Source organism: Lynx canadensis, chromosome D3 (assembly GCF_007474595.2).
Source record: "Lynx canadensis isolate LIC74 chromosome D3, mLynCan4.pri.v2, whole genome shotgun sequence".
Taxonomy (NCBI): Eukaryota; Metazoa; Chordata; class Mammalia; order Carnivora; family Felidae; genus Lynx; species Lynx canadensis.
In genome coordinates this window covers 23,936,081-24,041,194 of record NC_044314.2, presented here as the reverse complement: position 1 = coordinate 24,041,194, position 105,114 = coordinate 23,936,081, and the positions used below count along the sequence as shown (strand labels likewise).

The 105,114-nt window shown below is 40.8% G+C and overlaps 1 protein-coding gene, 2 long non-coding RNA genes and 1 pseudogene across 6 annotated transcripts; 1 reads left to right on the top strand and 3 right to left on the bottom strand.

Annotated features, from left to right (window-relative positions):
- Nucleotides 1-3,135: 3,135 nt before the first annotated feature.
- LOC115527954 lies at nt 3,136-12,499 on the bottom strand. Its single transcript, XR_003973118.1, has 3 exons — nt 12,243-12,499; nt 5,572-5,658; nt 3,136-4,377 (listed from the first exon to the last, which is right to left on the bottom strand). It is a non-coding gene; the product is annotated as an uncharacterized LOC115527954 (long non-coding RNA).
- On the bottom strand, nt 12,499-26,860 carry LOC115528008 (annotated as a pseudogene).
- SMAD4 (SMAD family member 4) lies at nt 12,563-72,895 on the top strand. 4 transcript variants are annotated; one of them, XR_003973117.1, is made up of 13 exons: nt 12,564-12,671; nt 32,244-32,621; nt 33,463-33,637; nt 34,073-34,102; nt 39,047-39,259; nt 43,231-43,350; nt 43,445-43,561; nt 44,956-45,006; nt 54,238-54,421; nt 55,879-56,047; nt 66,441-66,579; nt 67,108-67,220; nt 68,066-68,152. XR_003973117.1 is itself a non-coding variant. In XM_030335742.1 (12 exons), the coding sequence occupies exons 2-12, from the start codon at nt 32,373-32,375 to the stop codon at nt 68,275-68,277; spliced, it is 1,659 nt and encodes a 552-aa protein (XP_030191602.1). In that variant the 5' UTR covers nt 12,565-12,671; nt 32,244-32,372; the 3' UTR covers nt 68,278-72,895. The 4 variants fall into 4 exon arrangements, 3 of the variants coding, with proteins under 3 accessions (XP_030191604.1, XP_030191602.1, XP_030191603.1); XM_030335742.1 differs by lacking the exon at nt 67,108-67,220 and having other exon boundaries at nt 12,565-12,671; nt 68,066-72,895; XM_030335743.1 differs by lacking the exons at nt 12,564-12,671; nt 67,108-67,220 and adding an exon at nt 12,908-13,045 and having other exon boundaries at nt 68,066-72,895.
- LOC115527955 lies at nt 41,530-66,046 on the bottom strand. Its single transcript, XR_003973119.1, has 4 exons — nt 65,977-66,046; nt 65,546-65,547; nt 47,586-47,592; nt 41,530-41,540 (listed from the first exon to the last, which is right to left on the bottom strand). It is a non-coding gene; the product is annotated as an uncharacterized LOC115527955 (long non-coding RNA).
- Nucleotides 72,896-105,114: the final 32,219 nt, after the last annotated feature.

Below are 105,114 nucleotides of genomic sequence, written 5' to 3'. Positions count from 1 at the left end.
GAGCCAAAGCTGGACGCTCAACCGACTGAGCCACCCAGGCACCCCAAACCTGTATTTTAACAAGATCATGTTAAAGTGGAAGAAACACCGTTCAAAGGCACCTGGGCCACTTCCTGAGGCATCTGGTCAGGAGGCCCTTCTGGGTCCTGGCTTCAGATTTGGGTTGCAGGACTGCTCCACACTGCACTCGGTGTGGGGGGCTGGAGGCTGGAGAGGGCTCAGGTTCCAGCTCTGCTGTTAAAGGGACTTCATTACATGGGCAGGTAACTTAAAAATTGTTTTAAAAACCCAGTCTTACAGAAAACTTGCAAGAGTAGTACAAAAAACTTCTGCATATCCTTTACCCAGATTCACAAATTATTAACATTTTGCCAAATACGCTTTAATATTTTCTTTCTATGCTTATATATTATTTTGGAACTACTGGGAGGCTAGTTACATACATACATGCCTTTCTTCTTAATACTTCAGTGTGTACTTACTAAAAACAAGGACATCCTTGGGGCGCCTGGGTGGCTCAGTTGAGCTCAAGTCGGTTGAGCATCCAACTTCGGCTCAGACTGTGATCTCGTGGTTTTTGAATTTGAGCCTCGCATCGGGCTCTGTCCTGACACTGCAGAGCCAGCTTTGGATCCTCTGTCCCCCTCTGTCTCTGCCCCCCTCCCACTCATGCTCTCTCTCTCTCAAAAAAAAAAAATAAATAAATAAATAAATAAAAATAAAAATAAAATAAAATAAATAAAATAAAATAAGATAAATAAAATAAAAACAAGGACATCTCTTATGCCACCATAACACCAGGGCCAGATTCGGGGGGAAGCAAGCAATGCCTGAGTCATGGCCCTGAGAGGGCTTCCCAGGAGCTTTGCTCGCCACACCCTAGGTCCTGGCTTTGCACACTATCGTTGCCCAAATCAGGAATCCTAACATGGATTCACTACTATTATCTGATCTGCTGTCCATATTCCAATTTTGTCAGTTGTCCCAATAATGTCCCCCCCTTCTTCCATCCCCAGTTCAGGAGCACGCACAGCATTTGATTGTCATGTCTATTGCGCCTCCTTCAGTCCAGAACAGTTCTCCAGTCTGTTTTTCATGACATTGACACGTTTGAAAAATACAGACCAATTATTTTATAGAATCTTCCCTAATATGGGGACAAGTTATTTTTAATCTCTTGATAGTTCAGTTTCACCACCTATAGATTGAGAATAATCCCTGCTTCGTGTTGAATTGAATAAATTAAGACATGTTATAGACTTGACATATGCAGGTGTAGGTGGATTAAAAAGTTAGCTAATACTGATTAGGTGCTTGTCAGGACCATGTTACGTGCTTTACAGGCATTATCTCACTGAGTCCTCTCTACAGCTCAGTGGCACAACAGGCTTTATTTTTATCCCTGTTTCACAGATGAAGAAACTGAGACTTAGGATGCTTTGTCCCCTGTCTCATAGCTAGTAAGAAGTGAAATGAGAACCTGAACCAAGTGAGGCTGCCTCCAAGGGCTATTTGCTTAGTAACCTTGTTAGTGATGCATACCTCAAATGTAACTTTTTTTTTTTTTTTTTTTTTTTTTTGCAGCAGGCAAGTTTATTAGAGTATAAGATCAGAAAGGAAGAATAGTAGGAAAGCTCTCTTTACAGAGAGGGGGCATTCGAAAGTGAATGCCACCTAGAATGTAACTTTTTAAGATAAAATGTACATAACATAAAGCTTACCATTTTAATAATTTTATTTCCCCCAGCTTTATTGAGAGATAATTGACATAAAGCATTGTATAGGTTTAAGGCATACGATGCAATGATTTTATACATGTATATATTGTGAAATGATTACCCTTATAAAGTTAGTTTAATACATCACTCACCTCACATAATTATACCTTTTTTTTGGTGGCGAGAACATTTAAGATCTTAGCAACTTTCAAGTATATATGATACAGTATTGTTAACTAAAGTCACTATGCTATATGTTAGATCCCTAGAACTTATTCATCTTATAATTGGAAACTTGTATCCTTTGACCAACATTTTCTCATTTCTCCCCCAACCCTTGGCAACCACCATTCGACTCTTTGTTTCTATGAATTTGAACGATTTTATTTGTTTGTTTTTATTGAAGTATAGTTGACACACAGTGCTACATTAGTTTCAGGTGCATGTGTTTTAACCATTTTAAAGTGTACAATTCAGTCTTTTAATATATTCACAATGTAGCACAACCATCAGCACTAATTCCAGAACATTTCCATTACCTCAAAAACAAACCCCGAGTCTTTCAATTCCCCTCCTCTCCTGTCCTGTGACCACCGCTAATCTGCCAATCTACTTTCTGTTTCTATGGATTTGCAAATACACACAATGGAATACTACTGAACAATAAAAAGGAGCTAACTACTGATACACGGCAATAACATTTTAGATCTCAAAAACATCATGCTGAGTAAAAACAATCCAGATGCAAAAATTACATGTTGTAAGATTCCATTTATATGGAATTTTCGAAAAACCAAAACCTGAAAAACAGGAAGCAGGCAGAGGCAATGGTTGCCTGGGGCCAGGAATATGGGGGTGGGGATTGACAGCAAAGGGGCAGAAGGGAACATTCTGGAGTGATGGCAGTGTTCTAAACTTGATTGTAGTAATGGTTGCACAATGTATACATTTACCCAAATTCATCCAACTCCCTTAAAAAGTTCGTAAATGTAAGTTGTACCTCAGTAAAACTATAAAACCCAAACATATCTGTCCCCCAGTGGAGTTCAACTCATGAGCATGTCTTCCTTCATAGTCTGGCTCCAAATCTATCGTCCCAGCCTCATCTCTCACCTCTGTGCATTCATTCAACAAACATTCTCTGACACTTCCACACTTGTTATGCAGAAGGCCCTCAAGAGAACCTCTGTCCTCAGGGACAAAGGAACTCACAGTCTGGTCTGGGAGCAGAAAGAAAGGGCACCCAGTCCTGACAAACATCAGGGATCCTAGAGGATCATCAAGTCTTTTTTTTTTTTTTTTGAATATATGTATATATATGTGTGTATATATATATATATATATATATATATATATATGTGTGTATATATATTTAGTACCTATCACGGGGCTCAAACTCATGACCCCAAGATCAAGATCAGGAGTCCCATACTCTTCCAACTGAGCCAGCCAGGCACCCTGATTATCGACAGAGTCTTAAAGGAAAGGAAGGGCATACACATTCCAGTCACTCTGAATTTCAAGTTTGAATCTAGTTTCAGTTTAATTTTTTGAATAGGTAATGCATCTACATGGTTGAATAATAAAAGAAGTTATACAGTGAAAAATTTTCTCCCATCCATTCCTCATCTGTCCAATTCTCACTCTACTCCATACAACCATTATTGTTATAAACGTATACTATTTTTCCTCCTTTATGATAGAAAAGATAGCATAATATACACATTGTTTTGGACTTTGCATTGTCCTTTGGCAGTAAACCTTTGAGATCTTTCCATATGGGTACAGTGAAAACTTCCACTTAAATTACAGCTATCTAGTCTTCCATTGTATGGATGTGCCATAGTTTATTTATCCAGTCTCCTTTTGGTAAACATTTGAGTTATTTCCAACAGTCTGTTAAGGCCAACAACGTTGTAATATGTACCCTCTTGAACGTGGTGTATTGCGTTTTGCTTTGTTTGTATATGACAAGTATACCTACGGCTATATATTGAATTCCACAAACACACCAATCACTTTCATATCTGTAGCCTGTTTTCTCTGCCCTGAAAGTCTTCACTCAATCCTATTCTACTGGCAAACTCCTACTTTCCCTCAAAGTCCAGCTCAAATGTCACTTTCTTGTGAAGGCTTCTGAACTCTGGCAAGATTAGGTTGCTCCTTCTTTGTTTTTTCACAGCATTCTGTGTCCACCTCATCAGAATTATCTATTAACACTTCACTCTTCCCCCACTAGACTCGGCGCTACTCAAGGGCATGTGCTATAGATTTCTCTCTGAATCCCTTAGTACTTGGTACCTGGTCCGTATTGAATAAAAATGTGCATTGTGTGAATGGTTAGGGCTGACAGAGGGGTGTGTACTGCTCCTGTCCCTTGCTTTCAGCTGCCTCTTGGTCTCTGTCAGTACTTAGAGGACTGCAGCCAGACAAAGGTGGGCTGTGATTTCCCTTCCCCTCCCACGTAATTCCTTCCTGCCTGCCCAACCCCTTTCCCCCACTTCGGATTCTGTCCACAGCTGCCTCTGTCACCCTTGCTGGATCTGGCATGGATAGCAGCTATTGTAGCTTTTTAGTAGATTAAAATAAATAAATAAGATGGAGCATTGGCTCTACCCATCTTCGCTCTTCTTCATCAAGTCTTTGGCCTCCTATAGAGCTGAAAGAACAAATCACTTGATAGTCAAATGTACACCAGTCACTCTCAAACATAATGTTCTACACTTTCAGCCAAAGGAGATGACAGTTTACTGTAGTGCTTTTAGGGATGAGGGAAATAGTGCTTTGCAGTGTTTAGGTTAATCAATATTAAATGATTTTCAAGGGCAACTTAGATTATTTTTTAAAACATTGGGTTAACTCCCATTATGCTCCTAAAATAACCTATTGGTTCTATGTCTTTTTTAATGTATGAGCTCCTTTCATTTTATCAGTACCCTTTATTACTATTCACTAGACCTGGCATAAAACAGTTATAATTTATCACTTGCCTAGCTAATGAAAACAAACAGAACCAAACAGGCTGAAAAAAAATTGGGTTAACTCTAAAATGTCATGATGCCTAACTCATGCCTTGAGCTGTCAATCGCTACATCATTTCCACATTTCCATTAAGCATCTAACTCTTTTTTTTTAATGTTTATTTTATTATTATTATTTTTTTTGAGAGACAGAGAGACAGAGCATGAGTGGGAGAGGGGCACAGAGAGGGGAAGACACAGAATCTGAAGCAGGCTCCAGGCTCCGAACTGTCAGCACAAGCCCGACATGGGGCTTGAACTCATGAACTGCAAGATTATGACCTGAGCCAAAGTCAGACGCTTCACTGACTGAGCCACCCAGAAGCATCCAACTCTTGATCTCAGCTCAGTCATAATCTCACAGTTTGTGGGTTCAAGGCCCACATTGGGCTCCGTGCTGACAGTGAATAGTTTTTTTTTTTTAAGTTTTATTTATTTATTTTGAAAGAGAGAGTGTGATCAGGGGAGGGGCAGAGAGAGAGAGAGAGGGAGAGAGAATCCCAAGCAGGCTCCACACTATTAGCACAGAGCCCTATGGGGGGCTTGAACCCACGAACTCTGAAATCATGACCTAAGTGGAGATCAAGAGCCAGATGCTTAAATGACTGAGCCACCCAGGTACTCCCACATGAAAAATTATTCTATTTCTTCCTCAGTGGGCGGTGCTGGAAGTGGGACGGCTAGGTCTTCAACTCTGGGATGAAAAGGTAAAAGCTCTATGTTCTCCTTATCCTGGGGAAACTCTGTTTCACAGGAGGTGAGCCTCAGAGAAAACAAAAGGGAACAAGAGCCCAGGGCAGAGACGGATGGAAGAACTGAGTGAGATGTTTCACCTGAAGAAGTCTCCGGAAAGGTGGTGGCTTAGGTCCCCTGGAGTGCCTTGGCACTGTGGTCTTCAAAATTTCTTGCTTGCATGCCTCCTAAGAGAAATTTGAGAAACGATGTTTCTTCTTGTACCTTTAAAGGTCATATCTAAAACGTTTCATCTTAAGTTTAAATAATGGCAAAGTTTGTTATTTCTGGCATATTATAAGTATTGGCATTTTAAAATAAGATTGTTACATCATTCTGTAAGTGTATCCAAGGGAATCTAAATATCATAATGCATCTATGATCTATTTAAAAAAATACATGAACAAGCTTTTCTTAAAAAGAAATTCTGTATCACTCTTTTTCTCCTTATCTTGTACTTCCATTCTACTTGCTCCTGAACATTTTAATATAAGATTTTAGTCTGGAAAGTCTTTTATTGATCAGCCTATCATATTTCCCTAAAAATTAAAAAAAAATCTTTGAGTCTCTAAGTTTAAAACATTCATCTTGCTTGTATTATTAATACAATTTTGAATACCTAATTGGTATAAACAACATAAAATGTTATAAATTTTGATGAACTACTGAAATTAAAATGTAGAATATTTTTGCTGGAATAAGACATGGTTAGAAGCATGAAACACCGTATTCATTTACCCAAACAAATTTCTCAAGAACCTCCTATGTGTCAATAGCAACTCTAGTCACTTGGGATATATTAGTAAACACTATGTATAAATCCCTGCCCTTGTGGAGCTTACATTCTAGTGGGGGGTAGGAGACAATAAGCAATAAGCATAAATATAAGTAAATAACACAGTAAATGAGAAGAGCTATGAGGAAGATAGATCAGGGTAAGGGGAATCTGGGGTGTAGGGTAGGGTTCAAAATGAGTTATGGTTTTAAAAAGGTTAGGGTGGGCCTCATTGAGAAGATGACGTATGACTCAAGAGGGTTAGGGAGTTAGCACTGCAGGTATCTGGGGGAGATGTGTCCCAGGCAGAGGGAAGAGCCAACACAAATGCCCTAATTTTTTAAAAAAAAAATTTTTTTTAACGTTTATTTATTTTTGAGACAGAGAGAGACAGAGCATGAATGGGGGAGGGGCAGAGAGAGAGGGAGACACAGAATCGGAAGCAGGCTCCAGGCTCTGAGCCACCAGCCCAGAGCCCGACGCGGGGCTTGAACTCACGGACCGCGAGATCGTGACCTGAGTTGAAGTTGGACGCTCAACTGACTGAGCCACCCAGGCGCCCCACAAATGCCCTAATTTGAGAATATGGCTCATATCTTCTAGGGTCAATAAAGAAAGTTAGTAAGGCTGCAGCAGATTCATCCAAGGGAACAACAAGAGATGAGATTAGAAAAATAATGATTGGGGTAGGATGGTGGTGAAAATCTTGTGGAACCCTGTAGACTACGGTAAGGACAGTCTTTTACTCTGAGTGAAATGAGGAGCCATTGTGGAGATTTAAGCAGAGGATTGACATCATTATGTTTTCGGAGGATCACTCTGGTTATTACGTTGAGAACAGACTCTAAGGGGCAAGATGGAAAGCAGGGAGAGCTTTTTTTTTTTTTTTCTTCAATATATGAAATTTATTGTCAAATTGGTTTCCATACAACACCCAGTGCTCATCCCAAAAGGTTCCCTCCTCAATACCCATCACCCACCCTCCCCTCCCTCCCACCCCCCATCAACCCTCAGTTTGTTCTCAGTCTTTAACAGTCTCTTATGCTTTGGCTCTCTCCCACTCTAACCTCTTTTTTTCTTTCCTTCCCCTCCCCCATGGGTTTCTGTTAAGTTTCTCCGGATCCACATAAGAGTGAAACCATATGGTATCTGTCTTTCTCTGTATGGCTTATTTCACTTAGCATCACACTCTCCAGTTCCATCCACGTTGCTACAAAAGGCCATATTTCATTTTTTCTCATTGCCACGTAGTATTCCATTGTGTATATAAACCACAATTTCTTTATCCATTCATCAGTTGATGGACATTTAGGCTCTTTCCACAATTTGGCTATTGTTGAGAGTGCAAGCAGGGAGAGCTTTTAGAAGACTAATCCAAACATGAGATGGTGGTGGCTCAGACCAGGGAGGAAGCAGTAGAGATGGTAAGGGATGCTCTGAATCTGGACTAGACACTGGACATAAAAGAAAGAGGGAAGGCAGCATGCTTCCAGGGCTTTTGATCTGAGCAATTTGAAGGATGGACTTGTCGTCAATGAGAGAGGAAAGCTGGTGAGTTGAACAGGTTTAAGAGAGAATATTTTTTCAGTTTGTGGCATAAGTTTGAGATGTACAGCAGATTGCTGGATATCAGAATCTGGAGTTTAGATGAGAGGTCTGGGCTGAATCTATAAATTTGGAAATGTCATCATATATCATGATATCATGTATCTCTGATGTTGTTGAAAGTTAGGAGATTTAATGAGATCACCAATGAAATAAGTATAGATGGAAAGGAGAAGTAATCCAAGGAATGAGCCCTACGTCACTGCAAGGTTGTCTGGGAAAAGAGAATCAACAAAGAAGAGATAAGACAGGGAAAGAGGGATCAGCGATGAAGGAGGAAAATTGGTGGCTGTGGTTAAAAAAAAAAGGTGAATCAAGTGATTAGCTATGTTAGCTGTTACAGACAGGTCAATTAAAATGAAAATTGTGAATAGATCAATGGACTTAGGCAATATGAAGTTCATTGTTGACCTTGACTAGAATAGTTTTGATAGAGTAGTAAGGATGAAAGCATGAATGGAACTGGTTTAAGTGGGAGACCTGCTCACTTGGATACTTCAAATATGCCACATATGTAACCTTATATGCACTGGTGTGATTCTATTACATATGCATGTAATGTTATCACAGGCATTATATTTGGCATGTTTTTTAACTTTATATAAATTGTATCATATGGCATGAATTCTGCTGCTACAGGGTGGCAGGAGAACCAGAAACAGAAAGCATGGAAAACTCTTGAAATTTTGTTGGAATTGAAGTACAGACACGAGGCAGTAGCGGACAGTAGAAGTGGGTCAAAGAGGCTTTGTATGATTGGAGAACTAACAGCTGCTTGTCAGCTGGATGGGAATGACCCGGTATAGAGGGAAACATTGATAATTAGAAGGGGGCAGATAATTGCTGGAGTCATGGTGATGATCTTGATTAGTCAAGCCAAGATTGGTATTTGTTGCCTTAGCAGAGGGACTGGCTTTAGCTAGGAGCATGGAAAATTCAACTACGTAATGGAGGGAAGGTGGAGAAGAGGTTATAGATGTTGGTATGAGGGTATGGGTAGATGGGATCATGGGATTGTGTGGAGATTTTCATCTCATTGCTTCAATTTTCTCAATGAAACAGGAAGCAAGGTTACTGAGAATAAGGATGAAAGGGAAGGAGGTGTAGGTTAGAGGACAGAGAGCTATGACATCCAGAAGAATGGAGGAGTGAAGTGGGAGTCTGGGGCAGCACGGAGGGCGCACTGGAGGTTGAGTGATGAGATTAAAGTGAAGCTAAGCAGTGTCATTGTGTTTTTCTCCAGCCACATTCAGATGCGTGAGTGCTGGTGTGGGGTAGGTGGGAGCTGGCTTGATCAGGATTGTGGTTTTGCCTAGCAAGCACAACAAAGGGGGATGAGAGTGTGCCAGGGTGGAGAATGTGTGCAAGGGAGTGATTGTAATGATTGGCCAGATATTTAACCTGGGTAAGGATGGGAGAGAGCAGATATGTACTTTCAACAATTGCTGCAAGGAGATTTGTAAATGAGATCGTGTTCAGAGTATATTTGAAATCGTGATTATGATGAGTTGCAAAGTTTGATAAGGCTCCTATGATTATGCCCATGGGAGTGAGTGGCAGACTTAGGGTAGGACAGGATCCTTGGAAGAGAAGTCAAAGAACTGAGAGGTCAGGATATTGGGAAGATCATCCACATGTACATTATAAGCACCTAGGATTAAGACAGAAGAGGGGCGCCTGGGTGGCTCAGTCGGTTAAGCGGCCGACTTCACCTCAGGTCATAATCTCGCACTCCGTGAGTTCGAGCCCCGCATCGGGCTCTGTGCTGACAGCTCAGAGCCTGGAGCCTGTTTCAGATTCTGTGTCTCCCTCTCTCTGACCCTCCCCCGTTCATGCTCTGTCTCTCTCTGTCTCAAAAATAAATAAATGTTAAAAAAAAATTAAAAAAAAAAGACAGAAGTGGTATTGGAGTGACTGACAGAGCAAATGGTGACAAAATGAAGGGGAATGAGAGCAACGATGAGGGGTACGGGATAGGAAGATTTAAAGCTGCAGGTTAGTAGGAAGAGAGGGGGATGGTCTGTTGAGGAGCAGGGAGGACACCTACCTGGCTTCCAGGCACAGTCTAAGAGACTTAGGATTGAAAACACAGTTACCACTACTTTCAAAGGGGGAAGGGAAAGCACTGTCCCAGGGGAAAGTCAGGTTTCCCTTAAGCAAGGAAGTGAAGAGAACTTGAAGACAAATTCTGAGGAGGTTGGGGTTATAGGATTATTATTTGCATAAATAAATAGATGGTGTAGTGGATTCTAATACGGCCCTACATGATCCCTGTCTTCCTATGTGGTCTCCTTCTTTTGAGTAAGGGCAGGGCTTGTGAGTTGCTTCTGGTCAATAGAGTATGGCAGAGGCACCTGGGTGGCTCAGTCGGTTAAGCCTCTGAGTTCAGCTCATGTCATGATCTCTATATTCTTGAGTTCAAGCCCCGTGTCGGGCTCTGTGCTGACAGCTCAGAGCCTGGAGCCTGCTTCAGATTCTGTGTCTCCCCCTCTCTCTGCCCCTTGCCTGCTCTCACTGTCTCTCTCTCTCAAAAATAAATAAGCATTAAAAAAATAGAGTATGGCAAAGGTGACAGGATATATGCAATTATGCATACGTGATTGTTACATACGTCTGTTACCAGTGTCTTACACTGAGAATCTCCCCCTTGCTGTCTTTGAAGAAGCAAGCTGCTATATTGACAAAAAACTGAAGGGACCTCCAGCTGACAGTGAGCAAGGGACTAAGGCCTTCAGTCCTGTGCAGCCTGCAGGGAACTGAATGCTGCCAGCGACAGTTTGGAAGTGCATCCTTTCCCATCCAACCTTCATTTGGGATCTTACAGAGGACCCAGCTAAGCCATGCCCAAACTCTTGACCCACGGAAACTGTGAACTAATAAATGTGTGTTGTTTTAAGCTGCTAAATTTGTGGTTATATTGTCATACAGTGATAAATAACAAATACGAATGGCAAAGGAAGAGGTTTAGTTATACCAATGTTACTTTTTAACTCCTTCTGAGGTATAGTGCCTAGGAATCACATATTGATCTTTTACCAAATCACCGAGTTAGAGCTTCCTTCAATTTTGTTGGCAGCAAGAATTGGAAACCACCTGACTTGCAAAAGAATTTATAACCCATTCATTTGGGCCATTCACTTCCACATCACAGACACCCATTTCTGAATTGTCCCTTTGAATTGCCCTGGAGGTTTTTACATCTTGAGCTGATGCACCTTAAGTAATGGGTGAGAGTTTTACTTTTTTTCTGTCCGGTGGGAGAAGGACAGTTTTGAAAGGGGACACTCTGTCCTCAGGTGATTTCTCAAGCTGAGCAATTTTTATTAAATAGCACATATAGCAGTGGAAGATGTGTAAATGAATTCCCTTAAAATAGTCTTGGAAAGTCTTCCTGCACCCTAGGAGTAGGGAACACCAGTGAACATGACAGTTGTAGAGGCTTTCTGGTAGAAGAGGTAAGAGCCCAGGACATGATGGTGGGTAGGACAGCATGGGGATAGGAGGTAGTACACTGTGTGAAAGGTAGGAGGGCAACGAGACTTAAGAAATGACTTTAGAACTTCCCAATAATTAGTTTCCGTGGGACCCCCAATGGAGGTATTTCCTAGGTGGTAGAAAAGTAAAATAAAAATTAAAAAAATATGTAATTAGTATGTGTTTTCCGAAACTTTTAAAATATAAAATAAACGCATGTATCTTGGAAAGCTTTCAAATAAGTATTAATTCAAAAGCAGAGTTTATTCCTTTCTCTACCCAACAGGTAACCTAGTTAACAGATGTGTTGTAGGTCCTGGAAGGTCCCTTCCAACTCTGAGGTTTCACCTAGATTCTTCCACTCACTTTTCATAACACCTGGCCAGACTCTCAAATGTGTGATTCCTTGACTCTCCTGTGCATCTCTTCAGCCCAAAAAGGGATTTGGCAAGTTTAAACACCTTTGGATCTAGTAATCCAGGGCTGGTGGAAAGGGAAGGAAGGTGCGGTCATCGCCTGTTTCTTCCCAACGTAAACCGCTACAACCATCTTCTCCCCGGAGCTGGCTGTCCTAGCCTAATTTTTGTGGCCGCAGGTCCTCAAAAAACAAGGCCCGGCTCATCGCTATTTACAAACACTTACTGGACGCCCACTCTACTCCGAGCTCTCCAGCGCTGCTTGCGTACTTTTCTGTAAAGGGATGCCAATTTCCCTGATGAACACACTGCAAGCAGCCTCTCTGGGGCAGCGCCCTCCGCCAGGCCCGGAGCCCAGACCGGCACTCCGGGCAGCTTGCCGACTGGTGCCGCCTCGTGAGCGCCTGCGCAGAGCGACCCTCCCGTCACTCCGGGCGGGAGGCGGGGGCAGCAGGGAGAAAGGAAAGCTGCAGGGGGAAAAAGGGCCAAACCCTGAAATTACCCGGATGTGGTCTCCGTGCGCGCATGCTCAGTGTCCTTTCGACAAGTTGGCAGCAACAACACGGCCCTGGTCGTCGTCGCCGCTGCGGTAACGGAGCGGCTCGGGTGGCGGAGCCCGCGTTCGCGCCCGCCCGCTCTCCTCGGGAGGCCCTTCCCGCCCTCCCCGCGACTCCACGGCCGCCCAGGGGGCGGGAGCGGGTGAGGGGAGCCGGGCGCCCCGCGAGAGAGGCCCCCGGTCGCGGGGCGGCCCGGGAGCTCTAGGCGGCCCGCGCGGGCAGCGGCGCGGCGCCGAGGAGGGGCGGCCTGGCTCGGACGCGGCGGGGCCGGGGCCGAGGAGCGCTCCGGGCCGCCAGGGGAGCGACGGGCTCGGCGCTCCCGCGGACGAGTCGCGGCGGGAGAGTGGACACTCCTCGCCATCGCCCGAGCCCAGGTAACGCGCCATGTCCCCTCCCCTTCCCCCGGCCGGGCCCGCGCACCCCGCCCGCCCGCGGCTTCCCCGCCCCGGGGCGGGCTCCCGGCAGCGGCCGGGAGCAAGCAGGAGGCCGGCGGGTGCGCCGGGAGAGCGAGCGCGGCCCCCTGACGGGCCGGGCCGGCGGCCCCTGCGCAGGGGCCGCGGGGCCTCGCGTCACTCGGGCTACGGGCTGGGTCCTGCGGCCCCGAACTCCCCTTGCGGTTTGTGGCAGAATCAAGTTAAACTCGGACCGGGACTCCTGCTGCGGCCGCCGCTTCTCTTTGTTGTTCTTGAGTAGTTTCGCTGTCCGCCCCAGCCGAGTGCGCTGGGTTGGCCGGAGCGTGTCGCCTCAGGTATAAATGAAAGTTGTAAATGGCTTGTCTTCATTTCTTTTCTTAAGCAAATTTTTGTTTTCTCTTTGTCCTTCACTTTCCCTTCCTGGTTGTGTCATTCCAGTTTATGTTTCTGGCTTTGATTTGTTTACTTACTTTTTGAGTATTGTGGGTGATGGCGGTATGCGGGAAACATTCTCGGCACCTAACTGACCACCCCCACCTTCCACTCCTCTAACAAAAAATAAAGGACGTAGTTTATTTTATTGCTAGGATTACGTGTACTGAGCGTGAAATTGGTATATGATGTAGGGCGGTGGCTCCATCACAGCCCCAAACTGCTGTTATAATCTCTCCGGCAAGATTTTCAAAGAAATGGGTGTGTTTAACTGGAAAGATTTCTTTGAGGGTGCAGAGAGGTTTTTAAAACTCTGTTGATGATTGATAGCTATCCCCCCCCCCCGAAAATACTGGTGAAAATTTTAATGAATATATTTTTAATTAATTTGTTTTGAATTTGGTTTCCTCATGCCTTTCGTTTTTGCACTCTAGTTTAAGGTGAAACCGCTCGTTTTTCCGGAATTACAAATATAAGATGATGTGGAATCATTTTAATTAGTCTGAGTTGATTTTCTAAAGGCATGTAATCTTGGCTAATTTTGTTAACAACCTTTGACTTTTGCCAGACTTACATCTTTTTAGCATCAATAGCAGTTTAATAATGTGGGTTTTAAAAAGTAGGTTCGGTATTTTTTGTTGGAAGAAACTATGTAGTCTTATAGAAAATAAAGAAATGCATACTTTCATAAAGTAATTAGATTTAGAATATTGCAGTGGAATAAATTTTATTGTGGATTTCATTAACTGTCTTTGCCTTGTTGCACTGAGACTGTATTTCAGTTGAAATATAGCATAGGAAGTTCCAATGTGTAACTTCTTTTTCTGCTGAGGACTTATTTCTTATTTTCTCTTTTGGAAAGTTAGTACATGACATTTCAAGTTGTAAATGATTGATATCATTAACGTTTTAAAATATGATATCCTGTTAATGCTTCCTAAGTTCATTTTTTTATGGTTTTGTTTTCTTAAATGGGTTTGTTACTGAACAAAGTAATACAGGTAGGCTAAGCATTTAAGATTTGCAGAATCTTTAGATATAAAGGTGCTAACGAATTATGTAAGTTTCAGTTGTTGGAATTAAAACTAAAAGCCTTTCTAGAGAAAATTGATACATTTTGTGAGTCTATTAATAGAAGTGGCTTTTTCTTTGCTTTCCAGGTTTTTGGGGTGAGGTTGCTTTAAAGAGGTATTACACCTTAATTTTCTGATTTTCGAGGTGGGAGTACCTAATAGGAATTTCTCTGTATAGCTAAGTGCCTTCATTGTAAATCTTGAGCTTAGAAAAAAACTGCAAATCAATTTCAGATTTAATGAAAATTTGGGCTGAGAAGGTGAATTTGAAATTTTTGTATACACTTTATATGGATCTTTGGCCTTTTCTGATGGCTTTGTTGTTTGAAACAATTCTGCTTATACTATGAAGCAGCAATTCTTATTTCAAAAACCTATGCTTCACTTTTTAAAGCTGCATTTTAGTTGAGCTATTTCTTTATTTGTATGTGAATTATTTTTTCTGCATTCCTCTTTAGATCCGCCCCCCAACCCCCCAAATTAAGAGCAAGTATTAAACTAATTTATGCTGCCCAGTCACACACCGCCTCTCTGGCTTGGAAGCTGTTTTTTCTGATTGAGCTGGTGTTATAGTAACATCATTAGCCACTATTCTAATTGAGCTGTGAATTGCTGAGGCCCCTACTAGGGCAGTTAACCCCACAGGATCTGCCTCGTTCATTACATTTAAAATGCATATTTAGTCTTGTCTAAGATTTTACCTACTTTGGCGAGAACATATATTATTATTTTTTTTATGTTTAAACTTACTTCAGTTCTATTTTGGCCTCCTCTAGCTCATGCCTAACTTTTTTTTCATTTTTCATTCAGTGATTTTAAGGGTGAATGGTTCTTTAAACATCTTATGTTGGCATTTCAGTGCTCCTTGTACATGTTTTGATTTCCTTTTTTTCTAGAAGATTGTGTAGTTAGGCAGGAATTTTTGTTTTGCTTAAGTGATGATTAAAGATGACTGTGGGGGCACCTAGGTAGCTCAGTTGGTTAAGCTTCTGACTTCGGCTCAGGTCACGATCTCACAGTTCATGAGTTTGAGCCCTGCGTCGGTCTCTGTGCTGTCAGCTCAGAGCCTGGAGCACGCTTTGGATTCTGTGCCTCCCTCTCTTTCTGCCCCTTCCCTGCTCGCGCTCTCTTTCTCTCTCAAAAATGAATAAACATTTAAAAAAATAAACATGACTCTGAGGTGATGTTTAATCATGTGTAAAACTAATATGACTAAGTTTCATTGATTTCATTATTTTCTACACTCAGTGAAAGTTAAAGGACTTAGATCAGCATAACACAGAATTTAATTTTGTTAAATTATCAAATTTAGGGCTTTTTACTCAACAGTTGATGGAGATTCAGTTGCTTTAAAAAGAGAAACAGTTGACAAATATGTCTAGATATTCATTTGAATAACTTTCAGTATGATACTGTTTGCATCATAACATAACAAAACATATGCTTGATAATGAGTCAGATTTAGTATTTTTGGATTTTTTGTTTCATTTTTAAAATGTGTAATTTTGGTGATGGAAAATGTGGCCGAATTCCAGTTTCTCAGGAACAAGGTATTTTAGGTTGTGTCACCTTGACACTATTATGTGGTATGTTTGGCATCCAGGAAAATTTGTTTTAACCGTGAAAGTGGATAGAAACTAGGGTGGTACTTATGTAAAACTAAGATGATGGGTGGTCAGAATCTTGTAATTTAAGTCTTGATTATTTGCTACTGCAAATGATACAGGTCAGATAGCTAGCTGCAAGAGACCGATTATAAAGAGTATCTGTTGGGGTACCTGGGTGCCTCAGTCAGTTGAGCATCCGACTCTTGATTTTGGCTCAGGTCATGGTCCCAGGGTGGTGGGATCAAACCCCATCTCTGGCTCCATGCTGAGCGTGGAGCCTACTTGAGATTCTCTCCCTCCCCCTCTCTCCCTCTCCCCCTCTCCCCTCTCCCAGGCTTCTGTTCTCTCTCTCTCAAAAAAAAGTGTCTATTATAACATCTTAATTTAAAATTGGTGATAATTGGGGGTGCCTGTGTGGTTCAGTAGGTTAAGTTCCCGACTTTGGCTCAGGTCATGATCTCACGGTCTGTGAGTTTGAGCCCCACGTGAGGCCCTGGGCTGATAGCTTGGAGCCTGGTACTGCTTCCGATTCTGTGTCTCCTTCACTCTCTTCCCCTCCCCTGCTCACACTCTGTCTCTCTTTCTCTCTCTCAAAAATAAACATTAAAAAAAATTTTTTTTAGGTTGGTGATAATTGTAAATACGTTTAGGCTCAAAGACTGTGTTAAATGAAAATTGCATTTTAGAAAACTTGTAACTGTATGGGATCCATCTTTTTATTGCTTTTTTACTCCCAAGGTTTAGGACAGTGGTTCTCAACTTTGGCTGCATTTTGAAATCTTTCAGGGAGCTTTACAAAATACTGGTGGCTGGATCCTACCTCCAGAAATTGTGATTCATTTGGCCTGGGGTGCAGCAAGATCAGAGTTGGAGGTGATTTAGCTGTTAGAGTCCTCTAACTTAATTTTTTTAAATGTTTTTAATTTATTTTTTGAGACAGAGTGCCAGTGAAGGATGGGTAGAGAGAGGGGAACAGAGGATCTGAAGTGGGCTCTGTGCTTGATAGGCTGACTGCAGCAAGCCTGATGTGGGCCTCGAACTCATGAACTGTGAGAGATCACAACCTGAGCTGAAGTCAGATGCTCAACCCACTGAGCCACCCAGACACTCCATCTAACTTTATTTTTTGAACTGTTTCAACTTGTGTTGGCTTTACATTCTTTAATACAATGAGGTGTCTGTGTACTATGTAATCATCTCACATCTAATTTAATGGGTCTCTTGAAGGTATTGCCCCATTCGTTTTGCGTCAGTGTTTGTCTCTTCATTTGTCGCTCTCTCCCCTTTTCTCCTCTTTGTTTTTCAATTTATTTGAAGTGTATGGTAGCAAGTTTTAGGTACTTGTATTTCCCATGATAAGAAGTTGGTATAGCATCACTATTCTGAATAGGGAGTTGATCCCCCCCGGCCGGCCAAGTACTCTAAAATACTTACTTGGGCTCCTTTTAGAGATTTAGGATTTTGTGTAGGTGCCAAAATTACCATCTAAACTCCCAGTGGAATTTGTTCTTCAAGGGGGGAAGGTTAATCTGCTTGGAAGCCATAACATTTTCTAGGCACCAGTTAACTAGTCACTTCACTGGTTCTGAGAGGCAAGCTGCACCTTTTTGCTGTCAGGAGTTAACTTAAACACTGGGAGACAGTTGTTCAGCAGGCCCCACCAGTTAGCATTTTTTTATATCATCCAAGGAGGGCATGTCCAGTTCATTTACATCACCTGGAGTAGTTCCCAAGTGCAAGTTGAAGAGTGGTTGCATCTCCATCTCTGGAAGAGCTTTATTTCTCTCTTCCCATGCTCCATCCCAACACACACACAGATTCAGAATGGGAATTGAGTGGAGGAGGCATGGGAATCTGTATTATATATTTTAAAAAAATAGCTCTTGATTTTATAGGCTTTGGATATTTTAGTATGCTTATCCTTATTGCTTTAATATGGTACCAGCTTTATTTTGCAGTCATTGATGCACTGGAGTAATTTACTTAAAATCTGTCAAATCCCAATTTGCATGTTTAGAATGCATATCATTTATGTTTGTTTTTTTTTAAAGGACTGCTACTGAATATTTGTGTTTTTTTGTAGTAAGGGATGATTTCTATATTTTAATATTGATGAATTCAATCTTTTTCAAGTCAAAATGTATTTCTGGTTTTTTTTTTTTTCATGCTATATGATCTTTAAGTATAAAGACTTCCAATCACATCACCTACGGACCATTTTACCCACTGCTCTTTTGGCCCCCAGTCTCTTGTCTCTCTCTTCAGCAATGGTGAGGTGGATACCCTTTCCATGGGGAAGAGAAATCCATGTTTTGTTGCCTTTGTGATTAACAAAAATGTTGGAGAGCTGGGTGGCAAAGCTGTTGCCATTGGCATCTTTCACATGACCCAGTTCTTCCCAGGTTAGAACCTTCAGTCACCATACACAGATTACCGGTATCAAACTTGATGAAATCAGTAATCTTTCTAGTCTCCAACATTCTGAATAGTGTCATTCACCTTGATTGAGGGGATCAGGATAGCAGATGGTGAGAGCATCATGGGTCTCCAGATGAGGCATTCCTTTTATCCCCATAAAGATCGTTCTCATTTTGCACAACTTATACTTGGCCTCCTTAGGTGAAATCTGATGAACAGCAAAGTGACCCTTGGTGTCATAAATGAGACAGAAATTCTCCCCAGTTTTGTCAATGCTGATGACATCCGTAAAACCAGCAGGGTAGGTTGTATCAGTGTGGACCTTGTCATCAATCTTAATAAAACACTACATACAGATCTTCTTTACTTCACGTCCTGTTAGGGCATACCTAGTCTGATCTTTAGGGAAATAATGAGAAGGAGATGATCTCTCAGTTTGTGGGGATTGGTAGATGGATGAGGGGCAAACATACCAATCAGTTAATCCAGCATCCTGTGCTCTGGAGCTGCTACATGCTTCAGAGGCTTCTTGGGACCACAAGCATGGCCACAATAGGCATGAAAAGAGCAAAATATATTTCTAAATGTAAAACTTTATGAAGGATATTTATCAATGGTATTCATTAGTGAATTCTAGAGCATATCAACAGATGCTAATCATTGTAACAATTCAGTAATTTGGTGAAAGGATGGCCGGAAGTAGTACTTAATGTGGTAAGATAAACCAGGTATCATTGTACACAAACACACTAGGTACATCTCTGTCATAGATATGTCCCACTAAATTAGTTAAAGGAAGAATTTCGTGTGTATACATGTTGAAATTAAGCAGCGAGTTTTAAAGAAAAATGATGTAACTTTTGTGCAGTTAGTCTTTTTTAAAAGTTTCTTAAATGTTTATTTTTTAGAGAGAGAGCGCGAACAGGGGAGGGGCACAGAGAGAGGGAGACATAGAATCTGAAGCAGGCTCCAAGCTATCAGCATAGAGCCTGACATGGGGCTCCAACTCACAAACCGTGAGATCATGACCTGAGCCAAAGTCAGGCACTTAACTGACCGAGCCACCCTGGTGCCCTGTGCAGTTAGTCTTTTTTATCAGTTGCATGTATCCATGATACTGCAATTTGTTTCACTGTCTTTTTGCTAATTTGTAAAGTGAAGTATGTAGACTAGCATAGGCTAGATCAGTGCTTTCTGAAACTGACAGCACCTCAAACTCTTAGAGTGCTTTTTAAAGGTAGGGCCCCATTCCTGGTACATAGTTAGTAGGACTGGGCTAACCTGCAGGGGATTCTGAAACACCTCTTTTGAAAGAATAAGCTACATGAGTTGATAGTTTCCTTTGTGTCAAAGGTTTTAGGAATTGTATTTTTCAGTTATCAGTTATTAAAATTCAGTTTTTAGAACAGTGTTTCCCAAGGCACCTGGGTGACTCAAGTCAGTTGAGCATCCAACTCTTGGTTTCAGCTCAGGTCATGATCTCATGGTTTGTGAGATCGAGCCCCACATTGGGCTCTGGGCTGATGGCGTGGAGCCTGCTTGGGGTTCTCTCTCTGTCCTCCCCCACTTGCTCTCTCTCTCAAAATAAATAAACATTAAAAAAAAATAAAAATTGTGTTTCTCAAAGTGTAGTCCACAAAATCCTGGGGTCCCCGTGGCCTTTTCCTTTTAGGGGGCTCATGAAGTCATTATTTTTAATATTTAATTTTGAGTGAGAGAGAGAGAGAGAGAGAGAGAGAGAGAACACAAGTGGGGGAGGGGCAGAGAGAGAGGGAAACAGAATCTGAAGGAGGCTCTGCACTGTCAGCACAAAGCCTGAGGTGGGGCTCAAACTCAACCATGAGATCCTGACCTGAGCCGAAGTTGGATGCCCAACTGACTGAGCCACCCAGACGCCTCATCAAAATTATTTTTATAATAAAATATGTTACTTGCTGTATTTCTGTGTTGATATTTGCACTGATGGTGAAGAAGTGGGTGGCACACCGCTTGTACCTTAGCATGAATCAGGGCAGTGGCATTAAACTGTATGAATCTTTACTTGTTCTTCACAGCCAAACACATCTTAAACGTTTGAAAAAGTCTCGTTTCACTTAAGAAAAGCCTTGGTGAAGCAGTAATAAGTTTTATTTTTGAAATCTCTACTCTGGAGTGCATATCTTTTTAATACTCTGTGTGATTCAGTGGAAGTGTGCATAAAATACTTCTGCACATCCAAGTACAAGATTCATCTCTAGGAACAGTACTTGTGTGGTTGAGCTGCAAGGTAAATTAACTTTTTTTGAATGGAATACCACTTTTATTTTTACTTAAAACTGACTGAGATGAACTATAGTTTCTCATACTTGGATATTTGTCAGGTATTTCCTTGAAAATTAATGAAGTGGGCCTGACACTCAAGGAGAATAACTAGCTGTTGCCAATGATAAAATCCTGATCTTTCAGGTGAAAATTAGATTTGAAAACTTGTGTCTGTCACCATGGGCAGATCATTACACCAGCTGTGTAATACTTAAAGATTTTTCTGATGAGATTGGTGATGATATTAAGGAATGTGATTTTTAAAAGATGTATATTGTGTAAGGAAGTGTGCCAGCATTTGGAAGATGTGTATAATTCATCGAACCAGTACTTTTTAGTGACCAATGCATGATGTTACAAGATATATCACCAATATATCACCAGTATACACCAAACAGAGCCAAGAAGTTCGTTGATATGGTTTCAGATTCCACATTGCAGCTAACCTTTAACGATTGCCATTTGGTGCATTTTGGTGTTGAATAAAAGATGAATAATCATTATGATCTAACATGCTATTAAAATACTCTTCCCTTTTCCAAGTATGTGTGTGTGAGAGGCACATTTTCTTCATGTTCTTTAACCAAAACAACAGATTGAATGCAGAAGCAGGGGCACCTGCCTGGCTCAGTTGGTGGAATGTGCGACTCTTGTACATTTGAGCTCTATATTGGATGTAGAGATTACTTAAAAAGAAAATCTTAAAAAAATAAATAAAATAAAAAAGTGCAGAAGCAAAGATGAGAATCTAGTTGTCTTAAGTTAGATACTAAAGAAATTAGCAAAAATGGAAAACAATGTCACTCTGAATACTGATGTTTTTGTTTTGGAAAATAGTTATTTTTCATACAACATATTAACACATATGGGCTTATTATTTTAAACTAATTTAATAAAATGCTTGTTTAAACACTTTTTAGCTTTAGCACATGAAAGAAACATTAACAAAAGCTGTTTGGAATTCTTAGTAATTAAGAATGTAAATAAGGGGACCTGAAACCAGACAGTTTGACAACTGCTGTGTTTTTTTTTTAATGTTTATTTATTTACTTTGAAAGAGGGAGGGAGAGAGAGCAAGTGTGGGGGAGGGGCAGAGAGAGGGAGAGAGAGAATCCCAAGCAGGCTCCCTTTGCAATGCAGAGCCCAATGTGGGGCTCAATCCCACAACCATGAGATTATGACCTGAGCCGAAATGAAGAGACAGATGCTTAACTGACTGAACCACTCAGACCCCCCTTGACAACTGCTATTTTTAAGGTTATTAATTGTCTATTGTTGACAGGATTATGATTGGTTCCACTTTTTATGTGGTTTGTGTTATATCGCTGTTATTTCTATGAATGTTAAGTCAATTTTTGCTTAGTAATTATGTACTGGAAAACATGTATCAGTCAAATTTTTGTCAAAAGGGGAATTCCTTGGCTTGGTCTGAAAATAGAGCTGGCCTCAGAGTGCCAGATCGTGGGTCACAACCAGCCAGTATCATCAGGACTCATTGTCTTGTATTTGCTTTCCTTTCTGTTAGTTTAAGTCTTGGGTCAGGTTGAGGATAACTACTTCCAGTGTCAAGCTCAGCAGAGAGAGATTTTTTTTCCCTTTGCAGTTCCAACAGAAGTCCTGGAGCTGTGTCATTGATCTGACTTGGGTCCTTTCCCATCTTAGAAGCAACTAATGTGGCTAGGAGGTGGCTCTGGTTAGTCAGCCTGGGGATCGTCCCACCTGCCCAGATGGGGAGATTCTCCTTGGAAAATCAATTGCAGGATAGTTGGCAGACAAAAAACAGGTGTCACATTCACATAGAGGACTTCGTTGATTCTTTTTTTTTTTTTTTAATTTTTTAGAAGTGTATTTATTTTGAGAGAGGGAGCGTGAGTGAGCAGGGGAGGGATAGAGAGGGAGAGAGAGGATCCTAACCAGGCTCCGCACTGTCCGCACAGAGCCCAGTGTGGGTCTGGAACTCACGAATGGTGAGATCCTGACCTGAGCCGAAACCAAGAGTTGGATGCTTAACCAACTGAGTCACCCAGGTAGCCCCTGTTGTTTCTTCTTTTAACTTCTATTATGAATCTAGAAAAATGTTAATTTTTTTGGCTTAATAGAAATTTATTTTAACCTTAATTAACCTCTTTAAGTTTATTTATTTTTTTTTTTTTGAGAGAGAGAGAACAAGTGGGGGAGGAAGAGAGAGAGGGAGACAGAGAATCCCAAGCAAGCTCTGCACTGTCAGTGCAGAGTCCGACGCAGGGCTCGAACTCACGAACTGTGAGATCATGACCTGAGCTGAAATCAAGAGTTGGACGCTTAACCCACTGAACCACCCAGGCACCCCCTTAATTAACTTCTTTAAAGCTCTGTCTCCAAATATAGTCACATTCTGATGGAGTTCTGGGGTTTAGAGCTTCAACATATGAATTTGGGTGGGAGAGACCTTTTAGCCTGTAACACCCTGTCAGTAACAGTATTTGAAACTCTGATATGAAATACTCAGATCAGGCACATCTTAAGCTCCTTCTGAGATTCTCTGGATTCTTTAGCGGCTTTGGCAGCTTGTTCTGTTTCAGCTGCTGCTCCAGCCTTCCTCTTCTGTTTGGGACTACATGGTTTCACTACCTGGAGGTGACCATTCACTGAGACCTGCTGCAGAGCCTGACTGATCAGTTGTCACCCTGAGTTTCTGGCCTCTCCTCCTCCTCTGGGACCTGGATGAGATGCTGTGTGGTGGGGCATGGGATCTCATTTCTGGCACAGCAACCAAAGGGGCCAGATGATGCAACCCAGAAATGCAGAGAGGTTAAGTCCCCATTGAAGCAAACTTTTTTTTTTATTTAAAAAAAATGTTTATTTAAAAATTCTGTTTATTAAACAGAGAGGGAGAGGGAGACACAGAATCTGAAGCAGGTTCTAGGCTCTGAGCTGTCAGCGCAGAGCCTGACACGGGGCTTGAACTCATGAACTGTGAGATCATGACCTGAGCCAAAGTTGGACACTTAACTGACTGAGCCACCCAGGTGCTCCGAAGCAAACTTTTTTTTTAATTGAAGTATAATTGACATATAATATCCTATCAGTTTCAGGTGTATATCATGATGATTTGATGTTTTTATATGTTATAAAAATATCTCCACAATAAGTCTAGTTACAAAGTTAATTTTTAAATAAGATTATTTAAGGTAAAGCTGGTATACCAGTATGACACTTACCCAAGACCAGTGGGTAAACAAGAAGCTTATCTCTAAATTTGTCCCTTGTAGTTCATCTTTCTCTTTTTTAAGTTTATTTATTTTGAGAGAGAGAGAGTGCAAACAGGGGAGGAGCAGAGAGAGAGGGAGAGAAAATCCTAAGCAGGCTCCGTGCTGTCAGCGCAAAGCCCAACGCGGGGTTCCATCTCATGAACTGAACCGTCAGATCGTGATCTGAGCCGAAATCAAGGAGATCAAGAGTTAGGTGCTCAACCAACTGAGCCACCCAGTCGTCTCCCCTTGTAGTTCATCTTTTTTTTTTTTTTTCAACGTTTATTTATTTTTGGGACAGAGAGAGACAGAGCATGAACGGGGGAGGGGCAGAGAGAGAGGGAGACACAGAATCGGAAACAGGCTCCAGGCTCCGAGCCATCAGCCCAGAGCCTGATGCGGGGCTCGAACTCACGGACCGCTAGATCGTGACCTGGCTGAAGTCGGACGCTTAACCGACTGCGCCACCCAGGCGCCCCATAGTTCATCTTAAATGTTAGCACAAAAACATTCTTTTTATTTGATTGTATTATTTGCACCTGAGATTTTATAATCACTTATACCTGTGCACTTAATCCTTTGTGCTCTTTGGAGTTTTTCTCCCGTTGCCCTCAGTTTAAGGAACTTCAATTCTTAGGAGCACCTGGGTGGCTCAGTCGGTTGAGTGTCCGACTTCAGCTCAGGTCAGGATCTCACGGTATGTGGGTTCGAGCCCCGCCTCGGGCTCTGTGCTGACAGCTCAGAGCCTGGAGCCTGCTTCGGATTCTGTGTCTCACTCTCTCTCTGCCCTTCCCCCACTCACGCTCTGTCTCTCTCTGTCTCAAAAATAAATAAAATGTTAAAAAAAAAAAAAAGGAACTTCAATTCTTAGACTTTCCTCTGTTTAGAAACTAGGCTATAACTTCTGCTGTAGGCAGTTGAACTAAGCCTGCACAACCTTTTTATGTTTTCTGCTTGTAAACCTATAGTTTGAATTTCTTTCTAGTGATATTTCACCGTGCCAGGCTTTTTTCCCCCTTGTTAAACATACGCATTTGTCTCATATTCCCATATTAACTAGTTTATTGATCATTGATCAAAATACCTATAACTTCTAGAAAATCTGTTTCATATGTATAATAGTGCCAGTAATTCAAAAGTAAATAGCCATCTGAGAATAAAAAAATGTCAACATTCATTAACTAAAGTTTATGAATTCCCATGAGAACCTCTCAGGCCAGCATTCATCTTTGCTGTTTTAGAGAGTATCTTAATTAGTTTGGTTGTCTGGCTCTATAGTTCATGGAGTTCCTGTTAGACCTGTGGTCAGTATAGCTTATGATATATAGCAGGTGCAAGGCTAGAGACATAACACAATAGGTGGGTAGATGTAAGGGAGCCTCTATCTCTTTTGCTGACTTTTTACCTCCCGTTACCCCTGTTATCATGGGATGGTGAGACTTTATCTAATAGTTGTATGTTAGAGACTTTTAAATAGGCTTACCTTCCCTACTGAGCTCTTCAAACTCACTATATTTAAAACTGAATTTATTTACCCTTTTAAAATCTTGTATTCTTTCTTTATCATTTAGTTAACTAAGAAATGGGTCCTCTTTTGACTCTCCCTTCTTTTCACCCTTTATACTTAGTTGATTAAAAAATCTAGTCCATTCTACCTAGAAATATTGGTTCTCCCTTTGTTTCTATTGCCCATGCCCCAACCTATCACTTTTCTGATCATTGTCTCCTGACTAGTTTTCTGTCTCCCTTTCCCGAGTTATTCTCCATGTTCTTACTGTAGTTTTCTTTCTAATGCAAATCTAATGTTGTTATTTCTTCCCCTTTCCTAATGATGAATCTAGACAAAACATCTGCACTCTATATCCCTCTGCTTGTCTGGATTTTCCTGCAGCCTGGCAAATTCTTATTCACGTGTGGTAGTTATTAGTATTATTCCACCAGTATTTTGATGGCTCTCTTCTGGCACATGGTAGTATTGTGCTTCTCTGCCTCCTTCCCCCACACTGAAATTAGGCATAGTCCAGGGTGTCGCAACCTCAGCACTGTTGACATTTTGGGTTGGCTAAATTGTTGTTGTGGGTTGCTGTCTTGTACATTGTAGGATGTTTAGCAGTAGCTCTAGCCTTTACCTGCTTGACACCCGGTAGTACTTTTCCTCCTACCTCCCTATTGCAGTTGTGACAATCAAAAGTTTCTTTAAACATTGCCAAAAGTCCCCTGAGAGAGTTTTTTCCTGGTTGAGAACCACTGACGTGGCCTTTTAACTTTGGCCAATCAAATGTGAACAGAAGTGATAGCCTTTAAAAGACAGTATGTGTTGGGGCGCCTGGGTGGCTCAGTCGGTTGAACTGACTTCAGCTCAGGTCATGATCTCATGGTTCGTGAGTTCGAGCCCCACGTCATGCTCTGTGCTGACGGCTCAGAGCTGGAGCCTGCTTCAGATTCTGTGTCTCCCTCTCTCTCTGACCCTCCCCCACTCATATTCTGTCTCTCAAAAATAAATAAACATTAAAAAAAGTTTTTTAAAAGACAGTACGTGAGTTATCCTATCTTTCCTCTTGCCATTTAAGGACATAGGTAGTGATGGAGTCTTTGTTAGCCTGATCCCTGAAAGATGTTAGTGAGCAGTGACCTTTTTATCTGTGATGGACATATAGTTTAGTTTATTCAGAAAATAAACCTTTGTTTTAAGCCACTGATATTTTGAGGGTTGGTGGTTGCTGCAGCCTAGCCTAGCCTAGCCTAGCCTAGCCTGATACATCATGCTCAGACTTACTTTAACTCTGGACTTCCATCCTTTCTCACTTATGGTCCTGAATCACTTTAGTACCTACCTCTATTAGCATCTCTTACTTAGTGTAGTAATATTTTGGATCTTCTAGATTAGTGGTTCTCAGTGGAGTAAGTAGTGCTGTTTAAGGGATGTTGTGGAAATTAGTGAGAGGAACTTTGGTAGATGAGGGTAAGGGATGCCATCCCTTAATGTGAGGTTCTGTGAAGAATTACCAATGCATCTCATAGCACTTTGACATGCCCCAGAAATTCACGTAGGAGGAAAGTGTTATAACTAGCTTACTATCTGACTCCATCTTAACGTATAGTCAGTTTTTCAGGAATTAAGTTTCTCTTAATTCTTTTTCTTACAATTTTTTTTAATGTTTATTTATTTTTGAGAGAGAGCATGAGTTGGTGAGGGGCAGAGAGAGAGGGAGACACAGAATCCGAAATGGGCTCCAGACTCGGAGCTGTTAGCACAGAGCCCGATGTGGCAATCGAACTCACGAACCATGAGATCATGACCTGAGTCGAAGTTGGACGCCCAACCGACTGAGCCACCCAGGCGCCCCATCTTAATTCTTTTTCTTAAATTGAAGTTGTTATGTTTGGCACTTTATCAAGAATTCACCATTTGCGGAAATCCGTCTCACCATCTGCAGTGCCATTATGCTGTTGGAGTTGCCAAAACACCACACCTCTCTTGGAAGGTGTGAATTTGTCATAATTATGCTGTCATAATTAAAGTATTGTTAAATTTTTAAAAATACGTGTGTTAGAACTTTGTTTCAGAATAACTAAGAGGAGGTAATATAAATTATTTGTTAACCAAAATGGGATATTTGGTAGAGTTGAGAACCACTTTCTGATTATGTGCTACTTGCTTTTTGTATCTGGAGTGCTTTGTGCATATTTTAGATACAGTGTTTGTTGAATTGGTCAATTTATGGTTCCTAGATTGCTTTTTTTTTTTAAATTTTTTTTCAACGTTTATTTATTTTTGAGACAGAGAGAGACAGAGCATGAACAGGGGAGGGGCGGAGACACAGAATCTGAAACAGGCTGCAGGCTCTGAGCGGTCAGCACAGAGCCCGACGCGGGGCTCGAACTCACGGGCCGTGAGATCATGACCTGAGCCGAAGTCCTGAAGTCGGATGCTTAACCGACCAAGCCACCCAGGCGCCCCCCTAGATTGCTTTTATATACACTGTTGCATTTGATTACCGTAGAGAATCTGTAAAGTTGTTCCCATTTTACAGATAAGATAATTGAAAAACATATTAACTTGCCCAGTCATACTGCTAGAGTTTTAATCAGAACTTACGGTTTTGTTTATACTGTTCTAGTACCTTTGTGTATCATTCCGTACCACTTGTAAAAAATTATAATCCAGAGCTGTTTAACGTAGGAAAACACGTATATATCCCTGTTGGTATTATTTTATCTTTTAAAGATGTGTACTTATTTTGAGAGAGAGAGAGAGCACGAGTTGGGGAGAGGCAGAGAGCGAAGGAGAGAGAGAATCCCAAGCAGCCTGGCATTGTCAGTGGCTGTCAGCACAGAGCCCAACTTGAGGCACGATCTCACAACTCATGAGATCATGACCTAAGCCGAAAGCAAGAGTCCGATGCTTAACTGACTGAGCCGCCCAGGAGCCCATGTATTATTTTTTATGCAAGGAACTTTATATTATGTTTTAGGCACTTGTGATCATAGGAATTCAACAAGGATAAAATCAAGAACATGGTGCCTAAGAAAGTTTTCAAAGGAAACTGTTAAAACAGTTTCTAAGATACCATTAGGTCCCAAATAGCTTAAGTTTTAGGAATGGTAACATCTGGGTGTGGGGAAATAATTACACTCAAATGCTTTAATTATAAATTGGTGCAAATCTTTTGGAATGTAATATCAGAAAATGAATTTAACAACAAAAATGTTGTATTCTTTAAAATTTGTTGCAAGGAAATGCCACAGAATAAAAAAGCTATAGTCACTCTATATTTGCCTCATGTATGTCAGGAAGTGTGCATGGTGCTGGGAATTTCTAAGGTGAGAAAGTTTTGCTGTTTTCTTGAACTTCTAGATTTGTGGCAACAGTGTAAGACAAAGACGTAATCATATAACTGTAATATAACGTGTTGGGTTGTAATTGGGGTGTGTTTTAAATTTGAGGGAGGGAATCAATTAACATACCAGGAATACACAGTAAACATACCAGGAAAGTCATTCTCCAGATTGGTGGGGAGAGGAGACATTTAAGCTGCAATTTGAAGGATAACTAGGACTTAGCCATGTGGATAAAATGAGACTGGATGTTTTAGACAAAAGAAATAGCATGAGCATGGATCTGACAGTGCATACAGAAATGCATCCATTTGACCGTAAGGAGCACTCACAAGTGCTAGGAGTTGGGCACATGTAATGAATGAGACAAGTACAGTCCGTGTACTGTAGATCTTTCAGTCTAGATCTTAAAATTGTTGTGATGTTGGCATTCAGAAATTTCAAACTGGTGGTTCTCTTGGGCCAGCTTTTTTTTTTTTTATTGCTATTAACTATAATTTATTGTCAAATTGGTTTCCATACAGCACCCAGTGCTCATCCCAGCAGGTGCCCCCCTCAGTGTCTTGGGCCAGCCTTGAGTTGAAGGTGTGTTGTGTTTGGCATACACGGTGGTTTTTCTCTCTTCCTCTTCCTTCCTCCCCTTTCTCCACAAATAAGTTGCTGATACTTAAAAATAAGATTTTATATACAAATGGGCATTGGAGATCGGTTAGCAGTGGTCTAGCATTCTCAAACGCCACTTCCATGGGAAGTGAATAGTGTTTACCCATTTTTGATGGGTGTGCACTTGTGCTCCTCAGTACTTTTCTTTAAATCCGAGATATTTATATAATTTGCCTGGCTCCTGTAGAGGAGTTGTGAGTCCTGAATGAGTGATTTACTTCTGTCCTTGCCCTTCTGAATTTTCTTTTACAAGTTTTAATAGAAATACAGAAACATGAGTAATGTGTTATGGGAAAATCTTCTTTTAAAGTAAACATTCTAGTACTCAGACTATAAACACTAAACATTTTAGTACTCACACTGTAGCTGCTTTTTACTGAACATTATGTGCTAGGCATTTCATGTAGTTTTTCTCCCTTGAGCTCTGTGTACTCCTTTTAAGCCACATTCAGAGTTTAACTTAATCTGTCCAACTACTTAGTGTGAGAGCTGGGATTCTAACCCAGGTCTCTGACTCCCAACGTCCCCCACCACCCCAGTCAGGTAATCTTGGGTTATTCAGAAAATCTACCTTCAACATGTATTTATTGAATGTGGGCAAATGCTTGCTATTCAAAGGTATAAGAAAACGTTCTCTGTATTGGGCTAATTTAGTTGAGAAGACAGGCATTTATGTAAAACAGATAACAATAGAGGGGAACATGAGGTAAATACCAAGTGATTGATAGAAATGCCTAGGAGACCCAAAACTACAACAGCATCAGGGAGAATAGAGAGGAGACTGCTAGAAATGACAAAGGTAGAGAATCACGTAACTTTGTGAGAGAATATGGGGGTAGTAAAAGAGAGAAGTAATGGGGGTAGGAAAAGAGAGAAGGAAGTCAGAGATGACTTATCACGCTTTCCAATGCTGGGTAATTGAGTGGAATTAAATAAAGTAAAAGTCATCAGAAGAGTAACAAGCTTTGGTAGAGACTGATGAGTTAGTTTTATTAATTTGGTTGGGGGGGTGCGGGTAGATTAATTTTAGTAAAGCTGTATGCCCAATGTGGGCCTTGAACTCGACCCCAAGAACAAGAGTTACATGCTTTACCGACTGAGCCAGCCAGGTACCCAGGGGGGTAGATTTTTAATGATTCAAGTAAATAGCAAAAGAAAATAAAAGCAGAATAGGCATGGAATAGAATATCATCAGCAAACAAATTAAAAACAGCTCAGCATAAAGTATAGCCTCCACTCCTGCTTTACTTCATTTATTCTTAGACTGATGGCCTTTTCTTATTCCATGTGGGATCTTAAGGTTAAATAAGTTACTTTAGTTTCACACATATTGGATAGATGCTTTACTAATACTCATTTTCTATATTTTGATTTCTGTTGAAAATAACTTACTTTATTACAGGTAAAATCTTTTGAGGAATTAAGTGGTCTTTCATTTTAATAACAACTTTATTGGGGGGCGCCTGGGTGGCTCAGTTGGTTAAGCATCTGACTCCTGATTTTGGCTCAGGGCATGATCTAATGGCTTGTGAGACTGGGCCCTGTGTTGAGCCCTGTGTCCAGCCCTGTGTCGCATTGGGTTCTGTGCTGACAGCACTGAGCCTGCTTGGGACTGTCTCTCTCCCCCTTCTTTCTCTGTCCCTGCCCCACGTGCATGGGCTTGCGGCTCTCTGTCTCAAAAATAAATAACCATTAAAAAGAATAGTAACTTTATTGAGATATGATTGATATACTCTAAAATTCACTCTTTTAAAATGTATAATTCAGTGGTTTTCATATAGTGATAGAGTTGTGCAACTATCACCATTATCAATTTTAGGATATTTTATTAGCCCTAAAAGAAACTCCATATCCTTTGGAGTTGCCTCTGGCAACCATTAATCTACTTTTTCTTTGTATGCATTTGCCTGTTCAGATATTTCTTGTAAATGGGATTATACGATATGTGGCCTTTTGTGACTGGCTTTTTTCACTTAGCATGTATTCCAGGTTCATCCATGTTTTAGCATGGTAATGGTACTTCATTCTTTTTTATGACTGAATAATGTTTACATTGTATGGATATATATACTCATTTAAATAGTCATTAGTTAATGGACATTTGTATTACACTTCTGGCTGTTACGAATGATAACTGCTGTGAACATTTATGTACAGGTTTTTGTGTGGACATAGGCTTTCAGTAATCTTGGGTAGAATTGCTAAGTGTGGAATTCCTGGGTCATACAGTAACTCTGTGTTTCACATTCTGAGGAATTGTCAAACTACTTTTCAAAGTGGCTGTACCATTTTGCAGTTCCGCCAGCAGTGGATGAGGGTACCGTTTCTCCACTTCCTCACCAATATTTATGATTATCTACCCTTTTGCTTTACTCAGCCTAGTGAATGTGAAGTGGTATCTCCTTGTGTTTTTGATTTGCATTTCCCTGTTGACTAGTGATGTTAGCATATTTCATATGCATATTGGCCATTCTTTGGAGAGAGGAGTATTAGAATCCTTTGCCCATTTAAAAATTTGCGTTCATCTTTTTTACTGTTGTCAGTGGTCTCTTATAACAAAGATGGGTGTTTTTAACTGATAAACAGCATTTCGTATCAGGTGGTGGTAAATTTTTCATGTGTATTATGGTAGACATTTAGGTTTAACTAGTCAATCAAGCGTGTTTTAAAGTGCTGGTCTTCATTAGTAATCATTTAAAAAAGTCATGTTAAGATTTAACTTTAGGGTGACTAGTTCAGTCCACAAGACTTGATTGAGTATGCCCCTATAATAATGAGAAGGCCTAACTTTAATATTTTTTTTGAATGTCAGAAACAGCAACATTTTAATTAAGTTATTTAAAACTCTAAGTACAAAATTTAAATTATGTCATTGAGTCTTTGACTTAACTGAAGCAACTCCCTCTTTTCCCAAGTAATTGAATCTACTTTGTGAAATGTGTTTTAATGTCTATGTCTCATTTTTTTTAGGTTATCCTGAATACCACATGCCTAATAATTTTCCTTGCAACGTTAGTCATTGTTTTTCACTGCCTCCAAAAGATCAAAATTTCTCCGGAAATTGGAGACCTATTTGATTTAAAAGAATAACTTTGACAAATGGACAATATGTCTATTACAAATACACCAACAAGTAATGATGCCTGTCTGAGCATTGTACATAGTTTGATGTGCCATAGACAAGGTGGAGAGAGTGAAACATTTGCAAAGAGAGCAATTGAAAGTTTGGTAAAGAAGCTGAAGGAGAAAAAAGATGAACTGGATTCTTTAATAACAGCTATAACTACAAATGGAGCTCATCCTAGCAAATGTGTTACCATACAGAGAACATTGGATGGGAGGCTTCAGGTTAGTCTTGTTCTAGAGTTTTTCTATATGTTTTGTAGTGGCAGATTAAAATATTCTTGCTTTCTCTTACATTACTATTGGATAATTTAATGTTTGCTCCATTTTTTCAGGTACTCTACATCCTGTACCAATATGATTATGGGAATATATGGAAGAATAGATGTTCCTTATAATAAAGTTATATTTTAAGTTTTTTAATGTTACAAGAAAAAAATTCAAAGTAGAAAATTTGGAAAATAAAAGCAAAAAGCAGAAGAAACCCCATACCTTTAGCACTTTGTTATTCATATTTGTAGCTTTTTTTCCTTCTTTTTTTGGTATTATATGTACATTTTAAAAACTGAGTTGTATTTGGTCCTTTTATAATTTAGAAATCTGATACTGTATATTTGGTACTTTTATATGAAAAACTCTAAAAGAATTCAAGCATATCTTTAAAATTTAGTATTAAAAGCTTATATCTTATAATTTTTTTAATCTTTCATTTTCAGTGATTATATTTTTTGTATAGAACTATATCATATATCTTCTGTGCTGCGTGTTTTTAAAGAAACATACAGAAATCTTCTGTCATTAGATTTAAAATGTTTATTTCTAGATTTTAGAAACGGGTACTTCAGCAAACTCATACTTTTTTTTTTTTTTTTGCATTTTAAAAACTTGAGCACAGGTCTCAAAGAAGTAACTTTAGTTCATAAATGTTTCTCACTTATGAGATGGGGGTTATAATACTGACTTTGTAGGATTGTAAGATTAAATGAGAATATATATTAAGTGCCTTATTTAATGTATGATCAGTATATTAACTGATGATCAGTAAATGGTTGTTTGTTTTTCCTAGGTGGCTGGTCGGAAAGGATTTCCTCATGTGATATATGCCCGTCTCTGGAGGTGGCCTGATCTTCACAAAAATGAACTCAAACATGTTAAATATTGTCAGTATGCATTTGACTTAAAATGTGATAGTGTCTGTGTAAATCCATATCACTATGAACGAGTTGTATCACCTGGAATTGGTGAGTAGACCTTGCTCTTATCCTTAGATGCACAAAGGGAACAGATCTCAATAATTTGATTTTTCTACATTAAATTATAAATTTGGAGATAGCCCAGTACTTCAACTAAGGTTAAAGAGTCAGATATTCTTAACGAAATATAAATATTTAAATTTGAACTTTAGAACAGATTTGTATTTTGACTGCTAAAATTAAGTATACACTATAGCTCATATTCTGCCCATTTAGAACATTATTTTTAAAAAATAAGATGGAAGGCATTATAGGTTGAATAGTTTATGTATTGTCAGTTATAAATAGTAGTATTTATACTACTAATCTTGGATTGAAATGGTTTGTGAAGTAAAATTACATTTTGTAATTTTAAATACAATGGAAAATATTATTGTGGTAATGATTAATGTTTCATTTTCTTTTCCCCTTTAAAAAATTAAGATCTCTCAGGATTAACACTGCAGAGTAATGGTAGGTAATCTGTTTCTTGTAACTTTCTGTTTTCTTTTATCCTGTCCCCTCTATTTTTTATTGACCTAAAATTAGTTTGTGTGAGTTCTGGTAGCATTTACAAGAAAAATACTTACTGTTTTGGAAATGTAGATTTGGGGGGACATTTATCAGTATTTAAAACTGGATTTAAATGGGCTGTTGGTTCCTTGGATTTGAACTACACTTATGTACCAAAGTGGTCTAAAAAAAATGATAGGAGAATATAAAACATAAACAATATTTTTTGATTGGTAAAAACAGACTATTTTGGAAGAAAATCTCACAGAACAGTTTAAATGAATATAGATACCGATAATGTCTGGTAATTTAGAGTCATGTATAACATATCCTTTAAAAATACCAATATTCTAATTTTTCTTTGTTTCTAACTTATTTATATATATATATAAATATTTTTTCAGTCTTGTTACATTTTGAGTCGATAAAACAAGGCTACTTTAACTTTCATAGATAATTTCCAATTCTGTTTTTAAAAGGAGAGTTTTGAGGTGGGGAAATTAAATCAATGGGGGGGTGTTTTTTGTTTTGTTTTTTAGTATAATATTTGAGAACAGAGTTCTGTTAAAACTTTAGCGCTGTTACTTAGAACGTGTTAATGAACTAAAATTTTTGTAGGAACTAATTAATTTACAGAGAAATTCTAATAAAGAACCACTATCATCTTAGAAAGGTGTGCTGTTCTGGAGGGAAATCGGTGGGTTGGCACTTCTTGTTGCAGAGTCTTAGGGGTGGGTCAGAACTACCATCCATTTGTTTAACAACCTTAAACAAAATTTAGGAAGAGCATGAAAGTCTACTTGTTTTTATTGTCCATTTTTCTTCTATGTCATGAATAATGGAGGAAGATTCTAGTGCCTTTTGTTACTTGTTAGTGGTTAGTAGGTTTCTGAGAACAGTGGGTTGGTAATGTGGTAGTGGTCTGGGAAGAGTACCTTTAAGATTGGTTCAAGCCCTTGATATTATGTCATTTATTTTCTTTGAAAGTAAATACCCTTCAGATTTTCACCTTTCTCCATCCCTGCTTTTGGAGAATTAAAGTACTAGGGTTTGGGAGACTGTAGTGATAATTATATCAGAATTTCCTTAGTGGTGGTGGTTGTGAGGAGATCCAATTCTGAGGACTCATCACACTCCTCCCTTACTCTGAAATACTGCTGTTATGAATAGCTGTTATTGGTCGGATTGTGTGGATGATCAGCTCTTTTTAGTGGCTCTAGGGCTGTTTTAGCCTTCTAGGTCCCCCTAGTGGTGGTTTGTTAAGGCCAGGTTCAGTGGTTCATTTCCTCAGAAAACAACAGATGTTTTTCACAGTCCCTTCTAGATTTGGACAAAGAAATAATACAAAGCCAGGTAAAGAAAAAGTTAAGAAAATGGGATAATTCCTTCACTTTTGAGTTGGAATTTTGGTGATAATCATTTCCAGCTTATTTCCTGTCTTCTATGAAACTTTCCATGGCCACATCAGCCTGCATATTCATTTTAAGAAGATTTAATGAGCGTGTATTGCTTGGTACTGTGTTAGGATCTCGGGGTGATAGGATAAGTAAGGTATGTTTTCTCCACTCTAGGTAGCTCATAGTCTAGTGGAGGAAGGAAAAGGAAAAGGTAAATGAGACAGCAAGAGTAGCATCAGAGAAGTGCTGTGGTCGGAGGTGAGCCCAGTGGCTTCAGCTTTTCTGTCCCTTATATATATTCCTTACACTTCATAGGACATTTTCCAGTCACTACAGGTATGACTGCTCTAAAAGTACAATGAAATCATCACAGCTAACACTTACTAAGTACACATTTGTGTCAGGTACTGACTGAGCCAAGTGAATTCAAGTGTTGCACCATTCCCATTATCCCCTCCATGGTAGGTGGCATTGTCCACACTTGATTAGATGAAGATCAAGATGGACAGCTAGGAGAAGCTGGAGTAATGTGTAGTCAATATTAGATACTTAATAAAAAAATATTACAGAAGAGTGTAAGTTCTATGAGGGTAGAGATTTTTCTTTTGTTTATTAATATATCCCAAGTGCTAGAACCGTACCTGGAACATAAGTGCTCAATAAATATTTACTCAGTGGATGAATTTGTGGAATGTTAGTCCATAAAGAGAAATACTTAATAGTTTGGTGTCTGTTTTTCTGGACTTAAAAAATATATACTATATGTTTTTTAATTTTATTTTTTTGAATAGGCAATACATGGTCCATAAATCAAAATACTATAAAAAGGTATACAGTGAAAAGAAGTGCTCCCACCCTTGCCCCCATTCCCCCCTACCTCAGGTAATCACTTTTACTAGTTTCTGGTGTTTCCTTCCAGGGTTTCTTTACGCAAAAATACATGTATTATTTCCCTCCTTTCTTAAATAAAAAGCATATTGTGCACTTGTTCCGGACCTTGCTTTTTAAATTACGTGATGTGATTTTTTAAACATGCATGTGATCATAGTGTACAATAGTGTTTTGTAACCTACTTTTTTTCTTTTGCAAAAAAGTATATTGCAAACATCTATCCTTGATACCTACAGTTTCACCTAAGGGACATGGTTTAAGTTATTTGACAAAGAGACTTGTAGTCAGGTAGAAGTCTCAAGCTTACATTTGGGGAAGGTTTAGTCAATGTATTAGGCAAAAAAAAATATTATGAGGCATAAAGTAGGATTTAATTGTTACAACTGCACATTAGGCCGAAGAGTCCACTGAAAAGCAAAAGCGATGAATATCAAGTTGACCAACTGTTTCCTCAAATCAGTAGCTTTCTCTTTATGTACTAGTAATACCAGTATCTGATAAAAAGATCTTAGTCAGTATAACAACAAAAACTCTAAAATGTCCAGGAATTAAATAGAGATGTCAGGATCTATATGAAGAAAATTATAGAACTTTGTTGAATGATATAATTTTTTTGAAAGATGGAATAAATACAGTAATACTCACTTTGTGTCCCAAATGATTTTTTTCTTGAATTTTTATGATTTGGCCAACATTAGTGATGAATGGTTGGGTCCAGTTTTTTCTTTTTTCACTTATACATAGTGATGTGTTAAGCATCCTTTTGGTTATCTTTTTGTTTCCCTAGAATTTTTTCATTTTTAAAAATGTTTTTAAATTAAATTTTATTTTGTTAAGTGTTTGTTTTGAGAGAGCAAGCACAAGCAGGGGAGGGGAAGAGCAAGAGAGAGGGAGAATGAATCCCAAGCAGGCTCTGCACTGTCAGCGCAGAGCTGGAGGTGGGGCTCAAACCCATACACTGTGAGATTATGATCTGAGCATAAACCCAAGAGTCAGACACTTAACTGACTGAGCCACTCAGGTGCCCCTCCCTAGAATTTTTTAAAGAAAAACTTTTGGGAACGGAATTTTTTGGTCTTAACTATATCGGTGTCTTCATGACTTTTGATGTATGAAAAAGCCCTTTAAGAGATTGTACATAGTAATTTGAACAATGGCTTATTCTTTTAAATATTCTCAATTAAACAAAAAGGTCATGTTGGGGCACCTGGTTGGCTCAGTCTGTAGATTACACAACTCTCAGGGTTGTGATCTCAGGGATCTTAGGGTCATGAGTTCAAGCCCCACTTTGGGCATGGAGCCTACTTAAAAAAAAAAAAAGCCATGTAACTAATTGGTATTTATGTATAATCAATGTTTTCAAAAACTGACATAAGGGAAACACAAAGGGTGCTGGATGTTGATTCTTAATGGAAAAGAGAATGTCTTCTTGTGGACTGTTAATTGATTATTCTAAGAGAACCTAGTATTAGAATTCTGTGGGTTATAAAATTATGGGGTAGTTTTAGTTTAGAAGCAGTAAAGGGTTGTTTGCTAAAGACAAAAAGCATACCCCAAAACAATAGTCTAAAACAAATAGGGAGGTTCTGGGCAGAGAACAGTTGACATTATCAGTGCAGTCTAAGTTTTCTTTTTTTCCTTGAGGAAAAGGCAGCTTTCCCTAATTTGTTAAAGGAAAAGTGTTGTTGTATCAGCTAGAGTCTAGGTTTGCTTAAGGCTTAACCACATAGGTGAAAGATGTTGATTATTGGGTTTTTTCACACCATATGTTTATCAAACATCATTTGATTTGGGTTTCTAGAAGGAAATTTCAGTTTGACTTACCATTTAGGATTTTTCTTTTTGGTTCTAACCCTGGAGGGGACGGACATTGAATACGTTTCAATCTTTGAATGCATGACACTTAACAATAAGTCTAAATCCTGGAATTGGATAGCTATCAGATCCCACTTATTTCTACAGTGTGAAATTAGCAAGAAGATACAGCTAATTACTTGATCTCAATTTGGTCTTCTCATCTGGATAAACATTTTCCCCAGCCATTTGGTTTTCATCTAACTCCTGTGTTTAAGATGATTATTACCGGGGCGCCTGGGTGGCTCAGTCGGTTAAGCGTCCGACTTCGGCTCAGGTCATGATCTTGCGGTCTGTGAGTTTGAGCCCCGCGTTGGGCTCTGTGCTGACAGCTCAGAGCCTGGAGCCTGTTTCAGATTCTGTGTCTCCCTCTCTCTCTGACCCTCCCCTGTTCATGCTCTGTCTCTCTCTGTCTCAAAAATAAATAAACATTAAAAAAAAAAAGATGATTATTACTTCTAGGTTAATCAATAAACTAAGGAATACCTCTTCAGGATCATTGCTGGAAGTTGTTGGGAGTATAGTCTATCTTCACATTTCTGGGGGGTCTGTCAGATTGATTGGTAAAATATATTTGATGTCACTATTTCTAAATGCATAGTTTTTGTTGATAAAGTAGTATTCTTTTCAAATATTATGAAAAAATTCTGAGTTAGAGTTATTTACATTATAGTTAATTTTAGGTGTTATTACAATACAAGATTTTTTTTTTCTGGTAACAGAAGCTTATAAAATTTTTAAATGTGTTTACTTTTTTATATAGCTCCACCAAGTATGTTGGTGAAGGATGAATATGTTCATGACTTTGAAGGGCAGCCATCATTATCCACTGAAGGTCATTCAATTCAAACCATCCAGCATCCACCAAGTAATCGTGCCTCAACGGAGACATACAGCACCCCAGCTCTGTTAGCTCCATCTGAGTCTAATGCTACCAGCACCACCAACTTTCCCAACATTCCTGTGGCTTCCACAAGTGAGTAGTAGAATCCACTGTAGTCAGCAAGTTGATTTTCCCTATTTAATATTTACATGTAGTCACTTGGAGGAAACTCCAAGTAAAAATTAAAAGTAATGTGATATCTTTTATAGGAAAAAAGTATTAAAAAGGTCTTTCAGTTGGTCCTAGAAAAAATGGTGTTTGTAATTTTGCAATTTACTTAAAAATTTTTTTTAATGTTTTAGTTTTGAGATAGAGTGTGGGCAGGGAAGGGGCAAAGAGAGAGGGGTATAGAGGATCTGAAGTGGGCTGTATGCTGACAGCAGAAAGCCTGATAGGGCTCGAACTCATGAACCTCGACATTGTGACCTGAGCTGAACTCACAAACTGCGAGATAGTGACTTGAGGTGAAGTCGGACACTAAAGCGACTGAGCCACCCAGGCTCCCCTACTTAAGTGTTTTTATGTTGATGTACAGTCAACTTGGAATTTAAGTAATAACTTTGGTTATAATATTGATTTAAATTAATGGTCAATTTGTACTACCTCTACTACTACATGCAGAAGTAAGAATTGTCTTGAGCTTTCAGGTATGTTTTAGAGAAGTGTTTGAGTAGTTAACAAGTAGTTTTGGACCAAGATGTTTGTAAACATTTCTGTTAATGGAATTGCAAGCTTTACTTTAATCAGTTTTTATTTTTTATCTGGCAGAATATTACTTTATAATAGCCGTTTCAGTCTCCCTTGTACAAATTTAGAAAAAAGGATCTTGATAAAGTTGTTCATAACTTATATCCCTTAAGATAGACATTATGTATTTTAGTCAATTTTGAAATAAAGCTAAATTCTGTGTATCTTTTTTTTTTTAACAAATTTTTCTAAAAGGCTCTTCGTGATAGACATACACCATCTTCTCTGCTACATTATAGAGACAGAGGGATATTAGGTTTATCTTTTCTTGGGCCTGATCAGGGCAATAATGATTCTGTTCTTTTTTTTTTTTTTTTAATTTTTTTAACGTTTATTTATTTTTGAGACAGAGAGAGACAGAGCATGAACGGGGGAGGGTCAGAGTGAGGGAGACACAGAATCTGAAACAGGCTCCAGGCTCTGAGCTGTCAGCACAGAGCCCGATCCGGGGCTTGAACTCACGGACCGCGAGATCATGACCTGAGCCGAAGTCGGCCGCTTAACCGACTGAGCCACCCAAGCGCCCTTTAATATTGTTCTTTAATATTGTTGTTTATTTGCACAGTCACCAAATGTTGCATGGTTTGCTGTTTGGCAAGTGGAGTCGCTTTTTTTTTTTTTTTTTTTTTTAACTAATTACAGAGCAGGGTCTTGGCATGTATATGGTGTTATTTGCACCTGGTTGCTAAGGAGAGTGTATCTCAGCCCACATCAGCAGTAGATTGTTGATAGATCTGGACTAATACTTTGTTAGCTGCCACCAAAGGAAGCATTATTCTATTTAATATCAAATGAGATTCAGAATAGAAATTTGATCTTTGGAATAAATGGGGGACTAATTTCTATAATTGAGTTTACACGTAAAGTATACCAAATATCCTCCCTTTAATTCGTTTTACCTCTTCACCAAAATGTATGTAGCAACATATTTTGGATTTGCTACCTGAGATGACGGTCTCACCATAGACAGCATATTCTAAGTGGATCTTATACTTTAAGCATATACTTTAGAGCCTGGGCCCTCTTAATCACTTAGTGCTTCTATTAGCTGTCTACTCTTTATTTACCAATTTGGGAATATAGTTTACAGAGTGGTCAGTGATGGATAATAAAAGAAAGCACATTACAGCCAGCCAAGCATAGATTAGTGATAGAGTACAGCCACTTACTTTTATTGATATTATCTGGAGATTAAATTTGCATGCCTTTGTTGATGCTTGCTAAAGTGACTTCATTCTAACTGTTCTATTCCCTAGAGCCAAGTCTATTGAAAACCAGGAAAAGTGATATGAATGAAATGCAGATAGTTTTTCTTGGTATTTTTTAGATATATTTTCATAGTCGAATCGTGATTTTTAAAGAATTTGTTTCAAAATGTTCTGTAGATCTCAAAAAAGTGTATTGATAGGATTAAAAGAAAAGAAATTGGACAAAATAGGGGAATTGGAAGACTATTTCAGGGGCTCCTGGGTGGCTCAGTTGGTTAAGCGTCTGACTTCAGCTCAATTCATGATCTCCCAGTTTGTGGGTTTGAGCCCTGCGTCGGTCTCTGCACTGGGGGTGTGGAGCCTGCTTGGAATTCTCTCTCTGCCCTTGTCTCTCTCTGTCCATTCCCCACTTGTGCTCTCTCAAAAATAAATAAACTTAAAAAAAAAAAAAGGACGACTTTTTCAAATAAGCTTATCTAGGTGTATTGTTTAATTTCATCTTACACACTTGGAATTGTGTAATAGAAATATTCAGTACCGATAACAACCTGTGTTCATTTGGCACTTGAATATCTTCAGGTTTTGTTTTTTTTTTTAAGTATCTGTAAATTAAAATAATCTCATTTCTCTTATATAGGGACGCTTTTTGTAAGGTAGCTAAGAATCTGACATGTACAGTTGTTAAAAGCAAGAGTAAAAATGTCATTAACATTTGAAGATAACTTGGAAAAAATTTTTTGGGATGAGTAGGAAGGGAGGTTTCTAAAAACATCATGTTTAAAAATAAGTAATTGGGGAGTATTGAAATAATCTCTTTAACTTTTAATTTTATAATCCTAGCCTTAAGGAAATGTGATTTGTAGAGAGGAGAAAAATGTTCCTTTTCCTTGATACTTTGATCGATGGTGTCATTTCCTTTTGTGTATCTTGATTATATTCCCATTTAGATGAGAAAAGATTGAAGTTATGTCAGTGATAGATAACAACTGTGAAATTTCATTGCTTTCCAAATGGAATAAACAATTGACTTCATTAATGCTTGCTTAAAGAAATCAAGCATTTTCCACTTAAAAAAAAAAGGCCTTAAAAATGTAGGTCATTGGGTCGCTTGGCTGGCCTGGTTGGTGGGGCATGTGACTCTTGATCTTGGAGTTGTGGGTTTGAGCCCCACGTTGAAGATAGAGATTACTTAAGAAAAAAAAAAAAACAATAAAATCTTTTAAAAAATGTAGGTCAGTAAGCAATATTGTAGAATGGTTTTGAATAGAATAGAAGCCACAGGAGTCTTACTCCTTCTGGTATATTACATATAGAAAGAGTAAGTAATTTCTTGTAAATCCAGGAATATGGTAGTGTTCTTGGAAAGAGATGATTTTTGGTTTTTAAAAGTACATGAAAAATTTCAAAGTAGACTTCGAGTTTGTTGTGGTTTTTTGTTTTTTGGGTTTTTTTTTTTTTTGTTATTTTTTTTGTGTCTGTGTTTTTTTTTTGTTTGTTTTTTTTGGTTTTTTTTTTTTGGTGGTTTTTCGTTTTTGTTTTTGTTTTTACTAGCAATGCTCTATTGATTTAACAGTGAAGCTTGAACTTTTCTAAACTTCACCTTACCCATCACATTCCATTTAAAAGATTTGCCTGCTCTGCTTTTCTTTTATCAAACCATAGCATTTTGCCATTACCAGTACCAGTGCTGATGATAATGAATTTCTAGTTTTCAACATTTTCTTGAGCCTGGACTTTTGGAGTCCTAATTAGAAGGGTCTAGAGCTAGATGGCATGGCCAGTGATGAGCTGATGTGCTTCTGAAGTTACTGTGATAGGCTAGACATGTAGTGGGATTTTGCTGGCACGTGAAGAATATTAATGAAGGAAAAGGCTTCTAAAATTAGCTAGGCATTACTTTAAGGTAGAATAATTTTCAACTTTTTCAAGTTAAGGTTTGCCTTCATAGATGACTTTAGGGTTTGTTATTTGATAGACCATGGACTAGTTCCACTTTTTGCCCATCTTTATAGCTTCGATCATCAGTTATAGTTGGTCCTTCATTTACTGTATAAAAACGCAGGATTGCATCTAAAAATGTACCGTATTAATGTCTTCTTGTTCCTCTAGGTCAGCCTGCCAGTATACTGGCAGGCAGCCATAGTGAAGGATTGTTGCAGATAGCTTCAGGGCCTCAGCCAGGACAGCAGCAGAATGGATTTACTGGTCAGCCAGCTACTTACCATCATAGTATGTACATGCTTTTTAAAATCTTTTAAGTAGTTGAGAAAAAATAGGCAGACTTTATAAAAGCAAATTAATCCATGTGGGCCTTAATTTTTAGACAGCACTACCACCTGGACTGGAAGTAGGACTGCACCATACACACCTAATTTGCCTCACCACCAAAACGGCCATCTTCAGCACCACCCGCCTATGCCGCCCCATCCCGGACATTACTGTAAGCTCTTGTTTTTGTTTTAAGGGCCTTTTCTTTTTGAGAACTTGTTTTCTTTCTGTTTTTTTTTTAAATGTTTTTACATCTTTTATTCATCTTACAATTTAGTTTCATTAAATGATTACTGCTTTTCAGCATTTTGGTAAAAACAGTATTATTTACTTTTCATAGTTTTGTTATCATACCTTTGTTTTAGAGGAGTAATGTTTACTAAATTTATTTCTCTGTTGCTAATGTTTCATTAACATCACATTGATTTCCATTCATTTGTTTGTTTACTTTGTATATGTTCTTAGGTCTCATGTATATCTGTATATCCACCCTAAGTGGATTGAAATCCCTTGAGTGTCAAGATCTCAAGGTTTCCCTCATCATAGTATTCAGCAAAATGCAGACACTTACGTGTTGTCTCTATCATTACTCTGTGCAGGCTTGATTTGGAGGGATACTCTACTAATAACCATAGCTTGTAATTTCAGACAGAAGAGGAACATTGTTCATTTGGCTTAGTGAAATCAAGACCCTGAATTTTTCATATGTATCCAATTCCTTTTCCTCCATTATAAGATTAATAGAACCAAAGAAAACTTGGAACATACAGAAAAGTGTAAATAAGAAAATTTACAGAGTCCTACCATGTAGAGATATCCACTTCTAATATTTTTCATATTTTTTCTTCCAGTCATATAAACGGGTGTATATATATTGGGAGAGAAAGGATCATACTATGTATATATTGTTGTATCCTGCTTTTTTTCAGTTATGTTACTATTTTCCATATCTTAGGGAATGTAATTTTTTATGGCTGCCTGGCCCAGCAAAGTGGTTAAGGTGCTGAGGTTGGACCCTTAACTGGCTGTGTGACCATTGGCAGGTTATATAACCCCCACTAACTAAGCCTTAAGGGTAATAGTATCTATCTCAAGGAGTGTTGTAAAAAGCAGATGGAATAATTCGTGTGAAGGGTTTAGCACAGTGTTTTAATGCTTAATAACCTCTCAATTTATCCTTCATTTAATAAACTTTAAACATTTGTTTTTAGAACGGACCTAAGATTTTGAATTATTGTTGTATATTGCATTGTAAATTACACTCTTACCACCTTACATGAATAATTCATTTATAATTTAAATCTTGTGTGTACAGTTATTGCAAATTGCTTAACAGCACTTGGCACATAGCATTAAAATGTTAGCTATTAAATATCCACAAAAGTACCTTGAGAGTATTTGCTTATATAAAGTAATCTAAACTAAGCTTTTAAATTTTTAGACATTGAATAAGTTTTAAACCACTCCTAAGGTATGATAGTTATATTTAAGTAAGGTTTATTAAAAGTTTTAGCATTGGAAAACTTTTAATAAATAAAATTGGGATTTTTATTGTCTTTTCTTCAGGGCCAGTTCACAATGAGCTTGCATTCCAGCCTCCCATTTCCAATCATCCTGGTAAGTGTATTTCAACAATGATTCCCTATATTTAGATTTTCTTCATAGTAATTAACACACACACACACACACACACACACACACACACACACACAGGTTTTAGTCTAGTTACACAGTAACCTACCTAACTTTTTAGATAAGTACAGTACTCCTTATGGCATTAGCTAATCAACAGTTTATGAGTAGCCAATAGAGTCCACATAAGCTGCCTATATTTGATACTTTTTAACTGTCTGAAATAAAAGACAAGAACTGTTTTTTTCAGCTAAAATATGAAGTACCAAAGTGCTGGTTTTAGCATTGAATACATAAATATGCAGCAGAAGAAAACTAGGTTTCAAAATAGAACAGCTGTAAAAATGTAGTTTGAAAAGCCAGGGAAAAATCTAAAATGTGCGCTGGAAATAAAAATAATTCACTGTGTCTGTTTTAGAAGATAGATTCAGGAATTTTTGGTTAACTGGAATTTTTAGAAACTTTTTGATTAAATTATGTTCAAAGGAGTAAATAGCTGAATAGATTTCCTTAATTCAAATTTGAATATATCTTTTAAACCATAGCAGTAAAAAAGCAGAGAGAGTTAAAATACTGAAGGCTTCTTAACATAAACATAGCATTTTGGATTACTTTCCTCTATCCCTTCATATGTTTTTCTCAGCTTAAAAAGATGCAAATAAAATTGATCGCTTAATTTTTTTCCTAATTAAAAGTAATTTGTTTTATTATGAAGAATTTCAAACATATACCAAATATCAGACAGCACCCCCACCCCCACCCCGACCCCCCATTGTACTAATCCCTCAGTTTCAGCCATTGTCAGCTAAGGACCAGTTTGGTCTCATTTATACCCTCACCTATTATTTTGAAGGAAATCCTATAAAATTGTTTTATATATAAATATATCAGCATGTATTTCCAATAAAATTTAAAAAATAATGTAACTACAATAACCATAATGATCATTTTAAAGGATAACTTATAGTTCTTCGAATAGATCTACGTAATTTTCTTAAGCAGTGTTTGGTTTGTTATTTTTTATGTTGGTTCTAATTTTTCTTCTAGCTGTTAAAAAAAAAACTATTGAGGGTAAGATTTTTAAGCTTATAACACTTCTCATGTTTCAGTTTAAGAGATTTGAAGAGTTTCTGAATCAAAAGGCCAAACTGCTTTATAGAGATCACATCAGAGTATGAGAACCAGTTTTACTTACCATGCTTGCCAGCAGAGGCATGATAGTTCAATAGTCTTTTTGCTGATTTAGGAGGCAAATAATATTGGTTTTGATTAGAAGAAAAATGCTACTGGCGGGGCCTGAGTAATTTTTAACCATACATATATACTACTTAAATTATCCTCTTTAGTGGGTTTTCTATATGTTATTTGCATATTTATTGAACATTGTTTATGGGTTAAGGAGCCTTCCCGTTTTAAAACATTTTTATTGAGAAATATAGAGAAGAGTATATAAAACAAGTATACATACAGTCTCATGAATAACAGTAAAGCCAACACCTAGGTAACCACCACCCAGATTGAGAACTACAACAGCACTCCTAAAAAACTTCCTACCCCATGCATTTTGTTTCAGTCAAAAACTTTTCTTCTTCATCTCCAGAGATCGGCACTATCCGGCTTTTTGTGGATACTGTTTTTGTTTTTTGAAACTGATGAGTGCATCCTTAGACCATCTAGTAGATTGGTTTTACTTGTTTTTAAAATTATATGAATGAAATCATTATATCAGAATCTTAATTTGTTGTGAATAAATATGTTGGGATAAGAGGGGAAAATCTAGAGTCTTAAGAATGAGAATTTTTTCTGACTTCAGTGAAGCAGAAAGTCATTAGTCATTGAGAGTCATTAGTGATGCCTGGCATTTTGGGGAGCCTCAGTGTCCATATGGCTAAGTGGAAGGTGGTCTGCAGGAGGGAGGGTAACCAGAGCTCAGAAGAAAGACCTACTCTGGATGGGATGGTGAGGTGGGGTTAGAAATGGTGGCTGGTTATTTGGGCTCAATTTGGATTCAGCAATTGCTTTTGGTTTCCTGATAGATTTCCTGCATTCTCATGATGCAACTGATGTTGAGGTCTAACAGTTCCTGGTGATTAGGGAATAACATTAACTAGTTATGAGGATACACATCTGGAGCACCCCACACTGGTATTAAAACTTCTGTCTTGAGTAGACTAGACTTAATGACTTAATGGTAAGAATTATTCTGAAAGGTCTCTGTCCAAGTGGTTGTGGGAGAGGATCAACTATGCACATACACCTGTAGTGGAGTCAGCTGGTTGGAATGCAGAGGGCTGTGAACTCTTTGACTATGAATAGAGGCCCCAGAGGAGTTTTACCTGACAACTGTTATCTTCATTACTCCTATTACAGTATTAAGAGAATATTTTAACTGGTCGCCCTGTTGGGAGGGCTTGTAGTCATGGTTTACTGTCTACTCTTATTCAGTATTTCTTTTAAAATTTGGATCCAATTATTTCTCTGCTGAAGAACTTGCATTAATTTCCCTGATCATTGCTTGGCCAAAAGGATGAAGTTGGAATTCCTTAGCTGGGCAGAAAATAGACTCTGATCCTGTTCCATGTGTACTTTTCTAGCCTTGTCTCTTTATGCTTTAACCATCCTGAAGCACATACTCAAGCTTGCCCAGGTATCATTCCTCTGTGCTTCTTCTTTGTGTTATGTCTTGTGCACTATATTAGTTACCTGTGTTCTGCAACAGACTACTCCCCAAACTTAACTAGTTAAACAGTAATAACCATTTATTATACTTAGTTTCTGTGGGCCAGGGATCTGGGAATGGTTTGGTTGGTTTGCTTTGGCTTAAAGTCGCATGAGGTTGCAGTCAGGTTGTTGGCTTGGGCTGCTATCATCAGAAGGATTTTCTGGGGCTGGAAGATTCACTTTCCAAGTGGTTTACCCATATAGCTGGCAAGTTAATGTTATTGTAAACAGTAAGCTCCACTTTCTCTGCATGGAGCTTCTCAAGTGTCTTCACACGATAGCCAGCTTCCCTCAGAGTAAGTGATCAAGAGAAGGCAAGACAGAGCCTCAGGGTCTTTTAAGACTTATCAGAGGCACCTGGGTGGCTCAGTTGGTTAAATGTATGACTCTTGATTTTAGCTCAGGTCATGATCGCACAGTTCTTGAGTTTGAGCCCCACGTCGGGTTCTGTGCTGACAGTGTGGAGCCTGCTTGAGATTCTCTCTCTCCCCTTTCTCTGGCCCTACACTGTTCACACACACACCCTCTCTCTCAAAATAAATAAAGAAAGAAAATTCAAAAAAGAGGATCAAAAGTCATGTCATAATTTCTGTAAGGTCCTATTTTGTGAGGAGGGGATAACACACGGATATGAATATCAGGAGGTGAGAATCCTTGGGGACCATCTTGATGCCCACCCACATACTCCTAAACTCCTAAATGTGTGTGGCAAATTCCATTGATTGATTGATTGATTGATTGAGACAGAGCATGAGTCAGGGAGGGGCAGAGAGCAAGGGAGAGAGAAAATCCCAAGTAGGCTCCGAGTTGTTAGCACATAGCCCAGTGCGGGGCTCATTCCCATGAATCGTGAGATCATGACCTGAGCCGCAATCAAGAGTCAGAGGCTCAACACCCTGAGTCTCCCAGGTGCCCCTGTGCAAACTCTTTGTAAAGATCCAGCTGGAGTATACCACTTTTGGGAAGCCTTTCCTAATCCCTGTGTCCTCTGGTACCTAGTACTTTTAATTCTACTAAATTACAGTTGGTAGTTCACTTCTTATCCTTGATTCATGAACGAATAGAAAAGAAAGCAAAGTGGGGCGCCTGGGTGGCTCAGTTGGTTGAGCGTCCAACTTCAGCTCAGGTCATGATCTCACGGTTGGTGGGTTTGAGCCCCGCATTGGGCTCTGCGCTTGGCAGGTCAGAGCCTGGAGCTTGCTTCAGATTCTGTGTCTCCCTCTCTGCCCCTACCCTGCTCATGCTGTCTGTCTGTCTGTCTGTCTGTCTCTCTCTCTCTCTCTCTGTCTCTCAAAAATAACATTTGGAAAAAAAAAAGAAAAGAAAGCAAAGTAATACTTGTTTTAGGTGTGTGGTTAATGTGGCCCCTTAAGGTCTGATTAAGAAATGCTAAAATGTTCTACCCCAGACTTAGGACCTTTAAGAGGGAAAATAAGCATATACTTCTGAATATATAAAATATTTGAAATAATTAAAAATCCTCAATAATAAATATAGTGTATCTATTTTGAGAAATAATTTTTCTTTATTAAAACATTTTTTAATGTTTAATTTTGAGAGAGAGTACAAGCTGGGGAGGGGCAGAGAGCAAGGGAGACACAGAATCCGAAGCAGGCTCCAGGCCCTGAACTGTCAGCACAGAGCCCGACACTGGGCTTGAACTCATGAGCTGTGAGATTGTGACCTGAGCCAAAGTTGGACACTTAACCAACTGAGCCACCCAGGAGCCCTGCGAAACGATTTTTGAGGACAGTTACATAAATGCTTTCAGACATAGATGTAATATAAATTGTAGAAAATGAAAATAATTAGTATTGGTCATTACCTTGGTATTAAGGATTTCAGGTAGGCCATATACTTGATGATTTTTATGCTTTGACTTTGATAACTAAGTCGAAAAAAATTTTGGGCAAGGTTAGTCATTTTATTTCTTTTTTATGGATTAACTTTGTTTTTGCTTTTTCTTAAAGCAAAAGCTTTTTCTTTAATATTCATCAAATTAAATATTAATTGCAAATTAAAGTGAGTTTCCTCAGTGTCTTTGAGGTTGTTTTGGTAATTCACAAATGGATTCAAAATTGACAGATTTCCAAATTCAGGTTATATTTTAGTAGTTTGGAACTATACCATTCAAGAGAGAGTCTTTATGTGTAGATAAAAGATTCTCCTAGGGCATCTCATTCAGATCTAAATAATAAAAGAAATAATTCATAATGAGTCTCTTGGGCACTTTAACCAAGTTTTTAACTTCTTGAATTACTTGCTGTCAGAAATTGAAGATAATGCCTTGGAGATTTATATTTCCCAGTGTAATTGAATAACATTTATTTGATAAACTGTGCTTTATAATACATTTCTCCATTATAAAAAATATTTAGCTAAGTTCTTATATTGTAAAAAAAAAATTCAGGTTGCTAACTTAGTCTTTTAAAAACCTTTTCTCTCGCCTGGGTGGCTCGGTTGGTTAAGCATCCAACTTTGGCTCACGTCATGATCTCACAGTTTGTGGGTTTGAGCCCTACGTTGGGCTCTGTGCTGACAGCTCAGAGCCTGGAGCCTGCTTTGGATTCTGTCTCCATCTCTCTCTCTCTCTGCCCTCCCCCCCTCCAAAGAATAAGTAAACATTAAAAAATAAATACATAAAAACCTTTTCTCTGGCCAGTAATGAGCAGTCCATAGGCTTCATGAGACCAGCTCAACTTCACTAGTTCAGCAACAAGGAGCTAAAAGTATCAAATGAGCAAGCACATTAATAATCTCACTCCATCTTGGTAGGTGTTGTTGAGTTATTAAGAATGTTCTCTCTAATTACATCCTGCTGTTAATACTAGTTTTGAGAAGCTGCAGGCTTATCACTTATATGGCATTTGATCCTTGGAGAAAAGAGCAAAGAGAGATCTAGAAAGTCTTTTTTTGTTTTTTAGGTTTATTTATTTATTTTGAAAGAGAGAGAGAGTGTGAGTACAAGCAGGGGAAGGGCAGAGAAAGAGAGAATCCTAAGTAGGCTCTGCACTGTTAGCACAGAGCTGAATGTGGGGCCTGAACTCACAAACCATAAGATTATGTATGACCTGAGTCAAAATCCAGAGTTGGATGCTTAACCAGGTGAGCCACCCAGGCGCCCCAGGATCTAAAAAGTCTTAATGAGTGCTTCTTATTCCTTACTCCTGTTTATTACTCAATTAGCAAATTGAGAGTGGAAAGTTTTCCACATTATATACTATATCCCAGGACTGCCAAGTTCTCTGGAACCCTCTTAGATTACCTCTGGTTCTCTCTGTCCTCCTAGATGGTAACCTCCTTCCTCCTTTCTTAGGCCTTAATAATCTCTTAACAGATCGTCGTTTTTCTTCCCTGATCAGTGGTGTGCAGTTCTGATGCCAGTTTCTGTTTACTTCAAGTTTCTTAAAATACTTCTTCCCAGTAGCAGGAGATCAACTCATACTAAACCTATTCAGATATGCAGCTTTATGTAACCATCATTGCTGTATGGTATCTGAGATAATTAGGTAAATGAAAACCCCTTTGGCAACTGGGAAATAAAATAAGGTTTAAGCGCAGTTGCAGGTATTACAGTTCATGATGATAAAAGTATCTTTTTTCTTATTTAAACATGGAGATTATACAATTCTCTTTTTCTCCCGTAAATTGACTCTAATGGAAAAAGGTTGCTCACCATGGAACTTTACTTCTGGATAGTGTTCTTCAGTATGAACTAGGAAATGCATGTCCTTGCGCCTTATTTTTTACTGAGCATTATAGACATTCATGACTTTAGGGCATTGTTTGTAACAGAATTTATTGTGTGGACTGTGTAAAGACCTCTTTTAAGTGCTATTACTGTTTTTTTTTTTTTTTTTTGCTTCCAAAACATTGGGTCGTTGTTAACTTACCTTAACACAACCTCTTTAGTTTTAGCTTCAACCAATATACCTGCCAGTTACGTTTGCTGAGGCTTTTGGTTCATAGCATAATGGAATGTTTTCTATAAAGAATAACTTCATAAATATTTCAAACTGTTTTTTTAAGAGGGGACTTCAGTGTATCACTACTTTTCAAGTTTAATGATAACCAAACATATTTAAAGAAATTTAAGTATTTGTGATTAGTTGATTTGATCTGTGTGGCAAAACATTTCAAGTTAAGTTTTTGAATCACCATCTTCATGTGGTCTGTTTTATTAATTCTTAGTTGAAAAGTACTTTCTTCCTTGACAGCATTTTTGTTTTTTGTTTTAAATGTTTATTTTTGAAAGACAGAGAGACAGAGTGAGAGAGGGGGAGGGGCAGGGAGAGAGAGAGACACAGAATCCGAAGCAGGCTCCAGGCTCTCAAAACCCAGGAACCGTGAGATCATGACCTGAGCCGAAGTTGGACGCTCAGTCCTACTGAGCCACCTAGGCACCCCCTTGACAACAGTCGAAAAGCAATTAGATACATAGATTTTACAAGATTTTTGAAAATATATTTGAAATGTCTGTCATACTTCATTTTAAGATATTTTGGGAGTTTGAGAAGATCTATTGTTTTGTCATCCCAAGTATCTTTATAGATTGTTGAAAGTTTTATTGCTGCAAATTTTAGATGAGTCAGAGTTCATAAAGGGCACATTGAGAAGCAGATCAATAATTGGTTTATCAGCAGAAAGCTTTCAGGGGCACCTGGGTGGCTTAGTTGGTTGAGCATCCGACTTCGGCTCAGATCATGATCTCATAGTTCATGAGTTCAAGCCCCGCGTCGGGCTCTGTGCTGACAGCTTGGAGCCTGGAGCCTGCTTCGGATTCTGTGTCTCCCTCTCTCTTCCCCTTCCCTGCTCATGCTCTGTCTCTCTCTGTCTCTCTCTGTCTCTAGTAAGTGGCAGTGGCCTTTTCCCCCTTAAATAAGTCAGATCCATTTTTATTCCAGGGCCTTTGCATTTGCTTTCTTCTTAGTATACGTGCTGCTGAAGCGAGCACATCATTTGCTTTCTTCTTGAAGTGTTCTGTTCACAGTCTTTACATAAATACGTGGTCTTTCAAAGTTTATCTTTTCAGATAGGATGTACTCCTGCCCTCTAGTCTGATGATTCTTTCCAATCATCTTCTGTTCCACACCCCATTTTATTTCCTTTACAGTATTTATCATTACCTGAGTCATCTTACTCATTTATCTCCTTATTTGCCTCTGCATTTCCATGAGATTAGGGACAGTAGCGGTCCTGTTTATTGCTGTTGTATGCCATGCCTAGAATAATTTCTAGAGGGGTGCCTGGGTGGCTCAGTCAGTTAAGCGTCTGACTTCAGCTCAGGTCATGATCTCAGGTTTCATGAGTTTGAGCCCCATGTAGGGCTGTGTGCTGACAGCCCGGAGCCTGGAGCCTGTTTCAGGTTCTGTGTCTCCCTCTCTCTCTGCCCCTCCCCTGCTTGCACTCTGTCTCTGTCTCTGTCTCTCTCAAAAATAAATAAGCATTAAAAAAAAATTAGAATAATTCCTAGATACCCTATAAATTGTTAGTTAAAGGAAAACCAAATAATTTCCATTTATGTTGTCTCTAATAATTGTATTCAAACAAAAATTAGAAATACTTAATCAACTATATTTGCAAATCAAACCAAGTAGTGCCTTTTTTCCCAATCCCATTTAAAATTATTTTAAATCATTTATCGTTGCTTCAATGAATACACGGAATACATCTTCAGAGTTAAAATTGTAGTAGTTAACATCAATTGACTTCACCAAAAATGACCTTTCGATCAAGAGACAGTTGAGAATTCCTATCCAGAGCAACTGTGTAGTGGAGTGTGATTAACCTTGACTCTAGTCTGGGATGGCTGACTTGCTTATGCCCTGTCTCTCAATTAGGGATCTATACAAATATGCCATAAATTGATGTTACTCAAGAACACTTACCTGGAATGTGTCTTAGAGTCAGTGTGTTTTAAAAAAATACAAGTTAGACTACGTAGAAAATATATGCAGCCAAATGAAACACTATGATAAAATAATTTATTTTAGATTCTAATTACTTCCATTCTTTAAATTCCTAGTTGGCTGTGTCCTTTGAGGTAAGAACCAATGTCCAGATTTTAAAAATGACTACAGTTTCAAGAATGCTAGGTACTGAGCTGAAAAATGGAAGACATGGAAGTGTCTACTTTTTTTTTTAATGTTTGTTTATTTTTGAGAGAGCAAGCACAAGCAGGGGAGGGGCAGAGAGACAGAGGGGGATACAGAATCCCAAGTAGGCTCAGGCTCTGAGCTGTCAGTGCAGAACCTGACACACAAACTGTGAGATCATGTCCTGAGCCGAAGTCGGGTGTTTAACCGTCTGAGCCCCCCCAGGTGCCTTGGAAGTGCCTACTTTTAATACATTGTCATTTTCATCAAATTCTTTTGGGTGCTTTTCAAATGCCTGTCTCTTCCCTTCACCCTTTCTTTTAGGAAAAGCTTTGTCTTAAGTGAAAGTGAATGCTTTGTATCTTACATGGGTAGGTGTTCTCCTGTTTATCCTCTGTAGCTCCTGAGTATTGGTGTTCCATCGCTTACTTTGAAATGGATGTTCAAGTTGGAGAGACATTTAAGGTTCCTTCAAGCTGCCCTATTGTTACTGTTGATGGATATGTGGACCCTTCTGGAGGAGATCGCTTTTGCTTGGGTCAACTTTCGAACGTCCACAGGACAGAAGCCATTGAAAGAGCAAGGTATTGTTGACTGTATAGTTATTTTAAAAATTGAATATAGTACATTGTCATTTATTCTTCAAAAATTTTTTAATGTTTATTTATTTTTTGAGAGAGAGAGCAGGGGAGGGGCAGAGAGAGAGGGAGACAAGGCTCTGTGGGGCTCAAACTCAGGAGCCATGAGATCACCACCTGAGCCAAAGTCGAACGCTTAACCGACTGAGCGACCCAGGCGCCCCCATTGTCATGTATTCTAAGTTCTGTTTTTCATTGTAGACTTACAAGATTTTGAATATAGACAAAAAAGTAAAGATCATCTTAAAAAGTCAGAAAATTTGTAAGCATGCAGTATAATTGTGGATGTTTGTTATTTAAGATATAATAAAAAGTCTTGTTTAAGTTAATGACGTTTCTATGTTTTGAATAGTAAACTAGACCTTTTGGTATCCAGTTTGAAAACTAATCTTTATTTCCTCTGATCATATATTATTTCTACAAATCTGTTGAGAGGAAGTAATGTAAAACGAGGATGTTTTTGTAAATATTATTTATAATGTTGGAAAAATGATAAAGGGTAATGCTTAAGTAAATTTTGATGAACTTTCATTTTTTATGTAGTCATTAAAATGTTAATTAAAAGTTTATATATCAAATGTAAATGCTTAAGATGAAATATTATAGGAAAATATAATAGTTTTAGGCACTTTATGATCTCAACTCTTTAAGGAAGTATATATGTGCCTAAGTATGTACTCATGGTTCTATCACTAGCTATGTGACTTTGGTGAATTACTCTCTAAGCTGGTGCTAATAGAATTATCTGTGATGAAGAAGATAGTTTATATCTGTGCTGTTCACTGCAGTAGCCACTGCCTACATTAAAACATGGCTATTGAGCAGTTAGAATATGGTTCATATGATTAACTGAATTTTATAATTAGTTTAATTTAAATAGTCACATGTAGCTAGTAGCTGTTGACTTGGACAGTGTAACTATATGTTTTTATAAGCTTTAGTTTCAACATTTATAAAATGGGTTTAATGGTATCTACCTTACTGAATTGTAAAGGTTAAGTGAGGCTTTATGTTAAGTATTCAGCAGGTAGTAAACATTATGTATATGCTCATCGTTATTTTATATGAATAAGATATTTTAAAAAAGGAGGGTTGATGGGGGGTGGGAGGGAGGGGAGGGTGGGTGATGGGTATTGAGGAGGGCACCTTTTGGGATGAGCACTGGGTGTTGTATGGAAACCAATTTGTCAATAAATTTCATATATATAAAAAACAAACAAACAAACAAACAAAATAAAGGAAATACGCAAGAATGTTAATAATGGCTGTCTTTCAGTTATGGTGTAATATAATGTCTTTTATTTAAAAATTTTTTTTAATATTGGGTATGCAATATAATCTGAACCAAAACTTATTTTTAAATACTTATCCAAACAAAATGTGATTCTCTTTTTCTTCCTAAGGTTGCACATAGGCAAAGGTGTGCAGCTGGAATGTAAAGGTGAAGGTGATGTTTGGGTCAGGTGCCTTAGCGACCATGCAGTCTTTGTGCAGAGTTACTACTTAGACAGAGAAGCGGGCCGTGCACCTGGAGATGCTGTTCATAAGATCTACCCAAGTGCATATATAAAGGTTAGTTACAGTCTTACTCAAATATTTTAGACTTAGAAAGCTCTATTGTTAAAAGAATTGAGATGGAGGTGGGAGCAGTAGAAAAATGTCTTTTATGTATTAAACAATCAGAAGTGATATTTGTGTATAAAACATATTTCCTGGGGCATTTATTGATGTTATTGCCTATTGAGTTTTATGGTTGCATTCATGCCCTATTATTTATTAATAAATTTGTTTTACAGTAATACACAAGCTCTTGAAAATATTGAGTGAAATCTCCAAATTTGTATTCCTTTGATTTATAAAGTATGTAAAACTCAGACTCTAGAATTTTATCTTAGCCAATCTTCAGGATCGTATGGAGGGGAATTCTAAAATAAATAGCTTTTCAGATTAAGAACCTGAGAAATGAAAAATGCTTCAATACCAGGTTATTAAATGTAATTTTGTGCATTAAATGAACATTTATCTATTGTTTATTATGATATTTATTATATTGTTTTGCATATTAAGCCTGAGGTGTTTATCATTTATTACCTATTCAACCCATTTCAATTTTGGTTTATAACATAAAACACTCTTTTTGAAAGAAAGTTGGAATTAGAAAGGCTAAATATATTTTTAATTTCAGATTTTGTACAGTCATCCTAAGCATCTTCATTGTTGGCTATTGTAAATTAGTGGAATTAACTGTATAACTCATCACTTATTTCCAGGAAATTCCTGAACATACAAGTAATATAGTCAAATAGTGTATACAGAAATGGAATTGCTTGTTTGCCTCACAACAACAAACCCAATATCTCATTTTCAGTTAAAGGATATAGGGATCTATATAATGAAACTTTTTTTTTATAATGAAATTTCTAAATATTATCAAGTAGAGTGAAAATAAGAAACCTTCATGTACCCCTCATCCAGCTTCAACAATTATCAGCATTCTATCAACCTTTATTGTGCTTACCACTTTACTTTCTTTCTCCAGTAATTTAAAGCCATTTCAAAATATTCTTTCAGTTCACTCATAAAATACTCTCGTACGAATTGCTAATTGATAAATATTTCTAAAAGACATAATCACAATGCTACTTATCACACCTTCTGAAATTAACAGTAATTTCCAATAATTTAACAGTAATGTTAAGTCGTGACAGTAGAGAACCATTTATAGTTTTGATCTGTTAGAACAATGGAATACAATAGAACAATAAAATATTGAAATACATTTATTGATAGGATGTTTATGATGTGGAAATGTCAGTTGTTAAACAATACATAGACTATGATCTGTTAAACATTACATAGGATATTTGTATTCGTTTATATATATACCCACAAGTCAGTGGTGTGTACAATGTCTTACCAGGAATTGTCTCTGGGAGGTGGAATTATCTTCACTTGCATTTTCCAATTTCTTCACAAGGAATTTTAGTTATTTGTGCTTTATTGTTATTTTTAAGTGGTGTTGGATTTCCTCGTATGCTTTGCAGTCTATTTTATATTGGTTGGCAAATTTGTCTTGAGAGAATTAATTCTTTTTATTTTTTTTCCTCCCTGTTATTGCTTCTCCCTATAGGGCAGTTTTGCCTTAGTCTGGCACCCTGGGATCCACATCTCAGAACCAATTCTTATATTTAGGAGGTAGAGGAATTTTGTCCCATGAGGAAATTGAGTTCCAATCCCCAGGTATGCTCAGGGCCTAATTCCTATTGCATAGGTTTCTGTTGCTTATCTCTGCCATGGGCAAGAATTTTATTCCTTGGCGCATTTCTGAATTAGCTGTCAGAGTATTTCACCAGCACTTGGTTTATGGGCAAGTGCCCAGTTGTAGACCTCAGAGAGCCTGGCTATTGTATCTTTCCTTATTATTCTAAGAAGTTAAATTACTAACCTCTACACCTTCTTTTTTTGATCTTGGTACCCAAGTACCTCCTGTTTTTAGTCCCTGCTCTCCACTGTAGATTTTGTTTATCCATCATCAGTTGATGGACACATGGATTATTTCCATTTTTTGGCTATTGTGAATAATGTTGCTCTGAACATTCATGTACTGGTTTTTAGGTAGATGTATGTTTTCAGTTTCTTGGATATATACCTAGGAGTAGAATTGCTGGATTATAAGGCAACTGTGCTCAGCGTTTTTGGATGGATTGCCAGGCTATTTCCCAAGTTGCTATGCCATCTTACATTTCCATCAGCAATGTATATATGAGAGTTTTAATTTCTCTGTATTCTCATCAACACTTGTTATTATCTATTTTAGCCATCTTAGTGGGTGTGAAGTAGTATCTCATTGTGGTTTTGATTTGCCCTAATTGATAATAATATTGAACATGTTTTCATGTGTTTATTGGCCATTTGTATATCTTCTCTGGAGAAATAACTATTCAGATCTTTTGCCCATTTTTAAATTGGGTTCTTTGTCATTTTGTTACTGGGTTATAAGAGTTCTTTATATATTTTGGGTATCAGTCCCTTATAAGATACATGATTTGTGTATATTCAATTCTTTGGCTTGTTCTTCATTTCACTTTCTTGGTGGTATGACTTGCAGCATGAAAGGTTTTAATTTTGATGTAGTTCAATTTATCTATTCTTTGGTAGCTTTTGCTTTCAGTGTCTTATCTAAGAAACTATTGCCTAATCCAAAGTCATGAAGATTTACTTCTATGTTTTCTTCTAAGTATTTTATAGTTTTAGCTCTTTATTTTAGGTCTGTGCTCCATTTTGAGTTAATTTGTGTTTATGGTATAAGGAAGGGATCCAGCTTTATTCTTTTGAATTGGAATATCCAGTTCTGGCAACCATTTGTTGAAAAGACTGTGTTTTCTCTTATGAATTATCTTGACACCTTTGGTGAAATTCAGTTGACCTTGAATGTAAAGGCTTATTTCTGTGTTTATATACATATATACATACATATATATATATATATACACACACACACACACACACACACAATTATACATATGTACATATATATACACGTACATATATATGTATATATGTGTATGTACACACACACATATATACATACATATATACACATACATATATATATGTACACACATATATGTGTACACACACACACATATGTATATAATCCTTATGACAGTACTACTCTGACTTGATTACTCTAGCTTTGTGGTAAGTTTTGAAGTTGGGAAGTATGAGTTTTTCAACGTTGTCCTTTCTCAGGATTGACTATTGACCACTCTTTGTATTTCTATGTGAATTTTATGATTGGCTTAAGGGATATATATCTTTAATAATTGTTCTACCCTTTGTATGTGCTTATAGCAGAGAGAAAAAAGTGTTCATGTATACTTACTCATCCATCTTGACTTGGAAATCTCTGGGTTACTTGAATAATTTGCAGCGAATGGACAGGGAACTATGTGTTGATTATATACTATGTGTCAGACAAGAGTTATTAATTTATTTGATATAGGGTCATTTTAAAACATTTGAGTAGACTCCTACAATTAAAGTAATTTTTAGGATTGTCAAATAAGTGTAACATCTCTGTTTTAGTACAAATGGCTCTTGAATAGCTCCTAAGGTATGAGATATATCATCACTTGATAAACCACTGTCAATGGATAGATATTCAAAGTAATCTAAGGCTTTTGCTGTGAACAATAAATAACAGTCTTGTGGGACATTTTAGTGGAGTAAAAAACAATATCCTGTTTTTATCATATTAACTGTTAAGATTTTAAAAGAATGATTTCTGTTTACCAAGCATATTATTGTTCTTCAAAAGAATCTTAGGGGCGCCTGGGTGGCGCAGTCGGTTAAGCGTCCGACATCAGCCAGGTCACGATCTCGCGGTCCGTGAGTTCGAGCCCCGCGTCGGGCTCTGGGCTGATGGCTCGGAGCCTGGAGCCTGTTTCCGATTCTGTGTCTCCCTCTCTCTCTGCCTCTCCCCCGTTCATGCTCTGTCTCTCTCTGTCCCCAAAATAAAAAAAAAAAAAAAAAAAAAAGAATCTTATTAGCCAGAAAGAAGGACATACAAATATACCCTAAGTCTAACTATTGGCATGTTCTTAATTTACTAATTTTTTAGGCAGTGATAACTAGAGGATCTGTATAATGCTGTATAGATTTATTGATCCTCACCAGAGATGATATTACTGGGGTCAATTATATGCAAATAACATGAACCTCTGGAAGGAGGACCCACACATTGGGAATACACCTCTCCCTATCCCCCCAAACATGCATACACACACACAAACACATTTTTCTCTTTTTAATTAAAATGAGGATAACATGAGTTTGGAGAACCATTCTTTCATTTTATAAATCAAGAAGCTAAAGCTAAATTGTGAAGTTTCTTTTCTCCTAAGATGTTGATTTTTCCCCCTTCATCTTTCATGACATTATAGTCATCTTTCATTCATGAAAATCTGATGTAATGAAATGTCATTTTACAAGGTTTAAATGAAGCAAATGTTTGAGTTCTAAGTGGCCTTGTTGTTTTGCTCTCAAAAGTAAGATGTTTTGTTTTGTTTTGTTTTGTTTTTGAGAGAGAGCACATGTGCAGGAAGAACGAGTGGGGTAAGGGCAACGGAAGAGGGAGAGAGAATCTTAAGCAGGCTCCACACCTAGCACCGGAAGGCTGACGCCAGGCTTAATCCCACTGTCTGGGCAGTCAGGTTTTTTAACAGCTTTATTGAGATATAATTCACATACCATGTAATTCATCCATTTAAATTGTACAGTTCAGTGATTTTTAAAAATATATCCACATAGTTATGCAGCCATCATCACAATCAATTTTTGAGCATTTTCATCAGTCTAGAAAGAAGCCCTGTACCCTTTAGTTATCATTTCTCAATCCCCCATTTCTCTCAGCCCTAAACAACCATTAATTTACTTTCTGTATAGATTTGCCTATTCAGAACATTTTGTATAAATGAATTCGAATAGTGTGGTCTTCTGTGACTTCTTTCTGTCTTTTTTTAAAACGTTTATTTTGAGAGAGAGAAAGCATGCATGCATGAGAAGGGGAGAGGCAGAGAGAGAGAGGGAGAGAGGGAATCCCAAGTAGGCTCTGCACTGTCAGCACACAGCCTGACGCACATCTCAGTGTCACGAATTGTGAGATTATGACCTGAGCTGAAATCAAGAGTTGGACATTTAATCCACTGAGCCACCCAAGCACCTTTTCTGTGACTGCTTTCATTAGATATAATGTTTCAAGCTTCATCCACATAACAGACATGTGTAGTTCATTCATTTTATGGCAGAATAATATTCCATATACCACATCTTATTTATCCATTCTTCAGTTGATGGATATAGGAGTTTCCATTTTTTGGCTATATTATGAATAATACTACTACAAACATTAGTGTACAAGGTCTTATGTGAATGTATGTCCTCATTTCTCTTGGGTATATACCTAAGAGAGGTATTGCGGGATCATAAGGTAACTCTGTGTAACATTTTGAGGGACTCCCAAACTGTTTTCCAGAGTGACTTAAACTGTTTTACATTCTGATCTGCAGTGTGGGAAGCTTTCAATTTCTGTACAGTCTCATCAACACTTATTATCTATCTTTTGTATTTTAGCCATCCTAATGGGTGTAGAGTGTTATCTCATTGTGATGGTTATTGATTTGCATTTCCCTGATGATGTTGAGTCAGGTTTGGTTTTGCACACATAAATGCTAGGGGAGGCTTCTAAACCATAGGTAGGCTAGGTTGAAGATTATTATGATCCCCACTTACGTTGATTTCCCAATTACGGTGTATTGTGATTCTTACTTACCTCCAGATCAGGTAACTTAGCAAATTTTTAATGAAGTCTTATGTTCACATGCCCAATATACAACACAATTCCCTTTCTCTTTCTGGGTTGCTATTTCTTGGTGTTGATTCCAACTGAGAGTGTTGTAATTAAGCCTTATAATAGAAAAATGTCAAAATTTGACTCCTGGTTGAAAGTATTCTGAAGATGTTGACATTGAGCTTTAAGTAATAGGTTTGTAATAAATTTATATGAGAGTAACCACAGGAAGCATGCTCAAATAAATGGAAGGAAGGGAGTTGATTAGGTCAGCAGTGGTGATCAGAAATATCTTCTGGATCTGAGCCCAAAAGGATATTTAAACTTTGATTCCTTTGAATTGTCTTTATTAATAACTCTGATTCTGAAAGGAAGATGGTCACATTTCAATGGTAGCCTTAATTTTAGCATCCAGTAAAACAGATAAAATCTGTTATGGTTTAATGGATCAGATACAGTAGTAGAGAGGCAACCCAGGTTTTAGTTAGGTTTCAGTTACTGGCAGTATAGCCAGTAATTAGAAGTGTTCTGGTTTGAGTGCTTTAATTACATAAATCTACTCTGGAAGGATTTGCTGAAGTGCTGAATAAATAATTTCTACATCTGCAGATAAAAGTGATAATATTATAAAATTTCATTTTTTGTGGTTACCTATAATAATGTGTAGCTGGTGTTAGCATAGATTTAGGCTAAGACATTCATAATTGTGATTGTTTACAACATTGTAAGGAACTGTGTGTGAAGATCTTTTGGCTATTTTTAATGATTCATGACGGGGGTGAGGGTACATTGAGAGCATATTTGAACCCTAGGAATTTGTAAGGTATATTCCCTGCTCCTGGACAGTAAGACTATATAGGTACCATACTTGGTTAGTGATGTTTTAAAAAAATTTTTTTTTGGTTGTAAAGAGCAAAGTGTAAAACACAAAACTATGAAACTCCTAGAAGAGAACATCAGAGAAAATGTAGATGACCTTGGGTGTGGTGGTGACTTTAGGTATGACACCAGAAGTGCCCCATGAAAAACAATTGATAGGTTGCACTTCCCTGATGAAATTAAAATTAAAAAATTAAAAACTGTGAAAGTTTGTCAAGCAAATGAGAAGATAAGTCACAGACTGGGAGAAAATATTTACAAAAGACACATCTGATAAAGGATTGTTATCTAAAATGTAGAAAACTTTTAAAACTCAGCAATAAGAAAACAACCTGATTTTTTGAATGTGCAGGGGGTGCCTGGGTAGGCTCAGTCAGTGAAGCATCCGACTCTTGATACTGGCTCAGGTCATGACCTCATGGTTGGTGAGTTTTAGCCCCGCATTGCCGCAGAGTCTGCTTGGGATTTTCTCTCTCCCCCTCTCTCTGCCCCTCCCCCACTTCAGTGGGTGTGCTCGCTCTCTCTCTCTCTCTCTCTCTCTCTCCCTCCCCCTCCCTCCCTCCCTCCCCCCCCTCAAAATAAATATTTTAAAAAATGTGTAGGGGTACCTGGGTGGCTCAGTTGGCTGAGCATCCGACTTCAGCTCAGGTCATGATCTTGTGGTACGTGGGTTCGAACCCCACATCAGGCTCTGTGCTGACAGCTCGGAGCCTGGAGCCTGCTTTGGATTCTGTGTCTCCCTCTCTCTCTGCCCTCCCCCCACACTCGTGCTCTGCCCCCTCCCTTCAAAAATAAATAAACAATAAAAATGTTTTTTAATATGTAAAAGACATGAATAAATGCCTCACTGAAGAAGATATACAGATAGCATATGTATATCATATATATATGTATATATGTATATACATGTATGTATATCATATATATATGTCATATATATGATACATATATCATATATATGTTCCCTATATGTTATTAGGGAATTGCAAATTAAAACAATGAGATACCATTATATACCTAGTGGAATGGCCAAAATCTAAAACGCTGACAACCCCAAATGCTGACAAGGATGTGGAGCAACAGGAACTTGCATTTATTGCTGGTGGGAATGCATAATGGTACAGCCACTTTGGAAGACAGTTGGTAGTTTCTTACATAGTTAAACATACTCTTACCATATCATCCAACAATCAGAGTCCTTGGTGTTTACCCAAGTAAATTAAAAACGTATGCCCACACAGAAACATGCACTGGGATGTTTATAGCAGCTTTAATAATTTAATAATTTACTAATTTAATAATTGCCCAAACTTGGAAGCAACCAAGATATTCTTCAGTAGGTGAATGGATAAACTGTGGTACATTCACACAATGGAATATCGTTCAGCCCTAAGAAAACATGAGCTATCAAGCCATGAGAAGACATACAGGAATCTTATATGCATATTACTTAGTGAAAGAAGTCAATATGAAAAGGCTACATACTCTGTGATTCTAACTACATGACGTTCTGGGAAGGTCAGAACTATGGAGACAGTAAGAAGATCAGTGGTTTCCAGGGATGAGCAAGGAGGGAAGGATAAATAGAGCACAGAGGATTTGTAGGGCATTCACACTACTTTGTATGGTACTCAGGTGTTGGATACATGTCATCATACATTTGTCCAGTCCCATTAAAATGTACAAAATCAAGAGTGAAACCGTAAGTAAACTATGACTTTGGTAGGTTTATTGACTGTAACAAATGTACCACTGTGCTGGAGGAGGTTGTACTTGAGTAGTACTTGAGTAGGGACAGGGAACTCTCTTTACTTTCTGCTCATTTTAGCATGAACCTAAAACGGCTCTAAAATAAAAAGTTTTATTAATTTCTTTCTTAAAAAAAAAAAGTGGTTGTAGAGCTATTTGGCTTTTCAAATATTTGAGTTCCTGCTTTGTGCTGTGCTGCATAATGCCTTCTGAGAGGTCATAGCCTAGTGGAAAAGTTCAGAATCTAATGGACTCTTCAGAAATCTTGAAAAAACAGTGGTTTCTGTTCTGGGCATAGTGGAATTTCTGATTTTCAGACCTAACTCTGCCATGCTTTCTGTCCTGAAGTCTTTTGGAACTTATAGTTTGGCTGGGTGTTACATACCTATATACTTGACAAATTCATACCTCTTCAGAAAATGAGATAGTTTAAGTTTTGTCCTTTATTGATGCTAGAAGATAGGCATTGAATAGAGAAGTAAGTAAATAGAAATGTGATTTGCTATTTTGAGAGGATTGTTGTGTTTATTGTTCGTGTGTGTTCTTATTTTTTAGTACCAGGTACCATGATTAAAGACAATCATAATTTCTTTTTTAGGCATCTGAAAATTAGTGGTTTGGGCTCTAAACCTGTTGTTTATCTGGGAAAGTCATATGTTATGCATTATTTGATCTTTTCTTTTCTTGGCAAGGATAATTATGCTTGCTCATATTTGGGTTTTGTGCATACTAAGAGGACTTTTTAAAAACTTAATTTACTCTGAATAAGGAATATAATCACATGGTTCTGAAATTAAAGTTTGCATTGAACAGCCTGTTTCTACTCTGTCCTTGTCTTCCTTTCCCACAGCTTCTGTAGATGACCACTCTGTTTGCTGATCGTTCAGTGCTCTTTTTAAAAGCAAATATAAGCAAATACATTATTTTAGGAAGTTGGCTTTTTACTAGAAAGATGATATGGCTTATCATTCATAATCTGTTGCTTACTTAAAGAGCATGTCAGTACTTTCATAAGGATAAGGGTAAAAGTGGCAGTCCCCATAACCAACCCTTGGTGTGGCTGATAAACCACCCGGAGATTACTTAGGAACTCCTTAACTCATCCTGAAAGGTAAATGGTGCAGGGGAGGCCAGAACCAAAATATTAGGTAACATTTATTGACAGCTTAATGTATATTATGCCAAGTTTACAAACTCTATGAAAAAGCATGTACACTTAGCATTCCCATTTTATAGATAAGTAAGTTGAGACTCTAGAGAGGTTAAGAAATTTAATTTAGCCCATGTAATTAATTAGTGACAGAATTCAAAGCTAAACTTTTTTTTAAATGATGAGCATTATCAAACATACAGAAAAGTAGAGAAAAAATAGTTTAATGAAATCCTGTGTACCCATCACTGAGATTCAATTGTTGTTAACATTTTACATTTGCTTGATCTGTCGTTTTTTCCTTTATTTCTTAAGTATTTTGAAACAAGTCCTGAATGTTATGTGAATTTGCTCCTGTGTACTAAAGCATACATCTCTAAAAAATATAGATTCTTTCTTAAATTGCGACAGTGCCATTTATTACACACCTCCAAGTAGCTAGAATGGTAAAGAAGTTGGCCCTGTGACCAAGGTCATCAATCAATTCAGCCTAAAGAGAACTCTCAGCACTTTGGTTACGAAAGGGTGGTTTATTTTATGCAAGTGGTGGTTGTTCACAAGGACAGTGTGACTGACCCTTGCTGAGCTAGAGAAAGGCTGGAGAGGCCCGTGGCAGCCCAAGCCCTGTTGATAGTGAAGTGTGCCTTTAGGCTGAGTTCCAGTCCCCTTCTCTAACCACCAGCCGTAATCGACATAAAAACTTAGGTTTTTAGATTAATTATTCTGAGAGCTAAATGAAGCTATGAGCTTTAAATAGATTTTGCATTGGCTTTTGATGTGTGGTAGAATCTCTTCTGATGGACTCATAGCATTGAACTTGCACTTCTTGTTTAAAGGTCTTTGATTTGCGTCAGTGTCATCGGCAGATGCAGCAGCAGGCGGCCACTGCTCAAGCTGCAGCCGCTGCGCAGGCCGCCGCCGTGGCAGGAAACATCCCTGGCCCTGGATCAGTAGGTGGAATAGCTCCAGCTATCAGTAAGTATGCTTTTGATACTTTGTTGTCAAGTGTAGTAGTTGGCACTTTATCTTGATTCACTCAGCTGATTAGTTACTTCAGGCAATAATGGAAACTAAAGTGTTCTTTTACTGGGATGATAACATTTTTGAATTAGCAAAAAACTGGTTTTCTGTAATAGTTGTCCTTTGTCTAGGACACTGTCTTCATTCTTTTTGTTTCAAAAAGGGAGTATGGGATAAAGGAGAAAGGGGGTCATTGTTAGATTATATTGATCAATCTCCTGTTTTTTTGTTGATGCTTTTAATTCCTGCCTCACCAGCAAGGGTGGGTTGTAATCACCAATGTGCTTGGCTTTATTCTAGAAGGAGAGCATATTTCAAGTTCAGAATTAGGAACCTCTCCAAATTTTTTTTTAAGTACGCTAAGCATGGAGAGAAAACTTTCGTGAGGGTGGTATTTTGATAACTTGTAGACTTTTTTTTAATTTTAGGGTAAAATTGAACTGTGTGCCAGGTTTCACACTGATGGGGAATTTTTTACTGCAGAGTTAAACTCCTGACTATAGACTTTTATGATGGAAACACGTGGCACCCATCTTCCACGTCTGAAGGCATAACTAGTGATTCATTCAACCCCTGTTCTTAACCTCTTCAGTGTGGTAAGCAAATCACACTGGCTAAGAAACTGCAGCGGCCCTGCAGGTTTCTGTACAGCACATGCAGACTCCTCCCACTAGTTTCACTGTGATATTGATGAATGGAGACTGACTATATGACTGTATGTTCTGACTGGAAAATTAGATGCAGAATCTCCTTTGTGACTTATGTTCAGGAGTTTACAGTGTAGAGGTAGATGAGGCATATTCCCTTAGAGAATTTGACTTTTTAAAAAATTTGAGCACCTAAACCATTAATTTGCTAGTGTTGATGTTATAAACATGCTTTTACTAAAGAGGCCAGAATTATTATTAAATTTCTCATTCTTATCTACTGCCCCCATTGAGTAATTGCACGGTACCTCTGTTACACTGTGAAATTGAGAGACAGACATCATCTGGGTCATCCAAGAAGTCTTAGTGGAACCAGGACTATTAACTGTCTCGTTATTAGTCATGTCTTTCATTGAACCAGGCTGTTTAGACAGACAGTAAGGTTCTTAGAACCAACCTGTGGACATGTGCTACCTCTTAAAAACAAGTTATTTTTTCACCTTCACCTCTCCTTCTAAAGAGAAAAATAGGTGGGGTGTTGGTGGATTGTGGTAATTTACTTTATAGTTGCTGGTAGCTAGAAGACTCCTGTGGAATGTGAATTGTCTTAACCAAAAGTTTTCAGTCCCTGTTGATAAAGCGTAGATCTACACTTAACTTCTTGGCACTTTGACAGAGAAGTTATATGCTGGGGAGAATGAAGTAAAGAAAGCTGGTCACTTTATTGATAAGGTGTAGGGAGGATGGAAGAGATCAGCCTGTCACTCTGACGTCTTCCAAATCTTTTCTGTTAGGTTTGTCAGCTGCTGCCGGCATTGGTGTCGATGACCTTCGCCGTTTGTGCATACTCAGGATGAGTTTTGTGAAGGGCTGGGGACCGGATTACCCAAGACAGAGCATCAAAGAAACGCCTTGCTGGATCGAGATTCACTTACACCGGGCCCTCCAGCTCTTAGATGAAGTGCTTCATACCATGCCTATTGCTGACCCACAGCCTTTAGACTGAGGTCTTTCAGTGTTGGGGCCCTTAACATTGTCAGGATGGTGGACTATAAAATACAATCCTGTTTATAATCTGAAGATATATTTCACTTTTGTTCTGCTTTTTTCATAAAGGGTTGAAAAGTGTGTTTGCTGCCTTGCTCCTAGCAGACAGAAACTGGATTAAAACAATTTTTTTTTTCCTACTTAGAACTTTTCAGGCATGGCTCAGAGCTTGAAGATCAGGAAAAACACATTCTTATTAAATCTTTACCAGTTATGTATGAAGGAATCATTCCAGTGCTGGAAAATTTAGCCCTTTAAAATGTCTTAGAGCCTTTTATATGCAGAACATTGATACATGTGTTATTCTACAGAATAAATTCAATATTGCTGATTTTAAAGGAGAGAAGTTCTCAAAGTTAATTCACCTATGTTATTTTGTGTGCAAGTTGTTATTATTGAACATACTTTACTCCAAAATATTGTGCCATGTGGGTGAGTTAATTTTACCAAGAGCAACTTCACTCTGTGTTTAAAAAATAAGATAGTAATGTATTATATAACCTTTTATCCAAAATATTTTTTTGCAAGTTAAAACGAGTGAAGACGATTTCAATTCAGATGGTCTTGCAACTTCAGTTTTATTTTTGCCAAGGCAAAACACTAATCTGTGTGTATACTGGGAATTCCTTAAAATCACCCACAAAAATACACCATTTAAAATTTACACTTGTTATCCCTGTTCAGGGTAACTATTTGTCAAGAAATATTCTTTTGCCCTGTTATACAGTAGATATATTCTTTTATATTTCTAGGCACAAGGTGGTCGCTACGGAGCCTAGAAGAGGAATTTCTTTCCTTCATTAATTCATAAGGAAAGGTTTTGTATTTTTAAAAACACTAAAGGCAGTGTCACTTCACCTAATATCTCACCATTCTGCAAAAGTGGCAATGCTTAAACTAAGTGAGTATTTTGGAAACTGCTAAATTCTATGTTAAATACTGTGCAGAATAATGGAAACATTACAGTTCATAATAGCTAGTTTGGATATTTTTGTACTTGATTTGATGTGTGACTTTTTTTTTTCGTATACTGTTTAAATCATGTATGTTTTGACATTGTTTAAAATTCAGTTTTTGTATCTTGGGGCAAGACTGCAAACTTTTTTATACCTTTTGGTTATTCTAAGCCCTTTGCCATCAATGATCATATTAATTGGCAGTGACTTTGTATAGAGAATTTAAGTAGAAAAGTTGCAAATGTATTGACTGTACCACAGACACAATATGTATGCTTTTTACTTAGCTAGTAGCCTAAATAAAACCGAATCTCAACATACAAAGTTGAATTCTAGGTTTGATTTTTAAGTTTTGTTTTCTTTTGCACTTTTGAGTTGAACCTCAGAAGCAAGATACCTTCTACTAAATGACAGGCAACAGCCAGTGCTATTGGACAGCTTTGGTTTCCCTCACACTCTGCCAGGACTTCCCCACAGACATTATGTATCGAGTGTAGAGTTGGTTGGGGTTTTTTTGTTTTGTTTTGTTTTATTTTGTTTTAGCTTTTATTTTACTGTAGCAAAGTAGGCCTGATTGTCTACAAGGTAAATAGGTTGTCTACAGGATAAAATAGTGTGAAATAAAACCAAGGATTATCTTTCAGATGCTTTTATGTTTTGCTTGGAGGGCCTTCTTAGGTGTAATAAGATTCTTGAAGGTGTGTTACAAGTATGAGATTTGAGAAACACTTAGAATAGTCATCCTTAAATGACTTAAACGAATAAGTCTTCTACTTCCTTGCTCAGAAGGTCATCTTCAGAAGACCATCCTAGGAGAACCACTGAGTTTGCTTATTGTGATTTAAACATAGATCTGGATCCAAGCTACATGGTTTTTTTTTTGTTTTAAAACATTTTCTCTGCCAAGCTCATTTGAACTGTTGAGTACTTACGGATACTTTTGTTAAAGACCAAATTTTAATCTGTAAAAGTTTGGTGATTTAAGTTTTATTGGCAGATTTTTTAAAAAAAAAGATCATCTTCATTCTCTAGAAATTGCTGACTTTAGGTCCATTTTACTGTGAATGAAGAATAGGAGTGATGAGAGATTTTTTAAATCCAGATTATTTGATTAGGATCATTTGATTAGCATGCTGTGATACAATCCGTTGCCTCCTTTTCTCCTTTAAGGAAGGTTTTCATGTTTAATCGTCTGGGGAAAGTGTGTGGAAATATTTGCTAAAAAGTCTTTCTTTGAGGCCAAGCCACCTGTCTTGGTTTCTTTCTACTAAGAGCCATAATGTTAACTACCATAATGTTAACTAGAAGCATTACTTCTAGTTGTTAATTGCTTTATGTTTGTACCTAGATTCAGTCTTATGCTTCTGAGAAAACATCTAGTATGTTCATGATCAGTTATTTTTGAGAGCTTAGTTGTTAAACAGTATTTCCATTTCTTAGAGATAGTCATCTTTGATGAGTAAGACTCAAGAATCACTAGGTTTAAAATTTTATGGCTACTTTAGGGTAGAATAGTTTCTGCAGTTCTCAGAATCTGATTATTTTGAGGATATGGTTCCGGGTAGATTTTCTCCAGCTATTTCATATCTCAAAATGTTGAGCTTCATTGCAAGCTGAATTGAGAGTTGAACCAAGTACCCTTCTAATCCAGTATGAGGCCATTCCACTTTGGTCCAGTGCCTTTCAGTGCGTTATCAAAGGGAATCCTAAAATGGTGTTGCCTTTATTTTCCAGGGAGTAGATTCTTTTGAGGGATATGCCCTATCTCATTTTTTATAGTGTGCTACCCCTGGTATACAAAGATAATGATAATAAATCACTGCCATATAACCTTGTTTTTCTAGAAACACTGCTCATTTGTATTGACCTACCCACCAAATAGGTCTCTTGTCCCATCCTTCCTGTAGTCATTGTAGGTTCACAGGTTGGGTGGTCTAGTTTAAGGATTACCATCCTCGAATTATCCAAGGAAACTGAATACATGTTAGCTGTGTTGTATTTCAAAGTTAAAAATCCATTTTTGTGGGGGAAGGGTGTGGTATAAAGGGGGGTATTTGTAATAGAAATTTTGAAGGTAAAATAAAATATCCTGTCTTCCAGATGGTAAACATCTTACTTTTACAAGTTTATTGCAGGTATCTTTTTGACTATGCCCATCTGGAAAAGGGAAATTTTACATTGTCCCATGGTGCTCCTCATGCATATATGGAGGTTAAGGAATATAAGGTGAAATATTTCTACTCGTGGTTTGGTGGTAACTGGTTAATAGTTACTCACTAGCTATTATGCAAAATTAGATTAGTTCAGATCTTTTTTAGAGCCTTTTGGAAGAAGCAGTTTTATTCTGACTAGGGCAGAATCTTTTTTGGTGATAGTTTCTATAGTTCTCCTCATCATTAAGTCATTTTACTGGCATTTTATTTAACGCTAGCAGATTGGGAAGATGATGAATTTTAGGTTACTGAGGTAAATGAGTATATGAAAGCAATTATCTGCAAAATCACTTAACTTTTTTGTAGAGGGGGCTTGGCTAAGACTAGCAGATAATAGCATGAAGAAATGCTGTTTTTTTCTTCCAGTTTTCAAAACTCCTTACTACACTATTTCGCTTGATCTTTATAGTAACTCTGTGAGAGGGGGTTAGAGGGAAGGAAATGCTTTTTTTTTCTTTCTAAAGGCAGACCTCATCTTGTCACAGGTAGCTCTCTGTGAATAGTTGCCTAAATTCTGCTTTGCAAAGATTACAGAAAAGAGGCTCTGAGAATCTTTTGTGCAAGCCTTTCCATTTTTTTCTGACAACTAGGTAACTTCTCCCAGGATGTATCAGGAAGGATGTATATGGTTAGTGGCCGCATTCACAGAAGCATCCTCGGCTTGGCCTTGTCCCTAAGCACTTGTGCCAGTGCTTCCGGCTGTTGATCTTGTTTATCTGCTGTCACTGTGGAATGGAATTTTCTGCATTACCCAGACTTGCCTTATTTAAGCAGTAAGCCTTTTTATTTTAGCCATTTTGGGGACGGAGTTATTAATGTGTATATCAGAGAACATACTAGATACAGTGTTTTTTTGTGTGTGCCAACCTGTCTTTGGATGTCAGGGGCTGCTAAGGTTTTGCAGACTGCTATGGTTTTGAATGTTTACCTTTTTTCTTTTTTACACAGTACCTTTCAGTATTCTCCCTTTCTGAGAGGTCACTTCGTGTGTAGCTCCCTTTGTAGTTTCTTCTTCGCTTTCTGATTCGTTTTTCCAACTGCTTGGGCAAGAAACCCAGATAACCAGACTTAGAACTACCTTTAAAACACAAGGACAAATTGGGACAGGTCCCAAGAAACTTTCCTGTAAAGTATTGAAAAGGCCTTCAGTGCTTTGGTGTCTGACATCTGTTTGACTGCTTAGAATGATTCCTGATTCTTTGCTGAGTTCAGGTAGTTGAAATAGGGAGAAGTGGGTCAGATTCATATTTTCTGCCTTTGAAAGATTTTGAAAGATTTTGTTGCTTCCATCTCAGTGCTGCTCGTACAAAAACTGGGGTTACAGGGGTTACTAAATTATCATCAGTAGTCAGAGGCATGCCTTGCCTAGAGGATACCAGCAAAAAAAAAAAAAAAAAAAAAAAAAAAATCCTAAATGAACAACAAAAAACAAACCTTAGGAAATGAGAGGGTTGTTTTTGTTTTGTTTTGGTGTCCCCTTTTGAGTCCTATCTTGGGGCTTTCCTCCTCTACAGATATTTTTGACCTATAGGTGCCTTTATGAGAATTGAGGGTCTGATATCCTGCCCCAAGGAGTAGCTAAAGTAATTGCTAATGTTTTCAGGGATTTTAACATCAGACTTGAATGAATGAATGAAGCATTTTCCTCCCTGCCCCCTCTCCCTCCCACCCTCCTTCCCTCCTTCCCTCCCTCCCTCCCTCCCTCCCTCCCTTCCTCCCTTCCTTCCTCCCTCCCTCCCTCCCTCCTTCCCTCCCTCCCCCCTCTGTCTTTCTTTCATAGGAAGGACTGAGGTGAAGACAATCATTTCTGTCTATTGATGTGGATAGTTTTCAGTGTATTTAAGATGCTTTCACAGTAAGTCTCAGAGCCCATGTTCTTATTCAGCCTAAAACTGGTGGCTCTGGGCTGGCACCAGGTACACTCTGGTTTGCACTCTGCCACTGATTTGATGTATGACCTTGAGCAGGTCATTTCCCTTCTCTGGGCCTCAGTTGCCTCATCTGTAAAATGAGGGAGTTGGACTAGATGTGTTCTAGCTCCGAAATTTAAGTGACCTTGCCTACCTCGCAGCAGTTTTTGATTTCTTCCTTAGTTTTGCTCTGCTGTTTGAAGGGGCTTTTTACTTATTTCCATGTTATTCAAATGAGATTAGGCTTGATATTTTATTACTATTCTCCAATGGACAAGAAGTTACATAGTATGTCCTTGAGACTTAAATTTAACCAAAGGCCTAGCACCACCTTGCAATAAATACTTAGAAAAAGAAAAAAAAAAAAAACTGAGAGGAGGGGAAAAGCCTTCATTCTCTTTTCCCATCATCTAGATTAAAGGTTTCTTAAGGCTTTTTTTTTTTGAGTCATGGCATTCTACCTTTTGGGCTGGTGTGTGTGTGACAGCATCCTCTTAATGCCGTGTGCTGGTGATTTTTTTTCAACTAAAATGAAATTGAAAACTTACTGTAAATGCCTAATGATATTAGAGGTCATTACTTCTGGTCTTTGGTTTCTTATCTCTTTTATAAGTTGAAAACAGGGGAATTCCTCTGAACCACATCAATTAAAATGGTTCATATGATAGAAGAAAACCATACCAGTGGATGATCATTCACTTTATTCTTGGCTCTTTTTGGGTCCATTTTGATTAGGATACTTTTGGGTGGAGCATTCCTTTCAGAGTACTTTTCTGGCCTGTTCTTAGATGAGTATCATTAATGAACTTGTCTTTTTCAAGGACCTTGGGACCTTCCTTGGGGGTGGGTTAAGGGTGGGGGGTTGGGGAGTCCTGGTAGAGGCCAGCTCTGTGGTAGCTGGAGAGGAAGGGGTGAAACCAGCTGCTGTTGCTATGGCTGCTTGTCATTGATAGAAGGACTCATGGGCTTGGATTGGTTGAAAGGCTAAACATGGAGTTGACAGACTTCCTCCACATATTGGGTTCTGGCCAATGCCTTGGACATGTGATTTAAGGGAAAAGTGTGAATGCTTGTAGATGATGAAAACCTGGTGGGCTGCTGAACCATTGGAGGAAGTGACTGGGGGGTGGGGACTTATTTGGTCATGGTATTTCCCAACTCTGTCTCCTCCCCTAAAATCAGAGGAATGCAGCTATGCCAAAACCCAGAGAAGAGCCACACTTAGCTTCTGCTTTTGGGAAAACTGGTCAGCTAAAGCTCCGGTAGTTCCTTTGTGGCTTTCTGTATACTTTTGCCTGGTTGAAGTCTGTGGCTAAGAAATAGTTGAACCTTTCCTGAGAACTCTGTAACAAAGTATGTTTTTGATTAAAAGAGAAAGCCAATTAAATCATTATGTGCTCATTCTTTTTCTTAAGCTTGTGGATGTCTTGAATCTGAAAAGAGTTCCTGATCACTTAGAGAATTCTCAAACTTGAGGACAACAGTTTGCCTTTGCTGCTTTGTGACCGTTGAAATGGAAAATACAGCATTTCAGATATGCCCACGGAAGAACAGTCCCCATTCTCTTCTCATTTCTAAAAGGCGAGGGTGGAGAGATGGCAGTAGAAGAGGTGGATGCTAGAGGATTATGAGAACCAAGACACTTAAGGGAGAGGGGGACACTGAAAACTAGAGACCCTGTCATCGCCCATCTAAGGATTAAGGAAAGCCATTTCCCCCTTCCCCCCCAGCTGCCTCTTCTGTGAAATGGGGGTCAAGGTGGCGGGGAGGGGGTCAGATAAGGTGGCTCTATGGCAATGGATTATAAATTTCATGAGCAAATCAATATCTTCTTTCTGATCCTGCTGACGTGAATTCCAGGGACGTTTATTAGGCTGAGAGACTTGTTCTCACCAGATCTAAAGTTTACAGGATTTTATTTTAGACTAGAACTTGAAGGGGGTACTCGTTTGGCATTCTTTGGGGGAAATATAAACCTTTCTTTGTAAAGCACTGAAGTATGAAGGGCAGTTGTATGTATTCATCTCTGCTCTCTGCTCTTGACCCTTGACTCTTTATGCTTATCCTGCCTCATCAAAACTCTCACAAACCCCAAATCCCCTCAGACCCTTCTTACCCTGTGATAAATTGCAGTGCCCTTTCCCCTCACCCCTTTCTGTTCTAAAAGAATTTTTTTTCTTTTAGCTCTGGCCATACTTTGGGGGTGGCACCCACTTCTGTATTTTGATGTTGGTCTGTTGAGCCACCACTTGGAGCTCATGTTGGACGAGCTGGATGTTGGAGCCCTCCAGATGGATGGACAAAATGGGTTCAGAAGGTCAGAGAACTTGTCTCCGGCAGATGTACCTTAAAAGAGTGGCTAAAGGAAGTTCTCTAAACAGAAAGGAAATGATTAAAAAAAAAAAAAAATCTCAGGAAGAAGGAAAAAACATGGTAAGCATAAATATGGACAAATACAGTAGACTTTCCTTTTCATCTTAATTTTTCTAAATTTATGTTTGATCGCTGAAATCAAACATTGCTGAAATCAAAGCAAAAATCATATCACTGCCTAACATAATTCTAAATATGTATAGAGGAAATATTTGAAACTACTGAAAAAGCTTTATAAAGAGAGACAAATACTACAGATAAAATGGAATTCTAAAAAAAAGTTCAAGTAACTTAAAATGAGGCAGGTATAAAAAACAGAAGCAAAAAATAGAATGAGAAAATAAAATGGCAGACTTAAGCTTTAATGTGTCAATAATTAAATGTAAATGGTCTAAATATACCAATTAAAAGTCATTGGCAAGCTATTGGCAGGTTAAGAAACATGATCCGAGGGGCGCCTGGGTGGCGCAGTCGGTTAAGCGTCCGACTTCAGCCAGGTCACGATCTCGCGGTCTGTGAGTTCGAGCCCCGCGTCGGGCTCTGGGCTGATGGCTCAGAGCCTGGAGCCTGTTTCTGATTCTGTGTCTCCCTCTCTCTCTGCCCCTCGCCCGTTCATGCTCTGTCTCTCTCTGTCCCAAAAATAAATAAACGTTGAAAAAAAAAAAAAAAAAAAAAAAAAAAAAAAAAAGAAACATGATCCGACTATATACTGCCTACAGGAAACGTTTCAAATAAAATGATGTAGACAAGCTGAAAGAAAAAGTATGGAACATATATATCAAGTAAAAATTAAAGAAAAGCAGGAGTGGCTATGTTAATATCAGATAAAAGATTCCAAAGCAAAAAACAAAAAGCAAAGGGACATTATATAATGATAAAAAGGCCAATCCATCAAGAAGATACAGTAATCCTGACTGTGTGTATACCAAACCAGGAAGCTGCAAAATGTGCGAAGCAAAAAGTGATAGGACTGAATGGAGAAATAAATCTGCAACTGTAGTTGGGAACTTCAACATCTTTTTAAACAACTGCTAGAACAACTAAAGTCATCAAAGATGTAGAAGCCATCCAACAACACTACCAAACTGCATATGCTTTTCTTTAAAAAAAAAATTTTGTTTAATGTCTATTTTGGGGGAGGGGGAGGAAGGGCAGAGAGAGAGAGAGAGAGAGAGAGAGAGAGAGAGAGAGAGAGAATCCCAAGCAGGCTCCATGCTGTCAGCACAGAGCCCAACACAGAGTTCAATCTCACGACTGTGAGATCATGATCTGAGCCAAAATCAAGAGTCAGATGCTTAACTGACTGAGCCACCCAGGCACCCCTAAAATGCACATGCTTTTCAAGTGAAAACACAACATATACCAAGATAGACTATATCTTGGATAGACCCAAAACTCAACAAAGTTTTAAAAATTGAAATCATAACAGAGTATTCTGACCACAGTGCAATCAAACTGGGAATAAATAATAAAAGGAAAATCTCCAAACACATAGAAAAAAGAACACACTTCTAAACAATCTATGGGTTAAATAAGTAATTTCAAGGGAAATTAAAAAAACAAAAACTCAGCTGAATGAAAAGTGAAAATATATTGATATTTGTGAGATACAGCTAATGCAATAATGAAAGGGAAATTTATGGCACTAAATGCAAACATAGAAGAGGAAAAATCTCAAATCAGCACCCCAGGCTTCAACTTCAAACACCTAGAAAAACCCAAAACAAGCAAGTAAGCAGAAGGAAGGAAATAAAGAGCAGAAATCAATATAGTTGAAACAAAAACAATAGAGAATATTAATGAAACAAAGAGCTGGTTCTTAGAAAAGATTAGTAAAATCAACATACCTCTAGCAAGATTGACAAAAGAGAAGATACAAGTTACCAGGATGGGGAAATATCACTTCTAGACTCTGGAAACATCAAAAGGATAATAAGGGAAAACACAAATTTGTCAACTTCCATGATTTTGATGTCTAATTTTCAGCAATTTGTTGAAAAGCAAGCTATCACAACTCACCTAATATGAAATAAATTATTTGAATGGCTCTATAGCTATGAAGGAAATTAAATTCATAATTTTAAAATTCCCTGAAAGAGGGGCACTTGGCTGGCTCAGTCAAAACAGCAAACGACTCTTGATCTTGGGGCTGTGATCCCGAGCCCGTGTTGGGTATAGAGATCACTAAAAAAATAAATAAAATTAAAAATTAAAAAAAAAAATCCCCAAAATGAAATCTCTAGTCCCAGGTGGTTTCACTGGAAATTCTACCAAACAAAGAAATTTAATACCAACTACCCAGTCTTTTCCAGAAGTGAACACTTCTTAATTTACTTTATGAAGCTAGTATTCTCCTGCTACAGAGCCAAAGACAATGCAAAAAATATCCCTCATGAATATGCATGCAAAGAGATCCTTGATGAAATATTAGCAAAACGAATTCAGCAATATATAAAACATACAGTGGTTGCCAGGGACTGAAGAGGGGATGGGCTGTGAGGTCACTGGATGTGAATGTAAGAGAGGGATCCTTGTGGTGATGGAAATGTGTACCTTGACTGTACCTTGTGTTACTGTCCTATAGTTTCTATAGCCTCCCCAGTAGTTTCTATGGGGGGTTTCTCTGTATAATTCGTACAGCTGCGTGTGATCTATATATTGTTTCAAAATAAAAAGTTTAACTTGAAAAGTCATTACTGAGTGGGTCCAGCTCCAGGATTGGGGCTTTGGACCCCTAACAGAGTGTGCACCCAAGCAGCTGCTGCCTCCCATTTCTCCTGAGCTAAGGCGAGAGGGGTCTTGAGTGGCGAACCCTGCAAAGTTCCCATGGGAAGCATACAGTTCTTAGAACCCACTGTTCAGTCTCCCTCCCCGCATTCTACATCCTCTTTTAACTGTCCCTCATCTGATGCTTGATACTATATTGTCCACTTAAAACATTTGTTCAGAGGGTAGATCTCAGTGTTTAGTGTTATCACAGTAAAATAAAAAAAATTTAAGTCATTTCTACAATATTTATAATGAAATAGTCAATGATCTTTTAAGAAATTAAAAAGCAGGGGTGCCTGGGTGGCTCAATAGGTAAAGCGTCCAGCTTCGGCTCAGGTCATGATCTCATGGTTCGTGAGTTCGAGCCTCACGTCGGGCTCTGTGCTGACAGGGTGGAGCCTGGAGCCTGCTCCGGATTCTGTGTCTCCCTCTCTCTCTGCCCCTCCCCTGCTCGCTCTCTGTCTCTCTCAAAAATAAATAAACATTTTAAAAAAAGAGCAAGTATTTTAATCTATACTTACTGATTTCTGGTGACTTTCATCCTTTTGTGTAGATTTGAGTTTCCATTTAGCATATCTTCTTTATGCCTCAAGAATTTCCTTATTTCTTACAGCACAGCTCTGCTGGCAGTATGTTTTCTCAGGTTTTGTTTGAGAAAGTTTTGGCTTCATTTTTGAAAATTCCACTGGATAAAGAATTCTACGCCGACAGTATTTTCTTTTAGCACTTTAAAGATTTTATTACATTGTTTTGTGGGTAAAGATGAATTTGTGTGTCAACTGAAAGAATGTGTCACTAAGAGAAGTAACACAGGGAATTAGGTCTACTGAGCAGGAATCACCTCTCCAAAAACAAATAACCGAAGTACCTAGGGCTGGACAAGGCTTCCATTTCAACGCCTGTGTTAGTGACTGGAGCGGGAAACTCCGTCTTCATTGCTAAGCTCAGAACATCCCCTCCAAAACCAGCTTTTCACCCACGCAGGGCTGCCTCTTCCAGACCACAGGATCCAACCAGAGAAGCCACACTCCATGCTGATGCTAGTAACCCAGGATCCCTGGGGGCTTACCAGGAGGCCAGAGGCCAAGAGGAGGAGGGGACTGGAGTTCTTGATCATGGCTTATTTGTCACTCTCTGAAGTCTTCCTGTTGCACGTACTTGGCACCTCAGCTAATAAACGGGGCGGGGGGGCGGGTCACACTTCTACATTCCCACCTGCTTGGAACTATTTCTGGCTTTGCTATTCAGTTTCATGGGTTTGCCTACTCCTGTGTTATAAACATACTATTTAAATTCCTATGGCTTTATAATTTAACACATGTGATGTAATATATGGTATGTCAATATTTAATAATATATTTAGAATCTCTGAATAGGTAAGAATATATTTTAAATCTTGCAGGGCTAATGCATTCTCGTAGAAGATCCTAATGCACATAGAGTACGGTATTAGAAACTTGTTTAAAAAAATGTTTTATTTATTTTTGAGAGAGAGAGAGAGACAGAGCATGAGAGGGGCAGAGAGAGAGAGAGGGAGACACAGAATCTGAAGCAGGCTCCAGACTTTAAGCTGTCAGCACAGAGCCCGATGCGGGGCTCAAACTCACGAACCATGAGATCATGACCTGAGCCCAAATCAGATGCTTAACCCACTGAGCCACCCAGGCGCCCCTAAAACTTCTTTGCTGCTTACCTCCTACTTCATTTCTCTCCCTAAAGCTAACTAACTCTCCACAGATGTTTTATATCCTTCGATCTTTCCAATGTTTTTTCAATGTATATTTATACACAGTTTATTTTCTGCTCACACCAATGAAATTATAATACAACATTTTATTAGCTATAAGATGTCATCAATAATAATATACACACATACTACCAAGAAGAGAATATACTGTAGGTAAACTGACACAGTGCTTGCTTTTCACTTATTTTTTTAAATGTTTATTTTTGAGAGAGAGAGAGTGGGCAAGGGAGAGGCAGAGAGAGAGGGAGAGAGAGAGAGAGATTGAGAGAATCCCAAGTAGACTCTGTGCTGTGAGCATAGAGCCCCATGAGGGGCTTGAACTCACGAACCGTGATATCGTGACCTGAGCTGAAATCAAGAGTCAGACGCTCAATCAACTGAGCCACCCAGGAGCCCCTTCACTTAAAATTTTTATTTTATATTTATTGGAAGTTTAGACTTATTTACACATAAGAAAATTTTGTTTGTATTATATCTCATGTCCATACATTAAACGGAAACATAAATAAGTTGGTTCAGGTGTTTGCTAAATTTCTGAATGTTCAGAATCTGATTTCTGAATCTCTTCTGACCCCAAACTGCCCATGACAGGTTTATACACTGTATCCTCCCATGCATCATCAAGAACCTTGTGATGCAGCATTTCTTTTTTTTTTTTTTTAATTTTTTTTTTCAACATTTATTTATTTTTGGGACAGAGAGAGACAGAGCGTGAATGGGGGAGGGGCAGAGAGAGAGGGAGACACAGAATCGGAAACAGGCTCCAGGCTCTGAGCCATCAGCCCAGAGCCTGACGCGGGGCTCGAACTCACGGACCGCGAGATCGTGACCTGGCTGAAGTCGGACGCTTAACCGACTGCGCCACCCAGGCGCCCCGATGCAGCATTTCTTAAAAGACTACTTTGCTACTGTCTCAGGGAGTTTCTTCCAGATTGCTAATTCCTTCCCCAGTTGTTGATACTGCACTTTCTTGGTCTACCCAGGAGTTAACAGAACGTTGTTAGGTGGTAGGGGTCATGTTCTTCCATCAAATAGTCCATAAGTGTTTATTTTTTTTTATTTGAAGAGAGAGAGAGCACATGTGCAAGTGAGCAGGGGAGGGACAGAGAGAGAATCCCAAGTAGGCTCCATGCCATCAGCACAGAGCCCGACACGGGGCCCGATCTCACAAACCGTGAGATCATGACCTGAGCCCAAATCAAGAGTCGGATGCTTAAGAGCCACATGGGTGCCCCCTTAAATGGTTTTGTTAGCTGAAATTTTCAGGGTTTATGTATGCTCGGGCAACATAGCTACATCTCGGCTGGTACTGGGCCAGTAGCACTTAAAGAAGCCATTCATTGTAAGGTGAATGTGTTGAAATGTGTTAAGATGTGTGTCTCAGAATCAACTGATAAAATATGACATGTCCGTATTTTTCTGCAACTTCCTTTTCTCACCTAATGACATGTGCAGGAGATCTCATGTTCATTCATATAGACCCGCTGAAGATTTTACATGTAAGCACTGCGGTATTTTACAGTATATTCCATATACTGCAGTCTGTCTAAACCGTGTTCTAACCCGAAAAACAATCCAGTGAAGTAATGGGCAGAACACATGAACAGACACTTTCCCAAAGAAGACATCCAGATGGCCAACAGACACATGAAACGATGCCCAACGTCACTCATCATCAGGGAAATACAAATCAGAGCCACACTGACATGCCACCTCACACCGGTCAGAGTGGCTAAAATGAACAAATCAGGAGACTATAGATGCTGGCGAGGATGTGGAGAAACGGGAACCCTCTTGCACTGTTGGTGGGAATGCAAACTGGTGCAGCCACTCTGGAAACAGTGTGGAGGTTCCTCAAAAAATTAAAAATAGATCTACCTTATGACCCAGCAATGGCACTGCTAGGAATTGACCCAAGGGATACAGGAGTGCTGATGCACAGCAGCACTTGTACCCCAATGTTTACAGCAGCACTTTCAACAATAGCCAAATTATGGAAAGAGCCTAAATGTCCATCAACTGATAAATGGATAATGGAAGATGCAGTGTATATATACAATAGAATACTACTTGGCAATGGAGAAGAATAAAATCCCGCCATTTGCAGCAACGTGGATGGAACTGGAGGTTATTATGATAAGTGAAATAAGTCAGTCAGAGAAAGACAGATACCATATGTTTTCATTCATAGGTGGATCCTGAGAAACTTAACAGAAGACAATGGGGGAAGAGAAGGGGGAAAAAAGTTACAAACAGAGAGGGAGGGAGGCAAACCATAAGAGACTCTTTTTTTTTTTTTTAATTTTTTTTTTCAACATTTATTTATTTTTGGGACAGAGAGAGACAGAGCATGAATGGGGGAGGGGCAGAGAGAGAGGGAGACACAGAATCGGAAACAGGCTCCAGGCTCTGAGCCATCAGCCCAGAGCCTGACGCGGGGCTCGAACTCACGGACCGCGAGATCGTGACCTGGCTGAAGTCAGACGCTTAACCGACTGCGCCACCCAGGCGCCCCAAGAGACTCTTAAATACAGAGAACAAACTGAGGGTTGATGGGGGGTGGGGAGAGGGGAAAGTGGGTGATGGTCATGAGGAGGGCACTTGTTGGGATGAGCACTGGGTGTTGTATGGAAGGCAATTTGACAATAAATTATATTTTAAAAAGTAAATAAACCCTGTTCTAGTATAGATACCTGTCTTGTTTCTAAATAGTATGAAACTGCTACCCTAATTATCTTTCACCATGGATATTTCTCTAGGATAGATATTTAGAAGTAAAATTGTTGTTGGGGCGCCTGAGTGGCCCAGTCGGTTAAGCGTCCAGCTTCAGCTCAGGTCAGGTCAGGTCCTGGTTCATGAGTTTGAGCCCCGTATCGGGCTCTGTGCTGACAGCTCAGAGCCTGGAGCCTGCTTCGGATTCTGTGTCTCCCTCTCTCTGTGCCCCTCCCCGCGCATGCTCTGTCTCTCTCTCTCAACAATAAACACTAAAAAAAAATTTTTTTTAAAGAAGTAAAATTCTTGGATTGAAGTGCCTGCCCACTTAAAATTCTGAATTGTCCCCCAGAAGGCCTTATCATTTGCAAGTCTTAACAAATATTTGAGTGTCTGTATTCCTCATCCTTGCCCACAGTGGACTTTATCAACTTAGAAATTGTGCCAATAACACTGGATTAAGAGTGATCTCTTGGGGCACCTGGGTGGCTCAGTCGGTTAAGCGTCCAACTCATGGTTTCGGCTCAGGTCGCGATCTCACAGTCTGTGAGTTTGAGCCCCACATCAGGCTCTGAGCTGGCCGCGCAGAGCCTGCTTGGGATTCTCTCTCTCCCCCTCTCTCTGCCCCTTCCCTGCTTGTCTCTCTCTCTCAAAATAAATAAAATATAAAAGAAAAAGAGAAGAGTGATGTTGTGATTTACTTTGCATTTCCCTGATTACTAATAAGATAAAAAGCTTTTGTATATTTATGGTCCACTTACTTTTTGGTGAGTTGCGTGTGCCTAATCTAGTTGTCATTTTAAAATGTATCAGTAGAAGCTTTTATCTACTCTGTTTCTGGATATTTATCCTTTGCCTCTTGTGTATCTTTAAACGCTTTCTCCCAGCCTGACCCTTGCTGCTTTCACTTTTGTTATTGCTCCCACTGTTTACTTGAAACTTTGAGTTGATGGAGTCAAATCTCTCAGAAATTTCCATTACAGCTTCTCTATAGCTTGCTTAGGAAAGCCTTCCCAATTCAAAGTTTACATAAATATTTTTCTACTGTATTGTGATACTGTAGTACTTTACAGGCTGTATGGTTACCTACTTATCTTAGTCATTTAATTCAGTTGTAATTTATATATGATGTGAGGTTTCGAGATCTTTCATTTTTTCCAAAGGGATACCTACCTGATTCAACACCATTTATTAAATAAGCCATTTAGTCACTGATTTATTTCTTGGTGTGCCTCCTTTATCATGCACAAAACATCCACACGTGTGTGTGTTCAGTTCTGGGCCCATTATTACATTCCACTGATCTGATTAATCTATCTGTATCCTTGCGTCAATACCAGGAACGTTCTTCTGGCTTTAAAATATTCTTTAATGCCTCCAGGGTACATCTCCCCTCATTGCTTTTCTTTCTCTGGGTGTAGGAGCAGGCGTGTCCTGCTATTAGAGCTACCTACAGCGGATTTGAGGGAACACCCTGTCGTGGCAGGTGCCCAGAGAATTGACGACTGGTATTAGTTTTCCATTGCTGTGTAACAAATTATCACATACAGAGCAGATGAAAATAACACCCATTTGTTAGCTCAGATTTTCCGTGGTTCAGGAGGGAGTCTAGCACATTTTAGCTGGTTTCTGTGACATAGAACATAACCTAATCAAAACCAGCATCTTCACAGTCTCAGGGATTATTCAGAGAAGGTACACCTGGAGTGCAGGAAATGTTGGGGTCCACCTTACAATTCTGCTTTTCATGTCACCTGAAAGGGGTGCAAAAGAGAGACTTCTTACATCGGATAAGAAGTTATACTTGATCACTATTCTGTGCTGGGCACAGGCATTTTGTGTGTGTGTGTGTGTGTGTGTGTGTGTGTGTGTGTGTAAAGTACCTCCAAAGAAGCCCAGGTAGAGTTTCCACAAGGAGCTCATAGTCTGATAGTCTTAGCAGTTAAAGGGTGCTGGGCCACATGACTTTCTCGATGTCTTCTCTTTCCCAAGGAAACGTCTCCAGCAACCTCATCTATTTCTCATAGGAAATGGCCTCTAGACTTCTCTCCATTACTTGTCTCCTGCTGAGCAGGAGTGGAGGAAACAGGGCAAAGACACAAATTTGCTTCAGGCCAAGGCAGCAGGCAGGCAGGGCCTTAACTGAAGGGCCACCAGGGTCACCAGCCTTCTGTGAAGGAAGCTGGAGGATCAGGGAAAACTTCCTGAGGGAGAAGGACTTTGAACTTGGCCTTGAACACTGGGGAGAATCTCAGCGGGACACAGGAAGGGTGATTCCAAGAATGGCACAGCAAGGCATGGATGTTGAAGCCTGTGGGCATTTCCCGGAAGGGCCAGGAGCAGTGTGCAGGGAGCCCCGAGGGCGAGGAGCCGGGAGGAACGCAGAGGCCGGTCTGGCCTACGAAAAGGCAGAGGAGTTCGACTTCCGTGAGGATGCCAGATCCGCTTGACTTGTTTTGACATTAGAATGTTTTTTTGCCACTGCCTGGGAGGGAGAGGCTATATTCCAAGGTAATATTCCATGTCAACACCTAACATGAAGAGAGCGAACGAGAAACACAGGAACTTAAGCCTGAAGTAAACGCAAGCATTCCCAAGACCACCAAGGCTTCCCTGATGAACTAATGAACAGGAGTCACGGCTGAACCAAGTACATCTTTGGAAGGCGGCATCACCTCATAAACGCTGCCAGCCCTTTGCTGGCTGTGACAAACCAAGCCCTGGGAACTTCGGTTTTAACTGAGTCAGACCACAAGCACTGGTTATGGGCTGAATTGTGTCCCTCCCCAAAAGATATGCTGAAGTCCTAACTCCTGGGACCTGTGATTGTGACCCTCTTTGGAAATAGGGTCCTTGCAGATGTGATCTGGTTAAGACGAGGTCATTGGGTGGGGCCCTGATCCAATTGGACCAGTGTCCTTATACACGGAAGAGGAGAGACAGGCTGACACACGAGGAGAGGGCCACGTGAGGACGGAGGCAGAGACCCAAGAGACGCGTCTACAAGCCCAGGAACGCAGAGCATCGCCAGAGGCAAGGAAGGGTTCTCCCCTACAGGTTCCAGAGGGAGCACCTGGAGTTTGGACTTCTGTGACAGAACCGTGAAAGAGTAAGCTTCCGCTGCTTTGAGCCACCTGGTTCCTGGTGCTTTATATGGCAGCTGTAGGAAATTAATACAATGTTCATCTGTCCATTCTTCAAACGTGTCACATGTGCCTGCTGAGCCAGGCTCTGTACGGGGTGAGAGGCTGGCAGCACGGGCCATGGTGTCCCTAAGGGAACCCACCGAGAATGGGAGCCTCAATCGGGAAAGACAAAGGCTGAGGGGCATATGGGACGGGATGGCAGCGAGGCTGCGAAACCACCCAGGACAAGTTAGAGCGGCAGGTCTTTGCTGATTGCTTCCTGGGGTCCTGGAGGTGCCATTGTTTGGCTCACCGAGGACCAGCAAAAAGGGGTGCTCAGGCAGGAGGGGGAGTAATGTGCAAAATGTACCCAGGGTGAAGCGCCTCTGCGGTAATCTTTGCACAGTTTACATAAATCAGCTGCCAGGAGCTGGAGCCTGTCTGTCCTAGCGGAGGGTCTTGGTGACTGTCAGATCTTACACCTGCAGCAACGTCTGTAACTTCTTTAAGTTTCAGTTTCTTTACCTGTACAACACTGATAGGCATACTTAACGTCTGAGGTTTGACGTGGGGCAAAAATGAGAACAACGAGTGTAACTGTACTTAAAAATGTGCCTGGTGCACAGGAAGGGAAAGCCAGTATGTTTGGGGGATGCCCCTTTACCTTTTTGATGTCCAGTGTGTCACTGTACCCACTGGAGGAGGGCTGCTTTGAGGTCCTCCTTCCTGCACTGGTGACCTCCTCCCCTCACCGGTGCAGCCTCTGCCATCTGGGACGTGTCCTGGGAGCCCCTAATCTGGCCCCAGGGGGACTGTTGCTCCAAACTTTGGGGCTCCGGCTGCCAGATTTCAGGTACAGGGCAAAACCTTTGCCAGGTGACAGCATGAAGCAGAGGACCCCTGGGTCTCCTGAAGGGGGGTGGGAGGGTCGGGGGGGGGGGGGGGGGGGAGGGTCTTTTTCAGCACCGGCTTTGAATTCCCACAGATCTGTCAACAGGAGCCAGGCGAAGGGGTTGGGTAGATCGGTGTTTACCGGGAGACCGACAGGTAGTCAGGGGACAGGTATCCTGGGGGGATGGCGGGGGAGACCGGCGTCAGAGGCGTGGCCGGTGGGACCCTGGCACCGAGCCGGCTTGTCCCCAGGAGGGGCGGAGGAACGGGGACCAGCGGCCTGGGGCGAGCTGGCAGGGGACAGAGGAACGCAGTCCCAGGGCAGGCAGTGGCGGGGAGTGGATGGAAGGAGGGAAGGGCCCACCCGGGAATAGGTAGAGAGGCCTGGAGGCGCCTCTCTGGGCTTTCCGCTTCCTGAGATGACCACTAGGTGTCGCCATTGCCCCGCGAAGCCAGCCGGAGCGGCGGTCCTTTGAGGCTCCTCCCTCTCCTCCTTCCCTGGCAGTTCCCAAGTTAGACTTGGTCCTGCAAAGATGACACGCGCCGAGTCCCAGCCTTGAGTCGGATGCCAGAGGCCTGTGCAGAGTGAAGCGGGCCAAGCCCACCTGTTGACCCCTGAGGCCTGGGAACCAGACCGACTCTGATGCTCTTGATACCCGAATTTTTGCATGTTAAGGATGTTGAATTTGATGCTGCAAAGGGCTCCTTGGGAGATTACCTGTGTGACAGCGGTCGTATTTAGTCTACAAGACCCTGAGTCCTGCAAATGAACTAAGCCAGGCCCTTAGTTGCCAAGGATCTGGAAGGTGGTGGTGTAAGCTCTGCTCAGGACAGAGACCCCCCTCCCTGGGACCGTCCAACTTGGAGGCCTGCGGGTGTCCTGGGCCCCTTCCCTTCCTGGGGCCCAGGGGGCGCTCCTCAGGAGCGTTGGGTCAGAAGCTTCCCCGCCCCATGCTAGTGGCTTGGGTTTCAGAACATCAGAAGGAAAATTGTTACCCCCCACCCAGCACCGGCTCTCCAAAGAGCCCCTGTAGCTGAAAGGCTGAGGGAGCCCCCCTGAACATGGGGAGCTGAAGCCAAAGAGGAAATTCTACAGCCAGGCCCAGGCGGCATGAAAATAACAATGACGACGCCCAGGAAGACTTACATTTAGTAAGCACTTACTGTAAACCAGGCACTGTTGTAAGCACATTACCTATAATCACTGACTTAATCCTCGTGAAGACTTTATAAAGGAATCTGATCACTTTCGTGCAGATGGGGGGGGAGGGGGTAGGTAGTGAGGCACAGAGATCTTAAGTCTCTCTGTGACTCAGTTTCCTGAAAAGCCAACAGTTTTGAAGGAAAGTGCCCTAAACACCCCATGTGAAGAGTTAACTGACCTGTGGCTCCAGAGGAAAGATCCCGCCACCCCTCCCCCCACCATGTGAGCCATAAATTATTCTACTGAAATAGAAGGCAACTTAATGGTGAATAAGTGGCAAAGTGTAAGGGTGATACCGGGAAAATGTTTTTTTTGGGGGGGAGGGTGCGGGTTGTATACTCTGCATTAGGAAGTGAGCATTAGAAAAATTGCTGGAGATGGGGCGCCTGGGTGGCGCAGTCGGTTAAGCGTCCGACTTCAGCCAGGTCACGATCTCGCGGTCCGTGAGTTCGAGCCCCGCGTCGGGCTCTGGGCTGATGGCTCGGAGCCTGGAGCCTGTTTCCGATTCTGTGTCTCCCTCTCTCTCTGCCCCTCCCCCGTTCATGCTCTGTCTCTCTCTGTCCCAAAAATAAATAAACATTGAAGAAAAAAAAAAAAAAAAAAAAAAAAGAAAAATTGCTGGAGAGCCTGCGGGCTCTAAGGAGCTGGCCGGGAATTTTTCACTTAAGGCGCCCCCTGGTGGTAAGGGCGCGCAGTGCCGCCGCCTTGGCAAAGTTCCTCGGAGGTCAGCCCTGGAAGGGGTTTCTCACCCTGTTGACGGAAAGCCTCCTGGCGGCGTGGGCAAGGGGCAGCTTGACCACTAGACACGAAGCTGGAAGGGACACTCGTGGAGTGACTGTCCCGACTGGTGGCCCGCGACAGGCGGGCGTTTGTGGTGTGTGCACCATGTGGTGGAGGCGGTGTTGGGCAAAGGCAGACTTGAAGGGGCTGGTAAAGGGGGATCTGAAACCACAGCAGTCCCAGAACTGCCAACAGTGTGAGAAATTCCATCACCAGAGGGAAGAGGACATAGCACAAGGCTGGGTCTCACATCTGCCCCTTTCAGAATTTAGAAACTTCTTCTCCCTGTTGAGGCAAGGGCTGGTCCCCAGTCACTTCCTTCCAGGCTAGGAGGCCTAGTTCCACCCCAGGGAGGGCCTCTGAGGAAGGAGCTCATCAGGCACTTCCCAGAGCCTGGGGCTGGGGGTGGGGAGCAGGACCCTCCCCCTGGGCCTGCAGAGGGCAGATTGAGGGTGTCTGCCCTCTTTAAGAGCTGCCGTTACAGTGAGAACTCACACTCCTGCCTCTGCTGCCCCAGGCATGGCTGCGGGCGCTCACGGAGCCCTCACACTGCCCTTCTGGGTCGGCAAGTCGCTGTGGGGCACGCTGCTCCTGAGACTCATGTACCCCCATCAGCCAGGGTGCAGGAGCTTTCCAGGCTATTGTTACAGCCCTCACTTCGCCTGCCAGCTCCAAGGCACAAGTTTCCTGTCTGGTGCAGCTGCTCTGATGGTTGGGGGCTCCTCTCAGGCTCGCTGGCAGCCCGACCCTCCCCCACGATGCTGGGCCCATGGTGGCTGCAGCTCCCAGTCAGCCAGGGGTCACGGAGGGTGAACCACGGACACACTGACAACCGTCTGTACCCACACCCCATCCTTTTCTTCGCTTTCATTACCTGAGATAACCAACGCTTTCTTATAAAACAGGTTCTGTGTGAGACCATTTTACCCGACTGCAGGCTCGGACACGTGTTCCGAGCTCATTGACCCGAGGGTTGGCCAAACTATCGTGTTCCGCACGTGAGGTGTGGTAAATGCCTTTTCAGCTTACAAGATTTTCAGGTTTATCAGGACGTAACCCCATCGCAAGGGGAAGATACGCCGCAGATGATTAAGTCTCGGAGAGAAGAGACTGAAGAAACAGAATGCAGCTTTTGGTCAGACGCAGGAGGGTTTCCTTTGGAGGGAGCCTGGGAGAAGGAGGCCCAGGGCTCAGAGGTGGTCACCAGCAAGAACTCGCAAGCCTGGCTGCTCAGGTCTGATCCTAGCTCTTCCACTCACGAGCCTGGCCTTCGTTCTTCTGAGCCTCAGTTCCTCATCTGCAGAATGGGAATAATCATGACCCTCATGCGGCTGGCTGTATAAGGATTAAGTGAATTTGTGTATATGAATAACTCAGCACAGTGCCTGGCTTGCTGAGAGGGCTCTCTGTAAGAGCCAGCTCCTACAGGTGATCCTTGAACAATGTGCGAGGCTGGCGGGGAGGGGGTTAGGGGCACTGACCTCCCTTCCCAACCCTGAACAGATGAAAATCCAACTATGACCTTGATTCGCTCAAAACTGCACTACTGGGGCGCCTGGGTGGCGCAGTCGGTTAAGCGTCCGACTTCAGCCAGGTCACGATCTCGCGGTCCGTGAGTTCAAGCCCCGCGTCAGGCTCTGGGCTGATGGCTCAGAGCCTGGAGCCTGTTTCCGATTCTGTGTCTCCCTCTCTCTCTGCCCCTCCCCCGTTCATGCTCTGTCTCTCTCTGTCCCAAAAATAAATAAACGTTGAAAAAAAAAATTTAATAAAAAAAAAAACTGCACTACTAATAGGCTGCTGTTGACTGGAAGCCATAAGTGAAAACATAAACTGTCAATTAGCATGTATTTTGTATGTTGTATGTGTTATATACTGTATTCTTACAACAAAGGAAACTAGAGAAAAGAAAAAGGTATTAAGCAAATCCTAAGAGAAGGGGTGTCTGAGTGGCTCAGTGGGGTAAGGGTCCGACTTTGGCTCAGGTCATGATCTTGTGGCTCATGAGTTTGAGGCCCGTGTCAGCTCTGTGCTGACAGCTCAGAGCCTGGAGCCTGCTTTGGATTCTGTGTCTCCCTCTTTCTATGCCCCTCCCCTGCTTGCGCTCTCTCTCTCAAAAAACAAATAAACATAAAAAAAAAAAGAAAACCATAAAAGAAAAATACATTCACAGCACTGTACTTTATAAAAAACCCAAACCTGTAAGGGGAACTGCCCAGTTCTAGCCCGTGTTGCTAAAGGGTCAAATGTATTATTTTTCCTCTGAAGTGAACACTTTAGCGAATTTGTGGATACGAGCGGGGAAGGTCCAAGCGGATGTCCAGCCTAATCGTTTCTTCTACAGGTGAGAGCACAGCAGCCGGGAGAGCTGCTCTCCTCGCTCCCACCTGGACCCTGGGCCCAACACCTGCCAACACCTTTCTCTGCCTGCTTGCGGCCAGGTCGGGACTGTTTGTGCAGCTCTCCCGGGAATCTGTGTCTCAGCAGGGGCAGCGCCTGGGAGGGGGCACCATGGCTGGTCTGTGCCTCCGTCCAGGGGCCAGGAGCGGACAGTCCAACTCAGAAGAGTTTAACCCAACAGCAACAAAAAGATGACGGCCCATGTGAGTGGCAAGTCTGGGGTGCTTTTCAGGTACAGGTGCATCTGGGGCCGGAAAGGATTCCGTGAGGACACAGTGTTTGTGCTTCTCATTTGTGTTTCTTCCGGTGGGTCTCGTTCCCAGGGAGGAATGAGGGGCGGCCACCAGCAGCTACAAGTTTACATTGTCCTCCTGTTTAAAATGTGGGTTTTATTATTATTCAGATGTGAGAGGCCAACCGATCAGGAGACGATTGCCATTGGAAAGATAGTTTGTTACTCAGGGTCCCCAAGAGGGGGCTCACCACGTCCTGCAGGGCCCGCAGGTCAGGAGGCAGAGGGGGCAGGAGGCAAGGGAGGGCAAGAGCCTGTACTATGGTCGAGCAGGCTAAGCAGGTTTGGGATTGCTGATTTGGAACAATTTCAGAGAGCTCTGGGGAGGAGGTGTCTGGTCCTGGGCCCTGTGGTGATAAGAGCAGGGAGAGAGTAAGAGCCCCGGGTAGGAGGCGGTTGGAGTGGGGGGTGTGGGCTCTAGACTGGTCCGTTTGCATATGGAAGGCAGGAGAATCATTAGCCAACTCTACGAGGGGCAATCTTGTCAGCAAGTCCCCAGACAACAAAACATCAGAAATACAGCACGAAAACAAAACAAAACAAAACGAAAAACACCTCTCACCAGTAAGGACGCGCCTCTCAACACCGCCAGCTCACGTCTGGGAGATGCTCTGATTGGCCCCCTGACGTCATAGGCTTAACACTAAACGCTGGTAGGGGGTGCCGGGGAAACCGGATCCCCCCTACATTGTTGACCGGATGGAAAATGGTAGCAACACTCTGAAAATGGCTTGGCAGTCTCTTAAAAAACTCAGCAGACACATGACCTGGCAATGGCGCATTTACCCCAGAGAAATGGAAGCTCGCGTCCACACAAAAACCTGTGCACGGATATTCATAACTGTTTATTTGGAGTAGCCCCCCAAAAGCCAACCCCAAACTGTCTCATGTTGTATGATTTCACTTGTACAACGCTCTTGAAATGACAAAAGTAGAGAGATGGAGAAAGAGGTTCCTGGTTGCCAGGGTTTAGGGATGGGCGAGTGGAAGAGGCAATACGAGGGTAAACCTCTCTGGAGCTGGACTGGTTCTACATCTTGGCCCCGGGTGGTGGCTCTGGGAATGTGTACACATGGGTACAGCTCTACCCACGCATTGTATCCGCGTCGATTCCTCAGCCACTATACTTACGTAAGATGTAACCACTGGGGGGAAACGCGTGGAGGGTACTTGGGACCTCTCTGTCTTTTTTGCCACTTCCCGGGAGTCCGCAACAATTTCTAACTAGAAAGTAAACAGATGTTAAACTCTTAGCTCTAAGGGGTGTTAAAAACCCTTGGTGGGAACTCTAGCTCTGTTAGGCGGACGAACAGTTGCAGTTGTCTTGGGGAAAGGCGTGGGTTCCGGCTCTATTTTTCTGCTTGTGTCCCGGGAGGACACAGTCTCTGTTTTGTTCTTCTGTCAAACTCGGTTGCGGCCATGAATCTGCTGAGTGATGAGCGTTAGCTAATCAACCGGGTTAGCTGTGGAGATAAAGAAAGACCGAGGGTCTTTAGAAAGAAGAAAACTGAGGGAATTTTATGTGTGTGTAACCAAAATGAATCCCACCTGGCAGCCCGGGAAGAGCTTATGATGTTCAGTGAACTCATTAGGAGACAATTTTATGTGCCCTATGATCGTATGCACATATAACATATAAAAGCAGATGGATGAAAACAGAAAGAGAATAAGCACAAATGACTGTGCTTTTACAGCAGTTGGGTAAATAGTGGATTTTCCTCCTCTGTTTTTTAAACTATTTATGAATTATCTGTGGTATTTTTATTTAAAAAAATTTTTTAATGTTGATTTATATTTGACAGAGAGAGAGAGACAGAGCACGAGCGCGAGAGGGGCAGAGAGGGAGAGGGAGACACAGAATCCGAAGCAGGCTCCAGGTTCTGAGCTGCCAGCACAGAGCCCGACGCGGGGCTCGAACTCACAGACCGCGAGATCATGACCTGAGCCGAAGTCAGACGCTCAACCGACTGAGTCACCCAGGCACCCCTATCTGTGGTATTTTTAAAAACCTGCTTATTTATTTATTTTTGAGAGAGACAGAGAGAGAGTGTGCACAAGCCAGGGAGGGGCAGAGAGAGAGGGAGACACAGAATCCGAAGCAGGCTCCAGCTTCCGAGCTGTCTGCTCAGAGCCTGACATGGGGCTCGAACCCACGAACTATGAGATCATGACCCGAGCTGAAGTTGGATGTTTAACAGACTGAGCCACCCAGGCACCCCTGGTCTTTTTATTTAGTTTAAACTTTACTTTATTTTTTAAATGTATACTCTGAGATGTATTCTTCTCCCTTGTCCCCCAGCAACCACTTTTGTTAGCGTCTTGTGTGTTCTTCCATATTTCCTTTAATTTTTTTAATATTTATTTTTGAGAGAGAGACTGGGAGTCAGGGAGGGGCAGAAGGAGAGACTCCCAAGCAGGCTCAGCACTATCAGCGTGAAGCCTGATGTGGGGCCCAGACTCGCAAAACGTGAGATCGTGACCTGAGCCATAAGTGAGATGCTCACGACTGAGCCACCCAGGCGCCCCTCATATCCTCTTGATGGAAATCCAAGCAAGCCTGAATAAGATTCTTTCCAGCCTCATTCCACCATAAAAGTAGCATTCTAGACGCATTGTTTCTGCTCCTGGTTTTCACCCAGCGATCTTTCCGTATTCGTGCATGGTACTTTTTCCATAAACAAACTGAGGGGAAAAACAAATGAGCAAATGGAAGTGTGAATGTTGTGACTGTGAACCCAGCAAGGAAATGAGGATTCTGCATGTACAGCTCACCTGGTTGGTCGAAGTGCAGGCCACCTCCCTCCACTGCAGAGCTTTGTCCCCACTCGTCTCCTAGCGAGATGAAGGGCTCACATCCTTTGCCCTTTTACCCGGCAAGCATCACTCTCCAGTCCAGGCAATGGGGCAAACATGTGTCTCCATGTTGTTTCATCAGTTCTGAGGGCTCGATGTGAATGGGCTTTGCCAGCCGCTGGGGGCACGAACCTGCCGTGCCCTTGTCACAACAACTGTGGGGAGCCGAGAGGAGCCCAGGCTCTGGGGGCCGCCCCGTTCCAGTCAGGCTGCTGACCCCACAAGGGCAAGCCTCGTCTGGGACCCTGCTTCGCCTGTTCTGAAAGCGGCAGGCGTCTGGGTGTGGCCGGCCCCACCTCCTGGAGACAGGACTGCACTCGGGGCCCTGAGGGTGGGATGTCCTCAGGAACAGAGGATGGCCTGAGAGTCGAGAAGGTGGCAGAAATGCCAAGCCAAACATCTCACCAGGGGTGACTGCCCTCAGTCCGGCTTAATTTGTGTCTTTCTCCTTCCTCTGCCTGGATGTGGCTCTTGAGGAAAGCCGGGGGGAGGCTGAGTATCGAATTTTGCTCCCACCTGTGGTACATTATCTGTCCTTGGGGCAGAAGAACCAACAAATGGCCAACAAATGGTGACCTGGCCCTGTAGCATTAGAGCTGGAAAGCCCCAGACCTCAGACACCCTGGGCCTCGGGGCCCCCGCTCCAGAGCCAACTCTTTGTATCTGGAGGATGGTCACCTCTCAGGGCCTCAGTCTCCTCATGGGAAATGGCTAGAATGGCCACCTCCCCTTTTGTCATGGGGTGCAGCAGAAACAGATCAGACGGCAAACCCAAGTGCCCCTGGTGAGGAGGGAGGTGCTTGGGGGGAGCAGCTGAGGAGAAAAGGGTTTTTTCTCAGAGACACCCAGTCTTCTTGGCGTAGCTCTGATTTCTTTGCCTTTTGATCAAAAGAGGCATGGAAACCATTTCACTCTCCTCTTACCTCTGCTCTGAGAAAAGCCGGACATGTAGCTGATTACAGCTGTGAGCCACTGCAGGACCCCGCGGGGGGACAGGCAGAGAGAGGGCTGCGGGGCTGGGGGCGCGAAGCCACATCCAAGGGGCAGCAGCTGCTGAGCGCCAGGCAGGAAACAAGGCTCCGGTCCCCAGAGCTAAGTTTCCAGGAGAATTGGAACCCATTTTTTGTACTGACATTTCCTCATGTTGAAACGTTGGCAAATGATTCAAAAAACTGTTAAGACGCCGAGAGCCAATCAAAACAGGTCTGAGGGCCAGATTTCAGCCTCAGTCTGCCAGTTTGCTGACCTCAGACCCAGACCTCTTCAGGGCCGCGTGCTGTCTGAGGGCGCACAGCCAGCCATTTCCGCCAGGGGACAGGGCCCGCGGACCTGCCCCCCTCACCCCCCTCACCCCCCTCACCCTCCTCACCCCAGGCTGGCATTCAGCTGTGAGACATTGGAATACTTCGTTTTGAGGCAGAAATGCACGAGGGATATTCGGGGAGTTTGGCACCTGTCCTTGTTTCACAGGAGCAGTTTGAAATCACGTGCCTGCTCTGCAGCGACACCGGGTGACCCCGGCCAAACCGGTCACTTCTCACTGGGCCTTAGTTTCATCGTCGGTAAAACCGAAGGGGTCCAACGAGACGCTCATCCAGGTCAAAATTTCCTTGGCTCCAGGACCAATGTTTTGTGTGGTGGGGTGGAATTTTCGTAACGTGATATTATATATATTTTTAGAGGTTATTTATTTTGAGTGAATGAGAGAGTGGGGAGGGGCAGAGGGAGAGAGAGAGAATCCTAAGCAGGCTCTGAGCCAACAGCACGGAGCCAGATATGGGGCTCGAACCCATAAACTGTGACATCATGACCTGAGCCAAAACCAAGAGTCTGAGGCTTAAGCGACTGAGTCATCCAGGCGCCCCTGAAAATTTTAAACGTAAAATTGAAAAATGTTACATCTGAGGCTCACATCACATTTCTGTTGGACAGTGTGGCCTGAGAGACCCTGCTAAAACTGTGAGTGAAATTATTGCATTTTAATATCACATTAGGAGGGGCACCGGGGTGGCTCAGTCTGTTGAGTGTCCGACTTGGGCTCAGGTCATGATCTCACAGTTTGTGGGTTTGAGCCCTGCATCAGGCTTCCTGCTGACAGCATGGAGCCTGCTTGGGATTTCCTCTCTCTCCCTCTCTCTCTGCCCCTCCCCTGCTCACTCGTTCTCTCAAAATAAATAAATAAACTTAAAAAAATTTACAAAAAATTTTTCTAGTAGCCGCATTAAGAAATAAAAAGAAATAGGGGCACCTGGGTGGCTCAGTCAGTTAAACATCTGACTTTGGCTCAGGTCATGATCTCACAGTTCCATGAGTTCGAGTCCTGCGTCGGGCTCTGTGCTGACAGCTCAGAGCCTGGAGCCTGCTTTGGGTTCTGTGTCTCCCTCTCTCTCTGCCCCTCCCTCATTAGTACTCTGTCTCTCTCAAAAATAAACAAACATTAAAAAAAAATTTTTAGGAAGAAATAAAAAGAAATCGATGAAATTAATTTTGACAATACATTGGATCTAATGCAATATAAAAATATTATCAGGGGGCATCCGACTTTAGCTCAGGTCATGATCTCATGGTTTGTGAGTTTGAGCCCTACATCGGGCTCTGTGCTGTCACTGCAGGGACTGCTTTGGATCTTCTGTTCCTCTCTCTCTCTGCCCCTCTCCTGCTGGTTCTCTCTTTCTCAAAATAAATAAACATTAAAATAAAATATTATCAGTTTAACTGTAATCAATTTAATTTTTAATTTTTAATATTAATTTGTTTAATGTTTATTTTTGAGAAAGAGAGAGCAAGTGGGGAAAGGACCGAGACAGAGAGAGAAATTTCCAAGCAGGCTCCCCTCTGTCAGCACAGAGCCCAGTGTGGGGCTCTAACTCACGAACCATGAGATCATGATCTGAGCAGAAGTCAGACACTTAACTGAGCCACCCAGCTGCCGTATTTTATTTTATTTATTTATTTTTAAATGTTTATTTATTTATTTTGTGACAGAGAGCATGAGCAGGGGGACGGGGCGGGGGGAGAAGCAGAGAGAGGAGAGAGAGAGAATCCCAAACAGGCTCCATTGCGTCAGTGGGGCTTGACCCCACAAACTACAAGATCACGACCTGAGAGGGAGAGAGGAAATCCTAAGCGGGCCCCACACTCCGTGCGGAGCCCCACGTGGGACTTGATCCCATTACCCTGCGCTGAAATCAAGAGTCAGACGCTCAATCAACTGAGCCACCCAGGCGCCCCCATGTGAATTCAATCGTAAAACTATTACTCAGGTATTTTTTTTTTTTTTTTTATTTTTGGGACAGAGAGAGACAGAGCATGAACAGGGGAGGGGCAGAGAGAGAGGGAGACACAGAATCGGAAACAGGCTCCAGGCTCCGAGCCATCAGCCCAGAGCCCGACGCGGGGCTCGAACTCACGGACCGCGAGATCGTGACCTGGCTGAAGTCGGACGCTTAACCGACTGCGCCACCCAGGCGCCCCTCAGGTATTTTTTATTATTGAAAACCCAGTGCATAGTTTGCACTTCAGCACATGTGGCTGGTGGCCATCAGGTTGGACAGCACAGCTCCAAGGCTGGAAGTGACAACCATTCCCACGTTCCCAAGTGAGAGGCCAGGTCCCCCAAGGGGGAGTGAAAATTCTGCCTTTCACCTGGTGCACAAGAGCGGTGCATTATCTTCCTTTCCCTGCACCCAAATTTTCTTTCCACTGAAAACACGTCTTCCTAGCGGAGGGGGGCCGCACCGTGTTCGGCTCGCCTGACACGCACTGCTCTCCGACCCAGGCGATCTGACGCGTCTGCTTCCACCCCCCGGCCGCCCGCCCTGGGGGTGCTTCTGAGTAGGCGAGACCTGCATGGGAGACCTGAGGAAGCCACTCTGGGGTCACAGCTGCCCACCACCTTTGAGAGCCGGGGCGGGGGGGGAACATCCCCTGTGTGCTTACCTCCCCCGGAAGGAGCCAGAGGCAGATACCAGCCCAGGCTCCCAGCCTGCAGCAGCCAAGGTGGGTGGTGGGGTGGGCGGTGGAGGAGGAGAGGCGGGTGGTGGGAGGGGTGGGGTGAGGGGGGAAGCTTGAACTGGAGATGAAGTTTGGAAGTCCTAGATTACTGAACTGGGGCTATTTTTGTTTCTAGAAGCAATTGGAGGATTTGTCTTGAAATACCCCAGCACACAAAGTGTGTGTGTGTGCTGGGGGGAGAATGGGGACGGATGAAACAAGAAAGGCCGTTCATAACTGTTGAAGCGGAGTGACTGGCTACGTGGGGTTCATTGCAGCACTTGTACAGACGGTGGTTGTGTGTGAAAATTTCCACAATGAACGTTTTTTTTTTTTTTTTTTAACATTTATTTATTTTTGAGACAGAGAGAGACAGAGCATGAACAGGGGAGGGGCAGAGACAGAGGGAGACACAGAATCGGAAACAGGCTCCAGGCTCTGAGCGGTCAGCACAGAGCCCGACGGGGGGCTCGAACTCACAGACCGTGAGATCATGACCTGAGCCGAAGTCGGACGATTAACCAACCAAGCCACCCAGGCGCCCCCACAATGAACGTTTTAAAAAACCGTTTAAATGGGGAGTGAACGGGAGAGGCACAGAACCTGCCAGAGACTCACTCCTGTGCAGAATCAGAGCTAGCCCCACAGAACAGGGTTCAGTGGGTAAATTACGGGCAAAAATGGTAAAACAAGGAGACCCTCTAGTCCGATGCACCGTTTGTTTTTGCCGGTGGGTGTATACGCTCCCATCCGCCAGCTTTCCCCTGCCTCATTCCTTGGGATGCGCCTTGTTGCTGACTTCCCCAGCACGGCTTTTCTTGGTGATTTGATGACACAGTGGCTTCTTGTGACAGACACCTAGATGGATGTTCCCGAAGCACAGAGGCCCTCGGAGCATGGAAGGACGACCTCTGGGAAGATATTGAGCACAGCAGGGGCCATTAGTCACCAAGGATCATTTGACATTTTGAAATGAACTCATGGTCTCTCATAAATAAGCCCAAACACTGAATCATGCCTGGGGCAGGGCGGCCGTGGCTGGGGGTTGGGAGGTCCCCACACTTCCGCGTGAAGTGCTGCGGGACGCATTGTATAATGGCTAAATGTGCGTAAAGTGAGCAGAGGGAGCGAGGGGGTCCTTGCGGGTCTCCTTGAGGCCCACTGTTCCAAGCCACGGCCCCCGGTGGCTCCCGGGGCAGGCAGGTGGATGGTTGTAGTCACTATCCGCATTGGTGACCAGCCTTTCCTGGCTCCTGTGCATGAACTTAGCCCTCAAGCTTGGGACCCGGGCCGCTGGGCCCGTCCGGCTGCCCTTTCTCAGGCCTGGAAGGTCCTCAGGCCAGAAAAGCCGTCATTCATGTTGAGGCCATATCTGAAGGTCACAGCTGAGGCCTCCATGGGCTTCTCTGCCTCTCTGAGAAACAAGACTTTCATTATGGTTTTAACTTCTCCCCCTGAGTAATTAGCGAATCCATTTTGAAGACTTCCAGGGTGCGAGGCATCGTTCAGTACTTGTGTGAATTATTCAACCCTCCCCGCAACCCTGAGAGGAGGGGATTATGGCTTCCCTGCCGCATACGGAGATGAGAAAGCGGAGGGGAGGCTTGCAGCAGTTGCTGCTAAGTGACCTAAGGACACACAGCGAGCGATGGTGACCAGATTCAGCCCAGCACCCACTGCGTGATCCCGCCTCCCAGGGAGCGGCAGGAAACCAGGCTCATTGTGCACACAAATCGAAAAGGACCTGACTCAAGGAAGGCTCTGGGGTGGGGTTCCCCTCTGAGGTCCTGGAAAAGGACTGCATTTCCCGAGCCATGCAGCTGTGACGGTCCAGTATGTCATGGTGACAAGGCTCCCTTGCCAAGCAGGGGTTCTTGGGTGACCCCAAGGAGAATAATTGATGAAGAATTTGTGATGAGGTCACATGTTCCTTTTGAAGTGCAGGAGAGTCGTTTTCTGGGCTAACCTGCCCTCCACCCAGCTGGCTGTGCCCATCAGGTGACAGACATCTAGACGGATGTTCCCGAAGTACAGAGGCCCTCAGAGCATAGAAGGATGACCTCTGTGAAGATATTGAGCAGTGTGCTTGCTCAATTGTTCAGTGGTCCTGCAGAAACCATCTGAAGAAATGAACTAACAATGCTCAGAGTTCACATAGTGCTTTCCTTACGTGATTTGTTTCTCTCTCCCCATAACATGGCAGCCGTACTTTAGACCCATTATAGAGATTAGGAAGCAGCAGCCTACAGTGACTAGATCTATTGCTTGGCAGCTCGTCCAGGACTCAAAGTACAAATTCAAAATCAGGTTTTCCAATTAAAACAAAAAATGGAAAAGGAAGACGGATGCCAGGCTGATGGGATTTTAGTACAACCACCTTGTGTGTCCTAAGGATTTCTCTCCAGCCCAGGTCCTCCATACTTTCTGGTCATCCACATACCCCTCTTCTCCCTCCTCCCAGGGCTTGGTGCTGATGAGTAAAGATACTTTATAGTCACTCACCTTGGACGAGGGCAGCGTGATCGCTGAACTCATCAGCAAGCGTAAGTTTGAGCAGGCTTCTGGGTCCAGATTTCAATAAATGTGGATCCTGCCAGACTGGATGATGGTTTAGGATGAATTAAAATTGACTTTTCATTGCAGTACTTAGATCCATGACAGGGATACAGAATTCATTGAGCCTCCTGAGTAAAGGCTGAGGAAAGCCCAAGGGAGGGGGGCAGGTGGGGTGGGAGAGGGGTTGTGACTTAACCTGACACAGGATCATCTTGGCCCCATTTGGCCAACGGGAGCCCAGGGCAGTTAGGAGTCCCCTTCCGAGAGGCAGACGACCCTGCCTGCCCTTTTTTGATTTCTCAGACCTCTTCTGTGGGTTCTTTTGCCCGCCCCATCCCTCTGGCTATGTCTCCTTGGCCTCTGTCCCTCCCCTGCAGGTCACTAGCCTGCACAGAAACAGTCCTAGCCAAGGGGCTTATAAGGCATTCCTGTTGACAAAGAGCTTCGGTGCAAAGCTTTGAGGCTTCTTTTGCTGACTCCTCCATGAGGATGAAGAAAGGTGGAATGGACTTCTCCAAGGTCACACAGAGCCAAGCTGGAAACCCAAATTTCCTGTTATAAGCCCAAAGTCTTTCTGCTCCAGCGCTGAGAAACAGGTCTCCCTCCTTAACTCCTGCTGCCTGTGGTGTCTTTAAGATGCATGTGCCTGTGAGCATACTCACTTGCCAGGAACTCTTAGATTTGTTATTCATAAATATATATCTCCCCAACTCTGAACTCTAAGCCCTTTGAACCAACTCAGTATATTATAAAACAAATAAACAAACAAAAACAGTGCAAGGAGGCAAAAAAAAAAAGGTGCCTATTATTCCTGTGTAAGACCTTTTCCTTAAATCTCCAAATGCCTCCTTCCGACCCTGTTACCCCCCAACTCCAACAGGTAGTGTGGGCCCTGTGGTAGGATATGTGTTTCTAGAAATGCTTCTCAGAGGTGCCTAATATGGACTTGTCCATTGAGAGCTCCCCAAATCTGGGGAATGTTCATTTGCTTGCTTATGTGGGGATGAAAAAAGAAAAAAATATTACAGTTGCCCCTTGAACAATGCAGGGGTTAGGGGTGCTAACACCCTGTGCAGTCGAAAATCCACATATGACTTTTGACTCCCCTGAAAGTTGACTACAAACAGCCTACTGTTGGCTGGAAGCCTTACCGAGGACATAAACAAAATTATTATGTTCTTACAATAAAGTAAGCTAGAGAAAAAAATTAAATTATTATTAAGCAAATCATAAGGAAGAAAAAATATATTTACAGTAGTACACTGTACCTTTTTCCATTCATCAGTCAGTGGACATTTGTTCTCTTTCCATAATTTGGCTATCATTAATAATGCTGCTATAAACATCGGGGTACATGTACCCCCTCGAATCAGTATTTTTATATCCTCTGGATAAATACCTAGTAGTGCAATTGCTGTGACATTGGGTAGTTCTACTTTTAACTTTCTGAGGAAGCTCCACACTGTTTTCTAGAGGGATCGTGCAGTTGGCTCTTGTGTCTTTGATAGCTCCTTTTCCATCCCTTATGACAAGACATCCTGGGCTCATTTTGTACAGTTCTTGTCCCAAACATTTCTCCTTGAGGCACTGGTTCCTTTCAGTGGGAAAGAATGCACTACTATCAAAATCTGGTTACTGAAAATAGCTGAAAACATTACTTTGTGCATGGGGCAGCTGGGTGGCTCAGTTGGTTAAGCTTCTAACTCTTGATTTTGGCCCAAGTCATGATCTCACGGTTTGTGAGATCAAATCCTGAATCTGGCTCTGTGCTGACAGCGTGGAGCCTGCTTGGGATTCGGATTCTCTCTCTCTGCCCCTCCCCCCGCTTGTATGCTCCCACGCACTCTCTCTCTCTCTCAAAATACATAAACTTAAAAAAATAAATAAAATAAAATACTCACCTTTAAAAAAAGATTGCTTTGTGTGTGTATACTCCAATCTACCCCTTCCTCATTTTCTTTTAGGAGCATTAATACATATGATAATCTGTCTTTTATACCCTTCATACAGTCTTCGTTTTAATTTTTTTTTTAACATTTCTTTATTTTTGAGGGGGGGGAGGGGCAGAGAGAGAGGGGGACTGAGAATCCAAAGTGGGCTCTGTGTTGATAGCAGCTAGCCCGATGTGGGGCTCGAAATCACAAACTGTGAGATCATGACCCGAGCCAAGGTCAGACGACTGAGCCACGCAGGTGCCCCATGCAGTCTTTGTTTTACACACACACACACACACACACACACACACACACCCCTATACACAGCTGTCATTTGGTTGTCTGAACTTCATTCTCTAGTAGTTTCCTAAGCAAGGGCTACAGAACCCACATGTCCTGCATTTTTACATGTTGTTACTGTAATATTTATATTTAAGAACCAACTTGGCTGGATAAAAAAGTGCTTGGCTTTCATTTTCTTTCCTTGAGTATCTTAAATATCTAACCCATTTTCTTCTGGCATAAAATTTTGCTGTCAAAATGGTTTTCAACAATTGAATTTTCTTTTCCTTATGAGTTACTTGGTCTTTTTGCCTAGGTGTCCAAAAGATGTCTCTCCTTTTTATTTTTAAAGTCCAATATTTTACTAGAACATGGCTTGGTATTGCTCATTTGGAGTCAATTAATGTGGTGTGTCTATTTAGTTCCTTTCAGACTTTTTGTTTCCCCAAAGGTTCTGGGAGAAATATGTTACCATCTCCTAACGATACTTACAGATTTGTCTATTTTTTGTTTTAGTCATCAACGTTTTGCTGCTTACATTGTTGAGGCTTTTTTATTATGCACATATGGATTTCGATTGCTAGATCTTTCTGATGAATCAAATTTTTTATTGCTACAAAATATCTCTTTACCACTAGTACTGCTTCTTGACTTTAAGTCTTTTTTTGTTCTTTTTAAAGATTTTAATTTTAAGCAGTCTGTCCATGCAACATGGGGCTGGAACTCATGACCCCAAGATCAAGAGTTGCACACTCCACCGACCCAGCCGGCCTGACACCCCCAAAATTATTTTTTCCCCAATATTAATGTCTACTCTGACTTTCGTTAGGTTTTTAATTGCTATATATTTTTCCGTACTTTTAACCTTTCTCTATCTTTTTATTCTAGGTGTGCTTCTTATAATCAACTTATAATTGGGTTTTATTTTTATCAAGTCAGACTATCTTTTAATTGGAGCATTTAGTCTATTTACATTTTAATTTAATTACTAATTCACTTGGGCTCAAATGTTATTCTTTATTTTCTCTTTGTCCCAGTCTAAGTTTTCTTCTCTTTTCTTTCTTGCCTTCTTTGTTCTTTTTATTTTATGTATTTTTAATTTTTTTATTATTTAACTTTATTTATGCTCAAGTTAGTTAACAAACAGCACAGTCTGGGCTTCGGGAGTAGCTTCCCGTGATTCATCACTTACATAGCACACCCAGTGCTCATCCCAACAGGTGCCCTCCTTGATGTCCATCACCCACTTTCCCCACCCCCACCCCAATTGTTTTTATTTTTGAGAGAGAGAGTGTGTGCACAGACACATGCACGTGAGTCGGGGAGGGGCACGGGGAGACACAGAGAGAATCCCAAGCAGGCTCCACACTCAGCTCAGAGCCCAACGCGGGGTGCAATTTCACCACCCTGGGATCATGACCTGAGCTGAAGTTGAGAGATGGACACTCAACTGACTGAGCCACCCAGGCGCTCCTGATCCTTTTTAAATTATTTCATTGTTTCCTCTCTTAGTTTGGTAGTCATGCTTTTTACAGAGTGTAGTTTCTCATGGACAATTTGCAGATTACGATAGTTTTTTGAGTTCTCACGTTTCTAAAAGGAATGATTACTCATGAGTCCCTTAGAAAAACCTTAAGACCATTGATTCGTTTCTGATACACATGCTACTGTGGTCAAGCCTACCTGCCCAGATGCCTGTGAAGCTTGAGAAGCAAGGCTCAGTCTGCCACCTGCTCTCCTCTGCGTATCAGCAAATTCGCCCCGGCTCTGCGCACCTGCCTCGCCTACCCGAGTTTCCGCTCTCCGTGA

Excerpts from the sequence above, each read along its gene's own strand:
- SMAD4 (XM_030335742.1), top strand. The coding sequence starts at position 32,373 with ATGGACAATATGTCTATTACAAATACACCAACAAGTAATGATGCCTGT. Across the intron at positions 32,622-33,462 it reads CATTGGATGGGAGGCTTCAG|GTGGCTGGTCGGAAAGGATT; the intron begins GTTAGTCTTGTT and ends TGTTTTTCCTAG. Across the intron at positions 34,103-39,046 it reads ATTAACACTGCAGAGTAATG|CTCCACCAAGTATGTTGGTG; the intron begins GTAGGTAATCTG and ends TTTTTTATATAG.